Here is a 121,896-nt window from a genome sequence, read left to right on the forward strand (position 1 = left end):
AATATCCCTGAACCTAATATCTTTTGGCAGACATTAGATATCGAAGCTGACCAGCCATGTTGTGTTTTCAAACATTCCCAGCTTGCAGTCTGAACTACTTCTAAGATGATGAGGAGAATGTTTTATTGTACACAGTTTCGAATGAGAAGCCAATGGAGCAGTCTTAAGACAGGTGGAATATAATGCGATGCCTTGGCGCTGGTAAGTATTTTGGCACAACATATGGCAATATATTGACTGAGAACTTATAGATACACCTGGGAAGACAGCAATTTAAGTACTTATTTAATTTAAACAATTGGATACAACTGGGAGTCTCTATTTATGTGTAATGACATGAACAATGCTAAATGAAAGGCAATGATTGCTGACGTATTTGAGAAAGGATATTGCACACAGCGATTTGACAGCTGTTGAAAGTGAATATATTTCATAAGGGGGGCATTAAGACAAAGAGTGTTACCACCTAATATGAGCTTCTCAAGGTATGCACTACCATTAAAGCGTTGCACAAACCAATGATAGTCATAGCAGAGCAGCGCTGTTCGCAGCAGAGAAAAAGACTTTTGTTAAGTGGTGATTGTGCTTTTCAAATCTCAACTCTTCGTTAAAAAATACACCCAGTTCTGTTGTGTTTTTTTATGGAAGAAACAGGTTTCATATTGGAAGAACCAGAATTATCATTTGAATCTCACTAAAGCTGAATCTTTTAGGAAGACTTTGCCATTTAGGAGAAGGTCAGTCTTGTCTGAGTTGATCCTCAGAAAATGTGTAGATGGCCAGGATCAGACTTCCTTTATATTTGTATCGACTTCGGACCTGAGCTGTAGAGGTTTCTTTAATTGCACGTGATGTAGCTTAGGACCACGTCGTCATGAGATAATGCCGACGGGGAGATCGTATGACCGAGCAGACAGTGATGACGTGAAGACAGCGACAACGGCCTGAGTCCCTCTCGACAGCCTCGAATATCCCTTCTTGCCCTGCTTTTATCCTCGTGAATTCTCTGGGAATTTCCCCAGCCGTCTATTTTGGACAATCTGGGGAATTCCCCAACCAAGGACCTCTGGGGAATTTCCCAACCAAGATCTTCCAGACTTGCTGGCGCCTTGTCTTTGCATCCAGCCTTGCTGACACCCTGTCTTCACATCGAGACTTGCTGACACAGTCTTTACATATTGAACCTTCAGTAGCGCTGTGTGTAGTTAGCTGCTTGGCATTTTGGGCCTCTGGGTCTAGTGCTCAGAAAACAAAGTGATGCAGACAGAGACTTAAGTTTGGCAATGATTGAGTCCACATGTCAAAGAGATGTTTATTCTCATATATATATGATCGAGCTGTACTGTATAATTTTGGGGTTAGAACACTCAGCTGCGAGGTCTACTGGCCAAAGGAGCCTGGCTCCCAGGAGACTCCGGCTGAGATATAAACAGAGAAGAGTGAAGGGCAATTCGACTTGCTTTTAAAATGTATGTCATGGGGATGTGCATTCTAATGAGATGTAACAATGTTTTGGTGGTTGCAATGGTAAATAAGCAGGGGTGCTTGTTTACAAGCAGGACATGTTTACCATTGCACACCACAAGAACCTCGTGCAAAGCATCTCCTATTCGTGTGGTCATAGGAAAGGGCTGTCCAATGCACAACACTTCACACGGATAATTAATTAAATTGTTGGGCAGCCTGAGTAGAAGCAGACTGCACCCAAATGACTGGGAACTAAATCGCTGTCTTCAACGACACGTCCTGCTCTTTCTGGTCGCCAAATGTGGATCTATCTTCTTGGTTCTTTCGGTAAAGTCACGTAAAAGGGAAGTAATAAAATAATAAAAATAAAACAATAAAATAATTCTCACGACGTTTCGGCCACAACGCAAGCAGCCGTCCTCAGGTGAAGAACAGGTCATTTCAGACGCTGTCTCCCCGACAGATCTGGTCTTCACCTGAGGACGGCTACTTGCGTTGTGGCCGAAACGTCGTGAGAATTATTTTATTCTTTTATTTTTATAATTTTATTACTTCCCTTATACGTGACTTTATCGAAAGAACCAAGAAGATGAATCCCTGCAGTCACGAAAGCTTTAAATCGAAATGTAAAGTGGATCTCTTTGCCTCCACTCAAAATTGTGAGCTCCCAAGGTTCGTCCCTCGTGATGCCGTTGTGCAGAAGCATCCGTGACTGAAGCGAGTCAGCAGGACTGGAGTCAAACTTTCCTGGATGTTTATTCATTTTTGCCAATACCCAGCATACTGGGGAAGGCAAGGAGAGAAATGGCCCAAACAATCCTTAAAGCCCCAAGTACCTCTTTCCAGAGGTGGGACAAAGTCATTGTTATGCAAGTCCAAGTCGAGTCTGAAGTCATCAAATTCATGACTCGAGTCTGACTCGAGTCCAAGTCACATGACTCGAGTCCACACCTCAGAGGTGGGACAAAGTCATTGTTATGCAAGTCCAAGTCGAGTCTGAAGTCATCAAATTCATGACTCGAGTCTGACTCGAGTCCAAGTCACATGACTCGAGTCCACACCTCTGCCTCTTTCCCACTAGAACATTCGAGCCAAACCAGTGCAGGACCCTGACATTATGGGTAATTTTCCATTGGCTATTTGCCGAACCGAGGGAGAACAAAACTGGCCTCGCAAGACATCTGAATCTGGCTAGGGGCTATGCAGGGCTCGGGGTGGGCCTAATGACGCATTCATTGCATGTGAAGTCAGTCAGTACACAACTCAAACAGCCTCACTGTGTAATCTACAAAGCCTTGAATTATTCATTTATTGTAAAGTTAGTCAGTACACGGTGAAGACAGCATAACCAAGTCATCTGCAAGAATCTGAACTCATTCATTGCGTGTGACGACAATGGCATGGCTCAGCTTCTGTAGAAGAAACAAAATGGCAGGTACCTTTCAGAGCTGTGCCAAACTGGTTCGGCATGACGCCGGCATGGCTCGGTTGTCCAGTGGAATAAGAGCTAAAGATGGTCCCATTGGTCACAGGTCCCTGGCTTACATAAACTAGAGATGGATTCCTCCGGAACAACTGCAGAAACGTCCTCGGTCATAAAAGCATAATTTTCTAAAGACACCAAAAATTCTCACTTAACAGTCCAGATATAGAACAGTGGTCACCGTTGAGAACCCAAAATTTTCGCCACACAGCCAGGAGTTAATGCTGAATTTGCGATGCTGTCAACAAACAGGATTTAAAACACCAAACGGATGTTGTTTGCCAGAGGGAAACTGGATCCCATTTTGCGTGATGTAGCAGAGTCTACGAGAATCTCAACAACTGAGTTGTATCAGGCATTTGTCCACGTGGGATGTGCAAGAGGAGGTTATTTTGACCTACTGTGACACCATCCAATTAAAACCGATCAACCTATTCTCTGGATTTCTGAGGACAATGCGACAAGAGAGGTCTCCTGGAGGGAGGCCCCAAGCCATCCCTTTCATCATGGGTCACTTGCGAAAAACATTTTCCAGCTACAAACATCCTGTTCTTTATTAAAATCTGAAGCTGAAGACTGTCTTTGTTGTGGTGACCACCGTGTTGCACAGAGTGATAAAACAACTTTGTAAGCATTTTTCTGCAATTATTGACCACGGTCTTTCATCAAGGCAAGATGACCCTATGTTTGTCTGCTCAATTTTTTTTCTGGCATCTGCATTTTCATCCTGATCAGAAAGCAAACTTTTTCCACATACCTCTAACATCTAAAAAAAATATTTAAGAATCTGCATAAGTTTGTCCCCAGTATATTGCACTGCGACCTCAGACAAAAAAGACAGACTAACCAGATACGTATTTTATTGAGTGAGACGAAAACGTGAATACATTGTTGAATAAATGGCATTCAGTATTGCTTCTTAAATGCATTGGTAGCTGTTACACCTCTGTAAGCAGGCCTCTCCGTGTCCTCTCAACCAGATCTCTGGCATCACCTTAACCTCATTGCACAGGGGTCCTGATTTCGTCCATCTGCAAGGTATAGACACAGGAGTTTGCAGCGGTTAGCGCGCTGCGCTAACCGCTGCACCACCGCTCCCCACTGAATGGACAGCACGCGCTCACATACGAGCATGAGTCGTAAAACCAAACCACTTCCCTAGCAGCCTGGAACAGAAGCTAAATGAACTACCGGCGCCTGTAATTAATAACACCCAGAGCTCGGGACATAGATGGAGAGGTTTAATTACCGCCTTAAAAATATATATTAGGACGAAAACAGGACAACGGCCGTCTTGCGCAAACGCCCAGCAGTCGTGTGCCCCTTGCCGCTATGCCACGCCGCTTATTCCTGGAGGATTTTGTCAGGCGAAGGGATTTGGGATTATCTGTGCGCTTCATTGGCTCGAGGGAAACATTGCCCCTCGATTACTTCAATAATTAGTGAAGTAATCGATTACTCTACTGTTACTCTACGGTTCCAGTGCTCAACCAATCAATCGCATAACGGGAACATTGTTTAGGGAAAATAAAAAGGTATCAACTCTGTCCCCACATGTGCCACTGGACGGGAGGTGGTCGGTGGGGCTTGGCGACGTCACCGACATCATCCGCCGCATCATTCTGATCGCCGTTTCTCGCCTTCGGGTGGCAGCAAGTTGCGGAGGGAGAGGTGCAATTCTTGTCTCCACTCGAGTAGTCGACCAAAAATAAGCAGTCGATTCTTTATTTTTCCCAATTAATCGAATTAATAGAATAATGGTTCCAGTTCTACTCTTGATTGGTTTCTCATTCCTTCCATGATTGGATTCCTTCTTTTGTTGTGAATGGATTTCCTTAAACCCTTCGTCGTAGCGTTCGGTTTAAGTGCATGGATTTGGTACGGAGGAAGAGAAAAAGTAATATTTAAAAATACTTTTTTTTAAACACGCTTTAATGAAATGTACCGTATGAGTAATGGCAGAACTCCACGACTCCAGGAAGTGGCCCCAAAGCTTGCCATAACGTAAGGGGCCTTGGTGATTTACAGCCAACGTCAGTTGAGCGTGGACAATTAGACCCAAGTCGAAACATAACATATAGAAATGAATGTTTAAAAATACTTTTAAAAATTTTTTGGATAGCATATAGTATTGTCATCAGTATGTTATAAGCATACCAAGTTTGCAGTCGATACCACATTGGGAAGTGGGTTAAAATTGTGTTACAAGATTTGAGGATACGACAACAACAACAACAGACAGAGTGTGTTAAATAAAAGCGTGTAATAATAAAAAAACACATTCCCCAAGATGTCAACAGTAGCTTCCCCATTCTGCACAATTAACACGACTTGCATGAAGCAATGACACCAGCAATACAAACTCTACGCTAAAATGTCACAGAGGCTCCCTCTAACAAGTGACATTCTCCCTGCACTGTAACAAAACCACATGGGGAAGAAAATACATTTCGATAAAAACACTTTAAAATGCTCTGAGGATACAATCAGATGGTGATATATTATGCTAGATTGGAAATCCCATGCATCATTTGAATCGTGTATTGATCATAAATGATAGCAGTGGAGAGTCTGCGTGTATATTTGATGCTGAAGTATAAAAACTAAGAGAGAAAAATTGTGTTTGCGGTGCACGAACAAAAAATGTACCGTATTCATCATGAACATCTGTGGAAAAGAGCTTCATAGCTCATCGGATTCTTCCAGTCTCAATAAAGATTCTGATTCTGAAATATTTAGTCGACTGACATTTCAGGCCCTGGGCCTTCTTCAGAGCAGAGGGTGATCACAATGAGTTACATTGGAGATTGCGCCACTATCACGTGTGATCCTGAGAAAACTGAGACATTTTAATGAGAGAGAAAAAAACACTGCTTATGAATATCTATTATAAACTGTTAACGTCAACTTTATTCTCAACTTCATTAATGTTTCCGCACGCAACATCTTAACTCACTCATAGCCTGTATCTGTTCAATTATTTAGTACTGTGTATCATCAGATTAAAGTGCCAATAATGGCGCATACAAGACCGAGTTTATGTTTTATTTGGTTTCGTTTTGATGGATTGTCACGCTTTACGCTCTTTGCTTCCAGGAATCCTGAGAAAATATGTTGTGACCTTGGGACTGACAGAGTATGGCTGTAACTATAAATATGTATTTTTTTTAAACCTCGGTTCGACTGAAACCACCTCTGCGTGGAATGTAGGATTTCGTTGAATAGAAGTTGACGTTCGAGTTGTATACTGAAAGAACAAGACAGTGTAATGTCGAGATTCGTGTTAAAGTCTCATAAAATGTTTCTGTCCTCAAGTGCCTTTTCACCTCGAGGACACGAAGCGTCATCACGAGCAGCACGGCATCGTAACTAAACAAACACGAGTTGGGGAAATGATACAAACATACAATGTACAGTCCAGTATCAAGTTCGTCAAGCAACAAATCCACTCAACCCTTTCCAAATTCCCACCCGACACAAAGCCAAAAGTCGAACTGCAATCGCAAGCAAGCAGCACAGCGACACTCTTGACCACCGCGATGAAGTGTGTGCGGCTGCATTTGTGGCGAAGAGAATGTCGCGAGCAAAAAATTAACCCGTAAAAACAAAGTTTTTCACTATAAATCCTTTATATGCGTGGCATCGGGGCGGCTAGAGTCCTCTCGTCCTCTGGCTTGAGATGGCTGCCACCTATGGGTCAGATGATTGTCTGCCAGTATTAAGCAATTGGTAATTAAATATTTAATTTGTTTTCCCTAAACAGTGTAAAATTTTGGATTTTTTTCTTTCACGAACATTAATTGTCTCGCACAACGAGTCTGTGTGCAAAATGTCAGCTCGATTGGATCACGGGAAGTGGGTTAAAAAACGACCGAAATATTTGCACGGTCGTAAGCAAGCAAGCAAGCACGCAAGCAAGCAAGCGAACTTAATATAAAGGATTTAAAAAGGAGGGTTGCCCTTGGATCATCTCAAACAACCCGCTGGGCCTGTGTCACGTGAGCCGGCAGAGCGTGCGCGTGCGTGCGCGTGCCCACGTCACGCGGTGTGGCGCATCGCACGTGCGCGGCGCCACCGATGCACAACACTCGGCACGCACCTCCGATTCGCACGGTCGGCTACCGACGCACGGATTCATCCCTTGAAGTCAGCTGATCGAATCAACATTCTTACTTCAGTGGCGTCAATAGAGGTGACACTGCCAGCAACGTTGTAGGGGTACATGCGTCTGGTAAAATAACCCCTACCTCGTATTGCCAGATGGTCACACCGTGGTGTGATGCTGTCAGGGGAGAGGCTGGCAGTAGCTGGCTGATTACCCAATATATGCATTACAAAACAAAGATCCCCCGTATAGCCTTTACAGATTTGGAACAAGTGCTGTTAGCGAGCACCAATGCAGGCTGGAACGGTACACGAGGGAGTGGGTTGGCCAGCACCACGGCCGACCGCCTATGCATTATAATATACACACACAACACATGAGTTGTACCCAGTACTGTCTAGAATACATACAGGGTGATTATTGATACTCTACGAAAATAATAGGGCGACATTATAGAGAGAGCTGCATTTTCTTTTCAAAGCCTCTCCGCATCCCCCCACCCCCCCATCAATCTCATTTGTGTAACAAATCGAATTAACTCAATCTCAAAGTATATATGTGAGCACTCTCCTCTGGAAGACATGGAGCCTTTGCTTTCACAGTATTCAATCACCTGTTGAGAAGAGTGGGGCATCTATAAGTGTATCGCCCGTAGAGGTTGCGTGAACGAGATTTGCGTACACTGCATCAAGGTAATGCCGCTGGCAACCCGATTGTTTTCACGTCTGAAAAGTGTCAAAATCGTTGCGTAGCAAAAAGAGTCGGAGGTTTTAATTGTACTCGACTTTTGCATTAATTACATAACCACCTTAGTTATTGCTGGATGAAAGCTGCTGGTTAAAGGCCTTCTATTGTTGTTTTTGTTCATACTTCCTCACGTGGTCAGTGCCGGATTAAGCTGGTGCAGGGCCTGTAGCATATATTATTTTAAAAAAAACAACTAAATATTAAAACACAAACTCTTAACTTGCATAGTAAAGTAATTGTATTTTCTTCATTTGCTATACAGCCAGATAATACGACAAACCGCTAACCTTAAACAGCCAGTCGTTCATAAAAGTTGAAGGCAGTATAGTACTACAGTCATAGAGCAAGTGCAGAATCACTGAACCGGAATTGATATCTTGAAAGCATTTAGCGTGGGGCCCTTGAAAGTGCGGAGCCCGTAGCATATGCAGCTACTTTTACCACGAGGATAATCCAGGGATTGAACTCACGGTTCGTAGAGCAGCGAAGCCAACCAACCAACCGCTGCACCACAGCTCCACCTGCAAGAAAGGTCAACAGCTGCCGGGTTGGATGTGATGCGGCCGTGTCGTATTAACCAGCATGCACTTAGCAGTCGTTTTGTGGCGTGTTCACTACACGCATTGCCGTGCCCTTCCTCGCCATCCGACTGTTGAGTGAGTGCAGTCTTCACCCGGCTGGCTGGCAATGTCCCCTCCTCAAGGCCAGCACCGCGCCACTGGCCCTCGGGGTCCGCGTGAGCACGAGAGGACAGGTTTTTTTTTTCTTGTTTTACCTCGACAATCCCTTGAGATGGAATGTATGTGTCGTGTAAACCTTCAATTAGCACGGTTGGCTACGTACGGTGCGAAAGAAGTTCAACATGCATAATACATACAAGGGTGCTGAGCATGTCAAAGTGGCATGTATACAGTACATAGTAAAGACACATTGACATATATCCAAACATATTTACTTCTAAAACCTATGGACATATAATGATTCAGCCGACCAGCGATGTAATGATTTTTCACAATTCAGAGACATGGTGTAATGCAATAAATACTTATTTTGTTACATTTTAATCGTCTTCATATTGTTTCTGGGTTTTTTGCGTGTTGTTTATACCCTAAATGTAACATTATCTTGTTATTTACATAGACTTGAATTCATAGTAAATAAATAATTATACCAAATGGGAACATAAGAATTTAAATGGATTTTATTTGATAAACCAATCCACCGTTAGTTACATGCCAACGTATACCAACGAGTTTTTAAGTTGTTTGTGGCCTCCAACAGTAGCTGCTGATAACAGCTCTACCCATAAACAGCATTTAGTGTATTCGTGAGTTACAAGACATGAAAACGTGTTCAAGGGCATGGGACATACAAGGTAAACCAACCCCTGTGCATCACTCAGTTTCCCTCTTCAACCTCCATCGCAACAAGGGGGATCCTCTAAGGCGACATGATTTGTCAATTTCCATGTGGAATCAATAAGCGCACTTAGAAAAAAATGTTAAAGTGCCCTATGTTATCTGGGGGTTTTTTGTGTGTCAAACTAGAGCATTACCATAACCCCCAAGACTTCTAGCTGTGCACTGCTGCTGGTGACATTGCAGACTGCCCTGTAAGGTGAGAGTGTGAATTGAGCCAGCCCAAAGCGAAGTTGAGCCATTGGGCTTACCAAGAAAGACACACGTACACAGACAGCAAGCGCAAACATTTCTCGGACTTGATTTCCATACGCTTGTGTGCATAGATGTGTTTCAGCATGCTGCATCAGTTGATTTCCATCTAGCGTTCTTAGTGCTGCTGTGCTGTTCTCGACAACCCGATGGTTATTTCACGAGTGAGAATGCAACGAGTAAAATTGTAAACCTGTCGGATGGGAATAACATTCTGCTAAGAGTGTTTAAGTTCGGTGGCCGATGTTGCGGTGGAGAGATCCAGTAACATCACACCCTATTCATGATTTGAAGCTTTCGTGACTGCAAGGATACTCTTAGGTTATTTCCTATTATTATTTTTACCTACGTGACTTTACCGAAATAACCTAAGAGTATCCTTGCAGTGACGAAAGCTTCAAATCTAGATTTAATGCCCTCTACGGGGAGGAATTTCACCTATACACCTGATGACGGAGGCTTGTGTTGCTTCCGAAACGTCTGTTTACAGGAAGGCCACCCACACAGATTCCTATTATTATTATTTTTACCTACGTGACTTTACCGAAAGAACCTAAGAGTAGCACACCCTATGGTATATTGTCATAATGTTTCCAGCATTTTATAAATCTACTGCTAAAGGGTTCCCTAAGCCGTATACGTTATGGGGATTGTTTGCTGATACACTCGCTAAAGTCAGCGTGGGGGTGATAAAATTGGTGCGCAAATGGGGTAGGACTGATTCAGACATCATCACTCACCACTGTTAGCCACGGCAGGGAATCGAACTCAGGATTCTGGGTTGACAGCGCAGCGTGTGAACCACTGCGCCACTGCCCCGCGCCCAGTATGAGAGAGGGATGCCCTTTATTGGACAGGATGAACAGTACAATTCCCACAGTCGGCCATTAATTCTGTGGTCATTACCAGAGAACAGGGAATCTAATGTAGACATTAAATACCCAGTGACAAGGGCAATTTATAAGAGCATACAAATGTGTTTCAAGTCATAACTGGGAATTATAAATTGACAATTATACACAACTTAATTATGTTGTTATGAATGCTCCCTGACAATAGTAATACTAATGTATATTACTGGGCTTTCACCTGCTTCAAAATTAACGAAATGAGATTTGCAGATTTTCCAATTAAGACTCATGGGTTTCTCATAACGCTCCTGTGCCCACCCCAGGAATCTCTTCAAAAAGATACTTCTTTTCTCAATGGAGTTTAATTAGTTTTTCAGATAAGCGTAATTTAATGCAGAATTAAACAAACAAGTAGGCATGCCAGCCTACTGAGGAATAACATGGTGATTTGATGCGATACTAAACCAAATTGAATCAAATAATGTTGTTACATGTATGATGTGCCTTATTAATTTTGATCAATAAGACACTAATCGAGATACGCGGGGCATCAACCATAGGCTATATATATCAGCACCGCATTCATCACAGCTAATCAGACCTTAGCACCGGATCATGCACGCACATTGTAATGCCAAACTATGACATTGAAAAAAAAATACATGAAAAAAGAAAAAAGACATGAAAAAAAAATACCCATCTACTTAAAATCAATTGCAGGTGTTTCTGCATGTGATTTTGCCCTCTTCCGTAAGGTTTATAATCGCGGGAAAATCCACCCACAATGTTTACATGACATCAATGATGCATTTATAAATCTTTAGCTCTGTTGTGTTAAAATATCTACTATATATTGATTTAAAGCTTTCGTGACTGCAGGGATTCATATTCTTGGTTCTTTCGGTAAAGTCACGTAGAAGGGAAATAATAAAATAAAATATTATTTTATTATTTATCTACTATATTATCTACTATATTATTTCATTTATTAGGTAAAACCCACTGAGCTATCAGCTGTTTTAGCTGTTTTTCAGCTAATGGCCACATATGATAGTTTATCGAAAGTGACTTATTTATAGCCGTCGACTAATCTCAAAGCATGTTTCTAAATGTAGCCCACGCCACTAGCTGTTCTGCGAAGACTTCTGCGGTTGTGCTGTATATCTCTCTTTGGGTGGTACCACATGTGCTTAAATTTTGTTTGCACGCGCCCAGCTCACATTTTGACTTGACACATCCGCATGTTGTATTCGTGCCTCTAAGTACCTTAGCTTAGTATTCAGGAGCATTTTCACATTCAGCATTGCCAATGAATATGGCAATGCGATGTTACAGCTCTATGTGTTTTTGGGTTTTATCTGAAAACACATCAGAGAGCTATCTACCCCTTACTACAGCTGCCACTTGTTCACGTGACACATTTACTCTTGCTCAACAACCAGGTTACGATCTGAGCTTAGTTCTGCAGCCCTGTAAACACACTAGTCTCAAAACAAATATCCTGTGATCTTCTCTAGTTATAATGTAAACTATCGGCATCTAAGTCTTAGGATATGGTGATATCCATGTCTCTTTCTGTTGGAATACGGTACTCCAAATAACAGCCTTAAAACGGGGAGGGCCACAAGACTCAAGGGGAATCATTGATAACATCAGTGAACTTAGGAAGGACATTTTTGCGAGAGGTGGAGAATGCTGAAGAACTGGAAAAATACATTACCCCACTTTAAGAGGTAGATTCAGCAACAGCACATCTGAAAGCTGGAAATACAGCAGGAATATGCACATATTGTTACTGACAATATGTGGAAAGAAGTTGGCCAACAAAAATGCAATATCGACGAATTTCACAGTGGGTTGCCACCTGTCTGGGTTTGACCTGGGTTTTAGCCCAGACAGTTCACTCATTGGCATCTAGTTTTAAAGGGGGCAGGGATTGATCGGTACCGATATCTGGTGGTATTGTGTTGAACTTCATTAAAGTATAAAGCACGGTTTTGATAGACATAGGCAGACAGAGAAATATGTCTGGGTTTGGTCTACAGTGGAAAAGGTGGCAACCCTAATCTGCATAAAAAGTAAAAAAAACATATGTTTCGAGCAGGGAACATTTGCCACAGTATACACTGGGAATGGGCATGCTATTTGAACTCATACAAGTTTTGTCAGTTTATATCCGAGGTCATTAAGTCGCCAGGGCAACATGCCATTGATGCCACCATACTTCACCATGAGGCCCTCCATCTCATATCTACTACATCTCGCATCTGTTGCACAGTTCACCGCCCCATAACCCAAGTGCGGTTCTTGCTGTATGCAGCCATGTGGCTTGAGATGTTTCCCTTTGTCGCCAACCTTTTGGCGCCCACCCAAATCCCTGCCTGGGTTAATTTGCTCTCCTCCGTTCAGCGTTTGTGTCCCACAGATCACAATCTCCCCTTCCTGATAATATTCACAATGATTCTGTGCCACGTTCCATTATGAACTTTTCATACTATGACATTCCTTGCCTCCTCCACATTTGTCTATTTTTCAAAGGGCAGTGGCTCTTTCAGATTTGTTTAATTAAACTCTAGCCTCCTGACCCACAGAGTAACACAAATATGACTCTCGCCTCTAACAACCGTCTCTTAACACGAAAGTTGACCTCTCCGCACTTCCAAAGTGGTTTTTGGAGCCCTGAAAATGTGGCCCGTTGATACATCGCTTGTCCTCCTTAAGACGTGAAATACTCTTTCCCATGGCAGTAGCATCTTCGTCCAAGTATCTGTGAGTGAGCGGGTCATTAATAACGCAACTTAAAAATCTACTTCTGCTGTATGAATATGGCAGAAGGAGAATGATCGCAATATCATGGCGTGGCAGCGTGCAACACTTGGGGGTTAATCATAGAATGCGATATAAAGTTTTGTAGATATGTATGTTGAACTTCTTTCGCACCTTCTGTAGCCAACAGTGCTAATCGGAGGTGTGGGGGAAGGACAATAAACGAAACACAGTTCTAAAGAAATGAGTTTTCAATCTATATTTAAAATTGCATAGCTCCAGGGGCTTCCTAATGAATCAGGAAGAGGCGGTTGCGATGTGTGTGGCACACGTGTTGACGGAGGAGGGCATATTATCGAGACGGAGATTGGAGCAGCACCCAGAGGTTGGCAACTCCGGGAGATGCCTACAGCCAGATGGTTTGGATATTGCAAGAAAACACTTGGGTTGCTGGTAGCTGACCGTGCAACGGCCGCAGAGATCTGTTAAAAGAAAGGTATGATGCGGTGGCATCAACGGCATTTGCTGATACGACCTCTCGACCGTGGATACAAAGTCATTTGTGGTTTTCCAGCATGTGCTGATTTTTCTGTCGATGAGTTCTCTCGTCCGTCATTTAGAGATTCGATGCAAGGTAATTGCGCACCTATCAAGGTAGTGCGGTCGAGTGCACAGATGGAACAATCACTCTTGACTTGATATTTATTTACTCGTGTCTCGTGATCCAACCGGGGCAGTATAATACGGCTTGACTTCTCAGAACACCCAACGTGTATTAAAAACTTTTTTTTATTTTACCAGCTAAGACCCACTAAGCTATCTAGCTCTTTTTCAGATGCGACCTGGCCACAAATCATAGCTCAACGAAGTGGCTTATCACGTGGAAATGTACAACACGTTGTTTTTTCATGTGGAAGGAAACACCGAAAGGACCCGGGGGGGAAATCCACACGACCACAGGCGCGTCAGGGTTGGGATTGAACCCACAACCTCCTAAACACCACGCAAGGTAGATAAACTCTCTCCACCGTGGCGCCGCCGTGGGTGTCGACACTGGTCCGAATGTTTGAGCCGTAAACAAGCCCGAGTATTTCTTGAGGGGAAGTGGCAGTTAACAATAGGGCGGCAGGATGAAAAGGACTCCCACACAAGGACCTATAAACGTCCATCTCGACCACTGCTCATACTCAACGCAGCACATATGCACACACATGCTATTTGTACCCGGTATATACAAACACGACATTTCTAAAAAGCACGTGACCAACTCACCCTATAAATGTGCCTGATCTTGTCTTACGTACGTGTGTATTTCGATTTAAAGCTTTCGTGACTGCATGGATTCATCTTCTTGGTTCTTTCGGTAAAGTCACGTAGAAGGGAAATAATAAATAATAATAAAACATAAGCAAAAAATTCTCACGACGTTTCGGCCACAACGCAAGCAGCCGTCCTCAGGTGAAGAACAGGTCTGTCGGAAATACGCTGTGTGTGGGTGACCAGCAGAGATTTCAAGGTGTTGTCGTCATGGGGTTGTGAAGTAGCCAGGTGATGACAGAGTTGAGGATCTCCCTCTCTCTCCTGTGTGCGATGGGCTTTCTCCAGCTTCTCCGGATTCCTCCCTCGTGTCAAACACTCATTCGTAGACCCGGCCAAACATCCCAATTGCAGGAACCTCCTGAAACAAAGTGTTTCAGACTCAATTTTTGCCTTCCTGGGTTAATCATTTGCAAGATTATTACATGGCCACAGCACGTGCACTTACTGTGGCCCCGCATCGCTCATTTTACGTAGAGTACGTTCAGGTCGTTTGTGTTTGTGAATTGAATTCTATTTTACGTTTTAAACGGCTTCAAATAATGAGCTTAAACTGAACTTGTTTAACAGGGGAAAACATGACGAGAGTTTAAACCTGTTTTAACGTGTTCACAGATACCGCATACAGCAATTTAAATTATCACAATATTTACTTATCTCAATGAGTGACCGATTGCTGTCAAACATTTGTATCTGACAGAATAGAGGAGGAAGAGTAATACAAGACGGTACAGTAGGCCTCGGAACAGACGACCTCCGGATTGCAAGTGCGGTGTGCTAACCATTACACTGGGTACAAGTCAGAACATGCCATGTGTTTATACAATATGTCAAATTATATACAATACTATACAGCATAGAGTCGTGTATATTACATAAGTACATCCTCGGTCCATGCGTTCTTTGAAGTCGCTTCCATCTACAGTTGTAATAACCCGTACGAATTCTTCATTCACACGGCAAAATATCGTTTGGCCACAGCTTGGCAGAGAGCTGTCTCCCAACATGGAAAAAGGTAATCTAGTTTCACAATTACAATTTGTATTTTTATAGCATCTAAACGTAACCGCATGTCAAGATGATTTACCGAAGCAGTGGGCATGTTTATTTCTTTTCTAGAGAGAAAGAGGCAGTCATGCAGTCATACATATATAACAATTGATAATTTATAACCCTTTTCAATCCACTACTCGATCAAGGCCTCCCACACCACACGCGCAGTGTGGGTTGGTGGAGTGGATTGCCCATAACCAGTCCACGTATCACTCTCCAATGATGAACAGGCATGGCCGGGAATTGAACTCGTGTCACTGGGGTACATCGCGCTCTGCATAAACCGCTTCGCACCGTCACTCAGTCATAAACATAGCGGGGGAGAGGGGGGGTAGCAACGTCTTGAGCCTGGACTTGAACAGGGAGTCAACAGCCGGGATGGATGGGGGAAAACATTGAGATCCAGACCACGTGGGCAGCAGAGAGGGGGGGGGGGGATGGGTGACCTCCCACTGAGCGAATGTTGGCTGCAGCTTCGTTAGAAAGCCGAGTTTGCTGCAACGGAGAGCGGCATGGAAGGGGGGTAGAGTGAGATGAGAGGGGATAGGTTTGGTTTTGGCAGATGGTAGACAACAGAGAGATTAAGGTTGAAAGGAGGTCGGGGCAGGTGAAGGGATATATCCTCGAAAGAGGTGATGTTTTTGGAGCATTCAAAGACAGCTTTCGGAATGACGGCAATTCCACCAGAGCCCTGCCATGCCAGCAAGCACACTCATAGACAGGGGAGCTATGGGGGGGGGGAGGGCAACTTCGGAGGGAGAGAGAGTAGAGCTCCGAGGATGTGTGCCAAGTCTCAGTGAGCTAGAGGATCTTAATTGATGCCCTCCTGAGGTTGCTTTTCGTTAGTAAAAAGGATCATTAAAAAATTGCATAATTTAAAACATTAAAATGCCCACAAGTGTTAGCACACAAAAGTTTGCAATGCTAATGCAATAACAATCTACATCTAATGCTGTGCTTCATAAACAGACCTATGCGCATTGTATTGATTGATACGAATACCCGAAACGGAATTACACTTCACAGTGACGCTTCTAACTTGATTTGGAGCTTTCGTGACTGCAGGGATTACTCTTTTGGTTCTTTCGGTAAAGTCGCGTAGAAATAAAATAAATTAAATAATAGCATACGACGTTTCGATTGCAACACAAGCAATCATCATCGGGTACAAATGAAAGAGAAAAACAACGAGTAAATTTTGAAATATAATGCAATACAACACAGAGAGTCGGTTAACATAACAGTCAACACCCTACCTTGTTGATTACATTCTTACAAAGATTGCTAAATTTGAGAGAGAGACAAAACACAGGCATGGAGACACATAGACAGACACATAAGCAGAGAGAGATAACACAGAGACACACAAAGAGAGACACACACACATAGGCACACAGAAAAACGACGCCTCTGTGTCGATGCCTTAAATAGAGTGAGAGGGGGGGCAGGGAGAGAGGGGGAGGGAGGTAGAGAAATGAGCATGTCAATGAGAGATTTGGAGCTTTCGTGACTGCAGGAAATACTACAACACGATCCATGCATTGAATCGTGCGTTTCCGACAATCTGTTACAGCGATACTGCGAGGCAGAGCCGGCCCAGCCACTAAGCGACCCTTGCAATTGCAAAGGGCCCCGTGGCCAGCAGAGGGCCCCCTAGAGTCACTGCTAGCGAGTGGGTGAAAAAAATCATACATCAAAGGGGCCTCCAAACAAATTTTGCTTAGGGCCCCCAAAGGTCTAGGGCCGGTTCTGCTGCGAGGGCTATCGAGCTAAACGACACACTACAAATAAGACGGTAGCTACGAGACAAAAACAAAGATGATCTGTTCTTGAATCGAGTTACAATCGCTCCTTAACTGACGGTTCATTGCCTCGTTGGGGCGCGCATCGTTGCATTCCTAAACTAAACCCAGGTGGGTGGTGGAACTTCGAACGTTATCGCCTCGCATGTGTGGGGTTTCTCCGAGTGCCGCTGTTGTTCCCTCTCACGTACCAAACACTCCTTTCCTGAAAGATACATATCGTGAGCAACAGAGGCAACATCATCATCAGCAGCAGCAGCAATATCAGCAGCAACATCATCATCATCAGCGGCGACAGTAGAAAACATCATTACTGTATGAGCTGCAATAATACAATCATAATCATCAGCAGAAGTATCATCGGTATAATCAGCAACAGCGACGGGATGATCATCATCAACATCAGCATCATCATTTTCATCATTAGCAGGAGCAAGCAGCAGCAAAAGCATCATGGTCTACAGTAGCAGCTGGAGTGGTGGCGATTGGTTATGATCCGGTGCTTTCGTGAAAAGGGTTGGTAGAGCATGATAAATTATGAAACTCCCAAACCCCCTAGGTTGCATGGTCAGGTGATGAGAGTAGAGCATGTGATTTTTCTGAATGCATCGGTGTGGATTTTGAGTGCTATTCTCTGACATGCGTGATGTTTATTCGCATACCAACATGTAAACGACTCATCTGAAGGAGTGTTTAGAGTCACTGAAGCCTTCCCTGAATAAATAAATGACCTCTGCTGCTGATACTAGCAGACGATTATTGGCAGCATTGTGGTCCACACCTGAATCATGACCATTAACGACAACATCGTCCTCAAGGTTTGGTTCTGTAGCAGGACTTCCAGCGATGGCCCAGAAGTTTCACCGCACCTCGCCGACGTTTTCCACCCTCCGCCAGATCCCGCATCTGCTCCACGGTGGGCACGTGACCTCCAAGATGTGCCCGAACATTACCCCACAAACTCGTCTGAGGTCACCATCCCCTTAGTCACCGGATTTGTGGACACCACTACGATGCCAGAAGGTTTGATTTCCAAACACATGAACATGTGTGCATCAGCCTGGGCCTACAGTGACTAGAAGTCGCAGATATGAAGGCTGCAGAGAATAGTGAATATTTTATATGGCGTAAAATAATTCCATATTTTGCCTCCAAACCAAATGCTGTAGAAATTTTAGGGAACACTTTTCTCATGGAGGCGCGGAAAACCACAGACATGTGGGTAAGACAGCCAGAACCGGTACCAACAGTTTCCCAAGCTCTGTTGTCCTACATTGAGATGTTTGACCAACTCCATTAATGTGGGAGGTAATCGAAGTATCCAGAAAATACCCACGTGTGCGCATTTAGTGTCATACGGTGCATATACTGTATATCACCCTTTCTACTCTCAGTACAGTATTATATCCAGCATGCAGCAGTAGGCCAAATACTCCCTAAGAGAAGCTCTATACAGCTCCCAGCAGTGGTGTGAGCAAGAAATTGCAGGGCCGCACCTTTACCTATGCAGTGCAATATATTCGCACAATTACAAATTACGCGCACACGTGCACGCAAGGCACGCGATTTCTGGCTGAAAGTGAAATTGTCCCGGGCAAGCCTTTGATGTGACATCGCTTTATCTGCAGGCAGGGACCGTACACCAGTCATCTCGGCAAAAAATGGCACAGGCGTACTAATTAAAATCAAAACACTTCGTTTGGGCAATGGTAATCACTGGGAAGAGAATGGCCAATTAAAATGAAACGTGGCCCACCAAATATGTGATAACATACAAGTAAGTGGCTTTGCTTGTTCGCCGTTATCTCGTGCCTTTACTCGTCAATGTCAAGATCCCCGTCATTCTCTGCAATAAAGCGAGCGGGTCGCAGCCTTTATTATCTCAAGCCCGTGGTCCTATCTGAGAAAGATACCTTGCAGAATGACCTCGCCCGTATGTCCAACCAAATAAAGGTCGCGCAGTGCCAAACACGGTGGAGTTGCTGCAGCATATTCATCATGTTACAAAATATAAACTTAAATCCAAAGTTAGGCGAATTGAAGATATACGTTTGTGTTGTTCATAGGCATAAGTTGGTCTGGATATGAACATTTGGAGCCGGTGGACGAGTAAATCTTTAAGCAAGCCAAGTACACGCACGTAGTATATTATGTATTGGGTAAGAGAGCATTTCCGTGTTCAAACCACCGACACATCAGTAAATTATGAAACCCAACCTCGCTCCGAAATCACTTTGGAGAGAAATACATTCACGACGGCTGACACCAACGCAGTGGTATGAACGAGGCTGTTTTTAGACTTCGCACACCACAAGTGAGTGGCCAACAAATGCTTACCTTTGTCACGTTCACTTAAAATAACGGGAGCCAGGGTCTCGTTATCGCCGAGTGATAACATGACTTGGACGCCGATGAGCGTAGCACACGAAAATAGCTTCACTCGACAAAGGCTTTCATCGGATGCACAAACCTGTTCCCCCGGCAACATTTAAACTCTTTCTCTCTCTTTCTCAGTGTCGTTTGGCATCAGCCACCGACATTTCACCTGCACTTTATGGGATCTGCATTAGGAACTCACGAACATATTTTTTTTCTAGATTTGAAGCTTTTCGTGACTGCAAGGATTCGTACTCTTAGGTTTTTTTCGGTAAAGTCACGTATGTAAAAAAAAAAAAATAAAAAAATAATAAATGAAAATAAATCAATTAAATCACGACGTTTCGGAGGCAACATAAGGTGTAAAAAGGCACAGCAAAATAACTGTAGTGTAAAAATAACCACTACAGTTATTTTGCTGTGCCTTTTTACACACCTGATGAAGGAAGCTTGTGTTGTCTCCGAAACGTCGTGCTTTAATTGATTTATTTTCATTTTTTATTTTTTATTTTTTTATTTTTTCCTACGTGACTTTACCGAAAAAACCTAAGAGTATAACTCACGAATAGTTTCCTGAGCAAACGTCAGGACATAGTGCCGACTACTCCACGCGTCGCGACCGGAAAACCACGAGCAGAGAACCGTACGGCAGCACTCGATGGTCAAGCATGACAAGAGTCTTGCTTCTCGGCAATGTTTGTGTCACGAGGTATTTGCAGCAACGGTCACGAAACACGCACGGTCCGTTTTGTTAAGGGGCCGTCCATAAATGACGTCACAGGATTTTGGACGATTTTTGACCCCCCCCCCCCTCGTCACACGGCGTCACAAAAAGTGTATACCCCCCCCCCCTCAAATATGACGTCACAAAGCTCTACCCCCCCCCCCCCCGCCCAAATAAAACATGCTTCAAATCGCTTTCAACTATTGTCATTGTAGTGCGTATTTAATGTGGCGCTGCACTGTGATGTTGTAGGAGAAAACATTTATTAAAAAGTCTATTTAATTAAGTAGAACGTGTTGTCTATATTTATTTAAAGTTGCGCCTTTTCATGTGACGTCACATTTCTCAACCCCCCCCCCCTCGTCACACAGGCGTCACAAATGTCTGACCCGCCCCCCTCCCAGGTGCGTGACGTCATTTATGGACGGCACCTAAGTGATGGCGGCGGCGGCGGCGGGCGCCTGTAACTCAGCACTTTTGTAGTCGAGGGTCCATGCCCTGGTTCGCCAAGAGAAGGCGGCACGGAAACAAATGTCGACTCCATGCACTCATTGCTCCATACTGTTTGGGGATACCGCGTTGTCCCCTCGCACGTGTGGGTGCTTTTTTTCAAGATGCTCAGGTTTCTTCCCACATGTAAACACTCAATGATATATTTCGATTCTTTCGTGACTGCAGGGATTCATCTTCTTGGTTCCTTCGGTAAAGTCACGTAGAAGGGAAATAATAAAATAATAAAAATAAAACATAATAAAATAATTCTCACGACTTCTAGGCCACAACGCAAGCAGCCGTCCTCAGGTGAAGAACAGGTATGTCGGAAAGACAGCGTCTGAATGAACACCACCAGGCTTGGCAGCGTATATTTAAGCAGATATATAGAGGACTGCAGAGCTTGGGAGATGGGAGTGGTAATGCCGGCTCACCGCATGCCTCTGAGTCGTTCTCTCTCTTTTTTTTGAGGGCCAGCGGATACTGCGCGATGAGCCGCAAGTTGAAATTGTTACCATCGTCATTAAAAATACACTGCCCCTATGTTGAGTTACAGGCTTTATTCTCAAACGTGTTTTCGGGGTTGTGCTGCATTTTGCTTGGCACGATGTCCGACGTTTCGCTCCATGTAGCTGTACGCCTTTTGGCGTTCTTTACGCATCTAGAATAAGCAACCTTCATCTTCTTGGTTCTTTCAGTAAAGTCACGTAGAATGGAAATAATAAAGTAAGAAAAATATTTAATTATTTTATTATGTTTTATTTTTATTATTTTATTATTCCCATTCTACGTGACTTTACCGAAAGAACCAAGAAGATGAATCCCTGCAGTCACGAAAGCTTTAAATCGAAAAAAGCAACCTTCAGTTGGATCAGTGACTGCAAACTCGTTTGGTAAAAAGAAAGAGTAAAAAAAAGCCGAAGTAGAGTGGTGATTAATCTCAGTGGGGGTTGTTCAGCTATCAGTAAATTCCACAATGTGCAATTAACGGCAGGACTGTCCCATGGTAAGATAAAAATGAGCCCTTATCTGGGCCAGCCCGCCAACCGCTGCGGCTCTCAGGCTTTGCGACAGCACGCGTGGTATGCTTTCACTATCAGCGCTCAACGCTAACACAGCTGAGCGAGCAATGGGAGACAAAGGAGGACAGGCCACATTGTGTCCATCTCACATCAGAGCCTCCCATTCTATTCTAATTACGCTTTGTAAACAGCTTTTGCGCTGCTTTGTTTTTGTTTGATCTTCGCCGTACCACATCGGCGAAGCCAACAAAACTGCTTGTGGTGGTGAAAAGAGGCTTGGATTTGGCTGGTGGGGCTTTTGTTGGATTTCAGTGGCTCGAGGAAGTGCTACAAGAAATTGTGGGATTTTTCAGTCATCAGCTCGTGTTGGTTAACGATTTAAAATAATTGTCTGAACAATAGCCAGACGAGATAACTATGTGGGCACAAAACTACAATTATATATCCATTGTAAAGCAGTAGATAGGTCTCTGTACCCGTTTACCGGAGTTGATCGACCACACGTCACCGTACTGGTCGGTGCGGGTTGGTGAAGAGAGGGGCCCAGAATCGGTTTCAGATATCACTCGTCACCGATGTTGGCCGTGGCTAGAAAATCAAACTCACGTCGCCAGGGGCAGAGTGCTCTAACAATTGCGCCAATCACTGCTGCGCCATTTATAGAACATAAGCACACGTGACGTGACAGCACATAGAGTATCTATTTAGTAAACGTAATCTACTGACAGCTGTAGAGTGATGCGAAAATCAAAGCTGAAAACTAAACATCGTCTCGTTTGCATTGGCACATGCGAGCAAAAAATAATCTTGGTGTTGACTAATCGCTAACACCTACCCTTAGGCCATTTAGATATGAAGACGTGTTCAGGGTGCATAGCAAAATTCTGTGCTCACCGAATTTGGGAATATAATTTATTTAAAATGTGGAACATTTATGAATTGGCAAGTGTTCAATCAGACACAAAGTCACTGCTGGTCAGTGTTGGCACACGTCTGCAATCCGGCACTGTGGAGGCAGCGAGGGGTTGGTGGATTGCACAGATGTTGTCACGCTGCCTTCCCGGTTCGCCAGGAGAAGGCGGTGCAGCAACCGTGGACTCCACCTGTTCCGTCTGCATGGGGGATAGAGTGTTGCCCCCTCGCACGCGTGGATTTTCTCCTGGTCCTACAGGTTCCTCCCACATGTAAGCACGAACTAATTTGCTGAAAACATCTCAATATAATAGGGAACCACAGAGCTTGGGCAACCGTTGGCGCAGGCTCACCGCCTGGCCTCTGCCTGTGGTTCATCACGTCTCCGGGAGCACCAATCTCGCCTGGGGGGAGGCCTTCATCCGGCAGTGTATTCGCATTGCTGATGATGGTGATCGCATCGGCACGGACAGTCATTTGACTGCTGGATGAGGGCCTCCCCTCAACATGGGGGTCGTGGGGATTACTTTGACCATACTTCCCCACACTGATCAGTGCGGGTTGGTGAAAGCGGGTTGCGTAGACCTGGTGGAATGGCATAGAAGTACAGCACAACAACGGATTTGCTGTACTGCCCTCTGTGCACCACCAGGTAGTACAGCCCCGTAGCAACATATGCCAACCTGGTGTGCTTCAGGCGCATGCAGCGTGATTTGATCAAATATCAACTATCAATTAATAATTAAATGTTATTATGTTTGGGGAGCTAGCCAAGCAAAGTGTTCGTGTTACTGTACGTTTCTTTGTATGTATGTTGAACTTCTTTCGCACCGTACGTAGCCAACCGTGCCAATCGGGATAACTCCCCAAATGATGTAACTTGACGAGCAACTTACAACGCATGTTTTGTCACGTGACTAAACAAGCAAATAGCATTGCCGAATAGACGCACGCTATGAAAGTCCTGCATTCTCTTTAATAATAATATAGTGACTTCCTCGTCATCACGTGACATTTTCATCCCGCACCTCCGATCAGCAGCAGGTGTGGGATGACAAGTTTGGCTACGTGCAGTGGGAAAGAAGTTTTAAAAAACACATGTGCATCCTGATTTTCTCAAACTACCCAGCATATTGCGTTAAATAATGGCCTTGAATAGCACGAGTAAAGGTGCAGCCCTGCAAGTGCTCGCTCACACCAATGTTGGTTGTAAGGCTCTCGAATATAGGGGGCTCTGGAGAGCCCCTGATAGAGGGTATTTTAGCCTCCTCTTCCATACAGGCCAGCGATCTTGGAAAGAGTTGGCAGTACCCACATTTTACTCCACCACATGTGGCTTGCCGATGGACTCTGTCGTACCCATTGATGCCGAGAGGTTGAACCGTAATCCTCCGGATTGTAAGTCCAGTACGCAAACCGTTGCGGCATTGGAAATGGCGGCCTCCCTGAATAGCATTAACTTGAACGAGATTTAAAAAAAAACGTTGAGCATGTAGCTACGATGCAAAGAGATCACTGTAACGAATTATGGTTTGTGAAGCCTGTTAGGATTACGGGCATACCCCCAGAGGAAGCTGTAGTACAGTACCTTTTCACTGATTAAAAACAGCTCGCTTCTCGTGGGAATCAGCGATCAGGCACAAATCGCATCCGAAGAAAAAAAAAGAACCAGCCCAGTGCATTGGTGAAAGAAGAAATAAATTCACCGATTTGGCGAAAGTGCCTTGTGTGGGAAAATAAACTATGAATATTAAACGTCAATAAGCGACTCTTTGTATCCGTCCATTCACTGCTGGATGAAGGGCGTCTCACACCGTTGGGGTCGCGTGGAGGTTGTTTGACCCCAAGCTTCACCGAAGCCACTCGATGTGGGTCACTGAAGGTGGGGAGCACAGACTCGGGTTTTCAGGACGACATCGTGAGGTACAACATTATTACTGCATTTACCACATTGTTGTGGTTGTTCTTGTTGTTTGACATACGCACACAGAAACGCACGAGCGATGACACATCACGCTCAAGCAGGGTATGAATTACACAGTAAAGATATTTTTAGGGAGAATCCGTGTCATTTTGGTCATTTCCCCACCCCGATAGCTTCTCAATGAAATAACGACATTGCGTAAAATAAACATCCCGTCCAGTACGCGTGCGTATTATTAGAGCACCTTGGGCTGCGATAGAAACATCTGCTGGTGCTGCTGCAGGGTCAGGCAAAGGCTGTGGCATCTAGCCCGAGCGAGCACGTCTTTATTCCATTCCCTCAGCCCGTCAAGCAGCCGGTGTAGCCTTTCATACGACCAATGCGCTCGGTAATGGGACTGAATCAACACGCTCCCTGATACTATTACATCGACATGCGGCAATATTGGGTGTCCGCCATCCCCCCGCCCGCCTCCATGTACTCGCGAGCTCGACGTTGTATGGCCAGAAAAAACAAGGAAAGAAAAAAAACATCGCTTCGAATAGAACGTTGCCCTTTCAAGCGTGTTCAGCACTCTGGCTTGGCGCATCGAGACATCGATGTGACGCGTGTTCATTATGTTCGCGAGATACTCGCACTTTGCCCGGTGGAATTCCCCAACGTTCATTTGGAGGATCCTTGTCCCGGGGCCTATCTGGCGAGTTGCTTGGCCCCGAACAGCGCCTTCGGCATGGTCATCCAGAACAGGCCGTACAACGCCGCTATGACGACGCAACGCCTCGGTCCGCAAATACGAAGGCGAGATCACAGCGGCGACACACACTCCGCTGCCCCTGACGCGGTGATCTGGCTTGGCCACCTGAACGTGCAATTGTAGTCGTTGCTCTGCATCGACATCTCGCCCATGGGAAAGAAGAGGAGGAGGAAGAAGAAGGAGAGAAACACTCCGGCTGGAGCACAGTGATAAACACAGCAGACTTACGGAGCAATGGCCGAACACTGTCATGCACGTGGCCAGGTCGAGGCGCAGCTTTGGGGCCGTAGATTCGCACGCGAAAGGTCACGGCGAGAGGTCACGGCGAGGGCTTCGCGAGTTCACGCGAGCAGCCATCGCGAAGAGACGACGTTTCATCCCCCCAGGGTCGTGTTCCAGTTAACGCAGGCTTGCTGAAGCTGTGGAAACAAGGGACGACGGAGCATTTTTTTCGTCAAGTTCAAAAGCAGCAGCATCAGCAGCGGCGGCGGCAATGGCGGTTTCTAAACGCCACTGTTAAACACGTCAAGAAGGATGTTTTATCATCATTTACCTGTGGCGCAATGTGCTTGCATTATTGAGCAGACATGTTTTTTCGTATTTAAACGGCATTAAAATGTGAACGAAAAACAAATGGAATACATTTGGAGGATTTTTTTTTGACAATCTCACCACGCTGGCCTCCCCCACCCACTTCGAGATTCTCCGCAGCTGACCAAGCAAAGCGTCCGTGAAATAAGAGAGCGCTTAATGAGTGGGATGGGCCGGTGATGGATTATCGAGGAAACTAGTCACCTTTAGGAAGGCACACCGCAGCAAATTCAGGAAACTGCCACTCTTGTCACTTGTGTTGACCTAAGTTGCGTCAATTAAATGCTGAGGAACCACAGCCTCTTCATGCGGCTGCTCTCTGCATCCCAGGCCCAGTCTTCTGATTAATAAGACTGCGTGAGCAAAGGGGTGCTTCGCAATTGTCAGTGGATGGTGGCGCGGAATGTAGATCTCAGAATCATCCGTGTGGAATTTTGACCTTCAGTCGATGTGGTGTGTGGCTTAAGGTGCAGCTCTGCAATTGCATTTTCACATCGCTGCTGGCTGAAGGACTTCCTCGTATGCCGCTCTCCTCCCATGCGTAAGGGTTTGGCCAAATGTCTCAAGCATGAACTTGTTTTGAAAGAAAACTCTTGAGGCTTTGTCGGATAAATAAATTACATTGTTATTGTCCTATTGCACCAAAAAACAGCAATGCCTTCTTTATTATTATTATAGTTGCCGCATTCTAACAGCGCATTTACGAAAGCAATGGCAGACAACAATTGCCCTGGGGATTTTTTATCCACGCTGAGCTGAAAATAAACCCTCTGATTCTGCATTGTGAGCAAACGCGTTTGTATCTGTGCCGCTGTGTCCATATATGGCGAATGTAAACACTTTCCCAGAGAAACCGTGACGCAGCGTTTAGCGCACTGCTCTATGAACCCCGGCGACCTGGGTTCAATTCCCGGTCAAAGCCAACATCATTGGTGAACGAAATCTCAGCCAGTCCGATCACCCTGCTCTTTACCAACCCGCACTGACCTGTGTGGTGAAGTATGGTCACGCAATCCTCATACCCTCACACAGCGTGGCGATACCATCTCGCAGTAATTAACAAGGGGCTCTACAATGTGTACCTTTTAAAAAATCTCATTAAACACTTTCCATGCTCTACAAGTTACATGAAATGATTTTCAAGTTGATTAAGAGAAAGCCTGTTGAATTGGGATGAGTACAAATGTAATTGATTCACGACCTCCCATGTGATTAATGTCTCATTTTATGTTACCAGAATACGTATGCTTATGCTCCATGCATTGGCACCCAGTTAATGACTCAAATGTTAGCTTCAAAGGGACGTCTTGCTTACTGCGCACTGCTTGGTAAACGTTATGTACCGTATGTTGAGCTGAGTAGCCAACCGTGCTAATCGGAGATGCGGGGGGAGGACAATAATGAAGTTAATTAATATAATTTTTGTTGTTATAATTCATTTTAATTTAACTGAATGATGGGGGAAATTTATCATCTTCATAATTGTAGTGGAGCAGGAATTAGACACGTTTAGAATACAGGGCATAAACAAAGGCTCACTATACGCACACATTACACGAATAATTAGTATGGCACAATAATATGTATGCAGCGATAATCGCAATGCAATATGTGTGCCACTGCAACGGAGAGATTGGTCGGAGGATAACTGAGCAGCATGTACAAACACGCTTGTTTCAGAGTAATCGGTGATGTATTTGTGTTATGCTTGTCTGTTTGGTTATGTTATTACGTGAACGTTAATTAAACAAGGTAGAACAGTCCTTACTGAACCCCATGTGAAGTTGCATTGCTTTGCAGTGATCTTACTTTGCCATTCTTATTCATGTGCACAAAGTAACCCGCAGATTATTGTTCTAAAGTCGATTCTATGCCATCGCATTGTTTTTACTTTAACGGTTTTTGTTCCCATTAATATTTATGAGGGGGTTCACAAATGGTTCAGTGCACGAGAGGGTTATTTGAGCAGTCATGTGTAGAGTCGCATGTGAACTGATCTAGATTGGGTCACATTCTGTGATTGGCTGGTCAAATCCATACCCATCAGTCATTTGGGTAATAATGCATACAACACACACCAAACTATTTTAATATATTTTTTAAATGAATGTTGATTTTGTTGCTAAGGAATATGCTATATATATATTTTTTAAGCTACGTCTCATAAAAGTATTCTGTTTAAACAACACTAATTTCTTAAATGCTACTGCAGCTTAACCCTTAAACACATAGGATTCTGTGACCAATATTATCCATAAGAGGTTGTTTTGGATTAGATCGGAGAAATATGAATGCGTCGTTAAACCTGCCACCACCCGACACATCCAATTAGTAAATCTTGTCACGTAAACAAAACATGCCAATTAATTACTAGTTCAGCACACCGGTGTGTTGGAGAGTAAACCGACAACATTTGCAATTCGAGTTCGACGTTTCTCGGGTGGTGGGTTTAACGACGTATTTATATCTACGCGGTCTAACCCCCAAAAAAGCCTCTATTATGGAGTGGCACTCTTGGTTGGGGAAGTCGACTAAATATGAATAAAAATGATATTCTATACTCTTTGGTTCTTTCGGTAAAGTCACGTAGGTAGAAAAATAAATGAAAACCAAAAATTATATATCACGACGCAATTCCACTGCTGAGTCATTTTTTCCGCCTGAAGACGACCATATGTGTTGCGATCGAAACGTCGTAATATGTTACTTTTTGTTTCATTTTATTTTTCTATCTACATGACTTTGCCGATAGAACCAAAGAGTATGGATTCCTGCAGTCACGAAAGCTTCAAATCAAGATTGATATTCTATAATTTACATCAACACAAACCTACCATTAGCCTCGTGTTCCTCTTTAGTCATTCTTTTAAAATCTAAGTTTACAAACACCCAGTCACATTTGAAAGCTGGAGCCGTCATGTTGTCAGCCAAACTAAACTCCAGTGAACGTTCGGGTCTACTGAATATCTCCCCCATCATTCAGGTAAATTAAAATTAAATTAGAACAACGGACAGTATATTAATTAACTTTAGCACTCGCAACAATTTTAGCCGACAGACGAGATGCAATAAACGCGTTTCTTAATTCCTTAATTAAGCCTCGAATTCTGAAGTAGAACGCCGATGTTTGCATTCAAATCCAACTCAACTGATCCGATTGGATGTTGAGCACTGCGCCCGGAAGATTCACAGTCTCACCTCATTGGATTTGGCGTCTTCAGATCAGGTCGCACGCAAACTCTTCACGTCTCGCGCTAAATCAGTCGTCATAACAATAGTAGTAGGTTTTTACCCTTTCAACTGATACAAAAACTGACACCTTTATACAAGCCATCATGTTTGCAATAACCACAACACAAGCAGTCAAAATGCAAACAAAAATAGTTGTTTCTTTTTGTTTGCATTTTGACTGCTTGTGTTGTGGTTATTGCAAACATGATGCCTTGTATAAAGGTGTCAGTTTTTGTACCAGTTGAAAGGGTAAAAACCTATCACTATATTTTGCCACTGGTAAAGGAGATGTCTCACAGTGTAAACAGTCGTCATAACTTACATCTCTTTTGTCAATCCACTGGCGGATTAAGCCCTCCCCATACTTCACCACGCTGGTCAGTGCAGAGGGATGATGGGGCAGGGGTGGGGGGGGTGAGAGCCCAGGACTGGTTCAGGTATCATACGCCACTGATGGCAGCCACTTTGTAGCGTAACGCGCTCGAACCGTTCTACCCCCACCCCCCCACCACCAATATTACGTTGGCAAAATGGCAAAGTTAGATAATACAATTAATCGAGTGCAAAAAAGTATTATTGCGATTAAAAAGGCAGCTCATTCGTTTAAACTCAACACCACCAAACAATAAATTATGAGGTTGTGTGCTCCATTCCTTGTAGTTGCTGCAAATGGCGCTGAAGTGTGCAATTGTCTTCACGCGAATGATTATCTTTGTCATCTCATTAAAGAGTGTCGTGGCAGAGGCGAGTCATACGAGTAATTAGAGTACATTAGCACGTATGCAACTATTTTCGAAGTCGGCTGCAGATTGCTTTTAAAAAGTCACGGCGTTATCCGCGTCGGGTGTTAATAGTTCACTACGTGATGTGATATGGCAGGTGGTGCAGAACTGCAAATCAGTATTTTTTTAATGGGAGAGCTGGATGGGGGGGGAGGGGGATCCTTCGAACATAAAGTTTCCATGAGATTATTAAATTCATGCGGTTTTTTTATTCTTAGAAAATGCAAAGTATTTAGAAAATACATCTGCACTCCGCCATGAATCACTATAGTAGGATCTGATATGCCAGTCTGGTTTCCTACTTACCAATAGACGTGTATGATGAATGTGGTCTCCCTAGCGTATAACTGGAAGGGGTCAGCTGGTGTAGAAACGTGTAACAGGAAAGGCTTGATGAGAGAGGTTTGGGAGCCGCTGCCTTACATAGATTGAATGCTCGGCAGATTATCACTGAATCTCTGCGGCTTAATAAAGACTGCTGGCTGTGGCGATCACAGAGCGAGCTGCTTTATCAAGTTGGGGTCACGGGTCATGTTTCCTTCTCTCACCGGTTACAGGCGTGATATACTGGAAAACGCCGCTGGATTGACGTCTGCGTTACTTGATTCACTGTGAGCCCATTTTGCACATGCGTACGTACGCATGCCTGCTCCTTCAGGCGAGCCGCGTTTGAAAGGAGATTTTCAATCTTGATTTGAAGCTTTCGTAGACTGCAAGAATTACTCTTTGGTTATTTCGGTAAAGTCACGTGACTTTACCGAAATAACCAAAGAGTAGGAGATGTTCAGTGTAACCGGAGAAGGTGGCACTCGCGAAAGGTAAGCGGAATGATAAGTTGAAATCCATTCCTTACCACTTTCCAAATTGGCAAAGACTCACGCTCATGTTACGTACGTATATTGAACTGCTTTCGCACCGTCCAACAGCCACGCTTAAATGTTCATGTCGAGGATGGTTGAGTAAGCCAGGGGGGACGGCAAATAATACCCCGTGGTCCGTTGTTTGAGATTGGTGAGCTATTTTTAATTTTCCATTCATATCGAGGATAGCCGCGTCAGCCATGCGATGGTCTGATGCGGTTCACCGCAGTCCATTAGGGGGCCCGTTGACACCGGCAGGTTCTTCTGCGGGGTTGGCGATTCACAGTGCTTGTAAGTTCCTGCTCGCGTATTGACATACAAACGAAAAAATTTACCCGTAAAAACAAAGTTTTTCACTATAATTCCTTTATATGCGTGACGGCTAGAGTCCTCTCGTCCTCTGGCTTGAGATGGCTGCCACCTATGGGTCAGATTATTGTCTGCCAGCATTAAGCAATTGGTAATTAAATATTTTAAAAAAATTCCCTAAACAGTGTAAAATTTTGGAAAAAAAATTTCACGAAAATTAATTGTCACGCACAACGAGTCTGTGTGGAAAATGTCAGCTCGATTGGATCACGGGAAGTGGGTTAAAAAACGACCGAAAGATTTGCACGGTCGTAAGCAAGCAAGCAAGCACGCAAGCACGCAAGCAAGCATGCAAGCGAACTTAATATAAAGGATTTTTTTAAAAAATTGGCCACGTGTTATACGCGAGTAATGTTCGTGTTCATAGCTGCGATGCAAGACTTTGACATTGCAGAGCTCCTATTGGGAAATGAGGAGTGGTTGTCCCATGTCGTGACTGGCCAACACCATAGGAATGTGGAGTTCCCGTTACTCCTCAAGTTCCATGAATACAGCGGAGGCGAGCACAGCCTCAAGCTCATTTGAGGGCAAAAACATTTGGACTTCTACTGTGGTTGTGCGGTAATCATTTTATAATTCACAGCCCTTTGTTAATCCACTGCTGGATAACGGCCTTTCCACACCGTGCTGATCTTGCAGGGCTGGGAGATTGATTATGTATGTATATTTAACTTCTTTCGCACCGTACGTAGCCAACCGTGATAAACGGAGGTGGGAAGGACAAAAAACTAAACACAATAAGCAGTTTTAAAGAAAATCTTTACAATTTAGATTCAAAAGTGCACCGCTTTAGTAGCTTCCTGATATCGGAAGGAAGAGCGTTCCAGACGGCTGCAGAAGCACATCTGCAGTGACCGTCTTTGTTCGATGGCTAGCCAAAAGCCGCCGTCAGGATGACCGAAGTTGGCACGATGATGCATTCTCCTTGACGAAATCAGCGGTTGTGTGGTTCATCTGTGGCAAGCACTCTGCGTGTAAATGAATGCGAGCGTAACACATTCCTGCGGAGGGAGCTGGTAGGAACGTTGGGTTGCTCGGTCAATGGCCAGGGTCAACGGCGGCGTGGTGTATTCCGCAAATATGCCCGACTGTGAGGGCGGGCACAAGCCGGCGTGAGTAGGTTAAACGTTGAGTTTTATAAGGGCACCACGGGGTGACCAGCCCCTCCCCACCCAGCCCCACCCTCCCCACCCTCCCCAGCCCCTCCCTGCACGACGGACGGACACAATAATCCCCTGTGGGCTCGTGTAACCAGGAGGTTCCTACCAGTATAATTTAATCATTCGGCAACCGCAAGCCAATGCAGCTCAGTGAGCTGCATTCATTCACACCGCTGTGTGGAAAGAAGATTTGAGAAACTCCCCCTGTTGCTGAAGCTGTCGCGCTGGGAGTTAGAATCGAACAAGCAAGTCCAGCCTGCTGCTAACCTTTACACAACGTCAGCACCCCCTCGTTGCCTTGTTGATGTTTATAGCCACGCAGCACACAGACCGTGTCGTTAAATATTCTTTGATCCGAGCACTTGTTTCAGCCTGCCGACGATGCCTCGTCGGCACATCACAATCAAACTCAGAATCTTGACATATATACTGGAGGAATCCAATGAGCTAGGAAGCTTTATTTCATAGATGTCCAGTAGGGGCGGGTCATCAAGTTACAACAATACAAAGACACAATAGGAGTGCAAAGTGTTGGAAAGGCAAGCAAATCACTAAACAAAATACTCAACTCTTTATTTTATTTTACCAGCTACAGCCCACTGAAGCTATTCACTTCTGTTTAAGAAGCGACCTGGCCGCAAACGATAGCTCCACGAAGTGGCTTATCGCGTGAAAATTCATAGCAGCCAAATCATCTAAATGCATGTGTTTTTTTAAATGTGGAGGAAAAACCGCATAGAACCTGGAGAATAAAATCCGCGTGACCTCGACGAAAACATGCAATCTTCAACTGTGCAGGAGTTGGGATCGAACCCACGAACTCTTCAGAAGGCACACCACCATCCGCCCTGTCACGCCGCTCATGTCAACACGCAAGGTCACGTGGCCGCGTTGTTGCATCACGGCCAAATTAACCTTCCTGAATTAAGAAATAAAGAATTCCCTCAAGGTGAACGTGGTTCCTATGTACCGTACACACGCCACACGTGGCCTGCATATTCTATTTTGTTACATGAATATATAAAAACTGAAGAGCATGAATTGCAGGTATTTTTTTCCTTTAGCTCCCACTCCATCGTTAGTCTCGACCACCGGCCACTATCCATTCTCGCCCAAGCACAATCACTTGATTTTCTCAGCACTCAACGTGATGCGTCTAACCTCTCTGCCTATGCACATCTGATGGGCAAGGTCGGCTACATACGGTGCAAAAGAAGTTTAACGTACATACACGCAGTACATACGCGCTGTCTCTGATATTAGGAAGCCACTGAAGCTATGCATTTTTAACGACACATTTCTATTTACACAATCTACCACAATCTAACCCAAAAAACTATATCATGGATCTATTCACGGTATCCGAGCCATTTATCATAGCATGCAATAAAGACTGATTACACGACGGCATAAGCTGGATGAAATTAAGAAAGCAGGCTAAAATTAGTTTGTTAATTGGAATGAGAAAAAAAACCCAAAGGCTTCAGTTTCTCCCATTAAAATGCGTATCGCGTGAATAATGTAACGCAGTCTCTGACCAGTTTACGGAAACTACGGAAACACGTAGCTGCCTGTGTGTATATTTTTAACCGGGCCGCTGCTCTTTTTATCCGAACTTTTAATCTCCCAAGAGTCTTCTGTTACGTTTGGACTGAAGTGCACATTATGGGGGGAGGGGAGGGTGGAATAAAAACGGCGGCTCTGGGTGTTCCTGTCTTCATGTTCAGCTGATGCGCGGGTGTGCAAGATGTTGTGCCGATTTTTAAAAAAAGATGAAAATCGAAAGAGAGACTTGAAATATTTAAACATTTTTCGAGCGGCGGCATGGGTTGACGATGGAGAGATTGTGCACCGTCTGCGTTCAACAACAATGAAACGGGACGGGATCGTTATATGAACTGGACTACGTCATCCGGCCTGAACTTGGAGCGCTATGTGGTGCCACAACGACGGGGCCGCTCTGCCGAACCAGGGAGCCGCCCGGCTTCCCCCACCGCACTGCCCCCCATCACCCGCCCCACATAAGCACACACCCGCACGCATTCCCCCCCCCCCATAGAGCTGGAAGGGAAGGTCACCTGATCGACCGGTTTTTATCCGAGAGACCCTTATCGGGATTAATTCTCACGGTTTCCGGCGATCAGGGAATTGGATGACCTCCCCGTGCTACGTGGCACCGCGGCGCTGCGGCCGGCCTTAATATGGTAGGTCGTGGCGTGGGGCATTCGGCCACCGCGGTTGAGGCGCATTTCCCCCCACACACACTCCCACGGGTCGACGGGGCGAGCAGGGGAGGCACGGGACAGCATGAATAGCGGGGTCACAGGGGCTGTTGCGCATAGTCATGGAGGGTTGGGATAATTGCGCTTGAGCGCGCAAGCCCCATTGGTAGGAAGGGTAAGGGAGTAATTAGGATTTACGCCTTGCACGCAGCACACTGATTAGCATATCAACAGCGCCTGGGGACTGCCGTGCGCGGGCTTGGGGTGCACGAGCCCATTGTTCAGCGCAGCATCCCCTTTGGGAGGTAGGGAGGATAAATAGAGGAGCGCAGAGGGGAAATCGCTCTCTTACTCCAGCGCCAGGCGACCAGACGCAGCTCGAGCCAGCGACCCGGACGTCCGTGCGACGCACCGAGGCACGCGGTTAACACAAGGATCAGCGGACCGCCGTGGACACTTAACAGTGAGTAAGAAGGGGAATTAGAATCATAGCCGATAAATAGGGAATAGGTGCCGGTTTAGTGGAATAGGCCAGCCTCGTCGACTCACTAATTCAACATTAGTTATCAGGTAATAAATCATTAATAGCGAAGCGTGGTCTCGCGTGATCTTGTCGTGCAGTGTGAGCGTGTGGGAACGCGTGTGGTACTGTGTGTGCGTAAGCTCGCAGCGTGCGTAATCGGCGTCCCCCAGGTGCGCGATCATAGCGTAATCGGCTGCGCATTGTTGTACGGTTTATCTCGCGCGCACGGCGGCGGCGACTTTAGTCGTTGTGTCGGCGTGTGCCCCGCTTGCGTGTGCTCGTTACGTGTTATAAGTGTGAACGCGTGTAGTACGGTGTAGGCGTAAGCTCTCGTCGTGCGAAATCGGCGTACCCCAGGTGCGCGATTGTAACGTGAGCGGCCAGCGCGGCGCAGAGAAGCGCAAGAGTGAGTGCCGTACGGAGCTGTGTGTGTGGGTGTGCGCGTACGTAATTAACCATGCCTGCTACGCGGACCCGCGGTGGAGTGGAATCCTCGGGCGACGGCTCCCACCCCATGGGTGAGGAACTTAGCAGCGGTTCGCTTAGCAGCGGGGGGGCGATTGATGATGCTAGCCCGGCCGTTAACATTATCGAGGGAGGGATCTCGGGGGCTAGCGACCCCCACAAATTGGTGTCAGAAGCGGTACGGACCCCCGCGTTACCTCACGCTAAAATAAGACTAATATTTACCGGCCGGGGGGCCCCTTCGTGGAAGGCATTCGCCCGCAATCTCTTAGGGGCCAAGGAAATTAATGGATGGACGGACGCGCAGGCAGTACGTCAACTTAATATGAATCTTGATGGGCGGGCAGCCGATTTTGTAGAAGCGTTACCCGCGAGCGCACAGACACAGCTAGAGGAGCTGATGCGCCGACTCGATCAGCGTTTTGGCACGCGTGACGAGGAGGAAGCAAAATCGGCCTTAGAGGCGCGCCGGCGCCAACCTGGCGAAGATCTACGTGATTACGCCGAGGATGTGCGTGAGTTAACAAAGATCGCACGCCCGGGGTACGCAACTGATGTTATTGAGGAACTGGCCGCCGAGAAAATCCAGCGGTACCTGTCTCGCACGGCGTGGTGGCAGCCAGACATGAGCTGCCCACGTCTTCCGTTTAACACCCTTGTCGAGCGCGCACGTAAGTGTGAAAGAATTCACAGCGAACGCGCGCAGCTCCGGGGGCTGGGACGAGAGCGCGCCATTGCGAGCCTGCTCTCGGAAGACGAGGAGGAGGGACAGGAGCTCGCGAGGACGGTAAGGGGCCGGGAAAGAGAGCCACAGAGACCCAGCGAGACGACCCCGGGGTGGGTAGCCGGGTTACAGGCCGGCATGGGAGATATGATAACCCAAGTAGGTGAGAGGGTAACTCACGTAGGTGAAAGGGTAACCCAGGTACGCGAGGAAGCAAATAAAAATATGACCAAACTGCAATCCTCCGTTGAGACCATCCGATCCGAAATGGGGGACCTACGCGCCACGGTGGGAGGGTTATCTGGGAGGGTAGCCCGACTAGAGGCGGAGGGTGGACAGCGGCGTAATGGGGGGGGAGGGAGCGGACAGGGGACCCGCTACGGAACCGCCCCCCCTCCCCGGGCATGTTATATGTGCGATCGCCGAGGGCATCTAGTGAGGGACTGTCCTGAAATCACCCGAGCGAGACAGACGCGGGGGTTAAAACTCCAACGCCCCCTAGAGAGCGGACCAACTAGGGGTGCAATCGACGCGGTCCCGATACAAATGGACGATAATGAGAATAATGGCGAGCGAGTGATCTCCACACAGGTTCCAGCAACAACGCCCACGGAAACGGTGACTCCTGGCGACTGGCTACGGGAGCTGGTGGCGGGGATCACGGGGGCCACGTCGCTGGTGGAAGGGGAGGTTAACGGAGTGCGTACCCGAATCCTGCTGGACACGGGGGCGGTGGCCTCGCTCGTGAGCGCAGCGCACTGCAGCGCGATCGGGGTCGACGTGCGTCACCTGCAGGCACCGGACCGCGCGCTGCACACGGCGAGCGGAGCCGGAATGGGGCTGCTGGGGAGAGCCACCCTAGAGGTCCGCATAGGCAGTCAGGTGTGCACCCAGGAGTTCTACGTGTCGAGTGCGTTGTGTCACGAGTGTATCGCAGGTACCGACCTCTTAGAACGGCTGGGACTCAACGTGCAACCCCGCCAGCGATGCGCCACCATGGAGAGCAACGGCGAGCGGATACCGTTCCTGGGACGAGAACCGACGCGCCGCCGCTTTGCACCTGTGGCCGCTATCCTGACGACGGCAGTCACCATCGGCCCGCTCACCGAGGTGCTGGTGCCGGTGGCAACATCCCCCACCGACCCCGCGCTCCGACCATCAGGGGAGGTAATGCTAACTCCTCACCCGGAGTTGGCAAAACGGTATGGGGTTGTGGGATCCGCCACGTTGGTAAACGCAGATGGGGACCGATTGTTTATGCGGATGTTTAACCCCCACAATACCCCCGCGATACTGCGACGGCGCACCCCGATAGCCACAGTACACCCCCTGCACGCACGCCACTCTAACGACTCGGTGTTCGCACTCTGGGCTGAGGACCCCGGTCGTCCTGAGGGTGAGCAGGACCTGGCCTGGCGAGTCGGCCCGACTCCCCGAGCCGAGGTCGTTCCCCTGCTCGACGCGTTACATGTACCATGGGCGGACTTACCTAAGGGAGAGGCCGATCGGCTGCGCGAGTTACTGCGGGAGTATGCCGACGTGTTCAGCGAACACGACTCGGACGTGGGTCGGACCGACCTTGTTAAGCATCAAATTGACACCGGTGCAGCCCGACCCATCAAACTCCCTGCGTACCGAGTGGGCGCACCCGAACGCGTCCAAATCAAAGAGGCAGTTGGGGACATGCTTCGCGATAACATAATTCAGCCCTCGGCGAGCCCCTGGTCAGCCCCGGTGGTACTAGTAACGAAAAAGGATGGGTCAACCCGATTCTGCGTCGATTACCGTAAACTAAACGCAGTCACGCTCGGCGATGCCTTCCCCATACCTCGCATCGACGACACCTTCGACAGTCTCGCAGGAGCGCGGTATTTTTCCACCCTCGATCTGGCGTCCGGTTACTGGCAGGTGGAGATGACGGAGGAGGATCGGCCAAAAACAGCATTCACCACCCCGATGGGCCTGTTTGAGTTTCGAGTGTTGCCGTTCGGACTCACTAACGCGCCCGCGACGTTCCAGCGGTTGATGGAGTTGGTGATGCGGGGCTTGCAGTGGGAACAGTGCCTGATTTACTTGGACGATGTGATAGTGTTCAGTAGATCTTTGTCTGAGCATTGGTCCAGGCTTCGAGAGGTGTTCCAGCGGCTGCGAGCGGCTCATCTCAAGCTCAAGCCACGTAAGTGTTACATCGCACAACGCGAGGTGGGGTACCTCGGGCATCGCGTCAGCGAGGCAGGCGTGCGCACCGATCCGGAGAAGGTACGCGCCGTAGTGGAGTGGCCACGGCCAAGGAATCTGACGGAGATCAGATCATTTTTGGGGCTCGCCACCTATTATCGTCGATTTGTAAAGGGATTCAGCGAGATTGCACGCCCCCTCACCCAACTCACCTCCCCTAAGCACCCCTACCAGTGGACGGGGGCCTGCCAGACGGCCTTCACCACTCTCAAAGACCACCTCACCCACGCCCCCACCCTCGCTTTCCCCGATTTTACCACCGATTTTATTTTGGACACCGACGCCTGCAGCAGCGGGCTGGGCGCGGTGTTGTCACAGGTACAGGATGGGGCGGAACGAGTCATCGCGTACGCCAGCCGGACCTTGAGTGGGGCCGAGCTGAACTATTGCGTGACCCGCCAAGAGTTGTACGCCGTGATTTTCGCATGCAAACAGTTCCGACCGTATTTGTACGGCAGGAGATGTCGCGTACGCACTGACCATTATGCTCTGCAGTTTCTTCTTACATTCAAGGAGCCGCGGGGGCAGATGGCCCGGTGGTTGGCGCAGTTGCAGGAGTACAACCTGCAAATCGAGTATCGGGCTGGCCGGACGCATGCAAACGCGGACGCCTTATCGAGGCGACCCACGGTGTACGCCGAGACGAGGGCGGAGGAGGCCTGCCCGTGTTTCACGGCGGGACGCTGCCGGCAGGCAACGGACCCCCGAGAGGCCGCGGCCACTGACCCCCCCCCAGCGAGGGAGAGTGCAGTGTGCGCCACAGAAACCCTCACAGGTGGCACTGAGGATCCCGTCGACCGCCCGGCAAGCGCGGGACCCGCGGCTCGGGACCCGATCGGACGGATCCAGGAGGACGTCGGCTGCGCCTTCCCGGGCCTAAACGACGAGCAGCTGAGACAGACCCAGCAGCGAGATCCGGATCTGGCGGCAGTGGAGGCGGCACTGCGGGAGGAAAAGAGCGCCCTACCAGGACCCTGGAGCGGTTTGTATGCCCGGTTGTGTGTGCGGAACGGAGTGGTACGGGAGTTAACCGAGGCCGGCCAGCCGGGGGGCATCTGTGTTCCTGCCCAGGTGCGACCCCAGCTGCTACGGCTGGTGCATGACCACCCACTCGGGGGCCATGATGGGGAACGGCGCACCCGGGAGACCCTGCGTCGCCAGTATCTCTGGCCCAAATTGGCACAAGATGTGGCCGCCTGGGTGCAGGGCTGCCGGGCCTGTCAGCAGTGTGGGCAAAAGCCGGCGAGGTACCAGGTACCCCTGAGGCCGTTCCGAGTCAGTCGGACGAATCAGTTGGTCGGAATCGACCTGCAGGGGCCCTTTCCACGATCCCACCGGGGCAACCGATATATTCTCGTAGCGGTGGAATACTTCACCCGCTACCCCGTGGCGGTGGCTATCCCAGATAAAACAGCCCTTGTAGTGGCCCGGGCCTTCGTGGAAAACTATGTACTTAAGTGCGGGATCCCCGAACGAGTCATTACCGACCAGGGTAGTGAATTCGAGGCCGAATTATTTCAGGCGCTGTGCCGAGAGTTCGGGATCCAGAAGGACCGAACCACGGCGTATCACCCCCAGGCGAACGGGATGGTAGAGAGGATGAACCAGACTCTGGCCGGGAAGCTTAAACGCATGGCGGCCGCGAATCAACAGGACTGGGACGAACACCTTCCCTATGCCCTGTTCGCCTACACCACCGCCGTTCACACCTCTACAGGACAGACCCCGTTCCTAATGATGTTTGGTCGCGAGTCTCGCCTGCCCGCAGATCTGCTGTTCGGTGTTCCTCCGCCGCAACGGGAGGAAGGGAGCCACCCCGTGGAGCACTTGCTGGAGACCCTGCGAGGGGCCAGGGGCCGAGCCTGCCCGCACGGAGAGGCCGCGCACCAGCGGCAAGAGCAGGGCGCCCGACCCCGTATGGAGCCCCCCTTCTACACTGCGGGCTCCGAGGTGTGGCTGTACACTCCCCGCGTCGGTGCCGGACAGGTGGGGAAGCTGACCACCTACTGGCGAGGACCCTGGATTGTGAGACGGCAGATCTCACCATGGACGGTGCTGATTCAGGGAGGAGAGAGGGGCCGGGAGATGGTGGTCAACATCCGCCGACTGAAGCCGTGGCGAGCAGCCCCCGAGGGGGGGAGCCCCGCCGTCCAAGTACCCCGAAACCCCGGGGTCCCCCCACCCCCCGTGCCCGGGGGCCTCGCGCAGTACATGGGCCCCACGGAGCCCCGGGCTCCGAGGGGCCCCGGGCGGGGCCGGGGGCGACGAGGACGGCGACCCTTAAACCCCACCGCCTCTGAGTTTGTTCCCCAGCCCGCAGGTGCCAGAGGCCGAGGGGAGCCGTTGGAATGGAGGAGGAGACCACCGCCGGAGCCCCAGGAGACGGAGCCGCCACCCCCGAGGCCAGCCACAAGGGCCGGGCGAATCCCGCGGACCCCGCGGCGATACCTCGTGGGGGCAACCCAGGCGAGGTGCTCCAGTCAACCCGGGACGGGGACTGGCACCCCGGGGGGCTATGTGGTGCCACAATGACGGGGCCGCTCTGCCGAACCAGGGAGCCGCCCGGCTTCCCCCACCGCACTGCCCCCCATCACCCGCCCCACATAAGCACACACCCGCACGCATTCCCCCCCCCCCATAGAGCTGGAAGGGAAGGTCACCTGATCGACCGGTTTTTATCCGAGAGACCCTTATCGGGATTAATTCTCACGGTTTCCGGCGATCAGGGAATTGGATGACCTCCCCGTGCTACGTGGCACCGCGGCGCTGCGGCCGGCCTTAATATGGTAGGTCGTGGCGTGGGGCATTCGGCCACCGCGGTTGAGGCGCATTTCCCCCCACACACACTCCCACGGGTCGACGGGGCGAGCAGGGGAGGCACGGGACAGCATGAATAGCGGGGTCACAGGGGCTGTTGCGCATAGTCATGGAGGGTTGGGATAATTGCGCTTGAGCGCGCAAGCCCCATTGGTAGGAAGGGTAAGGGAGTAATTAGGATTTACGCCTTGCACGCAGCACACTGATTAGCATATCAACAGCGCCTGGGGACTGCCGTGCGCGGGCTTGGGGTGCACGAGCCCATTGTTCAGCGCAGCATCCCCTTTGGGAGGTAGGGAGGATAAATAGAGGAGCGCAGAGGGGAAATCGCTCTCTTACTCCAGCGCCAGGCGACCAGACGCAACTCGAGCCAGCGACCCGGACGTCCGTGCGACGCACCGAGGCACGCGGTTAACACAAGGATCAGCGGACCGCCGTGGACACTTAACAGTGAGTAAGAAGGGGAATTAGAATCATAGCCGATAAATAGGGAATAGGTGCCGGTTTAGTGGAATAGGCCAGCCTCGTCGACTCACTAATTCAACATTAGTTATCAGGTAATAAATCATTAATAGCGAAGCGTGGTCTCGCGTGATCTTGTCGTGCAGTGTGAGCGTGTGGGAACGCGTGTGGTACTGTGTGTGCGTAAGCTCGCAGCGTGCGTAATCGGCGTCCCCCAGGTGCGCGATCATAGCGTAATCGGCTGCGCATTGTTGTACGGTTTATCTCGCGCGCACGGCGGCGGCGACTTTAGTCGTTGTGTCGGCGTGTGCCCCGCTTGCGTGTGCTCGTTACGTGTTATAAGTGTGAACGCGTGTAGTACGGTGTAGGCGTAAGCTCTCGTCGTGCGAAATCGGCGTACCCCAGGTGCGCGATTGTAACGTGAGCGGCCAGCGCGGCGCAGAGAAGCGCAAGAGTGAGTGCCGTACGGAGCTGTGTGTGTGGGTGTGCGCGTACGTAATTAACCATGCCTGCTACGCGGACCCGCGGTGGAGTGGAATCCTCGGGCGACGGCTCCCACCCCATGGGTGAGGAACTTAGCAGCGGTTCGCTTAGCAGCGGGGGGGCGATTGATGATGCTAGCCCGGCCGTTAACATTATCGAGGGAGGGATCTCGGGGGCTAGCGACCCCCACAGCTACACTTCGGCAATGTTGCTCTGTGCAGCAGTGGCACCGTTCAGTATCGTCTTAAAGTTGAGGTGTGGTGGGTGACTAGGGTTGCCCACCACTCCAGGTTCTTTTTTGACCCGAAATTGACCTCTTTTGGAGGTGGCTGTCCTTGAAAATCTGTAAGTGTTCCCAGGATATTAAAAGTCCCCGTTTGTGTCCGTCGTGTCATAATGTACGTGTGCATGTTGAACTTCTTTGGAACCGTACGTAGCCAACCGTTATCATCGGAGGTGAGGGGGTAGGACGACAAAAACAAACACAAAAAGTAGTTAGAATGAAATTTGTTTTTATCTAGATTTAAAAGTGCATAGCTCCAGTGGCTTCATAATATTGCAGGGAAGAGCGTTCCAGACGGCCGCGGAAGCGCATCTGAGAGTGCACGATGCAGTGACCGTCTTTGTTCAATGGCTAGCCAAACGCCATTGTGAGGATGTCTAGAGTTCACGTGATGCTTTATACACAGTGCTTCAAAAATGTTTTAACACTTACATGGGACTATCGATTTTAATGGAAAAAGAATGGATGATACACCGTAACGTGATAACAAATGTCTGTTAATAGCTTCAAAAAGTCAAAGAGTCTCCACTTATTCACCATCATTGTCAACACTTGCCTGGAATTTTCTCCAGGTGGTCTCCAGAGCCCAGAGGCACATTTATTTTGGTATTGTTGCCAGTACCAGATTAAGCGAGTGCGGGTTCTGTAGCATTTACTACTATAATGAGCCAATAATGTCTGTGTGTCCCTCGCGTGACGTCACTCCACGTCGGCCAGCCCCCCTCATTAATAATCATGAACAGTCACGTAGAAGGGAAATAATAAAATAATAAAAATAAAACATAATAAAATACAATTCTCACAGTGAAAATTCTCACAGTGAGAATTGTATTTTATTATGTTTCATTTTTTATTTTTTTATTATTTCCCTTCTACGTGACTTTACCTAAGGAACCATGAAGATGAATCCCTGCAGTCACGAAAGCTTCAAATCGAAATTTAATCATGAACAGGTGACATCATTCCACATCGAACAGCCCCCTCATAAATAATCATGTAAGGGCCTCATCCCCCCTCCTCGGCCTCAACTCACAACCCTCACTACAAAGGCAGAACCCTCACGTCACGCGATCTCCGTAACGCTACTGAGACATCGAAGTAAAAAGGACGTCATGATGAACAAGGGATTATAACCTTTAAATGAAATAAGTCTGTCACCGCACCCTTACAAATTGCACACGAGTTGATGCAATGAATATCACGTCGCGGTCTGCTTTTCGCTTGCAGGTTTCAGATTTACTGCAATACACCCGTCCTTAGAGGGGCAAAAGGTTAGTATGTTATAAATCGGCCCTAAATAAATAAAAACACATAAATATAAAAAAAAAATACTTGCACAGTAAATTATTTTATTTTTTTATTTGCTATACAGCTAGACAATACGACAAATTGATAACCTTAAACACCCAGTCGTTCATAAAAGTTGAAGGCAGTATAGTACTATAGTAATAAAGCAAGTGCAGAATTACTGAACCGGAATTGATAGCTTGAAAGCGTTTAGCGCGATGCCTTTGAAAGTTCGGGGCCTGTAGCATATGTAGCTACTTTTGCTACGAGAATAATCCAGCGCTGATTGTTGCAAATTCTCTGAAGTGTTAGCAGCGCTCTTACGTGTAGTTCTCCCCTCTTCAACTCCTCTCAGATATCGTCCTTCCCATGGCATGTCCCAAGGTGTGTGTACGATAGAGGTGGCAACCCCAGCTGTTAGTCTCAGTGGTATTTTATTTGTCCAAATTGGAATTTAAACGTTGGTGTTTTGTAAATTGTATCACAGGCAGCTTCAAAAATAGATACGCAGAAGTTTGGCATTTCGTTTTTACGGTGATGTGCCCCATAACCGTAATGTGTATGACAAGCATGGGGTTGTAACCACCGTCCAATGGATGCAATTAGTTTTTTTGTCTTCTATTTAATGTGTTTTGTGTTTAGTCTTCATTTAGTTATACGGTGTTTTGTGTGTTGTAATTCATATTCTATGCAGTACCGTTTGTCGCAAAGCACTGTCAAGGGGTCCGTGTTGTTGCCATCATTGTTGTTTTCATTCGGCATGTTTTCACTATCATATTCCCTTTCGCCATGTGTCGGTCAAAATAGCACCATTAGTTGAACACTATAGACGGGCAGCCCATCCAACAGACGGGGTAAAATTCTCCACTGGCTCAGTCTCCTTCTCTCAACTATTCTCAGCCAAATATGTTGTGTTCCTTGATGAAGATCTAGACACAAGAACTATCCCCGAGTGCCGAACTCAAACAGAAAACAAGAAGATCTTACGCACAATTGCTTTTTGCAGAAAAGTGGCACTTTAACGTAATTATTTGAACGATTCACTTTGTAACGCTGCACCGACCCTTATCGGTCTTTTTCGCGGTGGTCTTTTATTTGCACAAATCCATAAAAGAGAGAGGGGGAAGGGGTAAATTGTTCAATGGTATGTAACCGAAGAAAAATAATACAGTAATGACGTGCTGCCCTGTGTACAGTGGCATTGTACACCATCGTGGATACTTTGCTTGGTGAGTAAACCACGGGTGACCCTTCCTTCACCTCCCCTTGCAGAAGACGAGCCCTGGGGAACTCGCGACTTAAGCCCTCCGTGAACTTCTTTGAAGTTTTAAAGCCCTCGCAGTTTGATACACTTGGCAAAAATCAATCCCATCGAGCAGCAATTGCCACAGAAAAGAACAGCACGGTTACTAGATAAACGTGGGCAGAAAATCATCAATCGTCTAGACAATGAAGTACGCTGGGCGCACCGCTGATCTTTGCAGCGGTCCGGACAGGAAAGGTCAAACCTAAGATAATCTGGGCAATGGGACGCTGTGCGCACGCACATACACACGTAACACACACACACACAGGGCCATTCCAGCTCCCAATATGGTTAGGTTACAGCGCAGGAGCTTAAGCTTTGAGCGAAAAAACTACGCATCAGAAAGCCGCGCTAAGGTTGTCCAAGCAGGAGCGGGCAAACGCGACGGCAAGGAATGGAGACGTGACTTAATCACACTCATCTGCCGTGGTGCTAATGTAAGCAAGTGTGAACTTTTCAACTGCCCCATTAGACCCACACCTGTTGTGGGACTCTGTACATCAATCCAGCCTGGTTCAGTTCTAGAGTCGTGATTCCTAACATGGATGGAGTCTCTTTTGCCTGTGGTACTGAATGGGCGCCACAATGGCGAGGTGTTAACTACCTCTCCTGGTATACAGGAGGTCATGGGTACGATCCCAACCATGACGCCTGTATATTTGGAGTTTGCATGTCTCTCCCCCTGGTCGCGTTGATTTTTCTCCAGGTCCTCTGGGGTTTCCCTTCACTTTTAGAAACACCCATGTAGAGTATTTGGCTGCTATGCATTTCCACCTGATAAGCCACTTCGTTGAGCTATCATTTGTGACCAGGTCGCTTCTGAAAAAGAGCTTTATAGCTCAGTGGGCCTTACCTGGTAAAATATATGTAAAAAAACAATGCATATTGTTATCACAGAGAACCAGTTCTCTCTGGTGGAGATGTGACTTTAGTTTCATAACGTAGGAAGATGTTGACTGTAAAAACTAAGCTATAGAGAAATGTGTTGGCATGGACATAAAATGCAATACTACCATAGGATCTGTGGTCACTAAAGCTTGTGTATATTGTGTAAACAACCGAACACGACAATGTTCACTGAATTTTGCACTCAGGAATGTTTTCACACCCACACACACAAAACACGTGTGAGTCAGTTTCCTCTCTAGTTTCATAATAATAATACAAATATTTTAATAGCATGCGAGATTAGCCAGAATACCCGCTCATTGAAGAATCGTGATTGCCTGCTTGTCGCATATCAAGATACAATAAAATGTGTGGTATCCGAAAACAAATGTGAAGCGTAGACTAATGATCCTCCACAGGAGCTTCTCTAGAGGCCCATCTCGTGGAGGCCCTTCTGCCAGCAGTGGGGCGAGCGAGGGATTGCATGGCTGCACCTTTACCACTGTAAATAATGTGTTTAGTGTACGTAGATGGACAGTAGCTCATCGTGCCTACTTCCGGAGTAGCTCCTCGTGGAGGAACTTGATTGAGAATTTGCAAGAAAGCACGTGACCGTCGAAGCAATATCCGATGATGCAGAGTCTTGGGCTTTGTCTAGACTCTAGAGGTATAACAACGCAATGCGGTGAGAGTGCCCGAAGCCACCCACATTGGCGAGTGTACACGCACAAGCCCCTGAGCTCAGCACCACTCCGACGACAGAAACGTGTTTACAAGAAGTGACACGTGACCTCGGCGCACCCTTCAACCCTCACCCTCAATAACTCCACCGCTGTAAAATGTGTTCAAGTAAAAGCTCAAGATGTGCTTATATATTCTCTCAGCATTAAAGGGTGAGATGGTGTGAAGAAGATGCAGGGGTGGTTGGTGCAAGGCAGGCAACTATTCCATTAGCACGAAGACAGGAACAACACGAGGGTTGCAGCTTAACCCCCAAGCATAATAATGCCCCGGATGACATCTGACTATATTTTGAGAACGTGGTCCGTTTGTATTTGTTTTCGTTCACAAGTGAATGCTGATGCAGCGTAATTACGTTTTGCCAAAGCAATAAACGGCATACTCTTTGGTTCTTTCGGTAAAGTCACGTAGGTATAAAGTAAAATAAATCACGACGTTTCGGGCACAACACAAGACTGTTTTAAAAGGTTAAAAGGTTTTAAAACAGTCTGCCTCAGCAGCAGATCATGCTTTCTCACTTGATGACGAACGCTTGTGTTGCGCCCGAAACGTCGTGATTTGTTTTATTTTATTTCTAACTACGTGACTTTACAAAAAGAACCAAAGAGTATAGATTCCTGTCGTCACGAAAGCTTCAAATCAATAAATGGCAGCGCAGTAAATAACGAACAGGAAGCGAGTCCTTTCTATTGTTGTTACATTTCATAATTTACAGTTAATATTTTTTTCGTATGTGCTTGCATGTTTCTTTTTTTAATTTTACTCCTAGCGACACTCGTGTTGTCCTCACCTGTATCATCTCGCATCTCCCATGTCCGTCCGAACTCCGTCCTGCACAATCTCTCAACGAACGTGAACCTCAATTTAAAGCTTTCGTGACTGCAGGGATTCATCTTCTTGGTTCTTTCGGTAAAGTCACGTAGAAGGGAAGTAATAAAATAATACGTGACTTTGGTTCTTTCGGTAAAGTCACGTGACTTTACCGAAAGAACCAAAATAATTATTTTATTACTTCCCTTCTACGTGACTTACCGAAAGAACCAAGAAGATGAACGTGAACCTATTCCACCTACCCCTTCTGCCACAAGCAGCCACAATTAAGTCGCTACACAACCAAATGCTAAATACTAGTACCAAGCAGATAACAGTCGTTGTCCCAAGGTTCGATTTACTGGGACAGTTAATGGCAGATTCGTAGATGTCTCACCATGCCACCTCATGCCAAAAATACCCAGCTCTGCTTTAAAGAATTGCACCTCGACGACAGGCAGCGAGGAATGCATGTAAATACTCCAGAGCCACAATGGAGACAACGCACAGGTCCATAGGATCATTGTGTTTAAACTTTGATTTAGTTTTTTTTGTATGACAACAATCGAGCCGAGGGGAGTAGAAGGTGTACGCACATATCAGGCAAAAAGCCAAAAAAGTGCAATGACCAGGCAAGCATGCATGCATTTGATTAGTATGCTAGGAAGGCCAGTTCACTTAATTAGATCCCGCATTTTACATTTTACGTGCTACCTGCAACTTTACGGGAAAGCGACATGAGGGTGATGTCATGGAACACAACAGTAAAAACAAGGCAATGTTATAGCTCTGCCTGGTGCCACGATGCACACCAGAAAGTGAAGAATTGAGGCAGTGTTCCAATGCATTTCAACTCAATAATAACCGTCTTGCATTTGCCTCGGTAAAAACAAAAATGGACCAATAATGTGTGGGTTTTTTTTATGTGCGCTACGCATACTTTCCGTGTTTACGTCAAGAAAATGTTAACGTCTTATACTGTAGTTTGTGGGACGTCGTATTTTTGGTGGTTTAAACTGAGTAATTTTATAAGCATATGTTTGTACTTCTGTCGTTTTGGTGATGCGTGCCACTGAATACACAGTGCTGTGAGATTAAGCAGACTGGTGTTATGGTTAGTCTTAAGTGCAATTCATATTATGACAAGGCAGATCAAAAAATCTATATTGCTATAATCTTTAATACAATCAATGGGTTCTTCTAAAGTTACAAAATAGATGCAAATAATGGTTGCCACTACAGTATAGCATTTATAATTTGTTAATTTATTCTATATTAAACACTGTACGTTATGGTACCTAAACAGCAAGGTTATGATTAAAATGCAACATTTCCAACATTTATTTTTGTTCTCTCACGATAATCGAAACTAAAATAAACAGAAATAAATTCAGAATCACAAACTCCCTTAATCTGATTTTTGTTCTTTAAAGTTTTAACAAGCATTCGATAGATGTCGGTCTACGACTACATCATCCGGAATGTGTCCCGATATCGAAGATCTTGGAAGCTCAGCGTGCTTGAGCCGGTAGTGCGTCGATGTGTGACCACCACGCACATCCGACTGTTTAAACCTGCCGCGGGGCTATGCGGTTGGCAACAGAGTTCAACGCAGTGAAATCCACCGTTGTGCTGTACTTCCCATGCTCCCCACTTGCGCCAACTCACAGTCACCAGCATATTGAAGCAGAGGCCAAATAACTCCCACAACCCACGCGGTGTGAGGATTGGATGTGCATGCACAAATATTCGGCTCTTTCGGCCTGTGACAAAGGAGACTGCATGTGCCGCTGATGCCAAAAGGTCCCCCGCACAATATGATGGAAGAGCGTAGAATAAAGGGTCGAGTGAGTTCAGATCCTCATCGCCGAACCAGGCGGTGAAGTGTTTATGTCTTCTGGAATGCGGCTGTATGGTTAGAGTCGAGATCAAGTTCCAGATGGCATCATGGCCAACGCCGTTGATGTCATCACACCACCCCAACGGTTTCCAGCCTTTGGCAGATCCTGCAGCTACACACGGCCTCCATGAACTACCCTGACAGTCACCCACCGTCTGGCCTTACGTCTTCCCCTTGGCATCGGACAAATGGAGACGACTCCAATGATTCTCTCATACATAGCTCACGCTCAGCGAACATATGATTATTTGTGCATTTAAATCCTGTTTGAGAGTTGACTCGATTCTTTAGCACTCTGGAGTCAATAACATTTTAAAAAATTGTATCGAAGTCAACGGTGGTCATCCCATGATAAAGACTAGTACCTGCCATAGAAATGAATAATTTCCACCACTGGTGGTCTTCTGGCCTGCAAACAGAGATGAGCACTCTCAAATGTTCAGTTTTTATTTGTTGACCCAGGTCACCCGTAAAAGGGGGCTTGAAGCCTTTAATGGATTCTAATCTGGTAAAAAGAAATAAGAGTCTATGAGTCCTCGTTTGTGTATAGAAACACACTGATCAAGTCCAATGTGCGTTTAGAAGGTACATTTACGAGTCAGGATGCCACAATGGTGAAGATCAAATCGCCAACTAAGGTTGATGATGATGATCAGGAGAGGAGTAGGCATGGGGCAGAGAGGGAGAGATAGGATGAAGGCTGGGATGAATCACTGGAGCCTAGGTGCCCTGGGGCCACGTGCACCATGCACGGCACATCCCTTGTGGCCACATGGCTGAAAATAAAACAAAGTTAATCGCTGGGTGGTCGAAGTGACGTTTACACCAACTCTGAGTGACTGCGTAGGGTTTTCGCGGTTGTGCTGGACAGCTCTCCAATGTTGTACCGCGTGTTGTTCAGAAATGCTGTCCGAAGTTTCGGTTCACATGCCGGGTGCTTCTTCAGTCCTTCGGTTGTTAAAAAGGAACTCCCAGAATTAGAAGCGAAACAGCATTGTGTCTGACCCATCGCTTCAGAAACTGAAAAACGGATTATTTCGCTGCTATAAATTTCCACGTGATTATCCACTTGGTTAAGCTATTGATTGTGGCCATGTCGCTTCTGGAAAAATAAGCTAATAGCTCAGTGGTGCCTTACCTGGTAAGATTTTAAAAAATATCTTAGTTGTATTTGTATAATTTTTTTAAGTGTTTAGTTTACCTTTCCTACACTGTGCACTCCTATCGTGTGTTTGTGTTGTTTGTTGTTGGGACATTCTGAATTGTCCCTACTGGACATCAGTGAAAAGGGACTTTATAACTCATAGGATTCCTCCAGTAGAAATACATATTCTGATTCTGATATGGAGCGAAACGTCCGACATCGTGTCCAACGACATGCAATACAACTCAAAAACACATCACATGTTGACCTTCAGCACCTTTGCCTGGCGATTCCCTCAACATGGCCTTGTCCAGCCCTGGTTTATACGGCTCAAACCCCTGTCCAGGTGTCAAGTCAGCACCTCCGTGAGATGCATTATTGAGGCTTGTAAGCAAATTGGTTTAACATTCATCATCATCATCAGACATAATCCACCGCTCCTGCGGTATAATAATTCACCTAGCATATGTACAAGAGCTGATTGCAATGTACCATCTCACACAGTTGGCATCCTCTCGGATCAGTTTCATCCCTTGGCTGCACCTCCATTATGATTCTTGACCGTTGGCGATCATCTTATCCAGCGACATGCCCTGCCCAAGCCTGCTCACTTCTTCTTCACTTTCAGAATGATTTCGCTTTAAAGCTTTCGTGACTGCAGGGATTCATCTTCTTGGTTCTTTCGGTAAAGTCACGTAGAATGGAAATAATAAAATAATAAAAATAAAACATAATACAATAATTCTCACGACGTTTCGGCCACAACGCAAGCAGCCGTCCTTAGGTGGAGAACAGGTCTGTCGAGTAGATTTCAGAATGATGTTTTCATTTAAATATAAATGCTGACCGTTTGGTTTATATGAATATTCGCGTGTTTGTCACGTGTTTGGTCTCAGCCCAATTTGACCCCGGATGTTGTCGTTTTTTTTCAAATATTCGATTTCGTCTTACTCAGCTTTATAAACACATAAACAGCCACCAGTTACAAAGAAGACATTTCCAGGCGGGTTATTTATGCTGAATTAGTTTTTTTCCCCGAGTTCCAGCGAGTCCCGCCAAATTGTCACTGTGGAGCATCCTGCAGTGATTTGTTCAAGGTTGTATCCACTCAACAGCTGCACATCACGCAATGACTGAGAAGCCTGCGTGTGCGTGTGATGCGTGTTTATATGCGTGTAGAGCGGTGGCGCAGTGGTTAGCGGCACCGTGCACTACTAACTTTGCAACTTGAGGTCAGCTGCCGACCATGGCTCTCAGTGGAGAATTCTATCTGAAGCAGCACTGAGACGTCCGTAGGGTCGATTCAGCTCATATGAACATCTGATTAGGTTTGTAATCATCAACGGCTGGGGAGACAAATGTGGATAGAAGTGTTTCTGGCCACACCAATCCCTTTGTGTGACATGCCAGTCTTAGTAAGTGCTCGCTAACAGCACTTGCCCCGAAACTGTAAAAAAAAGGTTACATGAGGGATATTTGTATTTTGGGCGCAGTGGTTAGGAGCACTGCATTCCGAATCCAGTAACTTGAGGTCGATTTCTGATAATGGCTAATGTCAGTGGTGTATTATATCTGAAGATGGGACTTCCCTAGGTCGACTCAGCCTAAAATGAGAATCTGGTTAGGCGTGTGAACATCAGCACTGAAGAGACAAAAGCGACCAGGCATGGTGCTAACTACACCACCCGCGGCCTTAATAGGTGCTCACTAACAGCACTTTCCCCAAACGTCTTGGTCTTCATGTGTATTAGTGGAGTGGTGGAGAGGTTCACAAACTGTGCTGTGATCCCATCATTGGCAAACGGTATCTCAACTCTGTCGTAGGCCTTTCCTTGATTAACGCGGCTTTTAATAAGTAGATTGTGCAGTGTGCAAGCATCATGGTTGGGAAAAATTGGTGTAGCCATCGTGGTTATGTTAGTGATCAATGGCGAAGGGGTCACCGGATTTTTAAAAACGCCGGATAATCACATCATTATTTAAAATAGTTTTTTTTACATTATGTTTTTAGCGGTTGTGTACGCGTCTTTTAGCGTTATAAAATTTGTTTGCTATGTGAAATTGGCACAAATAAACGTACAAAATAGACAAACATAATTATCCCACGGTAAAAAACAATGTCACGGTATTCACTCTACCGTACTTACAAACTCCAATCTCGAAGACTCTGCATCTGGCAATGTATCTAGCAGTAGTACTACGCTCTTGTTTCAACAACTTGTGTTTGACGATCACCGGACTGATACAGCCTTTATACCGGTGAGTTACACGCACTTTTCGCCCGATCGCACTGTATAGTTTCTGTTCTTATTACCGTAGTTATTAGTCATGAAAAATGTCCATACGGTCGGTGCAGTATTGTCACTGTTTAAGTTGTTGCATTTTAGTGTATAATGTACCGTATAAAATAATGGGCACTGAAATTAAGCACAGCTACTTTTTTTAGTGTCACACATTACTGAGCCCTCATTACTTTGATAGTGCATTGTCTTTGAGCCGTACGCCTTTTGGCGTCCTCTGGTCGAGCACTAATTGGGTCGAGGCTCAAAAGAAAGCCGTCCCTTGGTGTGGACCAATCAGTTTCAAGGACAATGCATATATTATCATAGTATGTTTTTTGTTTGCATTTTGACTGCAAGTATTGTGGTTAATGCAGACATGAATCCTTGTAAAAAGGTTTCAGTTTTGTTGCCAGAAAAAGGGGAAAACCCCTATTATTATAAGACATTGGAAGTAAATTATTATGTAACGGTACTTCGTATCAGTACACTGACTGCAGATAATATTTTGGTCCCAATAACATTGAGAGTACAATGGTGGGAGTGTTGCAGATAAAAACCTTTTACTAGGTTTCCTTAGAGATCAACATCTGCTGCCATAGCTTTTGGGAACGATGCTCCATAATTTATTCATGGACTAAAAGTATTTTATATGGAGTATCTTTCATGCACATGGCTACGCTCAGATGTCAGGAATTTGACAGCACTACAATTACTGGATTAGAGCAACGAAAATAAATTATTCCCGAGTGCAAACAGGAAAGGAATGGGTGTTGACTGGCAATTTGAAAATTGTGTCATTTTAGCGATGAAAAAAAACCCAATTACATTAAAAGCAAAAATAATTACTGTAATGTCTTTAACAAAAAATAATCAAAGCTGTCGTCTTCGTTATCCGCATGTATAGTTGGCCATATACCGCAGCTTCAATTGCACCTTTGTTTACAATGGGCTGGTCACACATTCTGATAACAGCATCCAAGTGTGCATGATTGTACTTGAAAAAATGTGCCAGATGGCATGTTTTATTCAGTTGTCAGCGAGTTCAAATAACTAACCTCCTGTTGGCCGTGATATAAACATTTACGCTCTTCAAATGTCATCAGCAGCAGCCACGATCTATTAATTGCTGGATAAAAGCCTCCCCAGGTCGTCACCTTCCCTCTCGGGCTCCTGTGTGAGCTGATCCCATCAGTCCATCTCCACGGTGGTCGTCCTCTCGAGCATGCCTATCACTAATTTAGATTTCAATTTGGGGCTTCCACCATCAACGACATACACACATATTCTTAGGTTTTTTTCGGTAAAGTCACGTAGGTAAAAAATTAAAATTAATTAAAGTAAAATAAAAATCAAATAAAAGTCACGACGTTTCGGAGGCAACACAAGCTTCCGTCTTCAGGTGGAACCGTCACAACACGATAGGTATCACTTGATACAGCTATCGTGCTGTGACGGTTCCACCTGAAGACGGAAGCTTGTGTTTCCTCCGAAACGTCGTGATTTTTATTTTATTTTTATTTTCCTTTTATTAATTTTAATTTTTTACCTACGTGACTTTACCGAAAAAACCTAAGAATATGAATCATTGAACTCACGAAAGCTTCAAATCTAGACATACACACACAACAATTAAAACATTTGACTTCAAAATACCGACGCATCACTTCTGTGAGTTTTCAAACGAGCGTTATAATAATGATGTATCAATCTTGTTTTTTTAAGCAGTTTAACATTATGGCCGTGCATTATATAACATTCCATGTTCAAAAACGAATCTAACATTTTGGGAAAATGAAACTATGATTGCACAATAATCCTGCCCAACTAAAAAGGCTTTAGACAGGCCTGAAATTAATCAGGCCTGTGGGCACCAGTCGGGCTTATACTGATTATTTACTTAATGTTATTTATTATTTATTGCTGTATACATAGCCTCAGAGGATAAAGGATATGAGGAAATAGCTTCTGAAGCAAACTTCGAAAAACAATTATTTGCTTATTAGAAGTTGAGCAAAAATAACAACCAAACCTTAGGATTTTTGCACATCTAAAGCTTCAGTTTGATATACGGTATAACACATTCTGATGTGTAAAACTAAATTTCTGGTAAAAAAAAATTGGCCAGTCATATAGCTGACACCGTAACCTACAAACGATGATGATTGCCGGGTGAGTCCAAAATAAGGTTTTCACACGACGGTCGAGTCAAATCCTGGCTGCACGGCGTTTTCTATACTTTAGAATCAACACGGACTTGAGTTTTGCATTGCACCTCTGGTTCAGATTGTTTCTACAGAGTTATTCTGCTTTTCTTCTTAGTTCTTTCTGTAAAGTCACGTAGAAGGAAAATAATAAAAATAAAACATAATAAAATAATTATCACGACGTTTCGGCCACAACGCAAACAGCCGTCCTCAGGTGAAGACCAGGTCTGTCGGGGAGACAGCGTCATTCAGAAGATGAATCCCTGCAGTCACGAAAGCTTTAAATCGAAATTTAGTCTGCTTTAGTTTCCTCCACGTGTTTGGATGCAAAACGTCTCCGCGCTAGCCTGAATCATAGTAAGCCGTGCACCGCTACAGTCCCTTGTTGTCTTCTCCCGGTTGTTTGTGTCAATGTTACATTTCTAGAGCATTCTTTTCAGCGGTAATGCCACTGAAGACGGGCAAAGGCGCTGGGGAGCCCTTCATCCAGCAATGCAGCATCGTGTGCTGCTGCTGCTGCCGCTGCTCAATAAAGTTATTCATCATCAATTCAGCAGTGTCTATTCTGTCACACATGAAGTATCGTGTCCAGCCCTTTATAGGGCCTCCCACACCGTGCGATTCCATAGGGGTCACACGACCATACTTCACCACACTGGGCATTGCGGGTTGTTGTGAATGTGGGGTGCATAGAGTTTGAGCATAGTGCAATACAACGATGGGGTTTGTTGCGCTGCACTGCTGACAACACAACCCCCACAAAGGCCTCAGACACCCGTGATGGTCGCCTGCCAAAGCACACTCGACTTCTCTGGCCTATGTACTGTGTAGAAGGGCCATCGCCTGAAACGTCACCTTTTCATATCGTCTTTTAAGGCAATGATATTGATGAATGTAGAGGTTTTTGTTTGTTTGTTAATCGTGTACCATTGCCAACGCAGTGTCATCAAATAGTTCGTTTTAACATCACGTGTTTGTAGAATGTGTATTTTAAGCTAGATATGAATCCCCTGGATCTCCTGTAAAAAGCCAGATGTTATGTCTCCTGCTCAAATGTTGTATCTGGAAATTCTTAGGAATATTAAACCGCGTGCTATTCCTGGTTGGTTACCTGACTTCTCGTATCCAATCACTTACTTTTATTATTATTTTCCACAGGATCTCGAATAGCCACACAATTACTCAGTCCCTTAACATGTAGTGTATGTGCTGTAGAGCAAAACACTATAAAACAATGGCCAACGGCAACATTATAAACATCCTTTTTATTACGTGAAATTTCCAATACAGTATATCATTCAAGACGTTCTCGTTTAAATCAAGAATCAGTTCCAAACTCATAGTTGAAGTGTATAATTATTCCGTTATTTTAAATAAATATATTAACGGCTGCATTCTCACACATTAACATATAATGTGCCATCGTGTAATTAATGTCATAGCAAATTTGACCTTTGCATTAATACATTCCTACGAATTAAAAAGCAGGCCATAGTGGCAGCGGCAATAAATCTTCGTAATCTATTAGGATTTTTGTAAATAAGGCTAATGTGAAAACAAAAGGTGCTTCCTCATTAGGACTTGTTACCAATTATTGTAGCATTTGGCAACTAACAATGCGTTTAACATTGATTTTCATCGCTTTTACTTCGATCTTCAAAACACAGATCCTGGCCACTTCTATTAAGTCACGTGACACAAAAAAAACAAATAGCTAGAAATGATTGTCTTAATAATACACAACCTACAAGTTAATTGATGATCGCTATACGGGCACGTTAAACACGGCAATGTTAACGATCGACAAAAATGAAAAGGGTTTATCTGGAGCCAAATATCTACTAATAGGTAACTTGAGATGCCAATTTTACGCTGTTCATCAATTAGCACCCTATGGTGTTAAGCGCCTTCTTTAATTATTATTATTCATTCAATCTCTCTGGCCTATCTGATATAAAGAAGTCCATTGCCAGAAACATCGCCTGTTGTTACCTGTGTATTTCATTTCCTTTTAGAACAGTGTCATTGACGAATGTGCTGAATGTTTGTTAATGATCCACAGGTCACTGCGATACGGTTTTTGTTGTGGCTATTTTGAAATATTGTATCCTCGTTCAGGTGTGACCGACGATGCCAATAAGAACGCGTTGGCAAACAGCTACTCCTGAACATTCTCACTTTGTGTGCTGAGTGTGTAATGAAGCCTCCACCCCCACCGCCACTCGTCAATCAGTGTACCAGCCCAAATTCCTCGTGCGCGGTGACCCTTGCTATATCAGTAGACATCCTGCGACTTGTTCTACCCCACCTCCCACCCCCCTCCTCCTTTACCTGCGTCCACGATTCAATACGGCATGCCAATGACATGTTCTGTTAGGTGAACGCTAGGCACTCGACGCGCACGGCCCAATGACCAGCTGTCAAAAGTTTCCAGCTCTCGGCCCATTGGACGTCATCGCCATGGCAAAGACATTCCAGAGCGGGAGAGCTGCGTTGCTGCCCTCCCACCCCTCCCTCCCCTCTTGCTACTCTCATGAGTGCCAAGAGAAACACAACGTACACACCCCCCCTCCCTTGCTCCATCTCCCCCACCTCCCGCAACGCCACCCCACGGCAGCCACCGCCGCTTGAGAAAAGCCAGGGAGAGCGAGTCACTCGGGAAAAAGATGGTATTATCTTCTTGGTTCTTTCGGTAAAGTCACGTCGAATGGAAATAATAAAATAAGAAAAAATAAAACTTAAGAACATTTTTTATTATTTTATTATTTCCATTCTACGTGACTTTACCGAAAGAACCAAGAAGATGAATCCCTGCAGTCACGAAAGCTTTAAATCGAAAGATGGTATTATCTTATTCTTTGGGTCTTTCGGCAAAGTCACGGAGATAGGTTCAAAGAAAAACACAGAAAGTAACACAAAACTACGACGTTTCGATCACAACGCAAGCGATCGTCATCAGGTGGAAAACAAGCGGGGGAAAGCTGCTGAAGCAGACTGTTTTAAAGGTTTAAAATGGGTGTAGCCCAAGGGTCCGAAACGAAGTGGGCGGAGCTAGTTATGTTAATGTGATAAATTAGCATGTTAATAGAGGGTCAGAGGGCGACCTCCACGACAAAGTGCGTTTGCAAAGTACTTTCGTCTTAGAGAAATTAATTTCGTTGATTTTGATTGATTTCTCTAGAAAGAAGGTACTTTGCAAACACACTGGCTATCAACAAAAGATTCGTTCATGAAGCCATCCACATATACAGACACAGACACAACTTCAATCGAGAAGATGGGTACAAACTGAGCAATCATTGGAAGGACGTTATCGACCAGTTTAAGTCACAACTGGCTGTGATGTTCCCATCCTACATTAGTTGTTATTTTCGGCACTCTGATTTTACATAAACAGGTTAAATGTCCCACACTCACACAGCCACCTCGCTCGCCGAGCTCGACGTTGCTGCTCTGCGATCTGCCATCAACTTGTTCATCCTTCACATCAACATGCTCATCCCTCACATCAACATGCTCATCTCTCACATCAACATGCTCATCTTTCACATCAACATGCTCATCTCTCACATCAACATGCTCATCTCTCACATCAACATGCTAATCTCTCACATCAACATGCTCATCTCTCACATCAACATGCTCATCTCTCACATCAACATGCTCATCTCTCACATCAACATGCTCATCTCTCACATCAACATGCTCATCTCTCACATCAACATGCTCATCTCTCACATCAACATGCTCATCTTTCACATCAACATGCTCATCTCTCACATCAACATGCTCATCTCTCACATCAACATGATCATCTCTCACATCAACATGCTCATCTCTCACATCAACATGCTCATCTCTCACATCAACATGCTCATCTCTCACATCAACATGCTCATCTCTCACATCAACATGCTCATCTCTCACATCAACATGCTCATCTTTCACATCAACATGCTCATCTCTCACATCAACATGCTCATCTCTCACATCAACTTGCTCATCTCTCACATCAACATGCTCATCTTTCACATCAACATGCTCATCTCTCACATCAACATGCTCATCTCTCACATCAACATGCTCATCTCTCACATCAACATGCTCATCTCTCACATCAACATGCTCATCTCTCACATCAACATGCTAATCTCTCACATCAACATGCTCATCTCTCACATCAACATGCTCATCTCTCACATCAACATGCTAATCTCTCACATCAACATGCTCATCTCTCACATCAACATGCTCATCTCTCACATCAACATGCTCATCTCTCACATCAACATGCTCATCTCTCACATCAACATGCTCATCTCTCACATCAACATGCTCATCTCTCACATCAACATGCTCATCTCTCACATCAACTTGCTCATCTCTCACATCAACATGCTCATCTCTCACATCAACATGCTCATCTCTCACATCAACATGCTCATCTCTCACATCAACTTGCTCATCTCTCACATCAACATGCTCATCTCTCACATCAACTTGCTCATCTCTCACATCAACTTGCTCATCTCTCACATCAACATGCTCATCTCTCACATCAACTTGCTCATCTCTCACATCAACATGCTAATCTCTCACATCAACATGCTCATCTCTCACATCAACATGCTCATCTCTCACATCAACATGCTCATCTCTCACATCAACTTGCTCATCTCTCACATCAACATGCTAATCTCTCACATCAACATGCTCATCTCTCACATCAACATGCTCATCTCTCACATCAACATGCTCATCTCTCACATTAACTTGCTCATCTCTCACATCAACATGCTCATCTCTCACATCAACATGCTCATCTCTCACATTAACACAGCCACCTCTGAGCTCTCGTGGAGGCCGCTCTCCGATCTCACATCAACATGCTAATTTCTCACATTAACATCACTAGTCCAGCCCACTTCGCTTATGACCCTTGGGCTACACCCATTTTAAACCTTTAAAACAGTCTGCCTAAACAACTTTCCCCCTCTTTTTTTCTAGTAGTTTTTTTGTTACTTTTTGTTATTTTCTTTGAACCTATCTACGTGACTTTACCGAAAGACCCAAAGAATATGAATTCCTGCAGTCACGAAAGCTTTCAGTCAAAATTTATGATATTATCTTATTTGGCGGTGGGGGGGCAGTGTGGGGTTATGTATTTAGAGTCGCAAATGTAAAGCGGAAAAAGGTCACACTGCTTTGAGGAATTTTATCCAATTTTACTAATCTTTAAAGAGTTAGGGGGAGGGGTGGGAGTTATTGTTGACGCATGAATGGGTTTCCTTTTTACAGTTCGCAGCGCATAAGAGAATCAAATGGAAGTTAAGTTAAAAGTAAATATATAAACCCCACAGTATAATCAAGAGTTGCAGGCAACAGATCTTTCGCGTCGACAGCTTTGCTTCCAGTTAGTGGGCACTTTTGCCACTTGAGAAAAAGCCTAAAAACTTGACGCTTTGGGAACGCCAAATTTGGCAGGATATTCCCACGGACTCCAGCACGATTGAGGCAACAAAAATGACCGTCCCCAAAGTGCCGATTCCCGCGTGGTGGCTTTCCGCCCACCCTCTCATTACTCGGTCACGGTCCCGTGGCACGAACCCTGCCAGTTTTGAAAATGGCCACAGCTGCATACCCCACTCTAGCAAGCGTTGGGCATCCTGCTGTGGACATCTGCGACCTACTGGACATCTGTGGGAAAGAAAGAGCTTCATAGCTCATCGGATTCCTCCAGTCTAAAAAAAAAATGTATGATAAGGATTCTGATTCTGATTTGCGACTACGTCTAATCGGACGAGCGGCACACAAACGGTAATCACTTTTTGTTGTTGTTGAGGAGTGCATTGCTTAAGCATTTGTCAGATACGTTTGCTAGAATCTGTGTTTGTAAACACTCGGTTACAGATTTCCCCACACCCCTCTAACAGCCCTCATCCTTCCCGTGCTATCTCAAGACAGATCTGATAAGACAGCGCTGACCATCCCAACATACTCTGCAGAAATTCCTTCCTCAAATATTATCATTTAGTCTAAGATAAACAAGTAACTGCTGCTATACAAACAAGCACGAAGCGTTCACAGAGTATTCACTTCGTTCAGAGTTGAAGATCTCCAAAGATGTGGCGGACGTGTCATCCGATTTCGAAATGAACGGTTAACATTGAACCCTAAGCAGTGGTGTTGTGTTGTGGTGTGTGTGTGTGTTGTTTAATCCCTGAGTTGTGTTCGGGAATCATCATCTCAGAACCAGACTCTTTATTTATCCTGGAGAAATCCGATGAGCTTTGAAGCTCATATCCACATGTCCAGTAGGGGTGGGTCAGAAAGTTATAACAACAAAAAACGTAAAAACAGGATAGGAATACAAAGTATAGGAAATATAAGCAAATGCCTAAAAAGAAATACATTAAATACTGCAGATAAAGTATATAAGTTTTACTTGCACAAATATAACCAATTTCCAAGCTTGGTCAAGGCAGCAAAACAACAAAAAAAAATCCAGTCCCAGACCACACCAAGACGACATCCAGTCCCCCAATAAAATTGCACATTAAAATTGAACTATCGCGACGCGTGTAAGGATGAAAGTTACTAATCACATTTGCAAATCGTTAACTTCCTACATTACATTTACATGCATGTATAAAAAAATACAGTATATGTAAATGTGCATTGTACCTCCAATATACATTCAAGCGTACATCGCTCGAGATGAATATATCGTATACCGGATGTCATAACTTCCATTTTATTTATGCAATGCATAAGATAATAGATCTTCATTGGTTTTTCGGTCAGAAGCCAGATTGACTGCCAAGGCTTGCGTCTGTTTTCGTGTGTTTTGATGAAGAGATATCACCATATACAGGCATTTGAGGGCATTTTGAGGGTGATCAGTCCACAAATAGAGATGAAGGCCGGGGAATGTTTTGTTACAAGATCATTTTAAGAACATGAGTATGAGACCAAGAATATTGAATGTGAATCTAAGGTACAGAAGTTTACCACGAGCATTTCTATTTTCCCAGTATACCTACATGGATTACGTATAAAAAAAAACTCTCTGTATGTGTATACTTGATATACACTGCAAACTTCTACGGCAATACATACAGGATACAGTTATTACAGGAATTCATCTATTACAATATTTTCCCCATATCCGTTGGTTTAGGGCCAATGTAATGTATGCTGTCCGTTGCGTATAGCCTTTGAAATTAACAATAATCGTAATTGTTTATGAAAAAGTTTACAAATTAACCTAAACCCGAAGCAAAAAAAAGAGGTGTTATACCTGTTTTTTTTGTTACGATTAATCTATCACACGCCCTGCGGCATTTCCAAATATATCACATTCGTTAAAACACTGTTTTATTGTTCTTTCACATTAATTAGAACATAGACAAAGATTATTATTTTTACAATTAGACATCAAATCCAGTGAAAGACGTCCGAACAACTCCACCACCGCCGCACGCTTAAAAACCGAACGCAGCAAAAAAAACGAGCTTTCTTTTTTTGCTCGCACGGACCGCAAACGAGAACTGGGCGTCTATTTTTTTTTACAAAAAAAAAATTCTTGGTCCCCTTTGGAGGTCATGCGCAATTTTCAAAGGGATGGGAAAAGCATATTAATTCCCACAGCAAAGTGTGTCCCAGTCGTCCCCGGCCACTGCCCACTCGGTGGGGTGGGGGAATGATGGGAGTCGTGGTTTCTCAAAATGTAAACAAGCCCCAACTTGCTTGTAGCGTTTCGTTTCTGCCTCCATCCTCTCTCAACCCCCCCTACCATTTATAACCAGCCCTCTCCCCTCGCTGCCCACGGCAAGCCTGCGAAGCCAGCTGCGATCGTCATAATTGAGCCACTGCGAATGGAGATTCTGAACAAATAAATACGCGGAGGGAAAAGGGTGGAAATTGTCTCCATATTATGCGCGCTACGCGGCGTCGTAAAGAGGAATGAATAAAGTCGAGAGCGGTGTTTTGAAGTGAGACATTTTTAAATAATAAAGTTACTGGCGGAAGGGTCCTGCAGCCACCCATCAGCACGGCTCCCGTGTCACCGTCTCGTGCCACTGGATGGATTGTCACAATTCGGGGGCCGTCGGTTTCAACCAAAGATTCAATTAGTTTTTGTTTTTGTAACGCACGTTGTTTAAACTGTGTTCGTGAACCTACCGGTCACCAATTGGCTGGAGGGTTCTGCAGGCTAACCCATTATTACATGCAACGCACATTTACGAGTTGATGTTTTTATTTGTTAAAGGTTGAAGCTCTGGCGCGTGGTGATTAAACGCGATGTTCTTTGCACTTTCAGCATCCTTAATCAAACGCTCACCGATTTGCGTCAAACACAACTCTTTCGTGGCGGATATTATCGTGTACAGTACACCTATGCGGGAGAAATAAGGTGACGCATAAAAGGGTAATGGATACAGTGTTGTAGAGTATTGGTGGTACGGTGGGTACATTCGTCGATTAACGTTGATGTTTAAGCTCACAAATGTGACAACCGAAATCCACGTATTGTTCAACGAGGCACACAAACCACAGGTACGATGCTGTGCTGGGGGAGGTAAATTGTTCTATCCTTAAATACACGGATTGTGTACACATACACAGAATGAAAAAACACGATTTATTTACACATTGCCGACTGCACGTTCATTTTGTCCCCAGAGGTGGTTATGTGCAGAATGTGGAAATTTCCATTGATCCATTTATCCAGTGGTTTCACTTCACAGAAACAGGACAACAAAGTTTGTTCGAGCGCCTCCTTCATCGGAGCATTTGGCCACCCACTAGGAAGAGCGTTTTTAAATTACAGCCCTCGTGCGCTATGAGCCAGCCATCTTAAAACACTGGCCTGTCAAACAATGCCCTGCTTATTTATTAATTGTTTACACGGTACACCTCTACGCATTGTGCCTGCACACATTATTTCACTGCACGTGGCATGAAATGTTCACCTGCTCTGCTTAATGTCACTGTCAGTTATTTTGTGTCTTTCCAATGTCCTTCCAATTGTGCTGTTGGCTTCTTGTAACACGAGTCTTAAGCGTCCATTCGGACCTCTCACAGAGCAGTGCATCGCCCTATGTCAAGGAATGGCCTGCAGAAGTTGATGTCACAGAACTAGACCCCATGTCACTTCAAGTTACTTTATTTGAATCCATATGCAAGAGCAGTGATCCCCCATCTTTCTGCACCTGCGGATCTTTGTCAACTCTCAAAAAAATGTGGAAACTACCATGCGCCCATATACAAAAAAAATCTCACTCAAAACCATTCTAAATTGTACTCTCTGCAATCGTTTTCGCAGACCACTTCCCACGGCCTTGCAGACCAGTAACGGTATACGGCCCACAGGCTTAGAACCCCTGAACGAGATTTCTGCACTGCACCGATCAATGTTTGCCCCATGGTGGTGAAACCAATGCAATATTTATATTTTTTCAAATTAAATGAAAACCCGAATTGAATACAATTGCTTTTTGGTGTGTGTGTGTTTGCAGTCATTGGTGACCAAGCTGAGACCACCGTCAACCCGCGACGCGTGAGAACCCGGTTTAATTACGGGTGGCTGCACAGATTTGATCTCAGCGGCGTCGGCTCAGTAGTCTGACCCCTTGCCTGAGCCACCTCTTGTTCAATGCCACTCAATATGTTCAATGGAAAGATTTTAAACCCTTGTTAACATGCAATGTTGACTCAACAAAGCATGCAATATTAACAATCGTGAATACAAAGGTGCATAGACGATGCCTTAACACGTCACGAATACACCACCGCGTAAGTCGAGATGTACAGGTATCCGATGTGCTCGCTGGTTGCATCACGTGTTGTTTAGATTCATGTCCGACGTTTCGCTTCACGTGCAAAGGACCTTCGGCGAATTGAATGTTCACTTGGGACATTGTGGTGAACAAGAACGAGGTACAACCCGATACACATCGGGTAGCAGCAGCACAAACATAGCACAGAGTGGAGATTGCAATGCAGTAATTGAGGTTGCCATTGGACAATATGCTTGACGTGGACGAACATCACGCTCATTTAAACCGCAATGTAATGATTCTGATTCACCAACAGAATGTTAGACACCGAGAAAGCAATGTGCTGTGTTGAAGTTGGATTAACTCCATTTCGCATAGACGCATGGGCTGTTTTTTTGCATAGTATGTACTGCATACTACTGGACCGAAGTTTTGCCACCGATTTTTTTTGTTATCTTAATTTTTACAACGGCAAAACCACGGCACACAAAAAAACACATCCTCCGTGCACTCACCGAGTCAGCGGAACCTTGCCTCCGTGTCAGGGAAGGGTGCCGGAAGGTCAAAGCCACGCAACACACAAAATAACATCAACAACATTGAAGCTTAAACAGCGTCTTTTGTAAGCCCTGGCAGGATTGCCCCGACAATCTAACGGTACAAAACCTGTAATCATCCACCAATGGATTCACAAACAGGTGTAGGTTAGTATCATAAAGAGTGGTTCGCAGCATGTTTTAGCTCTCTTTATTTATAAACACAAGCCGCATTAAACCACGATTAAAAAAAATAGGATTCGAGTCTTAACACACTATTTAAACAACATTCAATGACTCTGATTTACTAATTGGCTTGGGGAGTCAAGTTTTGTAGTTAAGGTCCATCATAGCGTAGGCTCTATGTCCTCCAGATTTTAGTTTGACTCAAGGGAGAAGCAGCAAACTGACTTCTGTGCAATGATTATGGACAAGTGACATAGTGACTTCAATATGCCTTACGCATCACTAATTGACGCTCATTTATGCTCTAAAAAGAGCCTTGTGGAGCGGTAGCACACGGTGGTCAGGACACTGCACTATGAACCCGGCGGCTTGATTTTTTTATTGCTGCAATGGGCTTAGGTCTCTCTTCACCAACCCACAATGACCAGTGTGGTGAAATCTGTTCAAACAGACCTCGTGACCAACAATGCAAAAGGGAAACCTCCATCGAATCGCTGTAGATTATTATTTTCATGAAGTGTGGTTCGTAACATGCAAATCAACAGGCATGGGTTTATGTCTACTTTACATCTCAGATCTCGGCTAAGGCTATACGAAGGGAACCAAATGTACACACTTTGTGTGCGTTATTGGTGACTGAATCGTTAAATACCTGCCATACTTGGGAAACTCGTTTGATTACAGATGGCTGCCCAGTTCCTTGTCCTGGACCTCAGCACCGCTGGCTCATTGCTCACATGAACCTTGTTCTTCTTGGCATACGAACCACATGGGGAAAACATTTACAAAGACAGTACGGTATTTCAGAAACCACCTGTTCTTCAGACTCAGTCCTAAGTTCCTAAATTCACAAGCAGGTTAGGTTTGAATTTTAATAACCTGTCACAAAGTGAATATCCTGACTTTTGGCACCATTAGGAAACATCACAGAACAAAAGTAACGTGGTGTATTGAATCAAAAATACAGTTGAACCCGAGGCCTCACCACATTACTGTATAATATGTTAATTTCTCTCCACATTGTAACTTCATGATTGCTGATCTAAACATGGAGATCGCCACCTTCATAAAGCCCTAAAAAGACAACGGCTTTATGCTGTTAGGGACATAACTCTCGCTCGCCTTCCCCTGCAGTCACCGAGGAAGGTTCTTGTGTCAGCCGGGTCGGTCTGTTTAGCCATGGACGCCCCTGCATCACAAAGACCACACCGTTTTTAAGAAGTATAATTCAACAAAGGATAACAAAACCACCAACGCAAAGCATCTGAGAGGGCCGTCGTCACGTGGACGCGCAGCTAACCATCCTAGTTGATTTAAACACGGTCAAAGCCCGCCTCCTGGTGGTTATGATAAACACTGCAGTGTTTGGCGAGTTTACGTTAAGTTCATATTGCTTAATCAGGTGAGAGATCAAGAGACCAGGATAGTCGTATTTGTAACCTGGATCACCAAAATGGAAAAAGCTAAACAAAAACAATAAAATAAAGTACTGCAATTCAGCAAGTATAAATTAGTGCAAAACAAAACAACCGTGTCACACCACCTGCTCTCCCCACTGTGACAACTTGCTGTGTAGCAGCCACCCAATGCTCTACTCGTTGTGAGCGTCGCTCCTTAGCCCACCGTTGTTGTTGTAGAACGACTGCCTCCAGCTGCCCAGTAGATTCCTGCATGAGCCTCTTCCACAGAGGCCCATTTTGACAATGAGGGCACCAGCCGCGTGAACCCATCACATACAACATGTACAAAATGAAAAATATCATATTAAAAATAAAACATATTCTAGTATGTGTGTATGTATCGAGAGCTTTCGAATTTATATAAGTGGAGTGATTACCCCTCCTGGTCAACATTAGTACAATTAGAAAAATAACAATTTAGCGATATACTGTAATTCTGTCTGCATCGTATCATGGAGAAACCCCTACATGACTTTGCCAAGCCCCGAAAATGTAACGTACTTTGTATAAACATGGGGTATCTGCAAATATATCAACAGCACCAGATTTATACTACGTGGTTGAAATGTTGGCAACTAATTCCTTGACGTTTTTTTTTACTGAAGATCTTGGAGTGATTTTCAAAAGCATGTCATGATAACAGTCGAAACAGATGTTGGCAAACAGCTGGGACTTTTTAGAATCCCTGAATGCGATGTCGGCAACACCAACACGGATATGTGGAGGTTTGAAACTCCTCGATAACATCTTCACACTCGCAAGTGTGTGTTGATTGGTTTTGTCAACCAAGCTCAAACTTCTGTCTTGTAATAACAAATAAAACATTGTATAAGAATGATTGATACCGTTATGGGCAATCTGTTGACCTTTCCACGATCTATAAAAAAGCTTACCACGTGGCAAGTTTAAATAGATGGTGCAATAGAGAGGAGCATAGCAACTGTTACCTGGTTCACTCTTAATTAGGATTATCAATGCTATGCAGCGGCATCTGCTGCTGTTGTTAAACATAAAATAGCAGTTTAAGTAAACATAAAACTCTGAATTTACTGTTAGAGAGAGGAAAGGAACACCCAAGTTGCCTTATTAAATCAATACTGTATTGTGGCTTAGAGTTAGAGATATGTACACCAGAGATAATGCGGAGTTCAGGAAAGAGTTATACTGGTAGGAACCTCCTGGTTACACCAGCCCACAGGGGATCATTGTGTCCGTCCGTCGTGCAGGGAGGGGCTGGGTGGGGAGGGAGGGGCTGGGTGGGGAGGGTGGGGAGGGGCTGGGTGGGGAGGGTGGGGCTGGGTGGGGGGTGGGAGGGGTGGGGCTGGGTGGTGAGGGGCTGGTCAACCCGTGGTGCCCCTATAAAACTCACCATTTAATCTACTCACGCTGGCAAATATGCTCGCCCTGACAGTCGGGCATATTTGCGGAATACACCACGCCGCCGTTGACCCTGGCCATTGACCGAGCAACCCAACGTTCCTACCAGCTCCCTCCGCAGGAATGTGTTATTGATTAAAAAAAGGGTATCATATTTTTTTGGTATCAGGGTCTAATTTTGGATTTTCTTAGTATTTTCACATGTAAATTTATTATATTTAGATATATTTGATCATTTATGCACAAATGTATTAATTTGAATGAATATGTACACCGCCCCTCGGACAGCTATTGAAAGTGTACCAGAATCAAAATGACGAAATAGAGAAGCAGGCGTTAGCAGACTGGAGTTGCATTTGGAAAGCTGAACCTCTTAATTAAAAGTAGCATCAATGTGCCTGAAGAAAAGTTTTGCATCGGTGTATGCTACCGTGCTATGACATTAATCACGAACGCTTTGCAGGGCTCAGCAAAGCGCGGCTCCGTAACTGCGTGCAGCTCTTTACTACAACTTCTACAAGGACTGCTTCGTGGCCGTTATTTGTTAAGGAGGCCACCCGTCTCGTAGTCACGAGCATTGAGAAAATGTGGAGGTTTTCGTTTTTACCAAAAAATCCCCCCAAAAATGTCTTCTTGATATTATTTTGGTTTGCCGACCCCTGCCCATGACCCAATATGGGGGTGGGGGGGAAAGAGGCTTTCATCCAGCAGTGGATTGACAAAGGTCTGTGCTTTATAGTACCCTGTGCGTTAAAGTAACGTGCGTTATAGCAACGTACAGGGTAGGAAGCAAGTGCAGTGAGGCGCGTTACAGACCGGGACGAGCTGGCATGTGCCTGTGACCTCCAAATGTAACGGTCATGAGAGTCGATCTTTGATTCATTCCTACACAGGCCCCTGAGTAACCCCCACGCAATTCAGTCTCCATTCCTCGCGATGAATACATCTGCATCGCCTGGGCCAGGGCTACGTGCAGGTCGATTCTGCCTAAAATCATCACCTGCCGCATCAGTCGGTATGGCGACGGTGTCGGGAGAGGTTTCTTGACACTCGTGTCTTCGTTACAGTTGCTCTTCTGTGACTTGTTGACCTTATTGTGTGCTTTATAACAGTATTGACGGGTTTTTTTCCGAATTCGAAAAAAATGGTTCTTCGTGTTATTTTGGTTGCCGACCCTTGACCATGGCTGATGATGATGCACTGCGGCTGCACGACAGCCAAACGTGCTACTACATATGATGCGCGTGTAAAAAAAACATACACATGTATATATGCAACATACGGTCACAAAAGATGTATACAGATGCATAATTAATCGAAATCTTCATGGATATCGCATATATGTGCTATACAAAAAAGTTTAGTTTTAGTTTATACACCCAAGTGGTTTCAGAAGATGACGAATACTACCGAAATTCCAGCAGATGGCACCGTGAATGTTTGAGAAACATTGCGTCAACAACATTGTTTTTAGTCTTGTGCAGTTAATTGCCGGAATGCTGCCCCAGGGTTCCAGTAAGCACAATGGAATTACAATCCAGAGGTCACCGATTCGATGCAAACTTACCATGGTAGTTGAATAATGGTTGAATTTATGAAAATCCTCCTGCGTCTGTCCACCCAGTAGTATAAATGGATACACAGCATTCACTATTTTTTATTTTACCAGATAAGGCCCACTGAGCTATATCTGTTTCAGAAGCGACCTGGCCACAAATGATAGCTCAACGAAGTGGCTTATCACGTGTAAATATATAGCAGTCAAATACTCGAAACGCACGTTTCTAAATGTGGAGGGGAAACCCCAGAGGACCTTTAGAAAAATACACACAGCCACAGGGAGAAAGACACCGCAAACTCAAAATATACAGCGGGCGTCAGGGTCGGCATCAACCCCATGGCGTGCTGTACACCAGGCGAGGGAGTTAACATCTCGCCACGGTTGGGCCCTCAGTTAGTCGCACCCGCCAGTTATGTTGTTGTTGCTGCTGCTGCTACACTTGTATCCAGGAAAGCCTCACTCAGTCCCAAGGTTCTTTCTTTTTTTCAGGAGGGCCTCCTATACCAAATGTTTCCAAAAGGGGGTGACGATTGCTGTGTTTCCCAAATCAGTAATTCACAAGCAATAAAGAAAACATCCGACCTATTTGGACACGTGCGTTCTTGGGTTCAGCCCAGTTAAAGTGCCAAGCCCACTCCACGGTGGTCATGGAAATGTGGCATGAGAGTAAATGTCTGTCTGTATGTTGAACTTCTTTTCTCACCGTACGAAGCCAACCGCTCTAATCGGAGGCGCGACTTCATTTCACGCGGCCCCCGTAGCCACGTGTGGGCCTTGCCACCGCACAGATCGGACACTAGAGTGGGAGAATATGTCCAATGCGGCAACAAACACTGGGTGGCGATGTGGTCTCGTGGCAGCGTGTTCGCCACACGCTGCAGACATTCACGGTTCAAATCCAGCGGCCAACCACGATACGTGCGTGCAGTTTGCTTCACGCAGTGAGCGTTAGAAATCCCCTAACTGCATTCGTGAGAGCGCGTCATTTTTTGAAATTCGAAATTCCTTGCCAATTTACTCATTTGGAATGATAACAAAGCAATAACTGCCCCTACTCACAGACCAATTAATGAGACGACCGTGGCCTCTTGAGTTCTCACCTGGTGAAACAACATACACTTAAGCAAACTTCTTCTTGGTTCTTTCGGTAAAGTCACGTAGAATGGAAATGATAAAATAATAAAAAATAAAGAACAGGTCTGTCGAGGAGACAGACTGTCTTCTCCACAGACCTGTTCTTCGCCTGAGGACGGTTGCTTGCGGTGTGGCCGAAACGTCGTGAGAATTATTTTATAATGTTTCATTTTTATTTTTTTATTATTTCCATTCTACGTGACTTTACCGAAAGAACCAAGAAGATGAATCCCTGCAGTCACGAAAGCTTTAAATCGAAATTTAAGCAAACTTGACGCCGTGTTTATATTTTTTGCACGAAGTCATTTCTGTCGCCAATCATGTGCTAGAGGGGAGGACATTTTCAACTTGGCGACAACACTCTTTCTAACTCTAGCCACTTCTGTCACTGCAAGCGACTTGGCCGCATTCGTCGGTCACTCGGGGTGGAGTGGGCGGTGTGGAAGGCAGTTTGCCCCTCATGCTACGTTCTGCTAACCTTTCATTATCGCGAATCATCCTGTTATGTTATCTGTAGACCCTATTCAAATCCATTCATGAACGCATAAAAGTCTAAAATAAAACATTGAACTGACATTTGTCTTCGACATAACGGGAACTGATTTTGACGCAGATTTTATGACAGTGGTTGCGAAGAAATCATTGTTGAGAAATGTGTACTTTTTATACGTTAAAATGACGAAAAACCCCATCGCAACAGAAAATATCAACTAGTTGCCAAATCAGTGATACAAGTTCGAGACAGATGCTTCCAGCAAGCCGATGATGGTGCCCCCGAATAGCTGAGGCCCCTGGCTTCTGACAAAAATGCCACTGAGTTTCCAGAAACGCGCCTGTTTGCATACAGGAACTACTGCGCCTGGTATACAGGACGTCGTGAGTTCGATCCCGACCTTGGCACCTCTATATTTGGAGTATGCACGTTCTCCCCGTGGTCGCGTGGATTTTTCGCTGGGTTCTCTGGTGTCTTCTCTTCACATTTAGAATCAACATGCGTTTAGAATAGTTGGCTGCTACACATTTCCACGCGATAAGCCACTTGGTTGAGCTATCATTTTTGGTGAGGTCACTTCTGAAAAAGCGCTATGTATCCCAGTCGGCCTTACCTGGTAAAATAAAAATTGGTTTTGTTCTCTGGCCCCTCAGACTCACCATCTCCTGGGTGAAAGATGCTGCTCTTAATGTAAATGAAAGTTAGGAGTAAAAAAGCATGTTTTCTCTCAATCCACAAATTAAGGTTCCTCTACCAATATAACGACAGATAAGTAAAAGGATGCATGACGAAAACTCACCAAAAACGTGTCGCTTATTGAATTTGTGTGCACGTTATCCACGTGGGTATTTAAACGATTTTCATTACTGTATTTCGGAATATCCATGGAAGTGTCAACTTGCATTCATCCACCATGTATAGTAGTGTACACAGATAAGGGGCCGTCTATAAATGACGTCACGCACCTGGGGGTGGGGGTCAGACATTTGTGACGATGTGTGACGAGGGGGGGGGGGAGAAATGTGACGTCACATCAAAATGCGCAACTTTAAATAAATACAGACAACACGTTCTACTTAATTAAATAAACTTTTAAATAAATGTTTTCTCCTACAACATCAGAGTGCAGCGCCACATTAAATACGCACTAAAATGACAATAGTTTAAAGCGGTTTGAAGCATGTTTTATTTTTGGGGGGGGGGGGGGGTCAAAATCGTCCAAAATCGCGTGACGTCATTTATGGACGGCCCCTAATACATTAACATGCAAATCTAAAAGGAACTTGTAAGATCAGTCCGTTAGTTGCAAGCTCCCTCCGAGCTGCACTGTATGCTCAAGTGATTTGTCGCACAATCCGGTCACAGTACTCGAGGAAATCTAATTTACCCGCATTCAATCTCCTTTTCTAATTACAGCGATTGGAGATATTGGTGAGAAATGCGAAGTACCTGGTCTCTCGGTTCTGAATATATATTAGCGTCCAGAGAAAAACGATTTAAAAGCAACGTTGAATTTTTATGACGTTGCATTTTGCCCTTCTTAAAATGGCGTGCGCTGATGCGTATGTTGAACAACCCTCGGCAAAGGGTGATGTGGAAATGTTTTTTTTTTTTCGGAATTGATCCAATAAGATTAGAAGAGAAAATGTTTGCACAAGTGGAATACTCAAGTCGCAAAAGTGCAGGTAACGTACGTCTATTTGCACAGATTTTTTTCCAGCCAGTGATGATCTCACATGTGACGTCTGCAAATACTCTAAATATATTAAACTGACCTCCCATCTAAAATGGTGAAAGAGTCTTGAAGAAGCTCTTTCCGGGTTCAAATTGTTTAATTATTCATGTTACAACTGGAAAATGTGTGAATTTCCGTATATTTTTGCAGGGCAAAACAGGACAGAAAGTCCTAAATATACAGAGCCAGTTTCACATTTCATAAAACGGTCAAAACAATAATTAAATTCACAATTTGTGACATTGTTGGTGATGTGGAGAGATTGGCATGTTTTCACATCAGACAAACAGGAACATTTGCCAACGAGGTCAATTGGGTCTTCTGATTATTTTGTTATCCCTTCCCAATAGGTTTCAGGAAGAGATGTTAACTACCTCGCTTGGTATACAGGAGGTCATGGGTTCGATCCATGACCTCCTCACGCCTGTTTATTTGTAGTTTGCACGTTATCCCCGTGGTCCCGTGGATTTTTCTCTGGGTCCTTCGGTTTTCCCCTCCACAGAAACATGCGTTTGAAGTATTTGATACTGCCATAATTTTCCACGTGATAACACGCTTGATTGGGCTATCATTTGTGGCCACGTCGCTTCTGAAAAAAGAGCTATATAGCTCAGTGGGCCTTACCTGCTCAACCAAATAAAAAGTTAATGTTTTACCTCCAAATTCTAGGTGTGTCGTTTTGGAATGGTAACGTGAAATTGCTTCCTAGTAATGTCAGTCTCACACGGGAGGTCAGAAACCTTGCTTTTCAGTTTGACCAATCATTATCCTTTGCGGCACATATATCTAAGGTGGTTAGAATTGTCTTTTTCCACTGAAGAAATATTGCCAGAATCCATTGCTTCCTGTCACTTGCTGACTAGGAGAGACTGGTCCATGCTTTTGTGTTAGGGGCCGTCCATAAATGACGTCACGCGATTTTTGACCCCCCCCCTCGTCACACGGCGTCACAAAAAGTCAGACCACCCCCCTCAAATATGACGTCACAAAGCTCTGCCCCCCCCCCCCAAATCATATTTCCATTTTGAAAATAAAACATGCTTCAAATCTCTTTAAACTATTGCCATTGTAGTGCGTATTTAATGTGGCGCTGCACTCTGATGTTGTAGGAGTGTTGTTATAACAATTAGTGTTGTTATAACAATTCTATATTTATTTAAAGTTACGCATTTTGATATGACGTCACATTTCTCAACCCCCCCCCCCCCCTCGTCACACATCGTCACAAATGTCTGACCCCCCCCCCCTAGGTGCGTGACGTCATTTATGGACGGCCCCTTATCCCGACTCGACGACTGCAACCCCTTACTGGTTGAGATTCCGAGCAAAGTGCGAGGCAGACTCCAGCTTGTTCAAAATGCAGCTACTCGAGTACTTACACCACTTACACCATTCCGTGAGCACATTGCACCAGTCCACTTATCTCTTCATTGGCTACCAGTCAAATTCCGAGTGGGTTTTAAGATACTGCTATTAACCTACAATGCTTCATTCGCACCGAACCTCACAGTGGCTCCTCCCACCCTCAACCAGTATATACACAAGGACTGTTTTCTTGGAATTTCTCTTACTTGATGCAGCAGTCGTGCTGTGACGGTTCCACCTGAAGACGGAAGCTTGTGTTGCCTCCGAAACGTCGTGATTTTTATTTTATTTTACTTTTATTTATTTTAATTTTTTACCTACGTGACTTTACCGAAAAAAACTAAGAATATGAATCCTTGCAGTCACGAAAGCTTCAAATCTAGAATTAACCTGCAATGCTTTAAAAGGGCTCACCCCACATTATTTGTAGGAACGAATACATCAAAATCCTTAAGACATCAACATCCTTAAGGTCATACTTAATTTGGAGCTTTCGTGACTGCAGGAATTACTCATAGTATATGCTAGTATTTAATGTATTATTTTCTCTTTATACGTGACTTTACCGAAAGAACCAAAGAGTAATCCTTGAGGTCTTCTGATATCCAACGGATCAACACTTTCAGTTGGAGGTTGCGCTCTTTTGGTGATCGGACTTTTTTCAGCGTGGTACCCAAGCTACGGAACGCCTTGTCACTTGAAATCAGGCAATCAGAGACGGTAGATGTATTTAAGTCCACTTTGAAAACCCATCTCTTTAAACTGACCGTCCTTCTTTTGTTTGGTCGGTTGCCCTGGTTCTGTTTTTATTTCATGCTTTTCATACATTGTGCATTGGGATCTTAGGATGGAATTCGCATTATATATATTTTTTTCGGTGTCATCCCACCTCTCCTTGGTCAGGCCGAGCCGACCAGCCTGGTGAACCCCCATGTGGTGTGGGAAATACTTCATCCAGCAATGAATTATTACAAAAAGCTGTACATTTTTACAATATTGTACACTGCAGGAGGAAATATAAGCGGTCAGCACAGAGTGAATGAGAAGTAGGTACATTAATAACCCTTTATAATTAATAACCAGTCACAATTCATAAAAAAAAACACAGGAACACTACCGTATAATTAAGCGCCATTCTAATTGTAATAAACATACTCGTGCATTCATGTCGGTGAATTTTAAATCAGTTGAGAGTGTCAGTACGAATGGTTATAAGAGGTGAATCGTTTTTTTCAGACGAATCAAATGTGGATGTAAGTCAATTTAAGTAACAATCTTGATTTGAAGCTTTCGTGACTGCAGGACGTAGGTAGAAAAATAATAATTTTTTGTTTTATTTTATTTTTCTACCTACGTGACTTTACCGAAAGAACCACAGAGTATCAATTGAAGTAATTCGGCTAAAGTGCTTTCTTCTCTAATCTACAGAGACGCCAGGTCACCCCGTGTGAGACAATGGAGTGAGACGGTTTAAAGATCACTCGGGTTTCATGCCAACAAAGACAACGATCCTCCCGTACAGCCTTAATAGACTGACTATTTGGGCAAGTGCTGTTAGCGAGCACCTATGAAGGCCGGCACGGCATACGAGGGGGTGGGTGGACAGCACCACGCCCGGTCGCCTGATCGGTAGCACTCGTTAAGGCGGCAACGCTTGAAGATTTCACGTTGAATTGTTTCCCCCCCCCCCCCAACCGCTCATTAACAATTGTACTTCCACTTAAGTTGCAATAAAAGTTGTTTGTCCTTACCACCGAGGGGGGCATTAACATTGCGTGACCTCGGTGCTTCAAAAAATAGCGATGAGATCCGGCCAGAGCCAGGATAGACTGGCTCGCTTCTAATTCATCCTCTCTTAGCGACGCAAAGCTCAGCTTTGCCGCACGCGAGGGGTCACCACAAAGCGGTCATCGCGATGGGGGGTGGGGGGCACGTTGGTCACGCGAGAGCTCAAAACCCAGATCCCTGTGTTACCCAACATTGAGCAGAGGTGGGGAAAAAAACGTGTATTTTTTTCTTCACCTTGAACTTTTCAAAAAGAAATCCCCTCCCGATTGCGAATGTTTCTTTGTTTGTTTATAATCATGAAGATTTCACGTTGAATTGATGAGCACGGCTGGCTACGTACGGTGCGAAGGAAGTTCCCAGTACGCACATAGATGGAATCAAGAGGGAGGACTGTCACGGGCACACCTTGGAGGTGTCCTTAACAGCTGTGGCATCTGGCAGAGCGTGGCGAGGTGCGGTCACATCAACAACAACAGCTTTGGCCGTGATGGCATCTTGGTCTTGACCCTGAATCGCTTGACCACAGCGAAATTATACCAGCCTCGAGCTGTTGTGAAGTGGCACTGTAGGTTTAGTACATTTTATTTATTGCGGGCGGCAAATACACCCTCATACAACTAAACTATACACATCAGATACTGCTTGATAAACATATAACACCAAGTGTAACATTCGTTTTTACTGGTAGGAACCTCCTGGTTACACCAGCCCACAGAGGATTATTGTGTCCGTCCGTCCGTCGTGCATCCAAAAATGGGAGGGGTGGGGCTGGGTGGAGAGGGGAGGGTGGAGAGGGGAGGGTGGGGAGGGGCTGGGTGGGGAGGGTGGGGAGGGATAGGGTTGGGAGGGGAGGGTGGGGAGGGGCTGGGTGGGAGAGGTGGGGCTGGGTGGGGAGGGAGGGGCTGCTCACCCCGTGGTGCCCTTGAACGTTTAACCTACTCATGCCGGCTTGTGCCCGCCCTCACAGTCGGCCACACACAGTCGCCGTTGACCCTGGCCATTGACCGAGCAACCCAACGTTCCTACCAGCTCCCTCCGCAGGAATGTGTTGTGAACCTCTCACTGTGATTACCCTCCGAGGTTGCCGGCTCGATCTCCCGAGCTGACAACGGTGCAAGTTTCTTAGATCCCCACCCCCGGCTCTGTCCGCCCTGCGGTATCAATCGCTGCACCACAGTTATTCAATCGGCAGGTCACGTGTGGGGGGTTAATGTGTGTGTACTGCCTACTCTGGAAGAGTAGGCCAAACTACACTCGAGAGCTCCCTATAGTGGAGGCCGTTCCGCCAGCAGTTGCGCGAATGAGAAATTGCAGGGCTGCACCTTTGACATTGAGATGAACGATACTTATACTCGACAACTCAGTACAGGAACACTGTTGGGATGGAGATCTGCAATGGCAAACTACGCACACGCAAACCTGTTACGTCACAATAGTTGGATGGAATTCAGTCTTGCACATGCAGCGCATACGTTGAATCATCCATGGAAGAACGCTGTGATTTACGATGTCCGCAGTGAGTGGAACAGAGGCAAACGATACCAATGAGACGGGCAAAGTACACGAGGCGGGCAGTGCAAACAGTACAGATGGAACAGCAGCCAGTTAAAATGAGACAAGGGATCGTCCATAAATGACGTCACGCACCTATGGGGGGGGGGTCAGACATTTGTGACGATGTGTGACGAGGGGGGGTGGGGTGAGAAATGTTACGTCACATCAAAATGCGCAACTTTAAATAAATATAGGATGGTTATAACAACATCAGAGTGCAGCGGCACATTAAACACGCACTACAATGACAATAGTTTAAAGCGATTTGAAGCATGTTTTATTTTAAAAATGGAAATATGGTTTGGGGGGGGGCAGAGCTTTGTGACGTCATATTTGAGGGGGGTGGTCTGACTTTTTGTGACGTCGTGTAACGAGGGGAGGGGGGGGGGTCAAAAATCGTCCAAAATCGCGTGACGTCATTTATGGACGGCCCCTAATGCAAATTGGACAGAGGGACAGAGAAGACGGGTGGCACAAATGAGACGGCATAAAACAAGACGGGCAAAACGGCCGAAACTCGCAATGCAAACGAGACGGAAAAAAAATCGATCCTTGAACCGAATATTGACACCCGTGTACCGTGCAAATTCATCAAATCACCCGGGGGAGGGGGGCGGGGTGAAGGTTGGGGGGGGGGGGGAATCTCCATTCTCCACATACCTACTACACAGCATTCATCCATGATTTCATGCATTCGTGCATATCAACGTAGTGCCCGTGTCTGCTGGATATCGTGACTCAGGGCAGAATGCACAGCTTGACGTTGTATTGCTGGTGCGCGAAGCTGCATCCGTAATCCTTTCTATTGTCTCGATTCAATAATAGCAATGCGAGTTGAGGCCAAGCTAGAATTACCATTTTGGCAGTGAAATAAAATTGCCCAGGATTATAAAAAGTGCATCATTCAAGCGGGGATTCGTGACGCAAACCCCCCCCCCCCCATATAAGTTCAAATTGTTAACGCAGCACAGGTTCAGATGGGTGTCGTCATGCAAATGGTATGTTCGCAGTCAACACAAATGTCCCTCCTGTGCAATGTCAGCCATGGACGTGCCAACGACAAACTTTGCAATGAAACGAACTGGAGTGATTTGTGTGGACAATATTCGAGATGTGTGTTGAACTTCTTTCGCACCGTACGTTGCCAACCGTGCTAATCGGAAGTGTGGGGGACGGACGACAAACTAAACACAAAAAGCAGCTCTAAATAAATGTGTTTTCAATTCACGTTTAAAAGTGCGTAGTTCCGATGGATTCCTAATATTGGAAGGAAGAGCGTTCCAGACGGCCGCAGAAGCGCATCTGAAAGCACGCGATACAGTGACCGTCTTTGGTTGATGGTTAGCCAAAAGCCGCTGCTGCAAGAATAACACAAGTTTGCGTGATTGTTGATACTGTCATTTTACTTCAGCCTCCCATTAACTTTTACAAATGTTCGTTTGGGTAGTAAATATAGCACAGTCCCTTTATCAATAACACGGGGGTTGTTTGACGAAACTTCACCACGCTGGTCAGTACAGGTTGCTGAAGGTGGTGCCCAGGAACGGTTTTCATAACACTCGCTCTCTGCTTCGGTTATTATTGGGCGATGACTATATGAGGCTGGTACGCCAAGCAGTCAACATGCTGACAACTAAGCCAGCGTACACGGGGCCTGCCATTAGGTTGCATTCCCCCACTGTGTAGAAATATCTGTGGAAATTTACCAATGGATGTCCGCGTTTTTTTGTACGGTGAATGTTCTATGGCCTGTTGCCACTACACACCACGAACAAGATGAGGGCATTGGTTATGTGTATGCAATTTTTGGCTTGTGCGGTGAATGTATATTGACTATATTTTATAAAGAGTCAGCCATAATTGCATTTGTCATTTGTCTTGGATATTTGGCAATGCTGCTGCATTAGCAGCGGTGGCGCATGCAAAATGAACAAAAAACTCAACACACTCCTCAACAACACTGCCTAAAAAAATGCAAATATACATTTAATTGGCGAATTTTCAGGCACTAGTCCTTCTGCATAGCACCATAGGATATGATTGATGGTACTTATTCGATCAATTGTAGAAAAAACTATCCTAAAATCCAGCTTGTGCTTGGTTGGCCTGTAAAATTGCAATTCTCTTTTTTTGATGATATCCATGAGCAATTTAGCAATTAATCAAAGGAGGCTAATGGGTCTATAGTTTTTGAAAATCAGTTTTATCTCCATTTTCAATCAGAAAATTGGGATATTTAATTTCTCTGTAAACATATGGGGAACAGATTTAATCGTTTTGCTTGAACAGCTGATCTCGCTTCTTTGATGACGTTCACATTTATTGTATCTGGTCCAAGAAATTAAATTTGTATACTGCAAAGGGCAGTGGTTACTTTTTCAGTTGTAGCATCTGGAACACCATTAACCTCATCTGAGAACTGAAAAAAAAAATTAGCCCATGGTATATTTGTCTATATAGAGAGATCTGCATACATTTCCTCCATCAATTTTATCATTCTGTCCCTATCGTGTATTACAGTTCCATCTTTCTGCCGAGGGGCTATAATTTATAATTTACCCATCGTCATTATGGAATACTTACATTCAACTAAATTCTATTCTGAACAAAAGCATAATAATCTACAGAAAAAAGACAGTTTCAATCAGTGCATATTGCTAGTTGGAACATATGTATCAGGACATGGACACTTTGAAAATGAAACAAGATACCGTCGATGCATTTAAGAATTACACTGAGAGTCAGAAAGAAAAACACATTGAGCGAGAAAATCGCAGTGAGTGTGAAGAAAGCAAGTGGTCTTGGTGAAGATTTGTCAGAGAAGGGATGATGGTCAAGACTGGTGACGGCATAGCAACCATAGGAGAGCACGTGCCTGAAAGGACAACCGTCACATCTATGGAAACATTTGACTATTGAGATTGATTGTGGCATCGCAGAACCATGGGGGATGGTGGCAGCATGGGGTAGGCATTCATCCAACAGTCGATAGAACATGGATGTGTGATAAGGAGTTCTCCAGCACCAGGAGTGCAACATGACATGCAAAGGCGAACTCCTCCATACAGCATCAAATCGTTTTTAACAGTTTCACTGCGTCTCAAGCCTACGTGCGTTTAAAGCTGTGTATGCTGCCCTTACACCAGATTCCCTAAAAGGTTCATCACACGGGCCAAACAAACAATTTGATTTGTCATTTATTGTCAGTTGCTTGCCACGTAACAAGGTACGACAGGTCATTGTGAGAAACATAGGTCGAGGCAGTGCATTTACGGAGTGGATTTTGTTGTTGTTGTTGCACTCCATCTAACCACTTTGGGAGAGTAAAGAGGTCACCGTTTAGGTGTCAAATAATGACTGTTTGAGACAGGAATGATGTCGGTGTTACTGTGTGGGTCAGAGATCTCGACGTTAACAAAGCAACCGGGATACATTCATACCTGACCTGTGAATATCGGTGCATGCAGAGAAATGCTCGGAATGTTCATAGCGGAGGAAAAAAAAGCAACACAGCTTGGCATTCCAGCATAGACAATATAAATAAAGCATTGTTTACGTAATCAGGAAGGGGCGTTTATGTTGGCTGAGCAATAGTGTATGAGGGCAGATTAACAGCACAACAGGGCTTGCCAACTAAGCTATTCTATCGCCAGATCGAGCCAATTTTTGGGTTTCCAGAGTGACACATTCTTGTCAAAGCAACTCTAGCAGACAACATCTAGCAGACAAAATAGTGCATAATTAGTAGGGCTTCCACGTACATATACATTATGCTGGATTGGCTTACGCTGTGTAATATTAAGTTAAAATTGTCTGATGACATTTGTATTACACTAAACAGTCTATCTAATTACACTTACTGATCTTCTTGGTTCTTTCGGTAAAGTCACGTAGAAGGGAAGTAATAAAATAATAAAAATAAAACATTATTACTTCCCTTCTACGTGACTTTACCGAAAGAACCAAGAAGATGAATCCCTGCAGTCACGAAAGCTTTAAATCGAAATACACTTACTGACTTTTGATGTTAGTTTGACAACCTTCTGGCTTACGGAGTTGGCGACGCTGCATTGGAGTGGCACCCAGAGGCCAGACACCCGGGGGCAGGCGGCGTGACGCTGTCAGAGTGAAGCTCAGGGTCGTTTGTGGATCGTAAACAAATTATAGGATCTGGAAGAAAGCAAAGAGAGGTGGTAAAGTTCGATTTAAAGCTTTCGTGACTGCAGGGATTCATCTTCTTGGTTCTTTCGGTAAAGTCACGTAGAAAGGAAATAATAAAATAATAAAAATAAAACATAATAAAATAATATAAGAAAATATTTATGTTTTATTTTTATTATTTTATTATTTCCCTTCTACGTGACTTTACCGAAAGAACCAAGAAGAGGTGGTAAAATTCTTGTGGCATCCACACCATTGGTCCGTGTTGAACTCTTCGTCTCCACACGGCGCAATTGAATTGCACAATCTTACAAGTAACATTTTAAAGGCTCTGCATATTGTATATCCCACCACGGGATGTAATAACATCCCAATAAAACATTCCGTACCCTGCAGTTGAGCACCGCGAAGCTGATGCATCAACCATTCGTGTTTTACACAAGCGCTTGCATATTTGCCCTGTGTGAGGATTGTGATGTAATGCTTCCATATTCTTACCAAGGTATTCTTACCAGCCACAAAGAGTGCACACGTCTGCTCAATCAGTGTCCACTGATCGTCATTCTCCTTAAGCATCCGGAAGTTGGTCATTTCAAACAAAACTATTTTTATTTTACCAGGTAAGGCCCACTCAGCTATGTAGCTTTTTTACAGATGCGACCTGGCCACAAATGGTAGCTCAACGAGGTGGAATATCACAATGTAATGCAGCCAAATACTCTAAAGGCATGTTTCTAAGTGTTGGAGGAAAAATACTGGAGGAACCGGTGAAAAATTCACACGGGGAGAGAAACATACAAACTCCAAATATACAGGCGTCAGGGTTGGGATTGAACCCCGCGACCTCCTGTATCGGGTATGCCCACTGTGATAACATTTCAGGTAAATACAACAGATGTTGTACCTCGGGATGTTGCCTTGGTGTTAATGTTTTAAACTCTGGACATTCAATCCGTAAATGGTTGCCGATTCGATGCAATCTCCCGCCACGGCTTTGAAAGAATGGTGAAAGTCTTTTTTTGTTTAATCTCCTGCCTCTGTACACCCAGCAGTGTGTACGTGTACACCATAGTTGAGTTGCATGTGGTGAGGTAAAGTGTGGGTCCTCCCACCTCTTTCAACATGTCTGGTAATCGTGGAAGAATAGGCCAAATGCCCTCTAATGGAGATCTTTCTGCCATCCGTGTCATGAGCAAACATTTCAAGGGCTGTGCGTTTTCCTTTTATAACATACGTTGAAAAATATATTGTTGTTCTGTCGTTCACTGCTCCCACATCTATGCTCCCTGCCCTCACCAAAGCGCACTGACCATCAAGGTCAAATACAGTAAACCCCTGCGACCTGTACTACGTGGGGAGGCCCTCATCCAGCAGTGGATTGAAAAAGGGATGTACATGGACACATACAACAGGTGTGAAGTGACGATGCAAACCGGCAAGTACGTCAGTAAAATATTACCCGGTTAAATTTCGACTAATCCCATATCTGCATTTTCCAGAAATATGCTAAATTCCTCGGTTGATATGCAAATTGCTTTGTCAAGGCGCCCTTCCTCCCCTAACCCAGCTTAAATATACACTGCCAAGCTTGTTGGTGTTCATTCAGACGCTGTCTTTCCGACAGCCCTGTTCTTCACCTGAGGACGTCTGCTTGCGTTGTGGCCGAAACGTCGTGAGAATTGTATTTTATTATGTTTTATTTTTATTATTGTATTATTTCCCTTCTACGTGACTTTACCGAAAGAACCAAGAAGATCTAACCCGGTACTCGATATCTCTCACCCGGAGACATCGGCCACTCCTGCGCCAGTGGTTGTGGGTAAATTGTTCTAACCCAGAGCGGTCCCGTTGACGTTCTTGGGAGTGTCCACAGGAAACGGAATGTAGCACCATACGTTCTCCCTCGCCCATCCATTTGAGACACGCGGCACAATTAAGAGGCCACCTCTGGGATACTGTTTCACGGAACATCACTGCTAATATTTCCGTAAATAAAACGTGCGTCATTTATTTTGAAGGAAGGTCAGGCTGATATATTACAACGCGTGATCAGATGTGCCGATTTGGCTTTCACAGTCTGTCCACGTCAAAATAGGCCCCACAAGTAAATCCCCCCAAATTGGCGTACATACAAATCCTGGCAAAGAGCAGGCAGCATGCCAGCACAACACAACAACAACACCACTGCCTCCCACGCACCTACCGTCTCCGTCCTCAAGCCAATGCGACAGTTGGCCAGTTCAGCGGGTGCGTGGACCAGAGGTCGCAAACGGGTTTTGATTCCTTACCCGTACCCGTACCCGGCCGCACCAGGGTCGCAAACGGGTACCCGTACCCGGCCGTACCCGTACCCTACCCGTACCCGGGTATCGGGTACCTGTTTGCGACCTCTGGGATGAAGCCACGTTGCAGGTGCGGGTGGGTTGATTCTAGGAACTTGAATTGTGAGAAGAGACAAGACGTTGGGAAATGAGTGACAAACGGTGACTCACCAGTGACTACCCGTACCCGGCCGCACCAGGATCACAAACGGGTACCCGTACCCGGCTGGGTACGGGTAGCCGGGTATCGGGTAGGGTATGGGTATCGGGTACCCGGTTGCGACCTCTGGCGTGGACCAAAGCAAGTTGCACAGATTGATGCTCTGAGGGGTTCGAGGGTATCACACTGCACTGTGGTGGCCTCGCGGCGGAGTGCGAACTGACCGTCGAACAAAGACGGCCCACCGCGCCGCGCGCTTGCAGATGCGCTTCAGCGGCCGTCTGGAACGCTCTTCCTTCCGACATTCGGAAGCCACTGCAGCGATGCACTTGTAAATCTAGATTTTAAACTCGTTGTTTTAGATCTCCTCTTTACGTCTCGTTTGTTGTCCTTCCCCCCACACCTCCAATTAGCACGGTTGGCCTACGTACGGTGCGAAAGAAGTTCAACATACGTACGTGTGTCACGTGGGGTAGTGGCTTGGGGAGAGTTCACGCTGAAGTTAGACGACGGAGCGAGCATCCATGATAATGTAACTTCAAGCACTTAAAAGTTGCAGTGAATTAATGATCACATCTCCTCAGTGAAAACGTTTTCTTAAAATGATGTGTTTAATTGACAGATCAGTATAGTCATTGAAGTTAACAGGGTAAAAGTCTCCCGTTAATGGCATCCTAATTCACTCTTTACCATGTAGCGAAACTCTGATGCTACATTAAAAGACGCAGTTGCAGACTTTGAGATTTCGAATGCTCTCTATGTGTCAACACGTCACACATGGCCATCATAGAGATACACATTATTTAATCTTACTTCTGAAATGATTAATACTTATCACATTACTTGCTGCTCATTCACTGTTAGTTTGATACAATATTCAAACATTATTGGGATTGTCATATGCAGCTGAATTTGCTGGTCTCTCTACTTGCTAAACACTGACTTGTGGACAATTTTTCTAGTGTTCATAATTGGAAGTTAAGTTTAAGAGCCTGATCGTATTACTGCTCCCAGAATCTAATAACAAGGCAGCAACAGATGAGGGCCCCCATCCACTACTCCACCTACCCACCGTGCTTGGGGAGTGCTTTGATCTCGCTACGGTGGGGAGATGTTAACTCCCTCACCTGGTATACAGGAAGTCGTGGGTTTGATCCCAACCCATTCGCCTGCATACAGTATTTTGAGTTTGCATGTTCTCCCCGTAGCTACGTGGATTTTTTTTTCCTCCATATTTCGAAAAAACATGCTTTTAGGCTATATAAACATACCATAGACTTTTGAGCAAATCTCATATTTTCTGAAATAAAAGGTGGGTCACTTTGCTTGTAATACCCGAAGTGAGAGAGAAGGGATCACCACAGCACCCCGGCTCGCTCAGCCGGTACATCACGAGACTCTTCATCTCCACGTGGTGGGTTGGAGCCCCACGTTAGGTGGTGCACATTTTTTTTATGATTCGTTTTCACCAAAACAGTTCTTTGATGCAGACAAATTAACCACACAAATATTTACTACAGAATATTTGGCTGCTATAAATACACACGTAAATAAGCCACTTTATCGAGCTTATAATTTGCGGTCGCTTCTGAAAAAGAGCTATATATCTGGGTGATCCTTCTTACCTGGTGAAATAAAGTTTAGTTTTAGTTGCGTGGACCAGAGGTTGCCGATGTTCAGTCGCAGATTTGATTCGAGAATGTTTTTGTCAACATCGTGATGAATGTAGCGGCCTGCAGTGGCTGCAGGTGCCACGTGAGCCCATTACACGCAACATACACGAATTGTAAACCATCAAATTCTTTCACACGGTTATTAGACGCTCACGTCATGAGCTTAAAAATCCATATTAATTGATTAACCGTTGGAGAAATGCATCTTGACCTGAAGAGTTTGATACCGTGTTGAAAACGTCATTGTTCGTCAACCTGAGCCAGACTATGTAAAAATACCTTTCGCGAGTAGTGAATTATTTTCGGGTCATGGTGACACTACAAACTGTGGAATTTAAAACGGTCACAAAATCGACAAAATACACCACCGTTCACATGCTCTAATGCATTTTGAAACCCTTTTACAGAGCACTGGTCACGGGTGCTTTGATCAAGGGACACCTGGGATTAAGCGTGTACGTCGACCAGAAAAAAAGATCTACAGAGCAGTTTTAAATCCACATGAGCAGCAGAAGCAGCATTGTCTCCCTGTGCGTACCCGCAATTACGGGCATCGAATCACACTTGTGGCCGTCTGGAACCCTCTTGCTTCCGATATTAGAAAGCCACTGAAGCTAAGCCCTTTTAAGTCGAGATTGAAAACTCATTTCTTGATAACTGCTTTTTTGTGTTTAGTTTGTTGTCCTCCCCCCTCACCCCCGATTAGCACAATTGGTAACATATGGTGCGAAAGAAGTTCAACATACGTACGTAAGGATCGATTAGTGTCTATTTGTATACACATTGTATGTCACGGATTCACACGACTCACTGCCGCCACTGGAGGCAGCTACATTCACTACAACATAAATAATTGATTTTTTTTAAACACTTGAAATGTAGATAATAACTGTCGGGGTGATGTGTATCGTCTGACAGACGTAGATGCTACAGCAGGGTAGGTGACCCCACTACTTCCCAAGCTGTAAATTCTATTGTTTTACACCAGCTGTAATAATGTACATGTTCACTCGATGTAATACTTCTAGATGTATATACCTGTCAACAGGTGCCCAGGATGGAAATCCATGTTTTGTTGTCTCTGTGCTGTATACATTTTGCAACAAGCACCTATTGAATCAGTAGCACAGGAAGGAACTTCAATATTCGAACAATTTTTGGGCAGTAGCTGCGAGAGCAAATGTGAATGTGTTTGGCACGTACGCATGTATGTTGAACTTTTTCGCACCGTACGTAGCCAACCGCGCTGATCAAAGGTGTGGGGGAAAGACAACAAAGTAAACACAAAAAGCAGTTCTAAAGAAATAAGTTTTTAATCAAGGCCATGGACATAATTTAACGACTTGGGATGGACATGTCATTTGAAAGGGCGACTGAGAATGATGGAACGGCAGGCGAGACAGAAAATATACTGGTGAAGGAAGTGATGGATTACAAAGAATTAGGGGACATGCAGGATTGAGATGAATTATAGCAGCATAAGGCGATGGAGGAAATGGTGCTAATTTGGCAAATCGAATGGACGTATGAATATCTTCACGAATGATTGGATGATGGATGATTAATAGATGATGCTGCTCTGAACTGTGGGAGTAGGATTTAAGAATGTCTGGAGACCACGGTGTTTACAACATCTACTTCTTCATATAAAGGTGCTCATTTTAACGCAATGTCCTCGACAACATGCCCATGATATTTATGAATTGTCACGATTCGGAGTTGCAATTAAGACTATTAAACTATTTTTTATTTTACCAGGTAAAGCCCATTGAGCTATGTAGCTCTTTTTTAGAAACGACCTGGCCACAAATGATAGCTCAGCGAAGTCGCTAGTCACGTGGAAATCTATAGCAGCCAAATATTCTAAACGCAAGTCGATTCTAAATGTGCAAGGGAAAACACCAGAGGACGTGGAGAAAAATCCACGTAACCACGGGGAGAACAAGCAAACTCCAAATATACGGGCAACAGGGTTCGGATCGAACCCATGACCTCCTGCATACCAGGCAAGAAAGTTAGCATACGACAATAAATTGTATTGGAGAATAGATATCTATTTTTTAAACAATGTTGTAAATGTAGCTGATGATTTGATGAATATATATGTATATCTTGAGCTCTTATATTTGATATTAGTATGTGAATTGGTGCATCATCGCACCCCTACATTTTTGATCACATGCAAAATGCCACGTTCCCAATCGTTGCCCCTCCATGAGTAGGGCAGTGAGCCCAACCACCTTCCCATTTCCATACCCCCGCGGGCACGTGGCCTCGGACCTGTTGTTTGTGGAATATCTGTAAGTGTTGTGGGTTTACTCTCAAACACACCGCTGTCTTAAACTCGTCACTAATTGGTACGTTTTTACACTATGAGATCTCTTTTACCAGTGGCAAAATATAGTAGTAGGATTTTACCCTTTAAAGCTCAGCCATATGTAGCAGCTTTTCAGGAGTTGGGAAGCACATTGTACTTGGATCACAATCCTCCAGGCCATTCCTTGTGAATGACTTAAAACCTTTAAACATATGCCCAAACTCGTCAGATCCCAGTCGGCCCTTTCAGTGACAAATATGGGTTAGCTTGCCACAATTCCAAATACAGTCTTGCCACGTCAAAAATATCTCCCTTTTAGTACCCGATTAGTGCAGTGACAGATAAATAGAATTCGCATGCTTCTTTCAAAGTGGCAGGTCTCATATGGGCCATATCCAGACCGTAGGCCCTAGGTTCCCCTCCACTACAGAAATTCAACCAAATATCTGGCCAAACTCATAAGTAGACCCTCCTGAAGAAACACTTGAGCAAAATGCAGAAAGCATAATCACTGAAGCAATGTCCCACGATCGTAATCCCAGATGTACTGTACAGTTCAACTTGGTAATCTCGTGCAGATTACAGCGCGGGTTTATTCAGTGTGCAGGCCAGCCACAAGTTAATGGCGTGATGTGTAGGTGCTTATACAGTCACGAAGAAAATGGTTTGTGTTCTTCATTTTAATAGGTCATTGGGCTTCGTTCGTGTATTGGCAAGGAGGCAAGGTCTGCTCATTTTCAGTGGGAAAACAACTAAGTCTACCTATTCATTATTAATGAATAAGGCCATTCATGTATTGAATTCCTCTGGTTTGCTTTAAAATCCAGAATTGTTGGCTATGATGAGTCATATATACATATTTGGTACAGCATTATATTCACATGTGTAAAAAAAACCTTGTCCTTAAATAGCACATTCCAGTGTATGAAAATTTTGCAAAAAACTCGACCAACCTGCACAGATTAGCAGCATTTGTGGTACACTAAATGGAATGTATCAATGTTACTTTTGGCTGTGATGAAATGGGGGTGGATCAGTGGCGCAGTTGTTCGCGCTCTACGCTGTGAATCCGGTGACCTGAGTTTGGTTCCCTGCCACGGCTAACATCAGTGTCGAGCGATATTCGAGCCAGTCTTGGCTCACCCACAACTCACCATCAGCGTCAAAGCTGCGAGTTGGGACCCCCCTTGACAACCAGCATGAGATATGTTTTCAACAACAGTATTAAAGGATTTAAAGCTTTCGTGACTGCAGGGATTCATCTTCTTGGTTCTTTCGGTAAAGTCACGTAGAAGGGAAGTAATAAAATAATAAAAATAAAACATAATAAAATTATTCTCACGACGTTTCGGTGAAGAACATGTCTGTCGATAAGACAGAGTCTAAAAGACTCTGTCTTATCGACAGACATGTTCTGTCTTATCGACAGACATGTTCTTCACCTGAGGACGGCTGCTTGCGTTGTGGCCGAAACGTCGTGAGAATTATTTTATTATGTTTTATTTTTATTATTTTATTACTTCCTTCTACGTGACTTTACCGAAAGAACCAAGAAGAGTATTAAAGGACACAAAACTTATTTAAAACGCGGTTTACTTTTGTTTCATGAAAATGGTTTCATTTACGCTCCACGTTTAATTTGTATTTCATGAGAGCAGTAACATCCATAATGGAGAGCAGTAACATTTGGCTTCTGCAAATTTCACAGTCAAATATTGGAACCCCATCTCATCCCCTGAGCTGATAATGTAGTTACGCCACCGATACACACCAACCCACACTGCCCAGAATTATAAAGTATGGTTCAACAATGCCCGTGACTGACATAGCATGGGGATGCCTTCATCCAGCAGTAACAAGTTGTAGGTCACTTAAATATATATTGTAATTAAACACTTGTTTTTTTTTCTTCTAGATTTGAAGCTTTCGTGACTGCAAGAATTCATACTCTTAGTTCTTTCGGTAAAGTCACGTAGGTAAAAAATGAAATTTTTTAAAAAAAAAATAAAACAATAAAAATCACGACGTTTATATTAATTAGAGCTGTAATTACATCAGCAGGCAATGGATACTTCTGACCCCAATACAGAGTGATCCGGTGTATGCATACTACAGCCCTATCTGGCTTTAGAGAGAAATAATACACGCTACCGTACTATGATGAATTAATATACCAGGAAGCAGCTAGTTTCATAACACCACTTGTGCACAGGGACATTGCACAAACAGCAGAAAAATTATGACACTGTTACCTTGTTTTTTTTATATTCACGGCAAGCATAACTACACAATCATTTTTAAATCTCAGAACATGATGATCATCGACTTTTGTTTTGCTATAATTTGTGCAGTATATAATTGAAATTGCCCTTTACTTAGGTCGGGCCAAAAGTCAGGACACGTAGGCTTATTTAATTTATTTGAACACGAGATTTGAAGCTTTTGTGACCGCAGTAATTACTCTTGGTTCTTTCAACAAAGCCACGTCGAAAGAAAATAGATTAAATAACAGATTACGACGTTTCGATTGCAACACAAGCAATCGTCATCAGGTAGAGCTACATTTGAGAGAGAGACAAAACACAGACACGGTGTCTCTGTGTTGTGTCTCTCTGCTTGTGTATCTGTCTGTGTGTCTCCGTGTCTGTGTTGTGTCTCTCTCTCAAATTTAGTTCTACTTGATGACGATTGCTTGTGTTGCAATCGAAACGTCGTATTCTATTATTTAATTTATTTTCTTTCTACGTGACTTTACTGACAGAACCAAAAAGTTATTTGAACACTGCCATTAAAACATTTTAATTGTGGATTTTTTTCAGTTAATATTTAATCTATTATCATTATTAATATCTATTTGTTTTCTTCCAGTGAGGTCATCTCAAATCTGTTGCTTACCAAACTCGACCAAGAACCCTGAATGAATTGGGACAAAATAATTGACGAATGTTTAAACATTAGCTTCAAAAAACAAGTCCCAAATTAATTTCAAGATAATTATTGCATACATTGATGTTAATGGACGTCAGTTTGGACATTGTTGAATTAAACGAAATAGCCCTATGTGATATGTTAATATAAATATAATAACCTTGTGTGTCCTGACCTATTGGCCACGCTGTACACTTTTCACAGCCACGAAGCAGAATCACGTGCATAAGCAAATGCCGTATTGGTAAGGCTGAGAATGAAATTACATTTAGATTTAAAGCTTTCGTGGCTGCAAGGATTCATCTTCTTGGTTCTTTCGGTAAAGTCACGTAGAAGGGAAATAATAAAATAATAAAAATAAAACATATTTATTATGTTCTACGTGACTTTACGTAGAAGGGCAATAATAAAATAATGAAAATAAAACACAATAAATATGTTTTTTTTTATTAGAACCAAGAAAATGAAATTGCACTCGCGCTTATACTGGCAAAGGGGTGGCTCTCATCTCCAATGCCGACCCTGAGATTGTGGTGCAAATTCCACATTCCTCTGCCATGATATATCCACCACTGCCTGGTGGATATTCTTCGATGAGGCACAGCTTTTAATGTGCCAATGAATCTTGCGAGCCACGTAGTTGTGAGGGGCTTCACTGGATAGGGACGCCCATTCATCCACCCGCACGCAGCAGCGTGGTGCAACATGACACGTGGTGGACAATCCACAGTGAGCTTACGTGTCCTGTAGGTGAGTACCCATGGTACTCAATGTTGTAGAGACTCCAGAGTGACACATGGCCTGCGATGACCCTGGATTTTAACAGTCTCATTGATTGAGAGCTTACCGAGCTAGGCCCAGAGGTTTGCCCAGAGGCTGGGAAGGATTTGTATTACAGTGATTGTGTTGTGCAGTCCAACAGAGAGTGGCTGGCGAGATACCTCAATGTCAGATATTAATCTTTCAATACGTTTAAGTGTGTTTCGTTCCTATTACAGTATATCAGGTTTCAACTCCATAACACGACACTCACCTCGTTCTATTTTGTACTGAACGTTGTTTTTGTATCCATGGTGCATGGTCATGGTGTGTTGCTTATCGAACGGTTCACGTGGCTAGTTTGGCAGTGTCTCTGTGACCTGCTGCTGTGTTGGCAAATTTGATCACGTCAGGTGTGCCCTCACATCGTAAAACCGTGCCTCCACCAGAAGACGATATTATGTTTCATGCCTATTGACGTCATTACACACACATCGCATAAAAGCATATACATGTTTATACTTATACGCAGTGGCGAGATGTTGACTACCTCGCCTGGTATGCATGAGATCGGCGGGTTCGATCCCGACCCTGACACCTGTACTGTGTATTTGGAATTTGCATGTTCTCCCCGTAGTCGCGTGGATTTTTCTTCGGTTTCCTCCGGTTTTTCCTCCACATTTAGAAACATGCTTTGAGAATATGTGGCTGCTATAAATGTCCACATGATAAGCCACTTCGTTGAGCTGTCAGTTGTGGCCAAGGTGGCTTCCGAAAAAGAGTGGGGCTTACCTGGTAACTAATCATATATCAATATATCGTTTAGTTATGGCATTGAATAAGAAAATGCAATTGCTGAAAGTGGCGGTGCAATGATTAGCACTCTGCACTATGAACCCAGCGACCTGAGTTTGATTTGGCGATCATGATCAACATCAGTGGGGAACCCTCTTACACCAACACGCATTGACCAGCAGGGTGAAGTATGGTCAAACAACTCCCATGACCAACATGGCATGAGGAAGCCTTCATCCAGCTGGGGATTTATGAAGAGCTACGAGTTGTCATTTACTTGGAATAAGAATCGATACAATATAAAACGGAGCAATATTGCAGGCATAACTTTAATTCGAATCACATTTTAAAGGAATGGAATTCTATTGTAGAATAATATGTAAATTATGTCATGGTCGTACACATGGTTCTTTAACACATGTATCCTCTCCCAATTCTCCCCTCCAGGAATTCTGTGTAAGGTTGTGAGTGACCTGTCCTGCATTCCAATAGCACACCGCTGGGAAGCAGGCGATAAATGACAATGCCCAACACCGGTGGCCGTGCATTTCCAAACCTGGTAAAGCCTGCTGCATAAAAGCCTCAAAGCGGACTACATCATCATCTATCTACTGCTGGATGAAGAGCCTCCCCACATACCCTTCACATTTCCGCGATGCCCACAATCCATCTCGCTCCCACACACGAAGCGGATCCCATTGCTCCATCTCCACGAGAACATTTATTTTCCTGTGTTGCCTGCCATTCCATTGCCAGTCTCGTCCATTTGACGTGGCTTACCAAAACCCGCTTACTTTTATAAACAGTCAACGTGATCTCTCTCCGATTGCACTTGTTCCCCAGATTCATGTGTTTCCCTTTCTCTCGGTGTAATTCACAACTTGCACCTTCCCGGGTTACTTTCATACTTTCATCCTTTGTTTCATTTTCTGACAATGTCCATACGTATGATCCGTAATGTCATAGCAGATCGTAGAAAGTAATTAAAAATGTGATGCTCTTCATTATCAAAATAATTTTTCTCCCCCCCCCCCCCCCAAAACATTTCACCCAGCTCTCACTCGCCTCATAATTGCATGGCATTATATCCCAATTTGCTTCCAATAATCGTCGTGGATATAATGGTGGTGCTAATCCATTGAGGGCCCCAACAATACATTATTTTTGAATGCCTCACGTGACTATAAACATTATACGCTGGACAATCGAACAAATGCAGTTTTATCACGTTTGCGTGAAATCATTTAATTAATAGACAAATTACAACATTACCGTTAGTCAGCGTATTAGAATAATGATCCCTTTGACTTTGAAATCAGAATCTGAGTTCAAGCTGATATTAGATGCCCCCTAATTTTTGTTTGAATGCAGGCCCCCTTGAGCCATTTGGGGGGCTAAGCTTTTGCTTATCCATAGCACCATCACTGCCAAGGTGTCCACATTATGTACACCGAGGGTAATCTTCTGGTCAAATGCTGTGCTGTTGCCTCTCCACAGGCCTTCAGCACAAGGGAAAACAGGATTAACAACATGAACGAAATCTAATCTGTGTTTTGATAGTGTCAGTATTGTCACAAGCAGGCGTATCCTTTGTGTGAACTGTCGTTTACTGCATAACAATGAATGCATGATGAATGTAGACATTTATAATAATGCTTTTGGCCCTTGAAACAAGATTAGTATAATTGAATACAGAAAAAATTAGCCGTGATCAGGAATCAAACCGTAGTTGCGTGATTTGCAGTGCAGGGCACTCACCAATGTACTAAGCATTGCCAAAGTACATTTAATATTTTCGTTTTCAAATGAAGATGCACATAAATTACCGCTTCTACATCAGTGGATGTGTGGCCACATGGGAGTGGCTATGAATGCCCTCAGGAAACACAATGCTTAAAATCTACACCGTAATTATACGAACGTAAAATAATATAGCCAATGACAATGCGAGCCTTTGTAGTGGATGTCTCTTAATTTACTAAATAATTACAGCAATGGTTTGTATAAAACCCAGCAGGCTTGTTCATGATCTAATGAATTCTACCGTATGCCAATTGTGGTACTGCCCTGGAAATGATTTTCATGCTTGCTGCTGTGTGTAATGCTGTCTTGCTGCATGGTTATAGTGGAAAGCATGACAGTAATTTGCTGAGAGTTCATTCCTTTATTTTTTAAAATTTCGATCGTAATAACACAATCTTTGCAGCAGGGAGTGAGCGAATGAGGTCATGAACTAAACTGTAGAAAAAAACAGATTGAAACAGTCTTACCGGGCCTGCACCATCCATGCACGGACAAACATTCACAATGTTTGTATTTTAATCATACACTGCATCCAGTTTTTGGAGACAGTACTTGACGCTTATGTCGCTGTACACGGACCTCCAGCAAAGCACTTCTAATCTGCTACCTGGTAACTGTCAGATTCGGTTTTCTGTGGAGTACCAGTTGGTCTGAAATGTATCCTGATTGCAGCAAAGTGGCTCTTCCTGTTATCCACGAATTCACAGCAGATAAGAGGAGGTTAAAACAAGCAATTATGATGATGATGCCGTATTGTCACTGTGTAGGTTATCACGGGTTTGCTGCTCTACATATTCTCCCGTGTGTTTTCGGTTTTTACCGCTTGTTGTTTGGCACGATGTCCAACGTTTCGCTCCACGTTCTGAGACCTGCCACCGCTCCACGTACTGGCAGATTCTCCACGTAGAGCGAAACTTCACTCCGAACAGCAAGAATCACAACCCAAAGACACATCGAATATACTATTGTTTCCGAATTTCATTGTATTTTAGAATCATTGTTAGTCGTCTTTTTATGGCTAGGGTTAAAACACCCTCGCAATAGGGAAAAAGAGAAAATAAATGCAACGTGTGATCCGTAACATATCCAACAGTTATAAGATGTAAGTATAGCAATAAAAGGACCATAATTTAAACATGTAACATGCACAGTATTCGCTCATTCTCGACGAGAGAGAGAGCCACTGACTGAGAGGAGCCACAGGTAAAGGCAGTAGACACGTGGTAAGCAGGTTGCTAACAACAATTGCCCAAGCTCTGCGGTCCTCTACATGTGAATGCGTTATCGGCCAATTAAAGAGTGCATACATGTGGGATGAAACTGGAGGCACCGTGAGAAAAACCACGCGTGCAAGGGGCAACACTCTATCCCCCATCCAGTCGGAACAGGCTGGGTGAAATGTTTTTGGAGTCCACATTTTTGCTCTACCAACTTTCTCCTGACCAGTCAGGGTTATGGCACCTCCTCAACGCCCACAGGAAAGGGGGTTATCGCAACATTTGTACGAACCGCCAACCCTCGCCTGCACAGTGCTGGATTACAGGCGTGTGCCTCCACCACCTATCTTCCTCAAATTAACGCTATCACTGACAGATGCAGTGACACGATACTTTCATTTCCTGCTGCAAGTAGCACATTTATTGCGGTGTGAAATATAATATAGCCTTGCATTGTCCTGCTTTTGTGAATTATACGGTCTTTAACATCCACTTGAAACCACGACCGCATCCATTTAAAATCCCCAACTCAATGCAGTATCTATCACCACATTTTAGAATGTTTGTAAAATGTGTAACTGAACGTGCAAGTTTTTACCCTTTTAACTGGTACAAAACTGACACCTTTATTCAAGGCATCATGTTTGCAATGACCACAACACAAGTAGTCAAAAAAGCAAACAAAAAGAAGCAACTCTGATAAGGATGATAATATGCACTGTCCTGCATATTATCATCCTTATCAGAGTTGCTTCTTTTTGTTTGCTTTTTTGACTACTTGTGTTGTGGTCATTGCAAACATGATGCCTTGAATAAAGGTGTCAGTTTTGTACCAGTTAAAAGGGTAAAAACCTACTATTATATTTTGCCACTGGTAAAAGAGATCTCATAGTGAACGTGCAAGCTTCTACTAGTTCTGAAATCACCACATTGGTCAATGTAGTCTCATTGTAAGATGAAATGATAACTGTGGGAAGGTTGCAGGACAATAACAGTATGCCCCGGGAGAATAAAACTAATGTTTAGAATGTATTACGTTAATAAACTTCAACGATTACAAGAAAGCCATTTGCACCGTCTCGCCTATTAATTGTAATTTGAACAGCATACACTATTGTGAACACCATCGTTGACTACGATACTGTACTTTGTTTCACGATATCTGTTTCAAATAATGTAACGGAAAAATAATTATATATTGTAATCCTACAGAACATTACATAACGCAACTTCCAAGAATATGTTTCCAAATATTGTACATGAAACATTAGGCTACTCAAATTATATGAATAGAAAAATCCTTATCATTCACTGCATCCTTATGTGCTTATACTGGTAGGAACGAAATGAACCAGACCACCAATAGATTAATGTGTCCGTCCGTCCGTCCGTGGGAGGGGTGGTGTTGAGGGTGGTGTTGGAAATGAAAGACTACGAGTCTTTAAATCTCACAGCGTTTCTTGTCAAAACAAACACTTTTAATTAACGTTACACTAGAATACAGTATTTTTTTCTTTAACTCCTCTATACCCGGTCGATATATCTGTACCGGTACTAAGTATTATTCCTACCAGCCCACCCCGCAGGGTCCTGTTTTTAAAAGGACAAAAATATAAGACATTGCGTTGAGTGGCATAATTGTTTTAAAGGAGGCATCATTTGTATTTGTTATCTGGCATCTTTGGGTGGTGCATGCCTGTGGTGCAGTGCTTTGGAGGCGAGGGGGTTAGTGGCTCACACTTATACTGGTAGGAACGAAGTGGACCAGACCACCAATAGATTCATGTGTCCGTCCGTCCGTCCGTCCGTCCGTCCGTGGGAGGGGTGGTGTTGAGGGTGGTGTTGGAAATGAAAGACTACGAGTCTTTAAATCTCACAGCGTTTCTTGTCAAAACAAACACTTTTAATTAACGTTACACTAGAATACAGTATTTTTTTCTTTAACTCCTCTATACCCGGTCGATATATCTGTACCGGTACTAAGTATTATTCCTACCAGCCCACCCCGCAGGGTCCTGTTTTTAAAAGGACAAAAATATAAGACATTGCGTTGAGTGGCATAATTGTTTTAAAGGAGGCATCATTTGTATTTGTTATCTGGCATCTTTGGGTGGTGCATGCCTGTGGTGCAGTGCTTTGGAGGCGAGGGGGTTAGTGGCTCACACTTATACTGGTAGGAACGAAGTGGACCAGACCACCAATAGATTCATGTGTCCGTCCGTCCGTCCGTCCGTCCGTCCGTGGGAGGGGTGGTGTTGAGGGTGGTGTTGGAAATGAAAGACTACGAGTCTTTAAATCTCACAGCGTTTCTTGTCAAAACAAACACTTTTAATTAACGTTACACTAGAATACAGTAATTTTTTCTTTAACTCCTCTATACCTGGTCGATATCTCTGTACCGGTACTAAGTATTATTCCTACCAGCCCACCCCGCAGGGTCCTGTTATTTGAGAAAACGCTCAAACCTGCTGGGCTGCCAGATGGCCAGCAGGCAATACAGAAAGTAAATCTGTTAACCCATCTGGACGGACAAATATCATCCCCGTCTCCACGTTACAGGGTTTCTCTGGGTACTCAAGTTGATGAAATAGATGGCCAACGTTACAATGCATGACCCACTTGAAAAGAGTCTCAGAGACTCCGGGGCAATTAACTGAGTACATAAATGACATTGGGAAAAAATTACTTGAAAAAAGATTGCATGCTTAAAAATTACTCTTATTGTCTGCAAAGTTAATACTTTCTGAAATGTGGAAACTCTTCTTTATGTTCTAGATTTGAAGTTTTTGTGACTGCAAGGATTCATACTCTTTGGTTTTTTCGGTAAAGTCACGGAGGTAGCTTGTGTTGCCTCCGAAACGTCGTGATTTAATTTAGTTGTTTTTTTATCTTCTTTCTGTCATGGATTCCTTGATAACTGGAACAATATGGCATTTCTATTAAGTTTAAAGGCATTCTTTCTGGGACAATTTTCAATGGGAAATTGAACACGTTGCTTAATTTCAAGTGCTTTGGAGCTATGCATTACAGTATTTTTTCTGTAATAGTATGCACAGCATAAACTATTTTATCTACAACCTATTTTCTGACAACTTTTATACGCTGGACCTATGTTGTCTACATACATTCCAATATCCATTGCCCCTATTCTGTCTATTATCTGCGATTTTACCAAATGAATAGAGTTCATTGGCAAAGTCATATTATTCATCATATTGTGTTTTTTGTGAACAATAGTAAATTCACGGAATAACATCACGGATATTGGGATCTGCAATGTCCATCCCCAACATCATCGTCGATAAGAGGAGTTCCACTGTTGAAGTCTTTAAATGATCTTCAAATGTTGATGCTTAAGCGTTATTAATCATTGTCCTTCTCGTATTATGTAACGCTTTGGATGGGGTTGTGACTGACCTTTCATCATTCTTGTAAATCAGCTTAAGGTTGAATGTTTTTTTACCCACGTAAACAAAAAAACATTTCACAAAAAATCAATCACATGTTTGTGTAATCCAGGTCTGCATTGCAACAAGAGGAAGCCTCAATGAACACGTTTAATTTGTGATACTATGTTGTCAGTGGGGTACAAGCACAAATAAACACACTCAACATTTATGCGCTATGAAGAAGGTCCTTTTCTAGAAACGTCGATTCATCTTTTCTTTCCCCTTTTAAGGCAACGATGTTATTGGTGAATGTGTTCAGTTTTTTTGCCCATAAGTTCAATGGAATTGCGATCAATATCAGAAACGTAAAGCGGGCTTATTCAAGCTAAAAACAAGAGCAAGAAAATCAGAAAGCCAACAGCGTAGTATGTGCATGGTTTAAAAAAAAAGATTCCATTCGGAACATGCAGTACCTCTGTTCCCCATTAAGTCCTTCACTGCATACAGCTCAGGATGGAATGCGTGTGATGATGGTGTGTGTGTTGTGCTTGTGCGTGCATGATATGCCTGTGACGTCTGTCTGTCATGTTCCTATGCATACTGTACAGTATATGTGTGTGTGATATCAATATTGATCAATATCGTGACGTGTGTATGTACAATATGTATTGGGGGGGCGGTCGTGTAGCGGGTTATCGCTGCGCCGCAAACCCGGCACCTCGAGTTCGATTCCCGATCAAGGCCAAAGTCGCCACCAATGACGATTATATCTGAACCGGTCCTGCCCCCACCCCCCTAGGTCCACTCAGCCTCAATCAAATGAGTACCCCGGCGTGTAAACATCGCCACTGGATGAGTAACAAAGGTGGCCGGACGTGGTTACTATCCTAAACCCACTGCTCAGGGCTATACGGCGGCGTGTCTTTGGTGTGTAGCAATCACAAACGCGTCTGTCTGCCTTCGTAACAACGCCAGCGGACACTTGGCCCAACAGCCTCGCGTTGTCTTACACGGGGCAGCTTTGTCTTTGTGTGCGTGGTGTGTTGACGAATATGATGGTGATGATGATGGTGGTGATGATGGTGGTGGTGGTGATGATGCGGCCCTTCGCGTGTGCGTCACGGGAGGAAGAACGCGCACACCCCACTACCACCCCCCACCCCCAACCCCCCACTACTACCACCTACCACCCCCCACCACCACCCCCACCACCACCCCCCACTACCACCCCCCACCACCACCCCCCACCACCAACTCCCCACTACCACCCCCACTACCACCCCCCACCACCAACCCCCCACCACCAACCCCCCACTACCACCCCCCACCACCACCACCCCCCACCACCAACTCCCCACTACCACCCCCCACTACCACCCCCCACCAACAACCCCCCACCACCACCCCCCACCACCCCAACTACCAACCCCCCCACCTCCAACCCCTCCACCTCCAACCCCCCCCCCACCTTCAACCCCACCTCCAACCCCCCCCCCACCAACACCAACCCCCCCCCCACCTCCAACCCCCACCTCCAACCCCCCCCACCAACACCAACCCCCCCCACCTCCAACCCTCCCCACCTCCAACCCCCCCACCACCCCCACCCCATAAAGAGGGGGTGATCTGCCCCCACCCCCACCCCCCACCACCACCCCCCACCACCAACTCCCCACTACCACCCCCACTACCACCCCCCACCACCAACCCCCCACCACCAACCCCCCACTACCACCCCCCACCACCACCACCCCCCACCACCAACTCCCCACTACCACCCCCCACTACCACCCCCCACCAACAACCCCCCACCACCACCCCCCACCACCCCCACTACCAACCCCCCCACCTCCAACCCCTCCACCTCCAACCCCCCCCACCTTCAACCCCACCTCCAACCCCCCCCCCCCACCAACACCAACCCCCCCCCACCTCCAACCCCCACCTCCAACCCCCCCCACCAACACCAACCCCCCCCACCTCCAACCCTCCCCACCTCCAACCCCCCCACCACCCCCACCCCATAAAGAGGGGGTGATCTGCCCCCACCCCCACCCCCCACCACCACCCCCCACCACCAACTCCCCACTACCACCCCCACTACCACCCCCCACCACCAACCCCCCACCACCAACCCCCCACTACCACCCCCCACCACCACCACCCCCCACCACCAACTCCCCACTACCACCCCCCACTACCACCCCCCACCAACAACCCCCCACCACCACCCCCCACCACCCCCACTACCAACCCCCCCACCTCCAACCCCTCCACCTCCAACCCCCCCCACCTTCAACCCCACCTCCAACCCCCACCAACACCAACCCCCCCCCACCTCCAACCCCCCCCACCTCCAACCCCCCCACCACCCCCACCCCATAAAGAGGGGGTGATCTGCCCCCACCCCCACCACGCGCACAGCGAGAGCGACTCACGCTGCTGCTGCTGCTGAACCCTCCTCCACCCGCCACGCATCACTCGCACTCCGCGCGTGTTACCAAGTAGCCTGTGGCACACAGCACCACCACCACCATCACGAGCAGCTGTCGTGCACGGGGTGATGATGTTGATGGTGTCGATGTTGTTGTTGTTGACGAAGTGAGAGATCGGTGGGCACGACACGGATGGTAAATGTACACGGCGCACGGCCCGGAGCCTCCGAGCAGAGACGTCAAGCAGTGACCTCATCGTCATCGTCAACCTCCTCCTCAATCTCTTCCTCCTCATCGTCAACCTCCTCCCGGGATTCGCCAAAGACGAGGAGAGCCCACAGAGTCCATGGCCGACCCGGTGTTTGATAGTAAAGAGAGGTGAGAGACAAAGACGCGCCGTGGTTTTTGCCCCGTAGCCATCGCCGCGATGCGCGCTTCTCTAGTTTTAATAGGGGACGCACACACGTTCAAGTGTGTGATGGTGATGATGGTGATGCCAATGACTGTGTGTGATGGTGATGATGGTGATGGTGGTGATGCCTATGACTGTGTGTGATGGTGGTGGTGATAATGGTGATGCCTATGACTGTGTGTGATGGTGGTGATGATGGTACAGGCGGTGATGATGGTGGTGGTGATAATGGTGATGCCTATGACTGTGTGTGTTGGTGGTGATGATGGTACAGGCGGTGATGATGGTGGTGGTGATAATGGTGATGCCTATGACTGTGATGGTGATGATGATGGTACAGGCGGTGATGATGGTGGTGGTGATAATGGTAATGCCTATGACTGTGTGTGATGGTGATTATGTTACAGGCGGTGATGAAGGTGGTGATGCCTATGACTGTGTGTGATAGTGGTGATGATGGTACAGGCGGCGATGATGATGATGGTAATGACTGTGTGTGGTGGTGATGGTAATGACTGTGTGATGGTGGTGGTGGTGATGGTATAATGACTGTGATGGTGGTGATGACTGTGTTTGATGATGGTGATGACTGTGTGATGATGGTGATGACTGTGTGTGATGATGATGGTGATGATGATGGTTATGACTGTGTGATGATGATGCCTGTGTGTGATGGTAATGACTGTGTGATGGTAATAACTGTGTGTGATGGTGATGACTGTGTGTGATGGTGCGGATGCTGGCGGTGGTTGATGATACACAATAATCACGTCTCTGTGCGTGATGGCGATGCTGCTGTTACTGCTGATGATGACTATCCAGTAACTATGTTACTATGCTACTGGATAGTTTATCTTACTGGATAGTTTATCTTACTGGATGTGATTGGTGGTGGTGAGGGTTGCCACCCGTTCTAATGCCCCCAGTGTTGCCCTCTGGTCCGGTGCTGGGGGTGGGCCACGTTTTAAAGCCCCCAGATGTGTTTTTGTGCCCCGTTGCATAATCGTGAAACATCGCGTGATACGTCTGGGATTTGTGGGTTTTTGGTTTTAATTACCTCCAAGATGATGGCAACTTTCTCGGTGCTTGTTGATTTTGGTGGTGGTGGTGGGACGCCTCGCAGAGTCTCAAGACTCTTTTAATTGTCACGAGGAGGGTCCTGCGGTGGGATGTATGGCCACGTTTGGGTTGATCTCTTGTTGATGTGAGAGTTTGTGGTGGACGACAAACCGGAAGAAAAAGAAGACCCCCACCACCAACATCATCGCCATCATACCCTGTCGACCCGTGCGGGTTTATACCACGAATTCTTGTACAGGAGGTACATTGAGTTTTCAGAGCCACATGGCGCACAGGCGTTTCAATTAACAAAAAAACACGTTGTGGGTTTGTGTTGTGTTTCTCTCCCTTGCGATGGGACTTTGTAGGATTTTATAAGGGGCACGGGGGTGACCAATAAGGTCTGGATTGGTCTAAGGTAGGGCACTACTAATTAGGGGTTCACGGTATGCTAATCGGGTGTTTCTCTTGAGAACAATACCGGAGTTGTTTGTGTACGTTGTGCGTACAATTCACGTGTGTGTGTCTGTGTGTGTGTCTCCGTGTGTGTCTGTGTGTGTGTCTCTGTGTGTGTATCTGTATGTGTATATCTGTGTGTGTATCTGTATGTGTATATTTGTGTGTCTGTATGTGTATATTTGTGTGTGTGTGTGTGTATCTTTGCGTGTGTTTGTGTGTGTATGTGTATCTTTGTGTGTCTGTGTATCTTTGCGTGTATTTGTGTCTGTGTGTCTTTGTGTGTGTCTGTGTGTATGTGTGTCTGTGTGTGTGTCTGTGCCACCCAACTCGGCCACCCGAGTTCAATTACTGCCCGTGGCCACCACCAGCCGGGGATTTCCATCTGGGGGGGTGGAGTGGGGAGGCCTTCCCCATTTAGGTCAGCTCGGCCTCAAAATTAGTACTGCAAACATCGCCACTTGGGGGGGGGGGGGGGGGGGGGAGACAAAGGCAGTCGGGCGTGGATGCCGTCCCACTCACAAGCCCCTCGTATACCGTGCCGGCCTTCACAGATGTTGCCACTCACAAACAGTACAGTGCTTGCCCATACAGTCTGTTGTTACAGGCTACACGTGGATTCGTTTTCTTGTGTGGTGCGTTTTTAATATACCGTACTGTACACGTGTGTTTACACGTGTGTGTGTGTGGTGTATGTCCATGTGCTTTAATGTGTATGTACAGCATGTCTGCTTTGTGTGTGTCTTTGCTTGTGTAATCGCGTACACATCTACATAAGCGTGTCCATCAGATGTGCGTATGTAGCAAGCTGTCGCCAGAACGCGTGACCTTCAAGTGCACCTAGCCTGGCACTAAGGCTGTTGATGTACAATGCTTTTAAGCACGCGTGCTATGTGTACTTGTGTGTGTCCCATACAAGTCCACAGGACACGTGTGCACCCTCACGGTTTAGACACGGGTCTGCGTGCGCCTGCCAACCCATGCTGGCCAGCGTGGTGAAGTATGGTCAAATAACCCCCCCCACACACACACACAATCCGCTGGGCGTTGTGGGGGGCCCTCATCCCCGTCCCACGGTAGGTTCACAAGAGGGGGTTGCCCCCATTTAAAGGGTTAAACTTGCTGGGTTTTGTTTGTTTACACAGGGCAGAACCTGTGCACACACAGTGCACCTAGCCTGACACTGTGGTGACGTCACGGTGACTTAGCAGAGAATGTTGGATGCAGTCGACTTGTCCTTGGTGTGTGCCAGTGCTTGTGTAGTACTGTAGGTCTCTCTGTGTGTGTGTGGGGGGGGGACACCATGCTGTTTGTCACGATTTGTCTGAACCGGGCCGAGGACTCAACCTTAAACGAGTAACCTGATGGGCACCTCCCAATAGCACCGATGTGTACGTACGGTGCGAAAGAAGTTCAAGCTACACGCATAAACGTCAGCCCTGGGGAGACAAAGGCGGGCTGGCCGTGGGGCTGCTCACTCACACCCCCCTCGTGTGCCCTGCCGGCCTTCATAGGTGCTCGCTAACAGCACCAACATTCAGCTGAAGGGCTTTATGCTGTTTGTGAAATTGCACTCCGTTGCTGTACGCAATTGTAGAAAATTCGTGCTTTGAACAATTATTTTTTTTTATCACTTATGTATACATCACATGAGTTTCCATCATTGTGTTCCCCATGTGGCATGTACTTTTAAAATGCTGTATTCAATACATGGGTGCATTGTAGACATGTGCAATTGTACGAGTGTCCATTTGGACCGTGTCACCTAAGTTTTATCCTGAAAGCAATCTAGAGTCGAACTTATTAGCGTTAAACAACGGGTAACTACGGAGACCTCGTGGCCGTATCTCGATTTCTTCCTGCCATCTCATCGCCAGTCTGCCATAGTGGTGTTACAAGTTTATATAATGTGCGGTATCTGCTCAGGCATTGTTTACTCTATTTTTAGACTTTAATATTGCACGAGATTTCAGCGATAATATGGTACACAGTACATATCTTTAGTTACAATCTTGACTTACATGGGTCTCGATGCAAACAGCAAGTTTAATTTGTTTACTTTCCACAGACAGAGAGGCACATCGGCACATTCCAGAAGCACAAATGGAGAATTATAAAAAAAACACCCGGGCCGCTTTCAACAACAACACGAGCCTTGATAGCGAAAAACTACGAGGTTGAGCTCATTGAATTCACTCGTACACCACCACTGTTGGTAGGAGGAACTCCACGCGAGGGAGCTCTAAGAGAGCCCTTCGAGATCGTATTTTTGGCCTACTCTTCCACACTGACCCAGTAGTCTTGCAAGGGTTGGTCGGTCCCGTTGTTTAAACGTTGGATTGCAAGGCCAGTGTGCTGACCATTATTAACACCATGGCAGCATCCATATTCATTGTGCTTTTCCAGAGTTGTTGGGACGTGTTTGAATGTTAATTTTTTTCGTATTGTCAGCACAGGCATTAGCAAACGGCTTACCCTCCCTCCAAGCCAACACCCTTGAAGCAACCAACTTGTCAATGCGTAGAATGTGGAATTGTAGGATTACACACTGTACAGTACTGTGTTTTTTTTGTACGTGGGCATTGGCTTGAGAATTGGGCCATCCAGTTGTTTAAATACACAAATAGATTACCTGATGATTGGTTAAGTTAGCCGACTAATCGCGTACCATTCTTCCCACGTGCTGATCTATAGACAGGAAGTAATGGGCTGGGGTTGGTGGCTTGTTTGGGGGGGGGGGTTTCCAGCCTTCAGGAGGCAGTATGTGGGGGCAATGTCATTTTTAAAAGGGTCCGAGTAACTGACCGCAAAAAAAGTTGTATTTCTATGTTAATTGATGAATAGCCCCAGTGCTACATATCCACATGAAAACATTAATCCTGAGTAACTCCTCTTATGAATGTGGGATAATGGATAACAACATGGATTTGCCTCGTGCATGCTCCTACAGGTGAAACAAAAGCAATCGACAGGAAGCTGTGTAACTACAAACACGTGTTTTATTTCGTTTGCATCTAATTAGTGAATTGATTGGGTGCGGGTTACATATCTCACGCAAAGCACGAAAAATGCTAGAAAGTGCAAAAGAGATAGCGAGCACCTCCTGTATTACGCTGACAACATTTTTTTGAGGCTGAAGAACGGTTTTTTTATGGTGTCAGCGAGGCATTCTACTCTGATGGCAGCTGGAGAGAGGAGCAATTGGGGAGACAAGTCCAATGAGGGCGATTGCCAACATTTCAGGTGTTGCCCATGTGCTCTCCAACTGTGCACACTTGTTTTACAAATTGGCAAACAATACTCCTTTAAATAAATTACCTGTCTTTGTTATACACTGTGCAATTACCGACAATACACAATCTAGAGCCCCTTTGTCAATCCGAGGTGGTTTAAGTCCCCGCACCACGTCAGCCATTGCGGATTTTTTTTAACCATACTTCACCACGCTGGTCAGTGTGGGTTGGTGAAAGGGAGGGCAAGGCCCAGAATTGGTTCAGATGGTACCTCCGATTAGCACGGTTAGCTATGTACGGTGAGAAAGACGTTCAACATACAGTACATCTACATGGGACCTCCTTTGCCAGTACCAAAATAGAATAGATTTTTTCCCCCTTTTATCTGGCAACAAAACAGGTGTTAAGATGTTAAAACACCAAACTGAAACCTTTTACAAGGAATCATGTCTGCATTAACCACAATACTTGTGGTCAAAATGCTAACAAAAAACTACTCTGATAATATATGCATTGTCTTTGAAACTGATTGGTCCACACCAGAGACAGCTTTCTTTTGAGCCTCGTCTCAAACGGTGTTAGAAAGGCCTTTTGGCGTCCTCTGGTCTAACACCGCTTGAGAAGTGACTCAAAAGAAATCTGTCTCTGGTGTGGACCAGTTTCAAATACAATGCATGTTATCCGTGTTTTTTTTTTGCATTTTGAACACAAGTATTGTGGTTAATGCAGACATGATTGCTTGTAAAAGGTTTCAGTTTGGTGTTTTAGCAACTTAACACCTATTCTTGGTTCTTTCGGTAAAGTCACGTGACTTTTCCGAAAGAACCAAGAATATGAAGCGCTGCAGTCACGAAAGCTTTAAATCAAAACTTAACACCTGTTTTGTTGCCAGATAAAAGGGGAAAGCCCTATTCTCATACAGGACATGCATACTTTCCGAGGCTGTTAGCTGTGAGCAGGAATAAAACTCAGGCCGCCGGGTTCATTGCGCAGTGCACCACCAATCTACCCCAAACACCTTTCCAAAGTTTTCTAGCACACCAACCTAACTTTTCTAATCTACGATTGAAAGCGATGCTGATGATAGACATTGAGCAAAGCACTGTTAATCATTGTCTTAACTCGAGTTAATGAGAAGTTGGGGATAACGGGATTAATTTATTAACCTCGCCTTTGTTTTTAATTGTTTTTGTTTGAACCCATGTCCACGGTCACAACAGAGGACCCCTATACATGCAATTAAGGACAGAGTGTCTGGGGATTGTGCCCTCTCAGTAGGCGTTCCCCCCTGTTAAGGTGTACGAGGTTCATTTTGTAACCATGGAGGGGGTGGAGTGACAAAGATCACACAAAAATAGAGAAAAAGAAAGACGGTCTTCTTATTTAAATTATTAATTAATTTTTTTACGTTCCCCCGCATATTTGTATGGGGTCTTTTTCTTACTTTATTGGATAGTTTGTAGATATGTGGAAAGGCTGATCTGCAATGAGTGGAATTGAAGATCAGTTGTACCACACGGATTACTTTACATCTTGGATAAGATGATTGTGTGTAACAGGTAAAGTCTTCGACTGTAGATACACACAACTAATTTATACGCACTACGTTAAAACACCTCTTATCCGATTTTATATGGTGAGTGCTATGCTTTTACTCTGATGTCTGTTCATACTTGCATTTTTTCTTCTTTTATCCAAGCAATAAAACATCGATGAACACGGATAGTGGGTTTAATGTTACACCACTTCCGGGTCACTGCTTTTTATCCGTGCTAATGCTTTGGTAATTATAATAGGATCAATTTCGCACTCCTGGGTGACTCATTCATCCAAATATATGGAATACTCGGATTTTTTTTTAAAATATCTATTTCTGGGTCACGTTGTCCTATCTGAGCAAAGGCACGGCTAATCAGCATACATTTCTGCCATTTCCAGTTCACGCTACTTATCTGCGCTTGAGAATAATAATTATAAGCATGGCATTGGATAATAATGTTCACTTTACATAATGCAAAGCAGGGTATCTGATTTGGCAATCGAGTACTTCGCCGATTGTCGATTCGATTAGTCAACTCGTCGAATAACACAAACGTAATTGGCGGCGGTGGGGGCGGGAGAGTCTGGATTCCGTTCTTACGTGTGTGCAATTGGAACAGAGGTGATCACGGGCAGACCGAGGTGACGTAAAAAAAGAGCTTCATAGCTCATCGGATTCACCAGTCTAAATAAAGATCCTGAGATCATCGGCATCATCAGCCACATCACGTGGTTGCTCCGGGGGCTTCTTGCCTTCAGGAGGCAGAATGTCGGGGTGGCCACTTTTATTGAACACCTTGAGTGATCGAATACAAACCGAGTACCGTGCTTGATTATTATTTTTAGCAAATTCATTTACTAATTGTCCCAACTATAAATATACTACCTCCACAAATTTGATTCATGTAACATATCCTAGACGTGCACAAAATTAACACTGTTTATACAGTATTCTCCCGTTGCATCATTACGTTGGGAGCATGGAAATTGTCATTTCCCAATGGGCAACAACAGAACATGCGTGGAAAAATAAACAACGGTCATCTCAAATGCACACTTTGCATTGACAGGGATATATAGAGGCAGAGAGACGCTATGAACCCAGTGACCAGAGTTAAATTCCCAGTCACAGCTGACATCGGTGACGAGTGACATCTGAATCGGTTATGGGCAACCCCCAACCCTCACCACCATCCCACACACTGAAGCAGCAAGGTGAAATAGATTGTCAAACAACCCCCGTGACCGACAGGGTGCATACACCCTGTAAACTATTTTATATTAACATTGTTACTGTGAAAACAGGGAGCATAATAGTATTACAAGTGCAATAGCACGTGTCATACACTCGGTTTCAACACGGACAGTAGAAAGCATGGACTATTAAATAAAACTGTAGTTTGTAGATAGCGCGTCTTTAATAACCTAAAAACGGTAATAGTATAATGCAGCCATGCAATTGCTTGCTTACTCCATTCATTATGGAAGGGCCTCCATTATAGGGTATTTGGCCTACTCTTCCACACTGCGCCAAACGACTTTTGAAGAGGTGTGGATGCCCACACTTTACCCCACAACACACGATTTGCCGATTGACTAACTGTGGTGTACTGTGAGTTAGACTAGGTGGGCAGAGGTGGATTTAAGAAACATGCCCCTTTTAACTGCTGCACCAGGAGACACTCGCCGCTGTGGTTTCGTGGTTAGTACAACTGAATTGCAATCCAGAGATCCGCAAAAAACACCTATACGTTCCATGAAATCAAGGAGGGCAACTCCGTATGAGTCGAGGTGCATGTATCCAAAGGTACTTAATGAGTGGCCATTTGCTCAAAGTTATATTTAAATGCATGACATGCCTCGCATGTATCCATTGCCTTTTCAGCATGTACTCATCAGTACAGTGCTGTGCACACATTTAATCGCAATGACAAAATTTTACAAGTGGCAATGATGAAGAAGTCTTAACACTGATATAAAAAAAAATTGTTCCCTTCTTGAAATAAGATAGAAACCAGTGTGACAATTGATGAACACTTTGGGCAATGAACATCATTGTGTGAGCAGCTTGGCCTGAGCTGTATCGGCCCTAGCTCATGCTTCCTCTGGTGGCTTGCTGGTTATGAATATCGTGTTTCCCAGCAGTGCAAAATAACACTTCCCAACAGACTAAAAGCCCCCTTTATAAGTAATTATGTCTGGCCCACCTAGCCGATCACTAATTCAGCTCTCTTAGTTAACGAAGTGTCAATTAATGACTCTTTTTTTTTCCAGCAGTGACTTGGTAATTTTGCTTGTTGTGTTTATTCTGACATTGTCAGGGATGTTATGCAAGGCAATTCAGTTCACTTATGTGCCAGGAAATTAAATCATTGATGTCATGGGTGGATTGAGGAAGTGGCTTTAAACACCTATGCCACACACAATACATGCAACAGATTGATTTATTTATTTGTCAAACTTAACATTTTCAGAGGTAATAACCAGGCATAACACAATTCATAGATTAACTAGAGGTGTTACGATTCATGTCCGCAATGATGAGATGAATTGTCATGATTCGATAAAAGAATCGATTCTTTACATTTTGGTACATATAGACGGCCTCTAGCATGACGTGAACCCATTTCATACAACATGTATGTATCGAAAATTAGCCTTTTTCTTTACAATAAGGAATCTGCACGTATCATGAGCTTAATAAGAGATGTTTTTCAGAACCGATGCATCGTTCCGCCCCCTGTCGATTGTAATTGGTTATTGTGCTCTCCAATACGTGTTTTATAAATACGCACGAGATAAATCTGGTTTAAAAATCATGCAAATGTCTGAGCTTATTTTGCACCATATGTAGCCAGCTGTGCTAATCAGAGGTGCGGGGAGAAGGACAACATAAATTAAATGCGATGGTAAATGTAGGTTAATGGCTCAAACGAAACGACAAATGGGACCGTAAAAATATGAAACTAATCTAACAAAAAATTGTGACCATAAATCGTAGCTCTTGGAATCTCTGGGGATGTGAATCATTAAATTCTGAGTACTGTAGCTAAAGGTAATGCTGGTGGCATGCACTATTTATTACCCTGGGTAATGCAGCATTAGCCCGTCTTATTTTGCAGTGCCTTTCTCAATCACAGCATCAGGCGTGTAGCATTTACACAAACTATTACAGGAGGACGTCTCTTATCCGCGTTGATGTGGGGGAACAAATGTCCCAGGTCCTGTTGTCTGCGGCGTCACTCCACTTATCCACGGTAAATATCGCAGATTACTTACAGATTTCGATTTAAAGCTTTCGTGACTGCAGGGATTCATATTCTTGGTTCTTTCGGTAAAATTCTCCACGACGTTTCGATTGCAACACAAGCAATCACACCTGATGATGATTGCTTGTGTTGTAATCGAAACGTCGTGAGAATTGTATTGTTTTATTTTTATTATTTTATTATTGCCCTTCTACGTGACTTTACCAAAACAACCAAGAATATGAACTTACAGATTTTAAGATGTTTTGTCCTGTGACACGTTGTCCGTGATAAAGTTAAGGATTATTGGATGTGGATCCGCAAAGTTGGACGTCTACGTTCACTTGTAATCGCGGATAAATTGGAAGAATGGAACCGTGGAGAAGTGTTTTCTCAGACTGCAACTCCTACGGATGATAAGAGGAGTGTCGGGTAACAGGGTCATGGGCAAGAGGAGTTCTGTAATTACGTTTTGTGTGCACTTGCCTACATTCAAGCTAATATTAAGCGCACACATGACCGCATTAATGCTTGTAAGTCTTGGAAAAAAACACACACATTGCTTTTGTGAAAGTAATGTATTGTGTTTGTATTGTTGCAGAACAAGGGAAGAGCTGGCTACCAGTTCCTGTTTGTTTTGGAACCCCATACAATGGCCTATAGGTTTTATATAATGGGAAATGCAGCAGGGCAACCTGCTCACGCATGCATTGTTTACGATTTCGATTGTTTCTTGCTGTTTAGGCGACGACAAAGGCACACGGGCGCATGCCAGTAGCTCGAAAGAGAACAATGTAAAACACCCGGGCAGCTTTCAACAACACCGTCCTTGACAGCGTAAAACTCGTGGGGGGGTGATATTTTCCACTTGTACACGGGCCACCTAACAATATCCGTACCCTGTGTTCCCAGCAATGCCCACGTATGTTACACTTGATACATCACCATGGGAATTTCTCGGAAAAAATCTGTTAAATGTGCATCTCCTGCCAAAGTAGAGAGTGAGTGGAGAATATTGCGTCACCAGTCGACTGTGTACTTTCCGGCTGTGTGTTTGCAGAGATGCATATAAATAAATTGGGCAATTCATTCACGGCCCACCTTGTTATAATTGTGCAATTCGCGTGTCGCCAAATGCTATTTCTTGATGCGTTTCCGAAAACAGCAAGACTTTAATACACGTGAGATACAAAACGATTGTACTTGTGACATATTTTGTGTCGTGTTTTGAGTTTGTTGACACGTACAGCATTTGTCTTTTATTTGCATTTTGCAACTAAGTGACAACATGATGGGTAGTGCGGGGTCGTGCCGTCTCATTGATCTGGGTTTGATTCCGAGTCTGGCTTGCTGACAACTTGCCTCGATAACATAATCACTTGGCACGTTGAGTCTTGTGGGGAAATGAGAGCAGGCTGTGTTTTTCTACTTTTAGACTTTTCTAATCAAGTATCGATTCGAAATTCAATTATCATTCCTATAAAATGCCACCAAAAAACACCTCAACAATTTCCTACTCACGACAGTGCATTTTATACACACATACTGGACCAAGGTTGCACACCAAAATTCATATCCAGCACATAAAGTACAGTAGTACAACCATGTGGCTTTTTGTTTCGTGTAATATCTCACAGTTTGGCACGTGTGGTCCATACAGCCCCCATTTGTATTCCGCAGCGGCCCTGTAGTTCGTATACTTCGCTCCTAACCCGGTGACCCGAGTTCGATTGCTGGCCACGTTTAGCATTAGTGGCAAATCGTCTCAAAGTGTTGTTGTCCCGCCGCGATAGCTACTCGACCTTGCATGCGTATCCGCCGTGTCGTGTGAATATCAGCACTGGGGCGCACTGGTCACACCACACCCTCGTGCTCCACGGCGGTCTTCATTTGTGAATGCTAAGCGCTAACAGCAGCACGTGGCCCAGCAGATTGATGTTGGCCGTGACCAGGCATTGAACCCAGGTCGTGGGGTTCGGGGTTCAGAGCTCGCGTCACTAATTCAATGCGCTTTTCCCCCAGTATTTTCTATACTGTATACATCCACACGCACTGTATACACATTCTTGCTGTGTGGGTGCGAGTCGAGTTATAATAACAAAGTGACTCCACAGGGTGTTCTCTTGCTGAAAGGAGGCTACGTGCACCTACCGTGTTTATTTATTCAGAGTCGGGAGAGGAGACATCCTGGATGGAACTCTCTGCTGCAGAGCAATATGTGGGTGCCGCACATGAGAATTCTGACGGTGATTTATTCTCCTGTGAGAACGCCCGGTGCATTGTGACCATCGTGTTTGTGTTGCTGTGCCTCCCTCCCCCTCCTCCTCTCCCCTCACACACAGTATGGCCTGGTGGCAAAGTTGCTCAAATTGCCTGGTTCCAGGGCCTCGGTGGTGTTCCTGACGCCCCTCACCCACCGACTAAGATCCCGGGTGGGCGAGGGAATGGGGCAAGGGATCAGCCCATCTCTTACCGCGTCCTCCATTCGGTACAGTATTGTCTTCTTCATTCACTGTGTATGTCTGTATGTTGAACTTCCTTCACACCGTGCGTAGCCAACCGTGCTGATCGGAGGTGGACCACAAATGAGCGGTAACTGTTCAACCCAGCTTTGTAGCCGAGTCCTCAAATCGTTAATTGTCTCTCTCGTTAACCTCATGGTTAAACACTATTCTTTACCCTCTTTGTCCCTACCGCTGTCCTCCAATCTGTAATTGTCTTTTTCAATGAGCAAACATGTAATTACCGTAAATAGACGAACGCTAGGAACAATGGCGGAGCCAGGATTTTCAGGTAGGGGGGGAAACCCCTCCAGCAATGAAAAATGATAGAGGAGTTGTTAGTAAGTAAGGACTTGTCCTTTGCTTTTTATTCGACGCGTGTGCGGCGATGGCACAGCCATCGACCGAGGGTCGAATTCGAACCGCGTTGTGTGATCGGCATCGCGCTCGCTGAAGGTGAATGCCTTCAGGGAAGTCGTGTGCTGTATACGCAACTGCGCACAATTCTGCGAGTCGCTTATAACTGCTTTGCCGTTACTTATTGCCAATTATGGACTCAGACTATTGTCCTATCATTTCATAGAGTCACTGGCACATTAATATGCTACACAGTGGCAGTGGGGGTCGCAAAATGCCGATTTATTACTAATAAACCCCAAAAATACGTCTCCTAAATTGACTTCTGAATATTAAATAATGTGTTTCCAAAGAATCTGAATGGAAGTATTTATGTGGTCAGGATTAGAAAAAAACACCTTTCACTAAATACAGATTGCTCGCATTGTTTGGTTGTCAGTTGTCCGTGATTTATTTGAAGAACACAAATCAGAGGCTATTCGTACTCAAGCAAAATAAGTGGGCTTAGGCAGGATGTGTCGCTGGAAGAGTTGAGGGCCGATGGATGGGATTGGGGAGGGATCGCGCCCGAGAGAACGACCACCAAGGACAATGAACCGATAAGATTAGCTTGTGGATGCTGGCATCACGGCACCATGGAGAGTAGCGGTGACATGGAGGAGGTCTTCATCCAACCGTGGATAGAACCAAGCTACTGATGATGGTAGTTGCAGAAAAGTAGAATATTTATCTTTGGTATGCGACCATATATGGGCACCGCGTTGGTAAGAGTAAGTGCTGCGGTTGCGAGATGTTAACTCCCTCGCCTGGTATACAGGAGGTTGTGGGTTCGATCCCGACCCTGACGCCTGCTGTATATTTGGAGTTTGCATGTTCTCCTCGTGGTCAGGTGGATATTTATCTGGGTCCAATTTTTCCCCTCAACATTTAGAAAAAAATGCTTTTTAGACTTTGGCTGGTATAAATAAGCCAGCTTACCATTTGTGGCTAGGTAGCTTCTGAAAAATAACTTTCTAGCTCGGTGGGCCTTACCTGCTAAAATAAAACATAGTTTAGCAAAAATGTATGTTTGTATCCCTTATCACAGGACACTCGGCTGTGCGTGAGTGAGGAGGAGCTTGGCCCTGGGCAGCCCTCTCTCATACACTTTGAGTGTCGGCTCTCTGAAGCAAAGCTGGAGCAATGGGATGCCATGAGCAGAAACAACAACTTGTTTCTTGAGGCTCCACGGGGGAATTTCTCTGACTGCAGCAAAGTCAGGTGAGGTTACAGCTGTGCACGCGCGTCATTGCTCGCCGTTGCACCACATGTTGTGTTCGACCGTGACGTCTGACGTTTCGCTCGGTGTGCTAAGAGGTGGTTCCCGAAGAAGCTCCCAGTTGATGCTCAGTGGGAGGAGCTTCCTGAAAAAGCTCCCGGTACAACGATCAAAACGTCAGACATCGTGCCAAACTACAACAACAGCAGCTGCCATTCGCTACTAAATGGCGGTGACGTCACCATGGCACCCGTGCCAGGCCAGGTGCACTTTGAGGCCAAATCTCGTACCGAACAACAAGCAGTATCACCCGCAATCACATGGGACAGCTATAAAGCCAATACCTTGAAAACCCATGTGATGGTATGACAGTGTTTGTGAGAGAGACTCCATATTTAAATGCAGTTTCTTATATTTAACTGCAACAAATTGCAGGCACAGTCGTTCGAGCACCGAGCTGTTAACCCGGCGACCTGAGTTTGATTCTCGGCCATAGCTAACGTCAGGGGTGATTGATATCTGAACCGGTCCTGGGCGCCACATTCTCTTCACCAACCGGCACTAACCAGCACGGTGAGGTATGGTCAAACGGGTTGATTACCATCTCAAGTGATAACCCATCTGGCAAACGGGAGAAGGCGGCGAGGAGTGGTGGCATCAATGGCCTTGCTTTGATGACATCTTCATCTTGATAACCCATCGTGAGTTATGCAGCTTTGTGAGAAAATACTTCATTGTAGCCTCATAGGGGTCGTGTTTTTTCTTGTTTTAGATAATGTCTGTGCAGGTAACTTTCAAACTTGATATTTGGTTCATGATACTGGCCCATCAATGGCCTACTTTTGCATAAGATGTCGTGGGAATTTTTTTACATCCGCTTACAGCGAACGGGGGGCGTGTGTTTTGTAATTGGTGGTAGAAATTACGGGTAACGACTGTGGAAATTCGACTTTGTAAATTGGCCCATTGGCAAGACCCATGACTGCTGCTTGTGTAACACTGCACCTTTATCCGTTTTTTTGCTGAAATGTTCAGTTGTGTACGTTAAGGTGGGTGAATGTATGACAGATTTGGGCTGTTAATGTGTTTTTAATTTGGTGTGATTTGCCAACCACAAAAGCCTGAGGCTAGACTCAGCTGTGTTGTTGCTTTGAGGACAATCATTTAAGCAACTTGGTAATATTGAGGTGTTGGCTCTGGTTATGAGCCAAATGTTAATGATGTAATGCTTAATGCAAGGCCTGTGTTTGGACTGCATATTTTAAAGGACTGAATATGATTAAAATTGATGACATTTCTGTTGCATTCTGGTATATATTGTGGAACCTGTTGTGTAAAAAAGTTGTGTGCTAGTAGTCATATTTAAAAGTCTAATTTGTGACTTTTTTCCTTTCCAGCTTGACCTTGCTGCTGGAGTTTGCAGAAGAGAAGTTGCTAGTTGATAATGTAATTGTTTGCTTCCGCAAGGAACGGTCGGACAGAGGTATTTTCCCTATGTTCAACACTTTCACTTGCTTAAATACAATGTTTCAATCATCATACTAATTACTTCATTGTTGTTAACATTACTCCGGAGGTGGCCGGGTGGCTCAGAAGTCGGGGTGCTGAGCTGGTGGTACTGCCCAAGTTTTTGAATTTTAATCTGAGCACCTGCCTGTGACTCAACTGGCTTCACCAGGTCACTCACAACTGGACAAAAATACCATAATTTTTGGCTGAATTCCAGCTCTCAGAATGAAAATGATACACAGGTTTGGCTTTCGTCACCACAAAGATTTGCATAGCAGAGCTTGTGGGGAAGTGCGCCTCCTACTTTATAAAGTATTTCCAAACGTTGCTTAAAACATCTCCTTTGGGGAGAGCATTATCTGACATGCGGGACACACACAACGCTCTTGACATTTTTCGAATTAATATTTTTTCTCATGGCATGCCAACACAATTCTTTTACAATAATATTGTGTTCCCTCCTGTCTCCCTCTCCGCCTCCTCTGGAGCAGCGTGCCTCCTCCGGGTGTTTAGATACCTCGGCTTCGAACTCCTGGCACCAGGCCATCCGATGGTGCCTCAGCGTCCAGATGTGGTCTTCATGGCCTACCCGTTCGACAGGGACTCGGGTGGAGAAGAGTAGTCGCCCAGAGCATCCATCGATGAGCACACAGTCCCCTTGCAGTAGAGAAACATTTACGTGTCGTTCTCAGATAAAATTCAGAATCGCAAAGGCCCTCTATATCCTTACTGTCTCTAAATGCTACCACATGTAAAACAAGTCTTCCTCTTGATGTACTGAATGTTCTGCCAGACTGCCTGTTTTAAAATTGCAACTAGGTCTGTGTGAAATCTAAAGAAAAATGATGATAAATTACAATTGTAATAACAAAAATAAATTCTATAATCACATTTAATCTGCTTTTATTGTTTCTTGAGGGAGGTTATAATAACAGCAAAGTACATTTCTGGTGGGGGGTGGGGGGGCAGGTTTTGGACATTTTTAATGTTTTTCTGAATGTATATTGGATTTATTTGAAGTGAAGGGGCTTGGTATACAGCCAATTTGATACTTATAGTTTTGCACATGATCTCACTGTAGTATGTTGCTTCTGCCTGTGCAATAGCATTTAGTTGTTTGGGAACCTTACATCTTTTAAGTTGCATGTTTACAATAGTGTCTAACATGGTTTTAGTTGTAAAGGAAAAAAAAAATCATTCCTGTGGCCGTCAAGTCATATAAAATTGTTTCACTCGCAGCATTCCTTGTTTATTGCACACATTAGGGTCACGTTTGTATTATATCGGATTATAAAGCAAGTTGAGCAATTCCCCTTGTGCCTGGTCTCATTCTTAGTCGTCCCCACCACTGGGGGAGACGTCCCCGCAGCGCCGCGGTGACGCGGGTTTGCAGCTGTGCCCGTCCACATCGATTGCTTGATGATCAACTTCTTACAAGGTGCAACATTGTGTTCGTGCTGCTTCACTGAGATATACACGCAGAAAGATATTTTAGAAAATAATAAAAAAACTATCTTTTATTTTTCTTGCTGACGTCTCATTCAGTCTTGTTATTCTATTCATAGACTTCCTGCAAGCACTTGATGTATCACCATTTTGTTGCCGTGACATCCATGGGCTCTGATTTTTTTTTTTACCGTGAGCGCCAATGTGCTCTTGTGCCTGGGTGCAGCATGCTGATGTATCATTGAGAGGGTGCTACGCACCGTTTGCCCGCCCCCCCACAGTCTGCTCTTCATGCTTTTTCATTGAACGTGCTACCTGACAGGAATATTTGTCAGTGAGTGACACCTGCCATTTGTTGCATTGCCATTACAAACATGGCACTGTGAACGGTAGGCACTGCTCGTGCCAAACCTCAGCCCATTGTCAATTGACACCCGGATTACAGGGCTCCCTATGTTCTGTTAGTCAAGGGGGTTTTGTTGACCATACTTCATGATGGTCCGTGCGGGTTTGTTGAAGTGTTAGGAGGCCGAGGGACCAGTGCCTATGTCACTCGTCACGTTAATTTGAGTTGTGGTAGGGAATCAAATCCAGGCTGCCGAATGCACAGCACAGTCTCGAGATCACTGTGCCGCCAGCTCTCCACCCACTCGTACTTCTTGAAAAATGACAAGTACCACTCATTGTTATTAATAGATATGAAAAAATTCGATCTGTAAAAAAACATTAAGATAGTCCTGGGGCAAAGTGTAAATTGGCACCATCTAAAGTTTCAAAAGACATGTACCAATACATTTAAAAGGCTAATATCAGTGAAGTATTTGATTTAAAACTGATTTCAAATGTTCGTAGCATAATGTGCTGTTGTTGGCTACTAAAAGAAATAAGAAGGGGAGGTTTGACTTCTCAGGTGCTACTAACAAGTAAACTATCTGGTCTGGGCTCAAGGACTAAAATTGGGAGGCTTGGCTTTAAAAGCTCTGACCTGGGGATATATCCGTGTTCGCACAACACTAACACTCTCCGTTTGAGACTGATCACATGAATGTTGGGAATTGTAACCGTCAACTACTGTCGGTATTCATGAATTTGAACCATGCACCACTACGAACTACCAGAACCCATTGGAAACATTACATATTCCGAGGCTATATTTCAAACTCCCCCAAGACTGACTATAGCCAAGGCAACCTTTAATCATTCAGAGGGTACCTAGTGAAATTACCCTGGCTGGTTTATGTGGCTGCTTTGCTTGTATAACTTGCACTTGCCAATATCCTGATGTTACATCTGATAAGTGTGAAATAGGCCAACATACGAGACGAGAGTTTTCTCTAGTGGAGGACACTTCTGCCAGCGGTGGCGTGAGCACGCGACTGCACGGCCTCCACCTTGACCTTTAATTGCTTGTGATGAACGGGGGGAATTCGATCTCTTTCGCGATACCAACTGAACGCTTGCCAGGTCAACAAACTTTGCGAGCGTCATCGCTGCCCACGGCCAATTGGACCGTCGCCCCCGTGCCACCGCCAAAGTTAGAAGGGGCCCTGAACCCGCCTCTCCCCCCGTCTCCAAAAAAATACACACAAGCCGCGTGCCCGCCGCCGGGCCAGGTCTTAAAATAGTCGAGCGCATTCCCACCCTGCCGTGCACGTGACTGGCACATCGTATAGCAGTGCCACGGGTGCATTGATTTGCCCCCCCCCCCCCTCATCTGCAAAACCACACCGACTCCTTCCCCACCATGCTGTTCCCTCGACTGCATTAGGAGCATACTCTTTGTTTTTTTCGGTAAAGTCACGGAGGTAAAAAATAAAATAAATGAAATGAAATGAAAACAACAATTAAATCATGACGTTTCGAGCGCAACGCAAGCATCCTTCTTCACGTGGGGACAACGTAGCGAAAGCACAACCGCTTCAGTGTGTCCCACCTGAAGAAGGACGCTTGTGTTGCGCCCGAAACGTCGTGATTTAATTTAGTTTTCATTTATTTTATTTTTACCTACGTGACTTTACCGGAAAAAACCAAACAGTATGAATCCTTGCAGTCACGAAAGCTTCAAATCTAGAAATACATGCATTAGGAACAGTCTGCTTCGGTCCAATTTCGATCTCGGTCACCAACGGGAATTGAAATAATGGTGCAAGTTTCTTAAAAAATAAATTTACGCCCCCCTGTGCGTCCCACAATATAAATGGGTTACACCACGGTTAATCGGCAAGTCGCTTGTGGTGGAGTTAATTGTGGGAACCCTTCTAAAATGACAGGCCAGCGTGAAAGGGTTGGTCAACAATACTCCTGACAGGGTCTCTCTAGCACTACCTTCTGCGAATAGTGGCGTGAGCAAGTACGGTCAGGGCTCCAGCTCTATACCTCATTACCACCAAGTCAACCAACGTGGAGGCATAACGTAAATAAAGCCACACTGTACCGCCTCATCTCACGTTGCATATGTTGTACGGTTATTAGGTGCCACGGGATTATTTTGTCTCGGGTTAAATTTAAGTCCCACCCCATGCCCATCCATCAACAGAATCTCCATGAAGAAGAAAACGCACTTGTGACTTCCATTTTTCTAAGACCCGGCATATGTTAACTATATGTATTGCTAGTTAATGCCTAGTGAGCTAAAGCTCTTTTCTCAGAAGCGACCTCACCACAAATGATCGCTCAACGAAAGTGGCTTATCACGTGAACATTTATATCAGC

At 45.1% G+C, this 121,896-nt stretch overlaps 1 protein-coding gene across 1 annotated transcript; it reads left to right on the top strand.

The window, feature by feature from the left end:
* The first annotated feature begins 49,160 nt into the window (after positions 1–49,160).
* Positions 49,161–119,047, top strand: LOC133346325 (ornithine decarboxylase antizyme 2-like). The gene is made up of 6 exons (XM_061557820.1): positions 49,161–49,235; positions 102,340–102,544; positions 114,456–114,601; positions 116,059–116,231; positions 117,627–117,712; positions 118,230–119,047. The coding sequence occupies exons 1-6, from the start codon at positions 49,161–49,163 to the stop codon at positions 118,358–118,360; spliced, it is 816 nt and encodes a 271-aa protein (XP_061413804.1). The 3' UTR covers positions 118,361–119,047.
* Positions 119,048–121,896: the final 2,849 nt, after the last annotated feature.

Source organism: Lethenteron reissneri, chromosome 24 (genome assembly GCF_015708825.2).
Source record: "Lethenteron reissneri isolate LAM-NWPU_2019-01 chromosome 24, ASM1570882v1, whole genome shotgun sequence".
In the NCBI taxonomy this organism is placed as follows: Eukaryota; Metazoa; Chordata; class Hyperoartia; order Petromyzontiformes; family Petromyzontidae; genus Lethenteron; species Lethenteron reissneri.

Bases quoted from the DNA above. Each gene is read 5' to 3' on its own strand.
- LOC133346325 (XM_061557820.1), top strand. From the start codon at position 49,161: ATGTCGGTCTACGACTACATCATCCGGAATGTGTCCCGATATCGAAGA. The intron at 49,236-102,339 runs GTAGTGCGTCGA...ACGAAGTGAGAG, and splicing joins AGCTCAGCGTGCTTGAGCCG to ATCGGTGGGCACGACACGGA. The intron at 114,602-116,058 runs GTACAGTATTGT...CCCTTATCACAG, and splicing joins CTTACCGCGTCCTCCATTCG to GACACTCGGCTGTGCGTGAG.